Below are 144,179 nucleotides of genomic sequence, written 5' to 3'. Positions count from 1 at the left end.
CCGTTTCCGTGAAAACAGCACATTGAAGGCTTTTACAGCAGGGAATTTTTAACAATCAACAATAATGGACTATCATAAACATCCAAGGCCTAGATAGGAGTCATTTATCCTGGCGGGACACGAACTCGAGGCCTTCGATTTGATATGTGAGTATTTTACTCCTCCACCACCGAGGCCACCAAAAAATCAGGAGAGCTGGGATCGAGAATGGGTATTTAGCAATGAGAACGAAAGGAAATATTTCTCCTTCAATGGTTTTTTAGGGAATGGAAACATTGAGGAATTGGTGGTGTTATACCCTGAAACATTTTTTTCCATATTCCAGGTAAATTCGGTTTTAAATCCTGGCGGTTGCAGAGAATTTTCAGAGGTTACCCGATCCCTGTGGAGAAGAATGGAGAAGGTGAAGTGGACGGAGAGGAGGAACGACGAAGTGCTGGATATAGTGGGTGAGGAGAGGCAGCTTCTTGGTGAGGTGCGGAGTAGACAGAAGGTATGGATGGAAGGAGTACTAATAAGGGAGGGGATGTTGAAAACAGTGTTAGAGGGCAGAATGTTGTGTAAATGAGGAAGAGGAACAGAAGAGGATTATTAGATAGAATGAAAGGGAGTAGGCCTTACATTGAATTGAAGAGGGAAGTCCTCGAAGAAAGGGGAGGCTACCAGAAAGCATCTAAAATACCCCATGGATACCCACCTTAATTACTAGTAGAATACTTTAAAAATAAAACAGGCAAATTAAGATGGAATATTTCGGAAATTTCTGCTAATCTGAAACACCATCGTTGCAGAATTCTCAGAAAAAAATTTGCATTGAATATCGAAGGCAACTTACTTTTTTTTCTTACCATGATGGTTCAATTGCGTTATTGTTGGGTAGGAAGGACAGGTTTTATTGCTGAGGGGATGAATAGAAGCTCGGTGTCATTAAGTGATCTGTATCGAGGGGAATAAACGAAAGCAAAGCAATAATAGCGTTTCAAATGCTCCGATTGTTCCCGATAGCGTAATCGTCGGTTGATGTCGTGATAACGCGGGAGTGAAGGAGAACTTTTTTTCTCGCCCGATTACGGATCAGTGGCGATCATCGGTGCCTAGAACTCAAGTTACGAGGTATTTTTTTCAATCCCTGGGGATATATAGTCCCGCGGAGAGGAGCGAGTTAAAAATAAACCGCGGAAAAGATTCGCAGGCTGTGTTAGTCGCGCTGTCTCACGGAATTCTTCCTCAGGCTATCCCTTGCCTTCGCAAAGGTCGCGTGTTTTCTCCCACCCCCATGAGATGGCGAAAAACATCGTCATATCTTCACCATCTCATGCGATAAAAACAGTTCAAATCCTTTGGAAAAATTGTGAATGATCATTCTTGAAAAACCTTAAGCAGAATTGGGAATTACGTATCTGAATAGCACAAATCGAAAGTTGAGTTTAACAAAATATTTATGCCAAGTTTTGCGAAATGATGGGCGGCTGAGAAGTGAGCTTAATCATATGATAAATTTTAGCTATTGGCGTCCCATGAGATTTGTACCTACGTATTAAACATTTTTCCGAATTTCAAACGGGCAGTGCTGTCTGTTATACGAAATAATTGTTAAAAATTAGACATCTGTTATCCGCCTCGTGGTAAAGTGGTAAATCTTTAAAGTTATCTCTAGCATAAATCGTTGTATGATTTTAACACAATTTTTATGGTATTTGGATTGTAATATTTTCGATTATTTAAACGATTTTTTAAACATAAGCGAGGAAAAAAAATAAATACAGAGAGCCTACGGCAAGCCTAGTGCGACCCAGGCAAATTTTTATACCATGTTCCTGTGGTAGAAATTCTTTTTCTTTAGACTTTTCATATTCCAGTTTATGCACCCTTTAGAAATGAAATAATCTTCTAACACAAAAGTTGTAATAAAATTTTCCAAAACATGAGGTCTTGCATTAGGTTTTGTTTTGCGTGCCATTTGTTAAAAGGAAACTAGGCTAGGGATTGCATCTTCTTCAGAAATTACAGATGGATGGGGAATGTCACTGAAAATAAATAGCAACCGGCAAGAACCAACTACGAAGTTTAACTGCCGATAGACAATATATCGCTGTATTAACTGATCGAAGATGAATGAATGAACTGATGAACAAATCAATAACTTTTACAACAAATATTTAAGCGAAGTTACTCAAAGTGGGTGAAAGATTTCAATGCAGCTCCTTGAAAATTAGAATGAAAAAGGATTTGAATTCAAAATGTAGTTCTCTTATTGCGAAGCTTTTAAAGGTCAAGATCAAGATATTTCTTACGTTTATATTTCTACGCTTTTACCAGAGAGTAAGCCTGGTTCGCACAAGGGCATCTGAAGCATAACTGGTGCTTATTAAAGGCAACTTCGATATATATAAATCGAATCTGATTCCAATTTGTGCCTGCTGCAAACATCAAAATGCAACGCATCATGATGTATGAAAAATTATCATTCTTTCCATGTTATCGTTTTGATGAAATTGCTCCCCTTCGGGTATGCCTCAGGGTAGAACGCTTAAAAATCTTATAGTCGACCTTCGGAATTTGTTTCCTGCGTCGACTTATCCATGCCCATTGCCGTGGAATAATCGATGAAGGCGTATCTTTCTTGTTTTTTTTACCCGGAGGATTAAACTGCTGTCGAATGAGAGCAAGCCGAAGCCCATACTAAATGTGTGGGTGTACGGATACGAAAATGGCAAGGTTATGTGTATTACTGCGCCTTGCATGCTAATCGTCAATTACGCATGTTGCGCGAAAAATATTAACATCTGGACAAAGCTCACCATATGCGGCAACCTTGGCGTGATTTCATTTAATAAATAACTTCATAATAAATTCTCTAAGGCGTAGTAATTCTTGTGAAAGTATAAGTTATAATATGCGGAAGCACAAACCTTGCCCATAATTCTCTTAGTCTTAATTTGATAAACGTTCATAATTGTATGGCGTGCATATGGTAGCCCACGTTATGACGAAAGAAGTAATTTTTGTCCACTATACTAAGTAGATCATGTGCGAAACTTTGATATCATACCATTTCCACCGTGCTTCATTAATTGTATGTATTTGAGGGGGCACGGCCGCGACTGTGCGATTCAAAGAAATAGTTTTCGCGCCTTTTCTAAAAAACTATATTATCATCAATGAACCTGTAATAACAAGGAAAGAACGCCTCCGGGTGGGCTCGAACCACCAACATTTTGAATACAGTTTCTTCTCCTGACCTTCCTTATTATTACAACAATGTAGTGTTTATGATCTTGGACCAACATTTTGGTTTACTACCGAATGCATTAGCCGATTGCACCACGGAGGCGTTGCAGAGCTGTTTTCATTAATCTAAGGATCGTTTTTAATTTCGGTGATATTTAGCCTTTGATTAAAAATAGGCTGAAAATTTAGTGTTTCGAAAATTTTGTTTTCGAATGGTTTCGAAAGGTTTCAGTCAATTTTAGAGAGAGTCGACTCTACGACTTTCTGTCGTATCTCGTCTCATACCCCCCAAACATTTGTATGAGTGAGTCAGTGGTCGGAAGTGGGTTTTAGTGTATTTATGCAGGGTGGAGAAAAATTATGACACGAAATTTTAAAATAGGATAGCTGATGCCAGTAGGAACCAAAATTACTGATGATGCTTAGGTCGAAAACGCACCATTTTTAATCTACAGAAACTTTGAGCCGAGCGCTTCGACTGGCGGCGAGTTTGCCTCGCTGCTGGAGGCTTGCGACAGCTCATGAGTTCGCATGCTTTGCCTGCATTTGCATCCAGGGCATTAGGAGAATATAGGAGAAGATCGTCACATACCAGAACCGGTGAAACAATTAAATTATTGCTGGGTGAAGGCAAAGGCAAATGCATGCAATGAATTCGAACCCATGAGTTGTCCAGAGCATCCGGCAACAGGGCAAACTCGCGGCCAATTGGAGCGCTTGGCTCATAATTTCTGTGGTTTACAAATGGTGCATGGGCATACCCAGTGAGTGGAAGGAGGGGGCAGCTGCCCCCCTCTAGAAGCAAAAATCGCAAATGTCTTTAAGAAATATAATATTTTAATATAATTTTTGGTTTTTTCCCGGCGAACAATTGCAGTGAAGTTTTCTCGGGTTTCACACCGGGTCAGGTCCTCCATTTCTCCTTCCAACGTTTCGATGGACAACTCGCCCATCGTCTTCAGGGATTCAGGAATCCAATGACATATTTAAATAAATAAAAGATCGTAGCACTTTTCCACAAGAATTTCTAATGCGTACAACGCGTTTCGCCTCGCTGAGCCATCATCTGGTCTTGGATTCCTGAATCCCTGAAGACGATGGGCGAGTTGTCCATCGAAACGTTGGAAGGAGAAATGGAGGACCTGACCCGGTGTGAAACCCGAGAAAACTTCACTGCAATATAATATTTTTTCAAGCAAATAATTTTAAAAACTAATAAAGAGCTAGTACAGTTGCGAATAAGTTCAACAGATTCAGGCTTCAATTGGTGGAAGTTAGACATATTTAAATAAATAAAAGATTGTAGCACTTTTCCACAAGAATTTTTAATGCGTACAACGCGTTTCGGCTCGCTGAGCCATCATCTGGTACAAGTCATCTGGTACAAGACCAGTCTTTTACCAGATGATGGCTCAGTGAGCCGAAACGCGTTGTACGAATTAAAAATTCTTGTGGAAAAGTGCTACGATCTTTTATTTATTTAAACTAGTACAGTTTCCTTAAAAGGTTGATTTCATTCACCTTTACCATACTTAAACCTTACCTACAACTTGAACGACCTTGGCTTGCTCCCCCCCCCCCCCCCCCCAGTTTTGATCCTGGGTATGCCCTTTAAATTGTGCGATATCGACCGAAATATTATCAGTAATTTTGGTTACTACTGGCATTTGCTATCTTTCAACGATTTGATCCTTGGATTTTTCTCTTTTATAGAAACATCTTCCAAAATCGTTGGTATAACAAATTATGGTTTCGCTACTAGCTTTCATAGCGGCGAGGGTATTCCCTATCCTACCCTACCACTCCTATCCCTACCCTGGAAGCGTCGTCGGACCCTCCTTGGGCCCCCATTGGTGGCATGAGCTATCCTCGGTTAAAATTTCATGACATAATTTTTCTCCACCCTTCATCGATTGCAAATCCGCAATATCGTCGGAGATTTCAACGACCGGTAACATTTGGTCCAGTGAGTTGTTTTCCCCTCCTCCTCTCTCGCCTTTCCGGTCCTCCCACGCTCTCTGCACACCCACGACATCCACGAGCGAAATCCACCACTAATCCAGGAGCCACGCCTCGCGCCGCACCGAATACGTCACTTCCTGCGGTCGGATATATCCAACGTCCCCCTCCCTCTCCACGCTTCGACTACCTGCAACGGATTTTAGGGCAGCGAGACGGACAAGGTGACGCATCTAGACAGTGACAGACGAGGAACGCTGGAGATGGCGGTTGATTGAATGAAAAAAATGGAACTCTTTAATTATCACTGGTTGAACTTTCGCGATCCATTCCGATTCGTAAAAAAGTCTTCTTATTTTATTAGTTCTGATTTCTTTCTGGGCTGCGGAATGGGCTGAGGGAAAATAACAGGGAATGGCAAGTGAAACGAAACGAAAATGTTTCGTTAAATCCGGAGGGAAACGAAAATACGAGGCCTAGGTTTAGTTTCGTTCCCGCACGAAATTAAAATAACCAAGGAGTTTAGTTTCGACCCGAGACGAAACTTTACTCCCGGGAACGAAACTAAATTAATCGCAACTCCGCTGCTCATAGTTAATTTTCGTACCCAGATGCTGAGTGGAAGGGGATAAGAGGGAATAGCTTCGACCAATTGCGTTTGTAGAGACGTTAAATCATTAAGCTTAAAAATCGAATAGCCAGTTTGCGTTCAGCGTTCTCCTGTTAGTGGTAAAAATATGATTGCCCCATGCATCTAATGGCGGTAGGCCGAACCTCCACTTCATTCAACCATACTTCGTACTCGGTGTGTGGGTCGAAACTAAACTGTTTGAAGGTGAAACACGTGGTCCCTCCGGTGCGAAACATTATCTGTGTTTCGTTTCGTCCCGGAGTTTTAGTTAAGTTTCGACCCGAAGTAGTTTTGATTCCGATTCCGTTTCGACCCTGAGTTTAGCTCCCCGGGTTTAAATCAATTTCGTTTCGTTTCTACATTTCGCTCCCGGGAACGAAACTATTGAAATTGTACTGGTTTTAACTCTCGTTTCGGTTCACTTGACATCCGTGAAAAAAACAATAAGGTCAAGCTTATCGTAAATTGTAATTTGTTCAAAGAATAGTAGGAAAGAGCGACGGCAAAGTGAGATGAATTAGCTATTTCTCCCACGTTCGACCCAATTCCGAATGAGCTATCAGTGCTTGGGATTCTCATGAAATAGGCTTGAAAACGGAGTTAGAGGGTGAACCAAGAAGATCGGCTGGTACGTAATAAGCCGTCTTGTTAGTGTCACTTGCCTATTAGAACAACTCGGATGGGAATCATTGTTAGACCGTAGATTGAAAACCTTTATTCAATAAATCAGGGTTCAGGGTTTTCAAATTCATTCAGGGTTCAATAAATCTCTATTAGAGTGCCTCTAACCTTACTTGAGTTCTTTTTAGGGGGCACTTCAAGCACAGTAAACCGGCCGTCGGATTGAACTTTATGGCGATGTTCTCTTGGCGCCTTTCGTCCAGAGCATGGTAAAGTTGGGATTCCTTCCACCCTCCCTTATCTATGAAGATCCAAGCCTCCGGCCGTCTCCCTTCATCACGTACTTCAGTAAGTAATGCTAATCGTCTGCGTTAAAAAGATTACATATTTTGACAGATGTTTTGTTAGAGTTTAGGGATGGGTAGTTTCTGTTTTTTTTTCGAATCCGATTAAGATTATTTGTAATCGATTCTCGATTCCGATTCTATTGATTCTTATTCATATGAACAGGTAGAACGTTGATATGTCAGTAGCATTGCTGTCATTAAAATGTACGAATTGAATGGCATAAAATAACAAAGATAATTAAATGGCCCAAAAAGTATATTTATTAAAAATAGCGAATTAGGATTGCAATAATATATCCTCAGTTTTAATAAAATAACAAACACTTTCACTGTTTCAGACATGAATTGTTAACTTAATAACGTACACTGCACAATGGCTCAGGTGTGTGACGTCCTTTACGCTCCAAGCTTTTAGTCTATTTTCATAATATTTATCTTCCTGGAATTAGTGGAATAGGAATCGAATTTAGGCGATCAATTCTCGATATCACGCCCGAGAATCGGTGGAATCGAGAATCGACTTCTGTAATCGACTCATCCCTATTAGAGATCTTGTCGCCAGAGACGTCAGGCTTGATTTCCAGAGGTACCATTCGAGATATTGGGGCCTCTAGGCGTTATGTTTCGGCACTTCTTTCATCTTCGGCTCATCTCCTGAATCAGATCGCCATCTTTTCTTATTAGTTCCGCTCCTATTTTATGAAAAGTAATCCATTACTTTGCTTCAGAGAAAATTATTTGCACACCTAATGACCCATATCGTCACTCTTCAGCTTTCAAAATTGATTGATTGAGTAGTCAGCGACGGATATTAATAATTCATGCCCAAATTTGGAAACAAACGCTTTACTGCGTTGTAAAATATTATTATTATTTACAGGTAACACGTAACCTGCTTTTTTTCTTTCTTAGTAAGCGCATCGTTAACAACTTTAAAAAACGCGAGCTGAGTTGCAACCAAGAGTTTTTCAGTATCCACCCCTCAATGAATGCAGGGAAATCAATATTTTATGACGCTGATTTTATCACCTAAACTATAGTTAGTAGTGGTTTAAACTAAATCTCGATTGCCCTTTTCAGCAATTGTGGTGATATAAGATCTCTTCGTATTGGAGTAGCTCGCTAAATGTCACATTGGGGAGTGTGTTCCATCTGAATATTTGTTTCTATTTTTGAACTTTTGAAAATCAGTTGTAATCCCTAATATTTGTCGATGAGGGCATCAACCTTCCTTCTCATCTGGTATTCTTCTGCTTAAGTGATGCTTCCCTTAGTGATGTAAGATGTCTTTGTGACGAACTAACTCACTTAATGTTACGGGAAAGGAGGGAGTTATTTGATCTGATAGGAGGGCATTAATCATTTTCCGTCATAGAACCTTTAAAATTTGTTGCATGCCCAAATATCCCTAAATGTGGGCTTAATTCTTCCTGTTTTAAGTTGTACTTTCCTCGGTGATGTAAGATCTCTTCGTGACGCATTAGCTCGCTATATATTTCGGGGGAAGGAGTGGGGGAATTGATCTAACTTACGACTTATGGCTGCCCCCATCTTTTTCCTACCCTTCCTTCTCATCTGGTATTTCACTTTATGATATCTTATCGTGACATAGCACGTTAAATGCAGTGGGAGGATATGGGGATATCTCAATAATCATTTACGGTTATAAAACCTTTAAATTTTTTTGTAGGTCCAAATGTCCCTAGGTGTGAGCTTTATTCTTCCTGCTTAAGTGGTACTTCACTTGATGATGTAACATCTCACCGTGACGTATTAGTTCACTAAATCCTACAGGGAAATAGAGGGGTTTTTGAGCTGATGGGAGGGTAATAATAATTTTCCTATGCTGCTAATCATCATGCTGTAGGAGGGTAAGGGGATTGAATCTCAATAATCCTTTTCCTTTATAGAACCTTTAAAATCATATTGTATGCCCAAATATCCCTAGATGTGGGCTTTATTCTTCCTATTTATGTGGTACTTTCCCTGGTGATTTAATATCTCTCCGTGACGTATTAGTTCTCTAAATGTAACATGGAATGAGGGGGGAATTATCCGATTTAGGGCTGCCCTCATCCTTTTCCTACCCCGTCGTCAGGTACATCGGGAGAGACATTGGTGGTCTTACGGAGATTGCGGGACTAGTTTTTAGAGATCAGGTAGGCGTATGCCGGCTAAGAGGCGAGGAGTACCGGCCGGCCGCCAACCGCCGCCGCGCCGGCAGAAGGCGTGGGTGCGGGCGGTCGCTTCCCCTCCTATGTGCCGGAGGCCGCGCGGCTCCGGCAGCCGCCTTTGCCCATATAAAGACGGGGACGCCCACGGGGAGCCGAGGAGGGGGGGAAAGCACAGCCGTCGAAAGACGCCTCCGCTGCCGGCCACCTCCACGGTGCTGCGGCGTGTGCCCCGAAAGATCGCCTCGTCCTGATCAGTCCTCCAATAGGGTGGTTTCCTATAATTTTTTCATCGCCTAAATCGAAATATTGTTACTCCTGGAGTACGTATTTCACGCTTTTAGATTTTTAATGACGTTATATATTTTTCGCGATTAAATGAAAAGTGAAAATTTTCAAGCGCGCGAAAACGCGACGGCAAAGTATGAATGCTGGGAAAAGCCCGCGTGACGTAAATTCTGGCTCCGTCTGCCGCCGTGTGAGGCCACCTCGGTGCGAGGCTATGAGCGCCGCTACGATGCAGGCTGCTAGCAGATAGCAGAGTACCCCAGCTAGCAGGTAGCGATTGGATTAAATAAGGATTATTAATACCCTATCAAACGAAGGAAATTTTCCGAACGTAAGCAATTTTAATAGGTGATTATTAAGAGATGTTTCCCTGAGCTCTGTGCCTCATGCATGCATTGGTAACCTCAGACGATGTAAAACTCCTGACTACTCGCATAGCATCTAAGTCCATGTGGCGTCACGTGGAGTGTCATCGCATGGGCGCCAATCTGGCCTTTTTCAAATGAGGTTAAAATTGAACATTAACATTCGTTTAAACTGGGATTTTTAAAACCAAATCATTTAAAATCATTTGTATATTATGAATACACTAATGGTGGGTAATGAATCGCAATCAATACAATTTGATGAAGGAAACTACCCTATTTTGCCCTCCACCGTCAAACGAAGGTATATCTATTTCTTTCTAATTTTCTTCCTCGTTGATGGTGGTTTTAGGATTTTTGCCGGCTTCGGTTCCGAGCGGTTCTCAGTCCAAGTCTCAATTCCGCGCCTGCCCAACTGAAGGTCGTGGATTATAATAATAAATTCATTTATTGTTCTTGGAGTATGAACTCCTTTAGAACTAAGTATCAATTTACAAGTCGTGCGTAGACAATACGCATAAGGGTCACAGAGGAATAATTCAACAATACGAAAAATGAACTGTATTTCTTCTTTCAACACTAAATGAACAATAAACCTAGTAATAAAGAAATTAATAAATAAACTCAGTCAGTAACATTGACTCAGTCAGCATTCATTGCTCATTCGATAAGTGTGTGATAGTCTTTCTCTTAAAGATTTCCAGTGAAGAACTGTCTTTTGCCTGTTTCGGCAAATAATCCCACAGTTTTGAACCCCAGGCTATTTCTACCCAGGGAATGGGTGTTTGTGACTGCTCAACGTTAGTTGTAGCTAACCGCGATGTAAAAGCCGCTAAGTGCTGTTTTCGGGGTAGTTGAAAATCAATAAAAATTTTGTCAAGCTAGCCAGACATACTCTTCTTTTTTCTTCCTCGAATTAATGCCTGCAATGAAGGCCTCCAATTTTGTACTCAACCGTCAAACGGATATCTATTTATTTCTTGTTTTCTTCCTCTTTGATGGTGGTTGTAAGATTTTTGCCGGCTTCGGTTGCTGGAGGGTTAAATCCTCATCTGTCAAACTGGCGTCACGGAGTTCTTCCGCCTGGGCTTGATATATTAATTCTTTCTAATTAATTCTTGCTAATTATATTAATTTATTTATTACTGTCAAAGTAATTAATTATGTTATTTTTATCGTTATTTCCACACAAATTGTTAAAATTATTGCTCTTAATTTTAACGCTATATTCATCATTGTCATTTATAATTTTTTCTCTAATACATCGTGTTAAAATAGTAGCAGTAATAATAATTATACTGCATGTAATATTACATAGTAGCTAGTAGCAGTTTGAAATTTTTAAGGTAAGAAGCCATTTTGCTTGAACAGAACTAAATGTAAAATGGTGCATCCTTGGACAAATAAATAAATAAAGAGTCCAAAGGTAGTGTAATTTGTTGGGGATCTGTGCTTCGTTCAAAATGTTTGATGCCAAACCGTCGCTCGTTTGGAGAGGGGTGGCAGGAGAGGGGGGAGGACAGGAATTGAATGGCTGGCAGCGAAAAGGAGTTTTTTTTGGGTGGAGTCAACGAGCGAAGTGTTTTTGTGAGAGGTGTTCGGCAACGGTTAATATGCAGATTTTCCTTCCTTTGAATCGAGGATGACGGTGAGTTTTTTGCTCAGTGAGATTCATACTGAGCGGATGTTTAGAAAATCCGAAATTGGGCCATTACGGCACTAAGAAAACATTTGTTTTACCACTTGACAGGTCTTCGTTTACTTACTAAGTAACCAGACATGATTTCTCATACAAGTACATTAAAAATATCCGCTGTACTTTAGTCCATTATTTCCTGCGATAGGGATTGCAGTACAATATTTATTAAATATATTTATTCCTGAAGTCCCTAATGTCACAATCGTATTTCAAGCTTAAATTAAAAATTTCCCTTGGGAATAGCTTAGAAGTCTGTTTTTCGGAGTCATATTTGTTGAAAAATGAGTGAAAATGTCAAATTTTTCTTTAAAAAATCTCTGCATCAATTTTGTGTGAAATCATGGCAATGAAAGGCAATCGGAACCTGAACTTTCACACGTCTCCTGCGCGAATTCAAGGTGGACCACCCTGTGTAACTTGTGTGGCGGGTTGCATAACAAGAGCATAACATCTAATCGTTCTGTCTAGAAATGGACATAATCTTCGGAGCTTAACTACGTTACCTTGACGACTGACTCTGATTTATTAACATTCTCCACGGAATGATTCCCGGGAGAGAGTAGCAAAGTTTTGCGCGATAAATAGACTAAAGCCTGAATCACACGATCATTTTTTTTCGTCGCGAAAGTGATCACTATCGAGATCACTTTTCCCGTCGCGAAAAGCAGTCGCTCTAGTGATCATTTTTCTGAATCACACGGTCACTCCCGCCGTCGCTTTTCGCATCATTTCCGATATCACAGCTCGTTGTCATAGGACCCACATCACGAAATTATATAGCGTGTTTGTTTATTTATGTCGTTCCCACAGTTGTCAAACGTTGCGCTGCAATCGCTCCATAGGGGAATGCGTTCCGATTGGCTGATATGCGGTTTTAGTGACGGTTTTAGCGACGGAAAAAGCGACTGGACGAGTGATGAAAAATAGCGATGGGAATCCTCATTGCGATCGCGATCGCGAAAAACAATTGCCAGCGACGATCATTTTGCGCAGTGATCGCGATAGTGATCACTTTCGCGACGAAAAAAAATGATCGTGTGATTCAGGCTTAATTTACTCAGTGACTCAAGCGTGAAGTTAGTTTCGATAGGTGAGGGTAGAGCTCATCCCAAATTAAGCCACAGTCGTAGTATATCACACTGTGAAGGGGGGTCAGTTCCTTTCCCTCGGTCTCCTCGCTCTTCCAGGATTTTTGTTTCTGGCTGTCTGATGGCTTCATCCAAGATTTGAAGTCGGAACCCCGGACCGTAGCCCAACGCTTTACCCGCTTCTTACGCTAGGCCACACCACGTTTTACGCTGGAAATTACTTGAATTCCCTTTGCACAGGTTATTCTCCTACTTGAATATTCAAATTTTAGATGAATTTGAACGTGGGTTAATGTGATACATGGATAACCTGGTAACATAAATACATGGATAAAAAATGGTAGCTCAGAGAATTTTTTTTTATAAAAATATTTTAATGTGACAGATTTTGTCACCAATATTAGGGGAACGGATGCAGTGGCGTATCCAGGGAGAGGTCCGGGGGGTCCGGACCCCCCCTCACGAATTATAAAAACACGATTATTTTCCTTCATAGAAGAAAACAAAATATTGGAAAATCATGAATATACGAAATGTTTCTTTAACAAATGAAGTTTTTTGGATTATGAAAAGTGTTTAAATTACCTTAAAACCCTCTACTTACATTAGTACCCTGTTTTTTTTTAATTTTTCCCCCTGGTTTTGGACCCCCCCGAACGAAATTCCTGGCTACGCCTCTGAAGGGATGACTCACGAACAAAACATCAAACTATTCGCACAGCCGAAAAACCCACCATTTTGAACCATTTATCTTAAAAAAAATTCAGGAGGAGGGCCTCCGCACCTCCCGCTTACCCCGCGGGTATTCCTGAACCCCCAGACCCTTCAGTATTAGTTGCACCAACAACCACCCTTGCCTAAATTCCTAGCTGCGCCCCTGGTGCTGGCAGTTCCTAAATATTTAGAATATTTTAAATCGTTGATTGCGATTTAATGTCATTTCCCACTTAAATGCAAAAGACATGAAAAAATCGCGTAAAAATTATTGTTATAAATTTCTCATTTGCTGAGGATAAGCAGATAAATGTGTGATAATATTCAACTCTCGCAAAAACTTACGAAAGGAATACAGAATGCGGATACCTTTGTGCCACTAAAGCTTGTCTTAAATACTTCAATCCGCTGAATACTATCGGGGGAGGGAAAGGAACAGGAGTAAGACGGAAGAGTGTATACTTCCTCAAAGGTCAATAAAAAGCCAAAGAGGGTATGCTCTAACGAAACCAAGAAAGCCGCTTGCTGTTCATAAAAAATGGAAGAATATTCCATCAGAAGAATATTCCACTGATCTTTCTCAAGAGAAATATATTATAGTACGGTAGACCTCCGCTTCGCGATGAGTTCGGCGTATGATGAATTCGGCATACGATCTCAGCTGATTTGCCGCAAGCTTTTCAAATTTCACCGATAAGTCGTCAATTATTTAATTATGAACCTTATTTTTGATTAGCTGCATTTACATGCGCTGATGCTCATTAAACTGATTTATCGCCTCAAAATAGCGGAATTCGCTTTATAATCGGCCCTCCGAAACGGTCTAATATCGTTAAACTAAGATCTACTGCATTAGTATTTCGCAATCATGTGGTAGAGGCATCATCCAGAAGATTATTATGTGGGCGAGTATACGAATCCTCTTTAAACTGACAATTACGATGTTTCTTCTCTTCCTAAAATGTACATTTCCGCGTCAACCCATTGCCTTGGTATTTAGGATGACGCACTACGCTATTTCTCGGAGAGAAAATGACCTTGCTGGAAACGTAACCTTTGCTTCGTGGACTCCCCCGGGGAGTCGAAGAAGAGATAGAGGAAGAATGCAATGAGTAGGCTCTTGAGGATAGTGAGAATATGTCAAACTGGCTCATGAAGTCATATGTGGCATAACCAGGGATGGCAAGTGAAACGAAACCAAAATGTTTTGTTTCGATCGGAGGGAAACAAAACTACGAACCCTAGGTTTAGCTTCGCCCCTGCACGAAATTAAAATCACCAGGGAGTTTAGTTTCGTCCCGGGGCGAAACTTTACTCCCAGGAATGAAACTCCGCTGCTCGTAGTTAAGTTTCGATCCCAGAAGTTGAGAGGAGGAGGATCAGAGGGGATAGTTTCGATCCATTAAGTTTGACAAACGTAAAGCTTAAAAAATCGAATGGCCAGTTTGCGTCCAACATTCTTCTGCTGGTGGTAAAAATATGAGTGCCCCATGCATTTCATGGCGGAAGGCCGAACCTCTACTTCATTCAACCATACTCCGTACTCGGTGTGTGAGTCAAAACCATAGAGTAAGTATATTATACTTACTCTATGGTCAAAACGAAACCTTTCGAAGGTGAAGAACGTGGTCCTTTCGGTGCGAAATATTATCTGCGTTTCGTTTCGTTCCAGAGTTTTAAATTAGCTTCGACCCGAAGTAGTTTTGACTCCGATTTCGTTTCTACCCTGAGTTTAGCTCCCCGGGTTCGTTTCCATCCATTCCGTTTCGTTTCTACATTTCGCTACTGGGAACGAAACTATAGAAATTTTACTGGTTTTGATTTTCATTTAGTGTCTATTGCCATCCCTGGGTATAACCAATCCTCTAAGTCATCGGAAATTGCAGTCACTCGCGCTAGCCTTAGGGGAAGAGTTTGGAAGTGATGATGATGAAAACATGCTATCGTTTTTAATAATATGTAGAAACCCACATTTCCCATTTTACATACGGGGCTAGGTCGGTGAAAAGTAGGAAGGTTGGCACTTGTGGCAACCTACATCCTTTGCCTGAACCAAGGAGGAGGCCTAATTCCATCCCATAGAAGACTGATTTCTATTGCTATTTCGGTCGCATTTTAATCAGTTTTCAAAAATATCCGCGGCGCGGTGATGGGTGCAATGCGATTCACTTTTTTTCCAAAATTTTTCATTATAATGCTTTTTATTGCGTGGAATACCATCGAGCTTTTATGAAATGGTATATCGCATCATCATGTACATAAAATTCGGTTAACACCCCTGTTTATACCTTATTTCTCCGCGAAACTCGGATCGCTCGGTCCGTTAGCAAAAAGAGTGGCAACATTTGTAAATTCATTTAAATACGCGGTGGGTGACAGGGGCGGATCCAGGATTTTTTTCTGGGAGGGGCACGAGCAAGGCCGTATCCAGGATTTTGTTCTGGGTGGGGCACAAGGATACCTCGTAATACAAAACGAACACAATGATAATGGGACCGTATTAAAAATATTGCATTTTTGAGGGTCTGGGGGGGGGGGGGGGGGGGCACGTGCCCCCCCCTGGATCCGCTTATGGTGGGTGACAACACATTTGGAGACCGACCTGAGGATCCTCTTTTGTAATATTAGTGGCCTTTAAGGCACCAAGAGCCGACGAGGATGAACGCGGATACGACTGGGCTAGCGAAATTGAAGACAAATTCTAGGGGCGAAAACCTTAGCGGATGACTGCACTGAGGAAACTTATGTCATCTACGAACACATTGGAGTGTTTTCTTTTGGGCTCCAAATAAATACTCAATAACTTAAATACTTAATCCGTCTTGTCTTCGATTATTTATGAAAGTATTCCATACTCGGTGAAATGCCTGTAAAAGGTGAAATGCATTTAACTTTTAATCATCTGAATACTTATTGAAGACGATGTATTTGAATTGAATATTGGCAAAAATCAAATTGCTTAAAAATAAGCTTTAATTTTTATTCCTATTTTTAGTTAGAGCCTTCGAATTGTATTCAGTTCAGTCCTCAAATTAACTATCGTGAGTACTCTTTAGTTCAATTGTACTTTTCCTGAGTAATATTTTAAATGATAAACAATTACGCTAGTGAAATAAGTAATGTTAATGACATGATTCTAAGTTATACGTGTTTCCTGCATTGCAGGTCACTCCAGAAATTGCAAAGGTAAATTTAATATAGCTTCTCCTGAATGCATAAGATAAAGCAAAGCTTGCGGATATCTTCAAGGTAATGAAGGGAGATGAACATAAGAAGCCTGGGTTATACCTCAACGGCTTCCGATCCACGATATTCCAGCATGACCATCGATAACACTAAAAAACGATCGTATGTATCGTATCGTCGTTTATATATCAGCACCTATCCTAACCCAATCTGCTATGGAGTTGATCCGTTCCGTAAAGCGCCTCGCTCCAGATCATACTCTTCACCAACCTATTCTTTGAACTCTTACGCAACGATCCTCTCATAAGATCCTTCCCGTTCAAGAAAGCCTCCTTTCCTAACGCAATTCTCATCCTTAGATTTTATTTACTAACAAAAATTTATAAATATTAAGCTCCCTATAAAACGTTCGACTATGTGGTCCTGGATGCGATGGATTATAACTCTTCCTAATGTAATCGGCGGCGAACTGGGCAGGTCGTTCTCAGTTTATGAACAGAATACCTATGCTTAATGAAAGTACTTTCCGCTTTCCAGTGGCGCAGCGAGGGGGTGTGGAGTTTGGAGGATAAAACCTCCCCAGAGCTCAGAGAAATTTTTAAGTTTAATCCATTTTACTTATTTGGATCAGTATGACTTATAGAATAGTGTAAGGATTAATAAAATATCCCTCAGAAGGCTGTAAAACTCACCATTTTAAACCATTTATCTTAATTTTTTCTGGCAGAGGGCCCTCGCACCTCCCGCTTACCCTGGCAGGTATGCCATACCCCCATACACCCCAGTATTAGTTGCGCCTGTAATCCCCCCTAGCCTTAATTCCTAGCTGCGCCCCTACCGCTTTCATACACAATACCTAAAACTCCCTCTTCCCACATGAGCATACCCAGCGAGGGGCAGGAGGGGGCAGCTGGCCCCCCAGAAGCAAACCCCGCAAATGTCTTTAAGGAAAATAATATTTTTTCAAGCAAATAATTTTAAAAACTAATAAAGAGCTGTTACAGTTTCCTTAAAATGTTGATTTCATTCACCTTTTCCATGCTTAAACCTCACCTACAACTTGAGCAACCATGGCTTGCCCCCCCTAGTTTTGATCCTGGGTACGCCCTGGTCTTCCCACCAGGACATTCCCCACAAATATCGCAACCAACACGCAGCGACGCGGCGGCGGAACAACAAGACTACCACAGCGCCACTCGCCTCGAATGCGCCGGAGCTGTAAACTAACAAGGGTAACTCAAGTAACAGAAACGCCCATTGTATTTTGCAACCCGCAGCACACTCATACACCGTCTGTGTTCTTCGTAGTGGCAACGGAATATATGGGTCCATTGTTGTGTTTCGGGTTGCATATTTATTTATGGAATATTTTTTTTTTCTGGTACTTTCCGTCGTAAGTATCCCGGAAAGTATTGAGCGTTGGCGGCTGAAACAAAAAACTACACCTCATGGGTATCCATTTCCTATCACCTAGCAAAATTTGATTGAGATCTGGTGGTGACCCTCAAGGGACTTTCCTCATAAAAAGAAGAGCTGGTGGAAAGTTGGTTCAGCTTCATGAGTCCTTGAAAGTGTCTCGCAGCACCGAAACACTATCATGATTCACACCACTTGATTCAGTTAACCTGCTTAACCTTATAATTATTTGTTCTAACACATTGTTGAATTTATTTTAAAAGGTAACTATCGTCAAACATGGGAAATAAAAATTACCAATATATTTTTGTGATTTCACAAAGCATAATATAACTTAATTATTTTCTTGAATTATGGAGGGGGCTCCGCCCCCCCAAACGAATCTTTGAGGGGGCTCGGGCCCCCTAAGGTCTCATGGAGTCGGCGCCACTGCCCACACCTCCCGCTTACCCTAGTGGGTATTCTATATCCCTACCCCCCAGTATTAGTAGCACATAAAACACAAATGATGGTTCCACAAACGATGATAATGCAGCATAAAGATTTGAAAATTGAATAGCAAAATAATTTCCATTTTACATGCCCTGGAAAATTTAACACATGGATATTTCATTCTGCGTTCAAAATGATACATTGCATAAAATTGCAATTGCACAAATCTCACAAAACACATTGTGGATAAATAGGCTTTCAATTCTCATAACATTCTAGGATGATGAGCTAATAGGGATGGTATTAGTTTTTGAATTTTCCTTGACCAGTGGCATAGCCAGGAATTTTGTTCGGGGGAGGGAGGTCCAAAATTTCGATTCGGATGTTCGCTTTAAAAAGTGGATTGCTTATTTTTGGGAAAACACTGTAACTATCAAAAGCAAAAATTAATTTTCCTTAAAGTTACTGATACCTTCCTTCCCCATTTTTGGTGGTACCATATGGTACCGCAAGCCGCTCACACTGCTGTGTTTTTATGGGAAGCGTAAATACGAATATTTCCGTGGTTTTTGTTTTCTGCTAGTTCTTTATTTTGAAATATATAATTTATTTTTTATCATATACATTATAAATTTTGCATTATTTTAACCTTATTACACATGTAAAATGTGTCAATAGGTTAATTGCTTACATAATGACGTCACTCAAATGCCTAAGGCCCTTAATTGTCCACATTCTTTCAGAATCCCGTACCCTTTAAGGAATCCCTCACCAGGACTCAATAGGTAGGATGTATGATTGTAAACCTGAACCCTGTCTAGAGAGATGAAAAGGAAGAGTAGCTGCTAACTCAATTCAGATGGGGGTGGAAGAGGAGGTTTGCTTAAGGGGAAAATTCAAAGACGGCTGACAGCAGGAGATGACTATGTGACTAGTGACACTTTGACATGAAGCAGCCAATTGTTTTAAATTCTTTAGGTCCAATGTATCTCAATCACACTCGGCCACTTAGCATACTTTCATCTGCCAGCAAAACCAAAATAACTTACAGATACTGCGAATAATGTAACAAGTGCGACTGCAAAGAGAGGACTGGGGGTCCTCCTTTGTTAGGGTGCGTTGAGCAATCCCGACTCATTGTCTTTACATTCAGCATCTTCTACGACGGCGAAAAGGATCAACCTTCACCTGGTGTAAGTAATTTTTTCCATTTACATATAAGAAATGCATTGGAATTACTAATTTTTGCCAATATATCTAAGTAATTAGTATTTACGTAAAGGTAAAATTAAATTCAATATCTCTCGGGGATCTGACACATCAAGTAGCCATGTAGATTTTAGAGGACAATAGCATCAATACCAACAAAATATAAATCGAAGCACCAGTGGTAACAAAGTTTTTGGATGAAGATTCAGCCGATGAAGACTGGTCGAAATTTTGGTAGCTTGAATGCATGCCAATAATATGCGAATGTTGAAGTTGTTCAAAAAGATGGACAAGCAGCAGAGTATATGTCTCAAAAATATCTGTGAATGTTCAGAGTAGAGAAGCTGAGCCAAATGGTAAAGCACCCCAACCACAATTTTTGAGCTTTTCTTTGACGAAGAAGTCATTATGCACTTAGTGCAAGAGTTGAATAAGTATGCACAATTCTGGAACCATATTAATCCAAATATAACACCTGAGTAACTGAAAGCGTTTGTTGCAATTTTTTTCTAAGTGGGTATAATAATACGGTTCCAAGTAAAAGGCATTATAGTGAGGCAGCACTGGACACCATACATGAGCTTCTGTATATCACAATGAGATGTGACAGATTTGAGCAAATTTATATACTTATTCATTGTTCTAATAACACTGCTATAGATAAATAAAATACGATGCGAAAAATACCCCCTTTTATGGACTTGGAAAAAGACATATTCAGCAGATATTTCAGAGAAGATCGGTGCTTGAGTAACGATGAGTCGATAATATCCTGTTTTGTAAGACATGGCTGTAAGCAATGCATCTCGGGGAGGCCAATAATATTTGGCTACAAAGTGTGGTGTCTCAATTGCTCAGATAGCTGTTAGTAAAACCTAGGAAAGTGCTTTGCTACTATCCATGCAAGGCGGTGATTAAGAGAAGCACTAAAATCATTTTATCATATATGTAATTATTACTCTCTACGTATTTGACTCATAAATTATTTAATAATCTCTAATAATTAATTATTGATAATTAAGAGGGTAGATGATTCAAAAGGAGTTCTCAAATGGCTGTAAAAATTTGACACCATTATGGCCATTTGAGAACCCCTTTGAATCATCTATCTATAGAGACCATAGAGATGATTTCTCTCGTTATCTAACCAATTACGAGGGTGATTGAAAAGTAAGGTCTCCTATTTTTTTATTCGTGGAAAATCAATTTATTCTCAACTTTGCGTACATCATTGGAAAGGTTGAACATTTAGCTACATATTTCTAAAAATAGTTGCCTTGATGATCAATTACTTTTGCATCCTTGTAACCAGCTTTTTGATACCGGTGTCATACTACTCTACCACCGCGTCGCGAAGCCAACTGATGATGGCTTCTTACACTGAATCTTCTGACTTGAATTTCTATCCCCCTAGGTGTTTTTTTAGGAGCGGGAAACAAGTGGTAGTTGCTTGGGGCAACGTCCGGGCTTTAAGTAGGGTGATCTATGATATCCTAGACGAGTTGATTGAATAGAGTGGTCATTTGATGGGACACATGGGGATGTGCACTATCATGAGGCAAACACTCTGCTTTGGGACCCACCTGGTGGACACTTTCTCGTAACCAAGGACCTACGACCCAATATTCTGCACAGAGAGGTATTCACAGCCTTCATTAAGACCTTCCTTCATCTCATAAAGAGTAATTCTCCGGTTATTGCGCACCATCTCGTCAATTTGAGCCGCCGTTGATTTCAGCAAACTCGGCCTACCGCTGCTCATCATGGACGTTTTTCTGTCGATCAGAAACATTCTGGCACCACTTCCACATGTTTTTGATGTCCATAAACTTATCACCGTATACTTCCACTCACTGGTGAAGAATTTTTTATTGGAAAAATCTTTTTTGCACTCAAAAACCAAATGGCTGAGCATAGTTCATACCTGGCGTGACAGCTAAATGGGAGCTCCATCGTAACCTATTGCTATGCAGTGACTGAGTGGGCTATGGCCATGTGGGTGGTTCTACACTTTGGTGTACAAACCAAAGTATGCAATGCTGTTGTCAAATTTTGCCTAGCAACTTGCATTTGGAAATGTTGTCGTTGGAGACCTTACTTTTTAATATGCCCTCGTATTTCAATATTACTGATATTTTATCATAATTTTGGATGAAAATTAATTTCTTTTGCAAAAAAATATTGAATATTCAATGTTTTTGGTATTAAAATGTGAATTTTCAAATGTTCATGAAATTTCCATTTTTTGACGCCTCATATGTCTTGCGGTACCATACGATATCAGGCTGTATCTCAGCAAGTAATAGTGCTGAAAGAATAAAATTGGCATCTAATTACTAAGAATTTCGTTGAATTTAAAATATGATTGCCATAAAAATCGGAGAAATTTTTTAATTCAGGCGTTACCGGGTTAAATTCCAATCGTACCATGTAAGTTACCATGTATAGTATATGCATGCCAAGTTTTATGTTTCCAAATTCTCATTTAGCCAAATGGTCACTGCAGCAAAATGGAAAAAATAGTAAATTTGCCATCACACGGGGAGGAATTCGGGTGTGATGGTCATGCAAACGTGTTAAATGAGATACTGGGGAGAGGGTAGAAGGCATAGATCAGATAAGTGATACGATTCTGGCGGTAGAAATATAACCATGTCCCACCAATCTTATGATGGTGCAGGCGCACATGCTGACAAGCTACCATAGAGAAGACATGGCACATAGGTGGCGTTTATTAGCAGTAGCTAGAGGAATTTATAATGGGAATACCAGTTGTGGAGACTAGAACACAGCAGCTTGGGAAGTGAGGATGGAAACAAAATTGGGGAGTTAGGATTTGGATTGATGAATGGTTGGTGGAAGTAGAAGAATTTTGCAGCAGAAACAAGGTATTTTTAATTCACAAATGATTCAAACATGATATGAAAATAGATACAAATGGAAGAGTCCAGAGAAATCAGGGATATATCAAACAGATCATATCATGGTAAGACAGACTTTTAAGAAGAGTGTGAATAACTCCTAATACCCATAGTGGACGGAGATTCTGATCACAACATAGCTCTACTGAAATGTAACTTGCTGTTAAACAGGCTAAGCAAAATTACTAGGGATAGAAGGTGAAAATATTAGCTATAAAGGGCACTTTGAGAAGAGAAATGCCACGAAATAGTGTAGAATTGTATCCACGAAAATTGGGCCATGGAAACTAAGGATAGAAAAGGAACTCGAATAATAAAAGTTTAAAGGAAAGTTGTGGCATCAAATAATATCCCATAAGAGCTTCTGAACAACTTAATTGGGGATGGAAAAAGGTTTATTGAGCTTGTCCCTAGGAAACATGCAGAGGAGTCTTGGCCCCCCCCCCCCCCCCCAGAGCTCAGAAAATTTTAAAAGTTAAACCCATTTTATTTAATTTCCTTAATATTACTTACCTATATAATTTTGCAAGTATTAATAGAATATCCCTCAGAAAGTTGTAAAACTCACTATTTATCCTATTTTTTCTCTGGGAGGGCCCCCCCGCACCTCAATGATTACCCTGGAAGGTATGCCATACCCCCAGACACCAACGTATTAGTTGCGCCTAAAACCCCTCCTAACCTTAATTCCTAGCTGTGCCCCTGGAGTGAATAATATAGTGCCAAGGTTAATCGAAAAAAAATGTGATTTTTGTAACGTAAAGCACCATAAGAGATGTGTTAAGCATACATACACATTCATATATGGGTACAAACTTGAGTAGGTGCAGCAGGTTTATAACTTAGGCAGCACATTCCGAGGAAAGCAGACTCAGTGGTGAGAATGTAGGGAATAAACAGCATTAACAAAGGAAGTGGCTGCGAGAAGGAGAGAGCCGATAAGAGGATCATTGTGGAAGAGTGTTAAGTAAAGTTTATTGAAGTATAGCACTCTTCAGTGCAAAAGCGTGGAAGCTGGTAAATGAGGATGGGAAAAAATGGAGATACCTGAGATGAGGGTGTGAAGGAAAGGGCTGGGCAGTACATATTTCAATTACAATTATTTTAAAACACGTACGTGAAATACACTTGTAATTTGTATTTGATACTTCAAATAGACCACCTGAATGCATTTTGTATGGCAAATACAGATTTATGGTCTTTGGTAAATAAAAAATACATTTGTAAAATACTTTTGAAGTAGCTCTGATAACACTTCCGTAATTATGCTGCAGAGATTACATACTTCATTTTCGTTAGAATTGTTTTCTTCATTTTTGTAAGTACCCATAAAGTGCCTTAGGCACTTTATGGGTACTTACAAAAATTGGCAGGTTATATTTTTTAGATCTCATAGTTTCCATACAAATGTATTTTGTATTTCAAATACTACTCAGCCTGTATTTTACCCAGCCCTGATGAAGGAGAATGGAGGGGAGATAGATGGAGAAGAAAAGAAATGACAAAGTGTTAGATTAAGCATATGAGGAGAGAAAATTTCTACAGAGGTTACAGAGGAGACAAGAGAGTCTGGATGGAGCATAGTTAAAAATGTATAAGAGGAAAGAATGTTAGGTAAGATCGGGAGGATGGAAAAGCCTCATAGTAAATTTGAGAGAGAAGTTCAATTTGGGTGGAGGGATAAGACCCGGGCCTTTATTCTGGTTCTTTTGTTGCTAAGCATTTCATACAGTCAATATAGGCTTGCCAAAGAAGATAATGCAACAATCGAAGGGATAGTCACAAGTTTCTTTGCTTACTGAGTTAATGACTGCTAAATCACCTGAAGAAACTGGGTAAGTCACAAACCGCTCCAAATGAACCAACCAAAACCAATACGTGCATTAAATTAAATAATGGATGCGTAGAAGATGGAAGGAAAGAGCAATTACTATCATTGTATGTATTTTTAATTTGATGTTGCTGCTATAAATTATGCAAGATAGAGTAGCATTAAAATGTACATAAATACAAGTACATATATTCAAGGAAAATACCACAGAAGGAATCATCCTAAATAACTAATTGCATTCAGTACAAAAGGTATTCAATCAACAATTAAAGGATTTGCCACAAATAGTGCAGCAGCGGTTGTGGATAGAAATGAAAGATTACAACACTTGTAATTCGGTAAGAAGGGCTGACTGTATGCGCAGATAAATAAGCCAATAAAGTACAATTTTATACATAATATCTTTCATTTACAATGCAATATGTATTTAAAAAACAATGATGCCATAATTCAAATAAAAGCTATCAATAGAAAAAAGTACAAAAATGAAAATTTATATTCTCGATACGCACAGGCCATCATCATTTTGCCTTGTTAAATGAATAAAACCTGAAAGGAAAGCTTCAATCAAGTAAGCTACCAGCAGAGTCACAGCTTCAATTAATGACAATGGAATGATACTCATGATTGAGTTCTCTAATGAGAACAAAGTTAATACACAGCTTACTGAGTAATCAAAGCTTCCAATGATTTATGCTCACTGGAATTACTAACAAGGCTCAGGGAGCATATAATAATCAATAAATAATTACATGATCATTGGGAGGAATATACGGTTTATAGTGGCAAAAATATGTTTAGAAATTACCTGTACTTTCAACGAAACATATTAACAAGATATTTTTCGGAAAAATTAACGGTAATCTGACAGCAATCAACCTGATGTCTGTCCCTTTTTGGATTCCAAACGATATCTTTCGGCAGTGAGTTTTTGCAGCTGCTCGCCATAAAATTCATTGAAGTCCAGCCTGAAATATAGGATATTTCAATTATCCACATTATTCACGGATAAATAATTCTAAATAAATTAAAATACACACAACAGTAAATCCAATGTCATTTATGACTGGTCCTGTAACAAACTAAAGACTTTTCACACACACCAGCATTGCTTTTAGTCATAGAAAGAGTCCAAATAAGGATGCATGGGCATACCCAGCAAGAGGGAGCAGCTGCCCCCCCTAGAAGTAAAAGTAAATTAAGTTCAAAACAAAGTTTTGAACAAATTTTCTTTAAATCCAAGAAAAGTGATATTAGTGTAAAGCATGTAATTAATATAAAAATATTTTTCCAAGCAAATAATTTTAAAAACGAATAAAGAGTTGTAATAATTTTCTTGAAATTTAGTTTTCATAACCTTTACTGTGTTACAACTTGAACAAACACGGCTTGCCCCCCTCTAGTTTTGATCCTGGGTACGCCCTAGTCAGGATGTGATAAAATAGATGAAATATGAAAATAAATTGCCTTCCATGCTGAAATAAACAGAACTATATGAGTAAGTTTCAATCTGGAAACATTGAAATAAGAGCACTGATAATTTGCCTCGTTTATCGCTGGCTACACTTTTGATAGTCCCCAAGTGTAAGCACCAGCTATAGTCCCAGCCCAGACATTTTTGGTGTGCTGCCATTTCATTACATTACATCTGCAAGTGGTGCTGGAACCAGCTTTACTTACTATAGGCATATTTACCCATAAACTTGCTATAAATTTCCTCATAGACATGTATTAGCCAGTGCATTCATTCTGGTCCCTTTGTTGTGAATGGTTAGCCATAGATACCTAATATTGAAGATGATAAATCAACAATCATAGCAGGAGTCACTGATTTCCTTAGCTAAACTGAGTTAGTGACTGCAAATGACAACTAGAAGAAATACCCGGTTCTCCTAATATTAGAAATAATGACACATATATGTATTTGCAAAATGAAATCTTCCTACTCTTGACTAAGCAGCGGGCCTTGGGATTATCAAGAAATGGCCGAAAAGAATGACAACAATGGATTGCAATGGCAAGACAAACTTTCTTCACAGCTTTAAACCCTGATGATCCTCACCTGTACAGTACATTGACGAGCTTCTCACTATTGTTAATGCGCCCCAGTTCTGCTATTTTGTCAAGAAGACCAACCAACATTCCAGTGAACTCCAGGTCAAACCGTGAGATACTCTGCTCAAAGCTGTCACTCTCGCTTACCACACGCTCCACAGCAGGGCTGTCAGAAGTTGAGGCTGACGTTGAGGCATTACGGCCAGATAATACGTGCAAAGAAGGCGTGGACACCTAGTGGAAGAAAAAAAAATGTCAGGCAAAAAATGATACAAGTCTACACACAATAATCAGCGACACGGGTAGCCATGTAATGATGCAAAAAGCTTAACAACCCAGAAGCCATTGCAGAATATTTTGACCTCAGCATGCTGAATATTTTGCTAACGCAGATTAGGAAATCCATGTTAAGCTATAAAAGGCTAAGAAAGTCTATAAGAATTTAAGAGTTCACATGTTTACACTTGTAGCACATTTGGCATGTCATAGTGAACTGGGTTAAGTAAAGTCACAAAAATTATACATTGGGTGAAAACAAAAATTACTAGAAGCTACAATTATATGCACTTACTCTTTTGACTGCAGAGGAGAAAATCACAGAAACTGACAGAAAAAATTATTTTAGTTATCCAGCAGAAAATAATAAATAGCATAAAAGTTGGTCCAGCTCTGGTACTTAAGTTAGAGAGACTGTCCTTGGGACGATTTGATAGAATAACAGTAACAGCATACAGAACAATAGAAATTGATTAGAGCAATTTCTCAAAAAGCCTCTAGGATTAACTATGGAGGTCAATGACAATTGGTGAACCAAGGGAATGGGAGTAATAGAAAGCACTAGAGATTTTCCAAGCTTTAAGTTCAATTAAAATATAAGATTTGCAGTAAATGATATGGGCACCTATATTGTGGTACCATACAGTAAAGGGGAGACAATATTTAAGCACAAGTCAATATCTCCACTGCAAAAATGCTCAAAAACCGCCCACCAAATCATATCCACTCATCTAGGAGCCTATCAATACAAATCCGCTCAGCTGGCAATAGCCGGAGCATAAATTCTCCAAGCTTTGGAGGTGAGCATTTTTGCTCCGGCTACTGCCAGCTTGAGCATATTCGTATTGTTGAGCTCCTAGATGAGCAGATTTTATTCGGTGGGCGGTTGTAGAGCATTTGTGCAGTGGAGGTATTGAAGCTGCTTATTTTTTCCAAAATTGAATAGCCAAATATTCAGAGGGACTATATATGGAGAAACATAGTAAGCTTTGCAGACTGTTAATTTAGAATTAATATCAAGAACATAGGTATTAACAAACATTAGGCTGAATGGCAACCCTATGGAAGATACAAATATACATACTGCAGCATAGTTTTTCCCTAAAGTTGACATTCTTTGTCAGGTAGGTTCATTACTGTTGCATTGCAAAAAATATTTTGGCTTATTTATTAATTTATCGCATTAATTTGGGTGCTTAAAACACAATTTTAGAAAAAAATTACCTGACCCTACAGTAGAAACACAGTATATCTTAAGCATGCATTCTATTGAACTATTCTATAACCATATTTATTTATTATTTTTGAAGAAACATAATTTAATAAGGTATAATAAGATAACCATATAACTCAAAGCCTAAAATATAATTTATAGAAATATTAAAAAAACATATTTCATTCATATGTGCAAAACTAATACCTCTAAATTCCTACGGATTGAAGAATTAAGTGCAATAAAATCTAAAAATAAATAAGTAATCAAAGCTGACCGTAGGCTGATCATTTGAGTTTGCTTGCTTCCAGAATGCTAGTCTATATATGTGCTTTTTCTCTGCCTATTTGAAGCACAATGTCATAGCAGACAAATGCAACATTTATATTGACAACCATGCCACCTACAATGACTGCGACCTATTATTAACAACCTAAAACATGCTATGTAATGTAAATCCTTAACATAAATTCTAAAACCAATCATAGTAAAAGACAATGACAATTTATTCAAAGGTATGCAATGAAGTTCATAAAAATATGGACATAGTTCATAAATAAGTTTAATGCATGCAATATCCATGATATCTACACTGATGTCTTCCACTTCACTGTCTACGCCCATCAAAGGCACGTAAACCTACACCATATTTGGTCTCTATCTTCAACACAACAACACTTGCATTGTACTGCACGAAGCTTATCACACGCATTCTAGAGCTCTTTCTTTGTGTTATTCCAACTTTAATATTTCCCTTTAAAGACCCTGAGTGCAAAACCCAGTAGATTCTACATCTTTGAGCCAATTTGTTCCACTAATAAATGGGTTGCAAATCCTGGATCAATCTTCTCATTTTCACCTTCAGGTTCTCTGATCTACCACAGGTTTGACGAGGTCTCACCTTGCATGTTCCTCTCCTAAAAAGTTCATGGTACTAGCCTGATGTACTCCCTCAGGTAGTCCCTGCGCAGAGATCCTGACACAATATAGGTTTAACTCTGGTATGCATATTTTACTCAACAGTGTTCCATCACATCCCGTAGAAAATAGTAAATGTGAGCGGCTAAACTCCTGGGGATAATAATTCAGAGATCTCCTTTACCTTTCACATTACAGTACAGCTTACAGACCTCATCATGAAATGAGTGCTGCTGTATGTACTGTCTACTTTGGACTCCACTTTCACTAGTAAGAAGAAGAAGAAGAGATGCTAGCCTTCGTCATAATTGTTGATGGATTTCAGTTTTTTGGTCATGATATCTTCAAATATCATTTGCACCAACTGAGTGGCCAACTTTACCCAAGGTAGATGAATACCACTTGAAATGTCACTGACTTTTATGCATGACTGCTTATTTGATTAGTAAATTCAATTATCTTGCAACTAACCCCTGTGTCTAGAGTTTGACCTAACATCCACAACTTGGTAGCTTAAACCTTAGCTGCCAGACAAATTGTAACCAACTGATTATAACCTTGATGACTGCCAATTAATTTGATTATAACCTTATGTCTAAGTCTTGCAGAGGGGGTCGCTTTCCCAATATGATTTCCAAAAGGAACTCCTTATCCTCCCAGGACGGAACAGTATCAAATAAATTGTGCCGATATTTTGTTACTCAGTTCAGTAAATGCCAGCCCTTTCATGAGCCCTATTGGCATGATCTTTCTAGGAATTAATAGTATCTTTGAAAAAGATAAGAAAATGAACTGACTGTATTCACAGTTTTTCAACAACCTTCCATAGTATACTTCATTAAATAAAGATTGAACATTAAGTTCTCATGTCTTTTTGCGGTTTGGTTCTGAACTTCCATCGTTCCATCACGTTTTCAGATTTTAAACAAAATTCCAGCATTTACATTAATTAATTTAATAATTTTCATGGTTGAAACCCAATTACAGAATCATCATGAGAGTTAAATGAGTTTAAAAATAAGTAGGTTTTAAAGCTATAATTCCATTTGGATCAGGAAATATAGGATAATACATCTGGGGTGCCACTGATATATTTGTTCATCTGCATTGGAAAAACATTGACAGCCATATCCAAAATTCAAGACAGGAAGGAAAAACAGCCATATATATTAGTGTGATTGCGCTAAAAATTATTGTTTAAAAATACCTTAATAGAGCATGAAAAGCTGTACCATGATTTCAGAACTGCAGATTGCCTGCCTTCATGTTTACCAACCAGAATAGATATTTAGCACACCCATCTTAAGAACTAATTTCATCATATCCATGAATTGACGCTTATATGTATAATGATCCACATCAGGCACTGGCAAATGAAGCACCATAACACATTCCGACCCTAGTATAGATCCATAAATATACAAAACATCCTCTGATAATGACCAAAAATTGTACATACGTATGTACTTAAAATCATGCAGCAATGCACGAAATGAGCAGCTGAAACTAGGGATGAAACACCAAGCAATATCTTTGGCTGCAGTACACATTACAAATCCTTGATGGAAGTTCGATTTTTGGCACATTGATGGAGACAAATAATGATGGGCCCTTGCCCAAATAGGGATGCAAGAGTGTAAGTATTGAATAAGAAAATGTAAGACAGTCAGAAAGTAGATACTTGGCAAGAGCTGGAAGACATGTCACAAGAAGTAAAATGGGAACGTAAATTACAAATTTTAAAGGAAAAAAAAATCAATCAAACAAAATATAAACCAGGGACATAAATAGCAATGACGACCTTAAAAAAACATGGAATTACGAACACACATCTATGGGAAACAACATATTTAAGCAAGGAGCATGCACTGGAATACCATCCTAAAGCAGACAGGACCACAAAAAAGCACAAAACACAATGCGAACACTGAATATTATAAGCATGAGCCTGAGGCTTATTTTGAGCTACATTTTTTTATTTCTGGCATAAGTAATACCTCCATTTCAACATCTGCACCAAGCATTGATGTCAACTCAGCATCCACAAAATATGTCCTCATGTGCTACAAAGATTAGAAAGGGGAAAAAGGAAGCATGTTTGAATTAAATACCAATTCTAAAATAACATGGTCACAAGATAGTTACCATCTAACCCACTTATATATTTCAACATAATCAAATTCAATGGGATATTTACTCAAACCACATACGCACATAAATGAAAGTAAGTACTTTTGTTACATGAAAGTAAAAGGGGCAACATAGCCTTAGATCAAGTTATGAAAAATTCCTGGAGCACATACAGGAAAATAGAAAAGAACTATCTGGAGAACATATAGAGACACTGCATTGAAAGTGCTAAAGTCCATTAATTACTTCTGACAAATTTTCACACAAAACAGGATCACCAAACCATGTGTAGCCCAAAATCTCAACCAAGAATATTTTTCGCAAACTTCTGAGAGGACAGGAATGTCTTGAGAGAATTTGTTCACCAGGCTATGAATATAGTTGACAGACTTTTTGGTTATCTATGTACTCATCAAAGGATATTTAATATATGCATGTAATTAATATCTACCATAAGTATTATTGTTTCATTTACCACAAGTCTAAGGGAATCAATGGAACAGATAGATAAGCACAACACCGTGAAGTGGACAAGCACAGAAGCACATACGTGGGGTCAAGAAACGTTTTAAATTCCTGAAAATGTGTATCAATAAAAGCAAAAGATATTGTAGAAGTTATTAATTTTTGTGTTAATTTCTACAAGACCATTTTTCCTATTTGTCAAGCTAAGAACGGGTATTAATCCAACTTAAAATAAAAATTTGAACTGCGGAAGAGAAGTAGCACTATAAGTAGCGGTAACAGAAAATTACTTTCAACTGCAGACGATAAAAAGGACAGTGAAGAAGAGAAAAACATAGATGGGAAAAAATGTTAAATAAGTAGCACAAAAGGTATGTTACACACATTTCTGCTAAAGAGAATCTTTCGAACAAGATTTTCTTTGGAAAAACTTCACACAACTTAATAAAGATTGGTCCTCATAAATCAAAAATAATCCAAGACTCTCATAGCAAAATGAAACCCAATGAACAGGGAACTTGCATATATTTCAGATATGATCATGAGCCCCAAAACTATAAAAATATATGATAGCGTACCACGGTGAAAGTTTTAAATTACTTTTTGACGTGGTTGGCGATATTTAATTCATCAAAGTTCAAGAGAATTTTCAAACATAGGTGAGAATCAAAAATGCCTGAAGATTGAATGGTAGAAAAGTGATGTCATTATTCAGTACGCGGAGGCACGGCCATTGTGGAGGCCGCATACTTGAATACAAGCGACGGCTTAGCTATGATTCATTTCTTGAAGTGCAGACGTATCAGAGTCATTCATTTTAACTGCAGGGCTATTATTTGATCTATTTTTACTTCATTGAAAGCGATAGATTGCGTAAAGATGACGGAATATGGTTATTCTTAGGCTGATTCTAGCAACCTTCCTTTTACTGATTCCATCATGATACCGAGGTATTTCAGTGAAACCGAAGACTTAATCGGCTCCGAAAGTCAATGCTGAAAAATGGAAAGGGAGCTGAGTAGCTGATGTGCATCTGAAATGCTTTACAGTTCATAACAAAGTGAGATTAGCATGTAATCAGCTCATATTGGTGCAAGCGTATATTAATGAGATGTGTATTCTTTTAGCAGGTCCGGAAGAGTGCCTTATGGTGAATATTTTTTCCTCATTGAAGCAATCGATGATGCTTTCAACTTAAAAATACCTTGCTTGGAAGGCGACACGAAGCTCTTTCAGACTGAATTCTGAGGAAGGCCAGACAATTAATTGTTTCAATTTTGTAGCGATAATATGCACGAATTTCCCATGCAATCTGCAGACTTTTGGGAGACATTTTCCATTGTATAAACTGAATTTTGAGTGGAAATACGTATATTGTGGTAGTACGTATTTCCTGCAGTATATCAGCATACTGTCTGTTAAAAGTATGCAATTTCCCTATTCATATATGTGCTGAACAATAGAAGTTTGGCAAGGGCATTTAACCCATTTTCAAAAATCAAAGTGGTATTTCTTCGTTTAAAGCATGTCTCGTATTTTAAAAGATTTCGTAACTTCTTTATTTACTTCATTTCTACCTACAATTTGATAATTTCACAAAGAAATTTCTGAACTTTTTTTAAAACTATCTTTTATACGGGGGTTACCAAGAATGCTTAGGCCTCACTTCACCTATAGATTATTTTCATGTATAATCAATATTTCTTCATTTTTATCAATTTTTAGCATGATGGCCTAAAGAGCACTTGACTGTAAGCCAAAGAGTATATGGTTCAATTCTGGATGATGCCTAGGGGCACCCAAGCCAAAACACCTCAAAGATAGTTTTTACTCCCCATCTTACAGGAATTCATTTGTGGAAAATGGTAAGTATAAGTAACTCCTTACCTTGCAGTACAAATTTTATAAGCTAATGATCAATAGGGCATCAATATACTCTATACTTAGCAATTAAAATACCATACTATATGTTAAGATATGTTTCAAATACCTAATATGAACAATACCATGACAACACTGTCAATAGGAAGAAAAAAATGCCTTTGAAAGTGACAAAACATGGTAGTGTCCAAGTTATGCTTGGCCATCATTATAAGTAGGGCAGAATTGCTATCCTTCATTAGGCATAAAATGAGTGCTTATAAACAGCCAAAATATCCACTCAGAATCCAGCCTGTTATGAACTTGCCTTGTCATTTCCTTTATTGGATTTAGTTAGGCTGGTAATTTTCATGGGATGCTACTTTACAGGAACTCCATGAGGTGCGTGAATGACAAATATTGAGCATGACATCAGATCACGTTTGCCACGAAATAGATTACTACGCAAGAGTTTTGTTCAAGGATAAAGACTTTAACTACAAGACTAGGTACTTATAATGTTTTGGCCATAGAGTGAATGACCTTTCCTGGATACTACCATTCCTGCCAAACTTCAAGACACAAATTACTCATCAAATTCATTTCAATCTCTAGTTAAATTTCCTTTCCTATAATCTTAAAATCAGCTTGAAACAATTATGGATTTAACTATTATTAACGTACGATAGAGTTCATTTAATGGCTAGATCTATGATGATGTTGCATTATTACTGATTTAGATTATCCAAAATGTATTGATTGTTGGAAAGCAATATTTCTTCTACCCTTAGAATGAACCAAAAGAAAGATATGTATATACAATGCCTCCACCCAATGCAAATGAAATTTAAAGATTCAGTAATAGAGAAGGATGTTACTGACAACCAAGCCCGATTAAAGTTCATATCACCTTGAGTTAAAAAGAGAAATATATACATACAAATATTAAATAACACAATCTGGATATATGTCACTGATTTTTTTAAATTAATTTTTAATTTATTAAAAAAATAATCTATCATAGTATTTAAATCTTATAATATTACAATCTCCACTGGAATATTAACCTATCTATGGAATAATTTCTGCAAGAAAAATTAAATTGGTAATGACTCAACAGTAGATATTCCACAAAATTCCAGAAATCCAGCTCCTTCAGTAACTGATGATCTGTAAAGATGTTACCTTGATGAACTCAGCAAATTTAACACAAACTCCCAATAGCTTATGCACAGTGGACAGCAATACAGAATTAGTCAGCATGCAGTCCTTGAGGCAAGTGTCTAAGAAGTTCGAATGGCACAGCAGCACATCATCCACATTGTTAACCTGCAAATATGAAAAAAAAAATGCTGACTAAATTAACAGGCCAAAACCAAATTCAACCAAAGCAGCAAAAAAAATGCTGAAAATTCCAGGGATCGCAGTTTTGGGTGACGTTAAAAGCCACCCAGTACCAGTTACCCTGCTAGGGCCCCAGCAAGCACAAATTGAATGATGTCTTGCGTGATGTCTTATTTTAACAAATTGATCCATTGCACATTAAGTGGCATCAATTTAAGAGAAAAACATTGAAGCTTTTACATAAATTTGGCAAACAGGATAGCTGTACAACACCTCTTCATTCATAAGATTGGTAATACACATCAAAGAACAGTACTCAGAATAGCATAACATTGTGACATTTCTTGAATCATTTTCAATATAGTTGACCAATAATATTATGAGTGGAAAAAAATTTATTATTTTCAAACCTTCAATCTTACGAATGCCCACACATAACTCGCAGGCTGCATTTCAACTTGCTTTCAACTGGATGCATCCAGTTGGAAGTTAAAACATTTATTCTAGCTGGAAGTAAAAGGCTGAATTACAGCCGGACATTTACTGAGATTTCCGTCCCTCAACTTTCCATTCAGATTTTCTGGCGTAATTTTAGTTAAAATTGGTCAGCAAGATTTTTATATACTTGAATTCCTGCTTTATAACACATAAGTACGTCAAGCTTGATTTCTGATAGATTTTTGATTGCATTGGATTTGAATTGAGCAGCAAATCTGCTAGCCGATTTTGGAATGTATTTGGCACTTAATTCCCAGCTGAAAGCCCATAACCATTACTCTGCTGGATTGTGGCTTTTGTTTTTATACATAAAAAACTAATAGCAAGTACTGTTTACCTACTTTTACCCAAATTAGGTTTAGCAATCATTACGCACTCAGTGATAAAAAAGAATCACAGCATATGGCGGCATCATTCCTATGTACCTTTTCCTGCTCATTTAACACCCTGTTGGGTGACCAGAGACGCAGCTGGTCAAGGACGAAGGTGATCCGATAGCTGACACAAAATTACGTGGCCTAATTGCATGAAAATGTTCATTTATAAACTAATTTATTTTCAACTGATGGCTGCATTTCTTTTATTGCCCTATTAATAACTTTTGTAAAAGAGAGCCCTGGCCCAGAGGGTGACATTAGAAAATTCAAAACAAAATTTTGAGGAGGGCCGCAACATTTACAACTTTACCAGCAATTATATTTGATATCTCGAGCAAGTTTCAGGTAAAAAAAAACGCAAAGCAGCCGAATTTTCAGTTTTCAAATTTCATCAGAATGTGTCACCATAAATTACGGGAAACGACCCCATAAAAACACAATGGGAGAAGCGAAACTTGAAGACCGGCCCCCTTCCATAAATATTTTAAGCTACCATCAAAATCTAGTCATCGCAATTCCCCGCTACGACATACCTCGCTCTATCAAATGAAGGTTATGGATAAAAATTTTGGGACGGTATCTAATTTATGAAGCGGTTTTCCTTTTCACTCGGGACTGCAAATCAAAATATTCGCTATAGGTAGCTCGCACAGTCATTGAGACTGCGAGAGATTGGTACTTCCCGAACATTCCGAAACAATCCTCATCGTTTCAGACAGGGGCGCAGCTGGGAATTAAGACTAGGGGGTTTTAGGCACAACTAGACCTGAGGTGTGTGGTATACCCGCCAGGATAAGCGGGAGGTGTGGGCCCCCCCCAGAAATTTTTTAAGATAAATGGTTCAAAATGGTGAGTTTTATGGCTTTCTGAGGGATATTTTATTAATCCTCACACTCTGCTATAAGTGCATAAGTAAAATGGATAAAACTTAAAAGTTTCTCTCAGCTCTGGGGAGGATTTTATCCCCCAACACTCCCCCCCCCCCTTGCTGCGCCACTGGTTACAGATGCTCGTCGCGATAATAACGGCGAGACTCCGTACCCAAATTATTTCCCAAATTCCAGCAACTTCGGAGGTCCCCGCATCTGTTAAAGGCACGGGAATACCATTTAATCGATATTTCGGGGATGAGTACGCACTTTGATGCCAGCACATTATAGTCAAACGTTAGCCAAAAATACTCGAGGCATTTACGTCAGTTATTACGTCATTAATATCGTCATGTCTTTCGAACAATGCCGTTGCTGCCTCTATAAGTAAGCAAAAAGCATCTGCGGCTTTCACGCTATTGACAGGAAATCGATATAAAATGAGTCGTCTTGGTGCATTCATGTTTTGGCGTCATTTCAATCCCCATTAAATAAAATTGCAATTTTATTGACATAATCGATACGATATAAGTAACTTCAGGACGAATAATAATGCAAATGAGCAAGACCATCAAGGTACCTATATATGCCACGAAAAAAGTTGACTATAAAAATTTAACTCATGAAAAATGTTGAGAATATGAGTCAGAGAAGGGCGGGGCATAGATATTAAAATGATGTACGTATGTGACGCAGTTACGAAGTCGATTTTTATCACGAATGCAGAGGTTCAAGTAGACCCAAAAATCGCAATTGCATTAAAATAATTCGGTAAGTAAAAGGGAAAGATAAGTAAGACGAAAGCAGAATCTTCCTCATTCAGCCATTCTCTCATGAGTTCAAAATAAAAAAACGCAAAATTTGCCGCCCACTTTTTATGAGTTGGTGACGTCACTAGAGTGAAAATGTCACTAATGCTAAATGAGGTCATGGAAAATAGAAAATTGAGAGTTTTCCATGACTGAAAGCCATAACGATATTGCCATTATGTAAATTTGCGAGTGATTATCCTTTGTGTACCATTTTAAGTAGGAATATAAAATGAGAAATCTCTTGTTCGTCGTGACGAACTTCGCTTTATGATGCGGGAGGAATCGTGAGTTTAAAAAAACGAGGAAGAACGTTCAAGCAAAAAAAGAGTCGCAAGATAAAATATGCCACACTGAAAGAAACAATAAGGGGATAGAGAAAAAAATCACTTCGAAGTTAACCCGATCAATAGTGACGAACGAATAAATTATCACGGAGAAGACAGTGATAGAACGCTACATCCACGATGCGCCACAACCTTATAAACTGAAGGCGTTTCTGCATCTCAAGGAGGGGTTTGCGCCAAACCAGTAATGCGAATGACTTCAGCCACTTTCACCAGCAGGAAAAACAGACACGAAACATCCCATCAAATCTGATTTTCACCCAGTAAACTCGCTTAAGGAAACGCAAATAAGTAGAGGCATAATCTTTATAATAATAATAATTATTATTATAGATGCCTTTACTCGGGCGAGGTTGAGACTAATAACTATCCTCTTTCATCTAAACCCTTTATATGTCTATGGCCAGGTAAAATCTGTGAAGGGCATGGCATAATCTAAAGCCTGGATCACGCGATCATTTTTTTTCGTCGCGAAAGTGATCACTATCGCGATCACCAGGCGAAATGATCGTCGCCGGCAATTGTTTTCGCGATGGCGATGAGGATTCCCATCGCTATTTTTCATCACTAGTCCGGTCGCTTTTTCCGTCGCTAAAACCGTCACTAAAACCCCATATCAGCCAATCGGAACGCATTCCCCGATGGAGCGACTGCAGCGCAACGTTTGACAATCGTGGGAACGACACAGATAAATAAACACGCTGTATATTTTCGTGATGCGGGTCCTATGACGAGCTGTGATATCGGAAACGATGCGAAAAGCTACGGCGGGAGTGACCGTGTGATTCAGAAAAATGATCACTAGAGCGATCGCTTTTCGCGACGGGAAAAGTGATCGCGATAGTGATTACTTTCGCGACGAAAAAAAATGATCGTGTGATTCCGGCTTAAGCGATATGCCTTGAACTGAACCAGCAAAGATTTCATTTCTATGGCGACGGTTTCAGCGACGAAAACATGGACGTGAAGAGTGATGGAAAAAAGGATGGTATTTCTATCCTTCGAACCATCGCGGAAAATAATTACGAGAAACAGTCATTTTTCCGCCATCATTGGATAGATCGCTGGCGCTGTACCTCAAAAGGGATGGGAAAAATGATCGTGTGACTCGGGTTTCAATCAGGGATGGCAATAGAAATTAAACTAAAGTCAAAACCAGTAAAATTTCAATAGTTACGTTCCAGGGAGCGGAATGCAGAAACGAAATGGGTTTAAATCCTGGGAGCTAAAGTCAGCCTCGAAACGAAATAGGAGTCAAAACTACTTCGGGTCGAAACTAAACTAAAAATCTGGGACGAAACGAAATGAAGATAATTTTTCGCACCAGAGGACCACGTGCTTCACCTTAGAACAGTTTAGTTTTGACCCACACACCGAGTGCGAAGAATGGTTGAATGACGTAGAGGTTCGGCCAACCGCCATTAGATGCATGGGGTACTCATATTTTTACCACTAACAGGAGAACGGTGAATGTATACTGGCCATTCGATTTTTAAACTCAATGATTTAACCTCTCTACACACATGTCAAACGTAATGGGTCGAAACTATTCCCTCTTATTCCCCTCCACCCAACTTCTGTGATCGAAACTTAACTATGAGCAGCGGAGTTTCGATTAATTTAGTTTCGTTCCTGGGAGTAAAGTTTCGTCTCGGGTCGAAACTAAACTCCTTGGTTATTTTAATTTCGCGCGGGAACGAAACTAAACTTAGGCCTCGTATTTTCATTTCCCTCCGGGTCGAAACGAAACATTTTGGTTTCGATTCACTTGCCATCCCTGATTTTAATGAGCGAATGCGTCGCGGCGCGCCGTCGCGTAAAAACATAAATGACTCAAATCTGATCGCTGAAGACGGGGCTGACGATTGTGGCCGTTTCTGAGCATGCCAAACATGTTGTTACCCGGCTTTCGTGCTCTCTTGATCCCTGGCCCCTAAACCGTTTGTGGATGGAAACAACACATGACAGCTGGAGAGCAAATAATTGATACTGCTAACGGGGTTTTGGGTATTGGATGTTGTGATGGAAAAATGTCGGTCAAAGTCAATTTTTCGAGCAATCGAAATTCAATGGAAATGAGAAGCTCGACTTTTCAACAATGATCGAAATATGAACCGAAAGATCGATAACTAGACAGTAAATTTTTAAAAAATTTACAAAAAACATGTAGGTACATTATACGAGGGTCGTTCAATAAGTCCTTATAAGAGCGTTTCTACGTAACTGTCATACTAGGGTTCAAAAATTCAATTTGAGGTAAATGGACCGTTATAAGTCCTGACATGGTGTAAATATTCCAAATTTTAATAATCCGTACCTGTTTCTCCCCATACTCCAACCATTTTTTACGAAAACGCCGCGGAATTGAGCTCTCGTATCATAAGAGCAAATGATTCCGTTTACAGAGCCGTTCTATTACTGAAGATTTCGCAACTAAGATAAGATTTTTCTATGAAAATTTCCAGTTAACCATTCTCCCCAATCATGACTGTGTCTTATCAATCCATTTCATCAATACTTGAAAGTCACATGTTCACGCAGAGGAATGTAACGCAACAGTGCGTCGTTTTGGTGTCAGTCAGTGACGATTGACATACATTTTTTTCCGTTGACCAAAATCGAGGGATGCGGGAGATAAATCGTTTCGTATCCAAATCAAGTCCATCCCAAGGATGAAATATCAGAATGAAAAAATTCCCCAGCATTCACCGTTTTTGTTCCTGAGGGCCGTCACTGACTGACATTTTAACCTTTGGTATTGCTCAAGTTTCAAATTTTGGTCCGTGCGCTTCATTGGCCCCGACTGGTTCACAAAATTCGTGGCATAATATGTTCCTCGAGTAATAATGTTATATCAGTTTTATTGTTCTTGGTAAATTGTTTGTTTATGCAGCGGAGTATTTTATATTTTTTGCCAATTGTTGACTTCGGCATGCCACGTATCACCGTCACCTTCATTGTCGTCGCGTCGCTTCGGTACGTGTGTTGTGAAAGCGGGACATAGGAGCAGAATGATTGTTGAGATCTGAAATCCTTAATTGTAACATATGTCATGATTTATTAAGATGGCAAAGACGGGAGCAGAGAGACAGCGCGAGAATCGTGAGGAAAAAGCAAAGAGGTGAATGCGAGGAATTAAAAAGGAAGAATAGAGAGCGGCAATGAAGTCGTAACAGATCATTGCAAGGGTGGTGTTGATGTAGTTGGGGGCAAAGGCAGAAACATGACCTGGAAAGCTTTTAAGTCGGGTTCTCCTGTAATAAATGCAGCGCGAGTGTGTAATTAAAACAGCATGAAAATAAAATTTGCAGAGATCCCTGTACACGGCATTTCTGCCTCCAATGAAATGCTGGACTAACAGTGGCACGGCATTTCACCCATTCGGAACACACTCTTTGTTCACCATGTGGAGTTAGTTGCTATAAATATAATTAAGATCGCAATAGATCATAGTGCTAGGAGTACTCACCATTTTAAGCGAGAATATAGAAATCGAAGCAAAATTACTGGGTAAAATACATACTATGTGCTTATGTTTCAGTGGGGTAGCCAGGAATTTCGTTCAGGGGGGGGTCTAACACAGAGGGAAAATGTTTTAAAAACAGGGTACTAGGTAGAGGGTTCTAAACTAATTTTAACACTTTTTTCTGAAGGAAAATGATTGTGTTTTTATATTTCGGGGGGGGGGGGGGGGTTCCGGCCCCCCTGGCTATGCCACTGTTATGTTTCTTTTATATTAAATTTCTGTGTTCAATATAGATATATTTTGCAATGCTCAATCCATAATAAAGAAAAGTTAACACGCATCAAATCACATGTGTCAGTCAGTGACAATTCCCGTCAGTCAATGACGCTCCATTTTTATGGCCAAAGAGAGGAAACCATTACTTACACAAAGTCACTTTTTGCATACGTTTGGGCAACACTTAGAACTATTTTACGTATTTCGTGGATTTTCTTTATCTTGCATAATTTTAGAGCAATGCGAAGAAATGTGACAACGTCACAAAACGGAGTTTCATTTTTGTCAGTCAGTGACGACGACTTTGAAGTTTAAAATCTCCGGTTCTACAGGGGTCACAGGGTGGTACCAAAGCCAGTGTATGCTTTCACTAACTTGTTTTTGGTGGAATCCTACAGAAAGTTCCTAAACTGATTTGTATTAAGTCAAAGGGGTAATACATGAACAAAAACTGGGTGTAACGGTCAGTCAGTGACGCGTAGAAACGCTCATAATCACCAAGAAATTACTCTCCTTGCATAAAAAATTAAAATTGACTAGAAAGTAGCACTCGTGACTAGTCAGCTGTTTAAGTTTCAGCTGTATCCATCCCATAGTTTCATTGTTGTGGCCGATTGTAGAGAACAACTTTCATTTGTTTTTAAATGTGGATAAAATTGAGTTTTGTGCCGTGATCAAACGCGTGATTTTGACAGGGTTGACGCCAAAAGATATCAAAGCTAACTTAAATGAAGCTTATGAAAGATCTGCTCTTGTGTTTGAAACTATTTATAATTGAGTAAATGAGTGAAAACGTGGCCGTACATCCAAAATATTGAACATTGTTCCGGACGCTCTGTGGAAGTGTCTACCCCTAAAATGATAGAGAAAATTTAAGACATGGTTTTGATTGCTAGACGAATCAAAGTGCGCGATATAGGTAAGGCCACAGGCATATCGAAATGCACAATGACTTTAATTTTGCGCGAAAATTTGGGTGTGAAAAAAATATCGGCAAGATTAGTGCCGCGTTTTCTCACATTGGAGGATAAACGCAATCGTGTAGTCAACTCAAAGGCTGTTTTAGGCGCTTTTCCTTCGCAATCCTGGGGATTTTCCGCATCAATCCATAAATTTTTATGAAATACGGATTCATCACTACACTACAGAGACAAAATAACAGGTAAACAATGGAATTTTGAACATGAACGGGCTCTTAAGCAGGCGAAGATGTTGGAATGGGCCGGTCAAGTCATGGCAATGATATTTTGGAATTTATGCGGAATCATCAACATCAATTAGTCGAAAAAGGGAAAAACGATAACAGGAGGGTACTAGGCATCCTTATTGGACCGGTTGATGCTAGAAATTAAGTAAAGCGCCCTCGTTTGAAGTAAAAAAAATTCTTCCTTCAACAAGACAATGCACGGCTGCACACCTGTTCAGAGTCATGAGCCAAAATTACAGATTTCAAGTTTCAACTATTAAAAAAATTCACAGCATTCACAAGATTTGGCCGGCGACTTCTTATAATTTCAAAACTTGAAGAAATGGCTTTGCGGACAAAAGTTTGCGTCTAAGGACGCAACAACGTCCGAAAAAATGCCTTTTTTGAGGTGATCTCGAAATTCTACTTTTTGGGCGGCTTAAAATGCTCGGAAAAATGCTTAAAACATTTATATGGCTGAAAGAAGACTATAATGAAAAATATAAAACAATCGACTCAATACTTTGTTTTTACTCGACTTTACTCGACTTTGTTTTTATAACTTTTTCTAAAGACTTATTGAACGACCCTCGTATATTCGAAAAACACTCGAAATACACATTCGAGTAGGATAAGAGAATTCCAAAAAAATCTATTTATAATGCATGCGTGAATAATTCGTAGTAAACATTTACAAATGCATGCACATTAATGTTTTAGGATCTCCGCTTTGAACCATTCGGCTTCGCTCCCAGATAGCATGCTATAATTGTACAACGTGTAAAGATGATGTACTAAATTTCAAAGAAAGATCAACTGATTGCGATGCTTTCTTGGTGATCGAGGACGTGCTTCCCAATTTCACAGGCCTTCTATAAAATCTTTCATTCGGGACGGATGGCGTTACAATAGGCCGGTAGTGACGCTGCTGAGATCAAACGAAATTGTCAAAATCGAAGTCGAAAAATCGAGTTTTCATCGAAACTCGAAGGTCAAGGCTTGATCTCGATTTCCTCGATCATAGGCATTAAAAACTACTTTTTACTACAATTTTTCCACGGAATTTCAGTGTCACCAAGCGAAAATCCCTTGAACTATGCTCTGTTGTAAGTATACTAAAATTTTAGGAGGGCAAAAAGCAATGAGAAGTAGCAAGAGAAAAACTAAAGTGGAATTGGTGGCTGAAGATCAATGAGATACAGAGAAGATGGTATCTTTCTAGGATGATGCCAACATGCGGAATGGTTCGCAGACATGAACTATGAAACAGAGTGACGTACCTAGGAATATGCTTTAGAGGGGATGAAGGGGTTAGTGGGGGCTACCCCGTAGGAAATGCTAAAACTGTACAACGTGTAAAGATGATGTACTAAATTTCAAAGAAAGATCAACTGATTGCGATGCTTTCTTGGTGATCGAGGACGTGCTTTCCAATTTCACCGGCCTTCTATAAAATCTTTCATTCGGGACGGATGGCGTTACAATCGGCCGGTGGTGACGCTGCTGAGATCAAACGAAATGGTCAAAATCGACTTCGACTCAAGGGGGTTCAGGAAAATTTTTGAAAAATGACATGCCTGAAAACGCATTTTACATTGTCATTTTGGCACTTAAAATTTAACTTTAAGCAGATGCAGTTATTATAAATCAATTCAGACAAGATTTTAAAATTGTTTCTTGATTTATCTGAGGCTTTGGGGGGGGGGGGGATACATCCCCTCATCCCCCCAATAGTTACGCCACTGACGGAACAATAAACATCGATGAAAGCAGAAAATTCCCGAGTCAACGAAAGTAGAACAAGATACGCATCAAACTGGACATTCGATTCTTGAATGACAATTGCGCTTCGAAAGAAAAAAAGGAGCCGACATTACCATGTCACACGCAGCTATCTATTTTGTTGCTTCATCCAGGCTGAAAACGAACGACAGGGCGGAGATATAAGTCCAAGGCGAAAAGATAGGGCATAGGAAAAAGAGGCTGAAAATATGGGGGAGGTTGAGTTCCACATACGTATGCCGATAGGCAGAATTGCTTCCGAGGAGGATGAGGTAAAGGCTTCGGACATGATGACACGGGCGTCGCAGTGTTAAGTACGAGGCGGCAAAAGACAAAGGAATGGAGAAAAAGGAACGCGGTAATCCGCAAGGTTCGCAAGAGTCAGGGACTGTGGAGAAAGGTAGAGGCATGCAATGCATCACACAATGCCATTTTGTGTGAATGAACCAAGTGCTTATCATAATGAACATCTACAAAATTCACTAGCGTCACTATGCTAGCAATTCCACGAGACATTTAATGCATATAATGCACATAGGGATCGTCAGGATCGGAAAAAAATCAGAGACTATATTCACGATAGCTTTTCGTTCAACTATAATGTCATCTTTATCTTGGAAAACTAATTTCATTGCTATTTTGAAATTCCCATTTCAGTGATATAGTTTCATTTTGGTGATGTTTTTTCATTTAATCCATTTTCTTTAAATATTAACAGCTACCACCCGGCAATAGCTAACTTATAAATTGTATAATAATATTACGATATTTGATGGAGTCAGCTCCTTCCTAGTTTCCTACTTCGACATCCTTCACAATTCACGTCATATTTATTCCACCAATCCTCTATTGGTTTTTCCAGCTAATTTCTTTAAACGACAAATTTTAACACATGTAACTGTACAGTGGCTAGTATGAGCTATTTATTTTGCATAGATGTTGCACACCCCCTACTTTATTGGGCGGTTTCCAGCTCACGCTATTTCGCTTAGTACTATTCAAGAAAAGTATTTCTCAGATATTCACAAAATTGCGATAGTAATTTAATATGATTCGATGATGGAGCTGTAAATTGTTCTCTCTTCTTACACCATAAAATTTTCATTCTTGCCGTATGAAGTACATGATATTCCTTCCTCGATAACTCTTTTGCATGTTTTGCCTGAAACATTTAAAAGTTAACTTAACAGTCTCAAATAGTCTCTCAGTGCCACTGCCAAAATAGCTTAATTACCACTTGTTATTCGCTTAATTAAGTTCAACCAAGATATTCCAGGCAACAATTCATATTCCTTGATAAATAAGCAATGGCTTTTATGATACCGTTATGCGCCATATATTTTTTCTACCCCATTATTTTCTTTCAGATTCGCACAAGACAATTATTAACTTTTAACTTGAATTTGATTAAAAAACTAATGCTTGATCTAATGATTAAGGAATTTAAATTGTTTAGCCTGACACATTAAGCTCTCACTATTGCGAATATTTTGTTATCAATTCGCACCGTAGATACTCAACAGTAAGACGTCATCTGCATCGTACAACAGTTTACCAAGCCATTAAATGAACGTTAGGGCCAAATACCCCCGAAGAAATTTATGCCCTTCGTAAAATCACTTACGCCCAAACCATGGCTTACCTTTTCAGTAAAATCAGGGCTATGAAATACAAAGAGATGAGGAAAAGGGATAAATAAAAGAAATCCATGAGCAGCGCAACATTAAGTTATGAATAAATTGATGCCAAGCCATACCTCCCACTACGACAAATAAAACAGTAATTGTAATTCATGAACCTAAAGGTGAAATATACTCATGAAAATACTACGTTTTTTTCAGGTCAACATTTAATTTTAAGCCGTATTTCGAGCAACAACATTCATGATGAAGTGGCAATATCGCTCAGCTAGTAAAAATTAAGAAAGTTCACGCCAATAATACACCACCACCATGCATTGAACTTGCAAGACAATATTTATCTCAGGTTCAAATTTCAAACATCCAAACTGAGAGAATTTGAACAAAAATACCTTAAAGGCAGGAAAAATAACGTCCACATTGTTAAAGAAATTAACCAGTCGATATTTGGGCGCGAATCACAACACAAATTACACTCTACTTAACTGAAGGAGCTATCAATAAATAAAATCACACATGGTTATTTTTTTACGTAAATACGAAAGTATTGAAAGGGCATTTCAAAACGTAGTAGAAAGCTCCCGTTTTTTTCGAGGAAAAATCGAAAGAAGGGAAAAGATTGAAAGCAGTTACGACGATCACGACCATAGGCTAGTAAGCGATTGCAGGAAATTCCGGATATGTTTCCAGAATATCGGCATTTCCACGTCAGGATTCCGATTCGACCACAATAATCTCTAATATTGACTCACGAAGCCATTCTCTCGTGGTGTTGGTGCGTGACCACTACTTCTCAGAAAACTCGGCTGCGAGCCATTGTCTTAAAAACCAACAACCCGTATTTGGGCAACGAGAGGCGTCTGTAGTCGTGAATAGAGTTGGATTCGGTGGCCATTGAGAGAAGTGTAACAATCACAAATCTCTCTGAGTTTCACTATGTGCGAAAAATGTGAGTCAGAAAGTCTTGTTCGTCATCAAGATATCTTTTCAACGAGCAATTGCATAGACATTTTATTGATTATAGTTACCTACCTGAGAGATCCCCTCCTATGCATCGAAAGAAAATGACCCGAGAGAAATACTTTTTTTTGGAAAAACACTATTTCTACTCCTTGAAGGCGTGTAGCACCATCAACTTTAGTTGTTTTTTCAAATCCTACAGGAGAGAATTAGCGAGACAAGTAATATTTAACCACGGCAAAGAGGCAAATAAACCATTACGAATATCTCGGAGATGAATAATATACAAAGATAGCTGACAATAACCAGCCAGTTCGTTATTTATCGCTAAAATAGTATAGGTAAACGAAAAATTGTTCATGAAAGCCATAACAAAGAAAACAAATTTTTACGACATAACCCTTTGAAAGCATTGCCAGTCAATCGCACAATCAATCACCGAAAATATATGTTAATTCAGAAGTAATAAATTGATAACAAAAAGATAGAGCCCAAAGTCTAATACTTAATGGAGAATCATTTCATACTTAGGATAAAACGTGACTAATTGACATAATTTTTCCCGGAGAAAAAACATGAGGCATCTAATACGCGCACTGATGCCAGTATGGTCAACACCAAACACCGTATTTGATTATCACAAGCTTTAACCCTGAATTACACTCAGCATACGGGGCTAAATGCGAGGAAAGAGGTAGCTGGCGTCCAGCAAGCCGACTTTCGAATATGTCTACGCAGGTCCAAGCCATTAATCAGTTACGTGCCATTGAGTAAGAGTCGAAGGAAACAACGGAGCGGAAAACGATCCACCTCCACGATCTAATAAAGGGTGGACGCTCCCTTTGCCTTACCAAGTAGAGGACAGAGAAAAGAAGGGTGCACGTACAAACCCAGCAAAATTTTGAATGCCAAAAATATTAAACCACTCCCCAGCCACGGAGAGAGCTACAGGGATTTTGTTCGATTCGAATATTCGTTGTCTCAACTTTTGTAACAAATAAAAAAAATCCACTTTTCCACACACTATTTTCAGGCGTGACAATGGAATCATCATTTGAAGTAACCATGGCTAATCAACGACACACGTAAAAATAAACAGCGGAAAAATGCAGCAGTTTTTTTACTACACAGACCAGTCAAAAGCGAAAAACAGCGTTTTGGGGTATTTTCTCCGAAATAAAATAGGTTATAATTCAGATACTGTACAAACTTGCGAATCCAGTAATATTCTATGTTAAAAAATGTTGTGATAATTTCATTTTCTCAATATTTAGTGTGGATGGAAGTGAATATAATAAGTTTAAAGTGTAATTATCAAATTACTTTAATATCGTGCCAATTATTGGTGTCGATAATAGACTATGAATGGCAAAATTTGTCTATAATTTCAATGCAAAGTGTAACAACTATGCAGACTTTCATGGTCAAATTTTCCATTAATTTACTTTCTGATCGCTGCGATAACACAACAAATACCTAGGATTTCCCCCACAATTAACATTTCACGCTAATTAACCATCACGGCCCAGCAACTTTTAGGAAAGCCACAGCAAAAAAGTGATTGGATACTTTGACGTCCTTGAGAAAATCTTAAGAGGATGAGTGGTGATGAGTTTTTAACCTGCAATGATGTTATGTACTCTGTTATATTTACTTAAAGCCAAAAATGTACAATTTTATGTACTTATTAAATTATGAACGATTTTGAATAAAAGATCAAAGGTGTTTGTTGCGTGTTTTTAAAGTTGAGTACAGAATTACATGGTTTCATGTGAAAATAACACTTCATGGATGTAACTTGTGTGATCAATAAGTATTTAACAAATGATGAATAATAAGAGAGACGCCAGCATCAAAAACCTTCGCAATTGAGAAAGAATGCTTTTCACAGCACATTTGTTTCAACGCGAATTTATGTAAATACTTATGATTCTTCACATAGTTTAAAAATACATATTGGAATCAATGTGGTTAAATTGTAGATCATGAAACTCTATTTCCCTTAGACGTGACAAATACTGTTCACGTGTCAACAGATCGACTTCGTTTAAACATAGATTTAAAACCGGCGGGTGGGGGACGATCTTTTTAAATTGGAAATTCACCAATAAAGGAAAAATCCTTAGGAAAGGATGCAACTACCCTTTCTAGGGCGAAATAATCCTCACATTACGAAAGACTAATTGTTGGTACAATTAAATGCAAAAAAAAGAACGCAACAGTCAAACTCGCTATTATATTCTTCTACTAAAGGAATTTCGCTATCACGATTTTTTCTCAAAATTCGATCAATAATTTGTTAAGGAAACACAAAAATGCGATATCATACTAGTCGAGTTTCAACATCAATTTTACAGATATACATATAAAGTTTAAATGAAGTGATTTACGATATCATTTCTAAAGATGAGACGAGTTGAAAAGGAACCAAGCAAAGGGTAAACATCTTGAAGTTGGTGGAAGTATCGCAGATGAATCAATGAATGGGGATGAATTGGGACTAATGACACGCATGACAGGGACGGTCCAGGGGTTAACTCCCACAGCCCGCATAAAGCGATAATAAGAGCATCAAAGAACTCTTTAGAAGCCAGATATCTTGCGTATTTCTCTCTCAGTAATCCTCACTAGTAGCACTGATGTAAGCTATATTAATTACCTATATTCATACAAAATTGATTCCACATTCAACAATGCAAACAGGTTAATTTTTACTTAATGGCCATTATGGGAAAATTAACCCTGTGGGAATCCCGAGAAGAGTTTACCCACATCATTCGCCGGGAAAGCATCATATCATACTTCAGGTTGATATGTTTATCAGCACACATCAAAAGCCATTGATCTATAAGTTCCCAATTTGAAATTTTACCAAGAAAAGCCTCATGAAAACCTTACGAGAAGACGGAACGACCTTATAGGCCACATCTTGAGACATGACGGCCTGATGAAGACAATCGTCGAGGGACAAGTGGATGGCAAGAATGGAAAAGGAAGACCTCGAACGAAATATATGGAATAGGCAAAGAAGGTATACATAGGTGTGACAATATTAGCTGATAGGATAATTGATTGGGGGGCTGCGTCAATCCAATCTTCGGATTGTTGAGCAGTGATGATGATAACCAATAAGTTGAGAGGAGCTAGGTGGCCTTAAAGGCTGAAAGTTGCATTGCATATCGAAAGGTCTCTGGTTCCTACCCGCGTGCCTAAAAAAACAGTAGTCCGAGGAGGTCCAAGGAAAAGAACTCCATCCACCCATATCCACAGTGTGAAATTCACACACCAGTAGCTTAGTTCAGGGCGAGATCTAACTTCACATAACCAAACCAAACATCGGGTTGAACCACTGCGATGGAATGCGCCGCTCAAAAGGAACAATTGAATGCGTCCGCGTATTAAATTACACAAAAATTTCAAAATAGAAGCATTTGTGGGACGTCAGCTATATTTTTAAAGAGATTTTATGTTCACCGCCAAATAACTTCTATCCAATTACCAACTTGTCCTCAAAATTCAGTAATGAATGCATAGTTATACTTGAATTTTTAATTGATACGCGTGCCGTAGCTTTGTACATCCATTCATTTATGGAAATGATGAAAATAAATTATCTAAGGAAAAAAAATAACGAGACGGAAATAAAATGTCTGACGTGGGGTAGATGATTATGATAGTAAATGTGCTTGGTGTATTATTGATTTTGGTTACAACTCGGTTGAATTAAGCGCCAAATGTTTTACAAATGAGATACAATATTTATTTGCGTAAGTACCTCGTAAAAACACTCATTTGCGTCCCACGCTCACACGCTGAAAATAAAATGCCGCTAGATGCCACGAAAAAGTTGCGAACTATTGGCTCAGAAATTAGAACATAATAGGGTAGTTTCCTTCATCAAAGAAAATGATAGGCATTGATTGCGATTCGTTACCCACCATTAGTGTATTCATAATACACAAATTATTTGGTTTTTGAAATACAGGTTTAGACGAATGGCAAGGGTCAAATTTTATCCTCATTTGAAAAATGCCAGATTGGCGCCCATGCGATTCCACTCCGCGTGACGTCACAGGGACCTAGTTTCTACACGAGAGGATAGGAGTTATACATCGTCTGAGGTTACCAATGCATGCATGAGGCACAGAGCTCAGGGAAACATGTCTTAATAATCACCTATTAAAACTGGCTAAGGTCGGAAAGTTTTCTTCGTTTGATAAGGTATTAATAAACCTTTTTTAAGCCAAGCGCTACCATTCAGCAAGGTACTCAGCTATCCGCTAGCACCCTGCGTCCTATCAGCGCTCAGAGTCTCGATCAAGGTCACTTCACAAGGAGAGAGGGGGAACCAGAAATGCGTCGCACGGACTTTCCTACTTACGCGTCGCGTTTTTGCGCGCTTTAAATTTTTCACTTTTCATTTAATCGCGAAAAATAGATATCGTCATTTAAAAATCTAAAAGCGCGAAATACGTACTCCAGGAGTAATAATCTTTCGATTTAGGCAATAAAAAAATAATAGGAAACCACCCTATTACAAACAGTGGTCTCCGGTTCGAGTACCAAAAGCAGCGAATATTACTGTAGGTACGCCAAGAATTAACACAGGACTTCATCGTATGGAATGGGAAATAGTAGACCTTGACGCCGGTGGCTAAAAGGCGAAGGGATTATTAGTACCACGTTTCCCTACACCCACTGATCCCAAATTTCCTCACAAGCCCTTTCCTATTCAAGCCATTAACCATGACCAACGGCACGATTGGAACTAAATGCCGGTTGCTTCTGACGCATAAGGGAAGCCTACTTCCATAAATTGAAGACTTCACTTCACCCGGACCATTAAACGGGAAAAACTGTAAAGCCTACATATTTTAGGTCACAGAAGTTTTAGACTGTAACGCTGGACATTATTTTTCGTCACAGAAATAAAGGGTGGAAAACAGTCACATTTCTGACTCATCTTGCAATTTATAACATAAACGTTATACTTATCAAAATACTAATAATTCGAAAACAGTGCATTTTCACTTTTTAAGCCCTCAAAAAATTGTTAACGCACCCCAAGTGTCAATATATATTGCAATCGCACCACATTCATTGTCACCGCAGCAAACAGGGTATTGGAATTCCGAGGTTTTCGATTGGTTTAAGTCTCTCTCGGACGCCAAAAAATTCTCCGCACAAGATATTGGTTTTTGGTTCAAGTTTTATGATACAGCTTGATTGAAATTCCAGAGCAATACAACCCGGTATTCGATGTTGCTGCCGTGTAATCACTGGCGCCATTCCTAACCCCTGGTTGCACCCAACGCCCCGCAGAATGGCTACGAAGGCATATGCAGAAGTTGTGAAGAAAAACACATGGATAGGGTTCCCAAAAAGTCACGATATTACTAAGGTCTCGCACTGAACTGGTGCATAATTATATCGCATTATCCTTAATAGCTCAATCTTCCTCCATAAGACATTCCTCTTTTTTAGCTCTGAATTCAATGTCGTCACCCATCCGATGTATATCTCTTTCTCAAGTAGTAAAGAGAGTATACGACATTTTACTACTGTTGCACAAAATGATAGTACCAGTGGCTAATTTTTGAAAGCTTGTTTTCCAATGCGACTGTCAACATGTGAAGTCACATTCAATTTTTTTTCCTCATGTTGGTGCCTCATTTTACAGTTTACTCAAGGGAATTGGCATTAATTCCTAGCCAATGACTTTGTTTCTCTTCCTAACTATTTGATTACCTTTTCCATTTTCGGTGAATGTGTGGCACGAACGTTTCGCTTTTATACTCTCAATCAATATTTGGTTCTTTAGCTGCGATTTTAACGAAACGCTTTGAATTATAACATTTCTGGAAAAACGAAAAACATTATCATTAAAAAAAACGTTTATATAAGCAAGTTGACGACAACTTCCAGGCATCGCACGCAGATATTTTTCAGAAGTATCCTCGTGAGCCCATATCAACGCGGCATCGATTTCCTAACATAAACCACCTATGGCCCTGAAGTTTTTCAACGAAACTGAGAAAGGATACAAGATAAAAATATTACCCCAGCCTCAAAAGTTAGTAGGACGTTTTCCACAACACCAAGAGTAAGACGTTACTTTAAAAATACGAAGGAAGGACAGCGATGCTCACCCAACCTCTGCCAAAAATATCAAGGTACCACGTAAAAGTAAATACGGTCTTACTGCCTTAAAAACCGAGTCGTCGAAAAGGGAATTATGAGTAATTGAAGCTAATCTTCGGTACATGCACCTCACTATGCAGGAAGCGGGGAAGAAGCAGGGATACGGAGTGAGGGGGATCCTAGTATCCTATTGTGCGCTTCAATTCATAGCATAACGTCGTGCCTTAAAAAAGGGGAATTTATTATTTCTAATACGTCATTGTTCATTTTAAAACTATAAATTAGTTTTCTCCGAAAATAATATACTATCTTAAGATTTAGAATTTTTTAGAACGTAACGCGTAAGCGGTTATTTGTAAAAACTACGCCGACGAATCTTCGAGTACAGAGAAGAACAGAGAAGGAAATGAGAGTGGTCTCAAAAGTGATATAAACAATCATCACCCACAGGATAAAAAGTTACTTATATAAAATAATGTCACAATATCACAATAAAAACAAACATTAATAGCCGCGAAAGTTTCAGTCAGAGTATTGAATGAAATCCATCCTTAAATCTTTCGTCAGGCGCAATGTTAGAATAGCTGAGTTCAGGCGCAATGTGCCTGACAGGCTCAGATGCGAAAAAACATTACTACGTCTTAGCATGGCTCGGTGGGACACCTTTAAAGTTTACAGCAAAATAATTAATGTAGTTGAACACTTACATGTCTTTCGTGCTATGGACATACCCCTTAACATGCCGTCATACGGCCCCGGACCGATCCAGCACGGTGCGATTTAACGTGCTCTTTAGGCTATTAAATACTATTAAATTGCAGCGTATTTTAGAAGGTGAACTCTAAAATATCAGTGTTATTTATTTTGCTATCTTATTTATCTAATAATGCTTTTATTTTCTTTGTTACATTATTTTCTTTATTATGATAGATAATCCGCCAGTGATCTGTCGACATAAAAGGCGAAACATGAGAGGCCGCATAGTGTGTAAAAGCAAAAAGCATCTATAAGCGTCAAGGGTCTATGCCGTCTAGTGTTGCGGGGAAATGAAAAAAAACTCATACTGTGCCTGTAGATCCAATGCGCTTGACGTAATATTTAAAAAACTATCTAAAACCACTTATACTTATGTATGGCTTTAATATATCAACCGGGGTCATGGCAAAGGGAATTCTGATGGTCGCACTGCGATGTCAGCATTCTATACACACTTGCAGCCTATGCTTCGATGGTCGTGGACAGAAGCTGGGACACGGCGGAAGAAGGCGGGGTCCTGGGGTCACCATGGGGAACCGTGGAAGTTAAACGGGGGTGGGGACGTGTTGATAAGTCGCGGGGGAGAAGATCTGGCAACCGGGAGCCACTGGCCCACTCCCGCCACTGCAAGAATGCGCATGATGGCTGCGAAGTATTCAAAAGCCGAGGCCACCATAGAAGCCCTACGTCCGTAATCATCATGGGAAATGGACCCAGATATCAAAACTAAATACGATGAAAACCACTTCCAACCACTCACTCATTCATACTAATGTTTGGGGTGAACGAGACGAGATACGACAAACAGTCATAAAATCGACCCAAAAAAATTCCTATGAATCCCAAGGAAAATTGTACGGACAATAAATTCTCCATTTATTACATTGTTGCCAACTGCACCTATGCCACTAGTTTTTGTGGGCATTTGGGGGTTTAAAAAAATCGATTTTTCAACAATACCATTTTTCGAAACTAGACCACGTGATACGCCGATAAACCTATTTTCAGACCGATCGGAGCATTTTTAATTTTGGCCAAATCGTGCAATTTCACTAGTTGGCGATTTATTCTCTCACTTTAAGGGCGATACATTGTTGGGTCGCGGGGTTCAACACAAATTGTAAGAACCTGTAGACTGACGAGAAAAGGCCGCAGAACTTTTCCAGGGGAGTCTGGGGGGCAGAACCTCCCCCAACGATGGAAAGCGAGTTAAATACTCATGAATAAGTTTTACTAAAATCATTATATTCTTTCTTCTTTGAGAGCACTCAATTAAATGGAATTATATAAATAACCGAAGTTAACAACATAAATACATCGTCGTGGTCGTCATCTATCTCTATCCCTTTACCATTAACTATCGTAGTAGAACAGGCAATCAGACTCCTCAGATCCAGCTCGTGATCCAGGTTTTTACCATTTCAATCCACGTATAATGCACTGGAGCCGATGGGTTCCCTAGTAAATGCCTGCCAAACAAGAGGTCGCGGGTTCGAGTCGCGCTTGGATAGGTTGCCCCTATCCACGGCATGGTTGTTCGTGCTCGTGTAATTGTTGAATTAACCCCGATGTGAAAGGCCGTTAAAAGATATTTTATCATCTATTCTTTTATGACTTCATCTCTATGGTATCTTTGCAACACTTTGGATAATTTGTGAATCGAAAGACTAAAAAAGCATGCCAGCAAGTAAATAAAAAAATGGAAATTTTGAAATGTAAAATCTTTGAATAAATTTCGTTCGTTTTAAAGATTTATCTGAAAGACGCGTTTTGTTTTGCCATGATCATTAACAATGCAACATTTTTGTCAGCTCGATCTATATAAAACGATGTATTAATGTATCCTTGAGCAGTTTTCGGTGGTATGGGAATGAATAAATAATTTTCCTATAAGCCTCCGGTGCGTAACAGAGGACAAGACGCGATGCAGGTTACTGTCGAGGCCGTGGCGCGGGTTTATACGGAGCGCGGCGGCGTTGGGGGAAGGAAGAGGACACGCAAGCATCACATTTTTGTTTATTTTTTTCATTCTGTTTCCACTCTCTCCCCATTCCACCACTGTGGCAAGAGAGCGCGGAGTGGGCAAGAACGACTATGGTGGGGTGGAACCGGCTCTCTTGGTTAAAACGCCTGCTAGGGAGGGAGAGAGAGAGAGAGCTCCCTCGTTCATCTAAAGCATCCCCCTTCCAGTCTGACGTCGCCGCTGTTAGATCTTCCCCACCCTTCCCACAATTCCACCGCATCCCACACTCAACAAGTGGTGCCCTCCCCCCGCCGCACCCAGAGGCAGTGTGACGGCAAAAAAAATACGACTCATTCGAACGAGAATGCGCACGGTTCGTTCATAAGAGCGGCACCCGATGAGGGCTTGCGGGGAGTAGCGTGTGATGCGAAGATCCGAACCGGCACTCGTGAGCTCACATTAATGGAAGTGGCTTCCCTAATCCAAACGACACGTGGAGACGGGTCCTAAGTACTTCAAACCTTAGATTCGCAGACATGAACACGCTACTCCCTAGTTAATAACTGATAGACTTACAGCATTGCTCCAATGGTATCGCGCATGTCACGAAAAAAATACGATCAACAGCGGATTATGCATCGGTTTACTGCATAAAATATATTATAATAATTTTTATCCACAGTGTGATTAAAAAGGTTCAATTCTAAGCATCAACATTAACTAATATCATATGAGGGGGTGAGAAGCCAAGCGGTGCAAGAGATATTTTTTCCTAAAAAGAGTTAGGTACAGAGATTAGTAAAAGAAAACAAAAGAAATCAACTAAATAATTAGTAGAGAATTTGATTTTCCACTCGATGTCAGCACAGAACAGACTCACCCGCAGCCCTTGGAGTCCAAGTTTCTGTACATTTCTTCTATCAATTTTCGTACCTAACTCTATTAATACAACAAATCACTAAGCTTGTCACCCCTAATATCCATTTTACTTACTTAATTGCGATAATTGATTATAATTTCAATGAAAAGTCCAATGAAGAAAACCGAATCTTCAAAGACTGTTAATAGTATGTTCCCCAGTAAGTTCTAAGGGCTATTTGATGCCTTTCGTGTTATCACATTGGAATTGCACGCCAGTAAAATAAATATTTAAAAATAGTTTACGTAATAAACAACCCAATTTCATCCTGCCAATAGGGTTAAAACTTTATCAAATTTAATTTTTTATCATCATTACCAAGACACCTACAAACTGGAAATTAATGCTGAAGTTGAAATCTTCACTATACTTCAGCACCTATATTCGTAGACGTGAACACGTTACTCCGAAGTTAAAGTCACATATGAGAGGCTAACTGCATTGCTTCAACGGTATTGCGTACATCATGGAAAACATGATCGACAGCGGATAATGAATTGGATTATTACATAACATATGATATAAGTATCCTCAGTGTAATCAAAAAGATTCAATTCAAAGCCTCCACAGAGAATGTACAATTATCAGATCAATTATACTGATATAATTACGTATTATATCGATTATGATTTAACTAAAAAGTCCTAGGAAGAAAACCAAAGTTTCCAAGAATCTTAACAGTGCGTTCCTCAGTATATCCAAGGGGCTATTTGCTGATTTTCATGTTTATCAGAGCGGAATTTCATACCAATAAAATTAATATGTAAAAATGGTTAACGTGATAGACCATCTAATTTCATCCTATCAATCGGGTTAAAACATACTTAAGGATCCACCTACTGACTGGATCTTAATGTACAAGTTGAAATCCGAGATCGTTATAGAAAGACTGGATGCATAGCACTCGAAATATTATCGCTTATTTAACCCTAGGACCTAATCTAGCAGCATGCTCTCCGTGGGTACTTGAAAATTATTCAAATACAAAATCATTACACTTCCGTGCGGGAAATAAATATATTAGACCAAGAAATGAGCTATTTAAATAATATCTTCTATAATTCCCTGTATCTGCACAAGTTCATTACCTTTTTTATGTTTATTTCATTGCGATTAGTATAAGAGTACCTTTTTAATCGGATTGGTTGTTCTTTTTTACTTATGCGTCGTCGTATAGGGAGGAATATATAATATAATAGGGACATTGAATATAATTGAATATTCCTCCCAACCAACCAAGAGCACCCTCCGATTCCTCTCGATACCGAAAATAGTGCTTCCAAAGCACTATTTTCTTCTTCAGGCCACAAATATTCCTTCTGATGAGTATTTACACTGTCACAATCACGTAAAACCACTTGGCCTACCCCATTTTTCCACAAATTCCACTCCTAATTAATAAAAATATTCCTCTGCTTAAATGTCCAAATGCATATAACTATTATATTTTACGTTCCTCCTTATCCGACGACGCGTAGGTAAAAAAAAAACAATCCAATGAAAAAGGAACTCTTATACTAATCAGCGACACAATAAGTATACCAATCCGTCAAATCAGAATCCACCAATAAGAGAACTATTAAACTAATACAAAATAGATCACCGAATAGGACATTAATAGCAAGTGCTGCTTCCACTATTTTCTTTTTCACGCCACAAATATTCCTTCTTTAGAGTATTAACACTGTCACAATCACGCACAGCCATGTGGCCCACACCATCTTTCCACAAATAAATGTCACTTCTAATTCATAATATTCCACTGCTTGAATATTCGAATGCATATCCCTATTATATTATATATTCCTCCCTATACGACGACGCATAGGTAAAAAAGAACAACCAATCCGATTAAAAAGGTACTCTTATACTAATCGCAATGAAATAAACATAAAAAAACGAAATTTTGGCAAATGGAAATGGTATTTAATTTTTTCAAATACCGATCAACTATCGGAAATTGCAATTTCCCGCAATTATTGGAAAATTGCAAGCGATTATTTAACAATGGAAAAATTCCACTCCATCACCCTTGGTTCTCCTGATTTTACACTTAAACAAATCGACGACAAAACAAGTGCATCAGAATTCACCAGCTAGAGGACTACTAAACTAATACGAACTAGAGCACCCAATAGATCACTACAAATAGGTACTACTTCCCGCGACGTGCGAGACGATTCAAGGGAAGGCGTGGACTGCGAAGGAAAAGCAAAAGCAGCGAATCCACCAATACGATCACCAGCACGACTCTTCCCTCCCAACCCAGAGAGCCGTTCTCTTGAACCGCCTCGCTCGTAAATTGGACGTCGCTCCTCGGCGGCACAGACGGAGGCAGTGCGTGATGCCGAGTGCTGCTAGCCGGTGGTCAGCCTCCAGCCGGAATCCAGGACCGGAGGACACGGAGACACGAAGGCTGCCATACGGATATTCGATCGATACCGGGTTGCATCCAGGATCCTCGTGCCAAAGGATAGTGTGAAGGGGGAGGTTGTGGCATCCGGAGAAATAAAAAAAAACAGAGGAGAGGAGGAAACCCAGGCCGCGGGTCTCGAAGTCCGTCCGGTGAAAGCGAATGAAGGCAAGTAGGGCAAACCACGCGCCCACCGACTACGTTGGTATGTGACGATGGATGAAAATGTTAATATATATTTATGTCTACACAATTGTCCAACTGAGATTGTTGTGAGGATGTTCATGGGGTGAAAACGATCTTAAAAATGTGAATTCTACCTTTCCCTAGTAGTGCGGTGATGGAAAGCAGTGCAGTGATTTTTGGGAATATGAATCGAGTGAAATATTGAATCAGTGATTTCATCCAAGGGAAAAATTGGATGCATAAGTGGGTGGTGAGGCGCAAAAATAGCATCAAGCTGATTAACTATCTGGTTGATCGCCCGATTTCGTGAGATAAATTACAACTCCAAAGCGTCACTGATTGTACACCTGTTGCTTTTAGTAGTTGGAAACACCTTTAAACTTTAACTAAACTATAATTAATGCCTGATTGATCGCCCGATTGCGTAAGAAAAATTAAATCTCCAAGGCGACATTTATTGTACACCTGTTGCTTTTAGATGGCGGAAACACCTTTAAACTTAAACTAAATTAGATCTGATAAAATATTCATTAAAACCAAGCTTCATTTTGTCCACAACAGACCAACTAAAACACCAAATGTTATATATTAATGGCTGGACCAGATAGTGAAAGTACCAATGATATTGACTTGTTCCTATTCACACGGCGTGATAGATGATGGCTTTGCTATATGTCTACTTTTTCAAAATGGCAGCTCTCTCGATTCGTTCTAACATTACACGAATCCGAGAACAAGGAAAATTGAAGGAAAGGGTGTGAACTTTTAATTCATCACGGGTTAACAACATGCCGGTATTCCATGAAGAATATCACTGCTGCCGTTCATTAGAGACTATGATTGGACGCGGAAGTGATTCACTGTGCGTAGGAGTATTGTGCTTTAGAATTGTGCCAATGGTTTATTAGCGGCAGAATACTTCGAGAAATGACGCGATACAGAGACTGAAACCGGTTTCGCTACGCACCCATATTGGGAACGGAATAAATTCTGCGACGGAAACCGTAGTTATTTAGTGAAGTTCAATTGAATTCCATGATAGAGGTTTCCACTATTGTTTACATTTATCTAAATAGTCACCGAATCAAACACAAATATTTATATTTTGTTACACAGTGCAATGCTACCGATTTACCACTTATTTTAATTCTTGAATTAAATTACAATAGGTTTCTATACCCTCAGCGTGCTGAAGAACAGAAACTAAGACGACTCTCTCAAAAACCGCTCATAAAATCCTTATTATAGCGCCGGGTCACATACTTCTCGCTCATCTAACCTTTACAAAATGATATTAGGAAACAAACTCTAAAGGCCTGGTTACACGGTACATTAACACGTACAAGTTACGCGGAACATGTACGAATGCATGAACCACATTAGAACAGGTTCTATTTTCCGTTCATGCATTCGCACAAGTTGGGTGGTTACACGGTACATTTTCGTGTTCATTCACGCGTTCATACACTTAGACATCAACCCGTACGTGTTAATGTATCGTGTAACCAGGCCTTAACTCTAATTTTCAAAGCGAAAAAGTTCCAGTACATTCACCATTACCTTCCGCAGAAAAAAACCTTGAATCTAAAAAAAAAACGCTATGCATCTCAATAAGCAGACGAGAAAAATATTGTATTTGTCATAAAAATTCCTTGTAGTGCAAGTGACACAACATTGGAATGAATGAATGATTCTAAATGCCTCTTTTCCACTCTCGCAGCACAAAGTTCGTTTGCAGACCGCACATAGCTTTGTAAGATGAGTCACTACACGTGCAGCGTTAGCAGACGATGAGGAGAAATGGCCGCGATTGGCTGAACTCAGCGTCGACTCTGCTCGCTCAGAGATAGGAGTTCTTCCTCAGAAACTCGGAAAATTTTGTAGCTTGCTCAGTACTCTACTAAGAAATATCAGGAAGGGAAATATAAGGGGTAACATTTTAAAAAGAGAAGAAATATTGTAATAAAGGAAGATATCGCATCAATTACACTGATCAAGAGATGAAGGATATCAAAGCGGAAAAATACGTAAATGTCAAACAATTATCCATCAAGAAAGTTGAGTGGAGAGCTGCATCAAACCAAACACTTCAACACTCCGATAGCATATTTGTTGATACATAAATAGAAATGATCATGGTGAACTAAGCCCTGATATGTCAATGATAACAGTTGATCAATTTCCTAATTTGAATACGAGTGCATCCTCAGACGATGAAATGATTTATAGTCATTGAAATAAAACTACACTAGACACATTCACCTCATACCATCGATAAATAAATTATAATCCGAAACCAAAATTGGACGTTCAAATATACAAACACCAAGAAGCAGAAGAAGGAGAGGGGATAATTTTATTGCCCATTAAATTCTCCAATGTTAGAATTCCAAATGGAAATAGAGACTAGAATACTCTCGTAAATTAGTTTTATCGTCCTCAATTACAACATATCACATATAACGCTCACTCACTGTCAGTACAATATTCTGAGAACACCCGACAGACAAACGAAAGCGACTGTTCGGACCACCATTTTGAAATTAAGCGGCATCATATGCAATTCTTTATCAAATCCGAGAGAACAATTAAAATGATAACTAAGCGCTGACATCATGGACATGGATAAAGTAGGTGATACGTCATCCCCAGCGTCTCGCTGACCAGTGCGTGGCGTGGCTTTTCCGAACGCCCACGGCCATGAAAGTGACCATGACCACGAGTTCAGCACCGGCAACAAAACTAGAAAGCTTCCGTCACATATGGGCCATCGACACGAAATAAAACAATGCAAAAACACTCGACTCTTAAAAACGTGAAAAAATTATTTTTACCTCGCATTGTTCGGATTAGGTCTCCACAATGAAATATTAGCATTCCATTAGAGCAGGAGATCGCTAGTTCCACAAGTGCGAACATACAGTCACACAGTCAAGTGCGAACATACAGCCTTTTTAAAGAAGAGTTTCAAATTCTGACTAAGTAATTGTGCATTAACAATACGATACAAAAGTACAGAGATAATAAAAACATTAGGATAACGTTAACAGTTTTACACGAAAAGTGTAAATAACACACTCATTATTTTCAAATGCCTGCTAAGACTTCAGATGCACCAAAAGCATTTAACTGGGAATTTTCGTCCATACACTGAAAGCAAACATTCTTTTTTTATGGAGAGTCCTTTGTTGCTTGGAGCCAGACTTTGTTGACGTTATATACGAGGTTTTGGAATCTATTTAAGCCAAATCCGAGATTTTACCAATGCTTACACAATGAGTTTGGCGGGACTAAGAAACGAATGACATTATATCCGTGTTGACGTTACGGCCGAGGCCGTAATAACCAAATTGCGCTATACTGAGCTCGGCTCAGCTTCAACTTATTATATTAATATGCAAATTTGTTCTTTTCTATTTTTCTTCTGTTTAAATACAGGTGAGCATTTTTCTAATGAGACTGTTGAATGTATCCGACCATCATTTACTTTCTTTCATTTGATTTAAAATTTAGACGAGGTCATATACACGATGTGGACACACAGCCGGGACAATGACACCAGAATAAAGGATTTACTGACCACCGAGGTTGGAGTGATAATGATGTAAAGCAAGTAATCATATTTTCACCCACATGACTTCTGAGGAACGCTAATTGATAATATCTTCAGCCGAGAGTGCACAAGAGTTTCTAAATACTCTCACAAGAGAGCATAAGAATTTCTTTATGATAATCGGCTCATTAAGCACCACAATATTCACAACAAAGAAATACATAATTCACGAACACCTTTGTAAAGGTTAGGCGTAATTTGATATTGATTAACTATTAGGCATCGTAATTCAACCATCTAAGTCAGTAAAAGAGAAAAAAAGCAACGTAAACTCTGTGGGTAAATTTTAAATACACCTTTATAAATGCTAGGCGTAGATTGATATTGATTAGATATTAGGCATCGTATTCAAATACCTAAGTCAGTCTAATAGAAAATAGCAACGTTAACTATTGTGGGTAAATTTGAAAATTGTAAGCGCTGAATGGTGAAATTCCAAGCGTGCCATGGGAAATTTTAGGAAACAGATGTCTTCCTACAGAGGTCAGAATATATTTAGACACGCAACAGAAGAGAAATAGCGAGAAAGTCAATCATACATACTTAATAACGAAGCCTGCGCGTGGCCAATTTCCATTCCCACCGGCATCGATCAAAATCCTATTCACGAAATTATCGCTAGCCATTATAAATGGCATTTGAAGGCCAAGTGGCACATTCGCCGTCCCAAAATTTAGAATGGAAATTCTACGGGGTGATCTCACATGGTAAATGAATCCTTAAAGGTGTAATCACGTATTCAACTTGTGACGTAAATCTCACGAAATAAGTCTCCGTATGAGATGCATTCGCTTAGCTGATGATTTCTGCGGGGAGAGAGTACTTCATCGCAAAGGGGGGGAAGGTCAAAGTATTTATTACCACTACGAATATAATTAAAACAGCAAAAAGCTTTAGGAACGGGATTGAATCACAGGAAAAGGCTAGTAGATAAACCAACGGAGTGCATATCATAGTGAAATGAAATGACGAAATATTGGCGATCAGGCTCAAAACTATAAATACCCATTACAGCACTGCATCACTAACTTTCAGCGACAGCATCTCTATGCCATCACGTGAAGAACAGGGGAAACAATATTATCTCCTGAGAGCAATACTAAAAAATATGATAAATTGTAACTTATTTACGAACGAACTTTTTTATTTTACGGCAAAGAGATTAGGTTTTATTTAAAGAGCACCGTCAAAATAATACGAGAGGGCGTAAGAAAATTTTTCTCATTTTACGTAAAAATGAAAATTTATACGATTTTATCATAAACAGCACACTCACCTACAATGAACTCCGCATGCTTCCAACGATATTCCCTCCCTTAATTTAGTGAAATATGAACATTTGATACAGTTTCTTCCTCAGGAAGAAAAAAATAGCTTAAAATTGTCAAGTCTTAATAAACATTGATTAAATAATAAGTGCGTGGAACAGCGGTTTTTTCGGCTAAAGGGTTACATTTCCCATATTCTCCGACGTTAATCCCACACGGTCATCGCCCTCGCTGAAGATAGAGCCTTGACTAGTCAGTTGATGAACATTAGCCAAATTATAGAACCCTATTATATTGATGGAGCTCCGTTGGAGGATAGGATTACATCACTTAAAAAAAAACTCGAGAAGCGTGAATCCAGAATTGCAAGAAAACTACCACTTGGAAAGTTTTAGAAAAAATCCTTCAACAATGATCACCATAATTGAGGGGATCTCATTTCCAAAACTGTAATGCATGAAAACTGGATATTATTAACTTTGAACCTTTCTTATAATTATTTCACGATAATTTCTTATACGAGGCTAGATATTTCTTAACTTCAATTCCATAAGGTCGTGACTGGAAACCCATTTTGGCTTCGGGAGGGCTTTTCGAAGTAACATCCCCTTTACATCTTTAGAGCTGAAACGGTTTTCAACTCGAGGTATTATTAGGCTAAGGAACTACTGATGGAAACGTTTATTTTCACCTAAAACAATAAAAAAAGATGGCATAATTTTTAATTGTGCTTTTAGATGAAACATCCCTTCCATTTCTCAGAACTAAAATGGTTTTCAACACGAAGTATTATTTGGCTAAGGGACTACTAAGAAAAACATCTATTTATACCTTAAGTAATAAAAAAATGATGGCATTACTATTTGTATAGCATTGCTATTTTTATGTCACATATATATGATTTTATTTTAAATAGCATCAATGACATCCGCATTCTTCTGAAGATATGTATTCCCTTTATTTAACAATAATAATAATATCGTCTTTATTTCACAAGCGAATTTAGGACTAGATAGTCCTCTCTTACAATTAACTTGTTTGACAAACACATACATCCATGCCCGGGATGGTGGTCAAACCACCCAGGCGGGATTCGAACCCGCGACCTCCAGGTTAGCAGTCGTGGACTTTACCCCGGCGCCACCGAGGCCGGAAATGACATGAGTAATGAGTAATTTCTCATTGTAAAATTAAGGGAATATTATGAAATAGGGTCCCTTTAAAATCTTTCCACTAATTGTAAGTCACATCCTGGCTACGCCATTGATACAGGAACCACTTTCATCCTCTCAAATGTAAGGACAAAACCGCCAGATCAATTAAAAAGTCATTCGAGTTGATGTAGAAATTAATATTCAATCGCGTTTACCTTTTTAAGAGATTGATTTCCGGAGGGTATATTTAGGAATATAAAAAAGCATGGAAATCCCAAAATCTCTAACAATGACATACAGTTATGACTCCTGAAGAGGGTAAGGACAGCCAGGAGATTCATGCCAACGACGGACGCTGCTTTTTTTCATCCCACTTCACGGCCGAGACGGCCTAATTGGCACTAATTACCATTATTGCTTCACACTACTGCAGGTGGCAGATGCCTTCACCCAACCGGAAAAGACGGCAGTGAGAACAGCGTCCATTCTAGCAAAAAGGCACGCGCGAACTCAAAAAAGTACCACTACGACCCTACTGATTGGAAACGGATATAATATTAACCATAAAATATAACAAGGTCCATAATTCTAGGTGTGCCGTTTTTAACTACAATAAACGTGAGAAAAAAATCATGCTTTAATTCCTCGCAGAAAATTTGTTGAAGGGGAACGGAATTCTACGTCACCTACATTAAGACATTAATTTATACGTTATCTAGCAGAAAATGGAAAGGTGGAGTGTATTTAATGTAATGAAAAAGTTAAAAATGAAACTCGAAACTTCTTCTGCGTTTTTCTCTAATGACGAATAGAATACAAATTCAGAATAAGTTTCCAAACAACCCAATCATCTCATTTTTTCTTCCATAAGAATTACAGACAGGGTAGCCCAACACATTGAGAAATTAAATTGAACAGATAAGTTACACTGCAGAGAGAAAAATTCATTTTAACCGCCGATAAGTAAGGAGTTCAGATGAGGTCGAGGCGAAGACAATGCGCACCACAACCACCTTATTAGGACAGTCTGTAATTCTTAATATCCAACGCAGTAAATTAATAACTGCAATGCTTAAATACCCCCTATGAGACAGTTGATTTCTGCACACAAATATCTTGACTCTTGTGATTGTATACGGGATTATTTCCAGGGGGCAACAGCTACTTGTATAAAAAAATATAAACACAAAAAATGACAGAAAAGAAGATCCGACATTACCATGTGCATCTATTGTAACCTACAGTATATGTATTTGTAAAACCATCGAATGAGAGAGATAGGGCTGAATAAAAAAATAGCGTAAAACATTTCCGCCCAACGTAGCCATATGTCTACCTACTCCCATTTTGAGAATACGCGACTCTTGAAGAAAACCCACACTTCTTTTTGCTGTCGAATCGTCACCAATACGTTGTGGAGGCTTGCAAAAACTTAATCCTCTTATTAGTTTATAATTGGAGCCGGTCAAAATAAGCCCACTGATGGAAAGAGACGGATGCAAGAATTAAATTCAATATGGACGCCAACTTTCTGTAAATTATACTCAAGTAACATAAAAGTAAACTGACATTTTATAGATTATTTAAACTTTCCTTAATCCTAAAAAAATACATGCCCCGAATATTTATATATACACTGGCCAATTAAAGATAACCATAGGAGTAACGCACCCACAGATCTTCACAATTTCTAACAGAATGTTTTCTGGGCGGAAATCGGTTGATAGATTTTACCTTTGGTTAACCTATTGAAGTACAACAAGACATCAATTTAGGTAATTCGCAGACAAAATCGAAAATGGCCGTTCTTCGCGAACATATTATAAAATAAACTTTTGAAAAACTTTCGCGAAAATTTTACTTGAATAAACGACCGATGTTATTCAAGAGTAGAACAGCTTTCACTGTACACTTCAACAATTCGGTGAAACCGATGGCCTATTGAAGACAAATTTGAGTGAAAACTTGTGTATAGTTATTCTTCGTTAAAAATTTCGCGGGTGCTCGTCATTATGAATAAAAACTTTTGGGCTATGTCGCCGCGTCAATTCTTGGGTGGCCCCAACGTTTCCCGACCGATGCTGGTCGCTTTTTCAAGGGATTCTGAAGAGTTGGGAATTTAAATTCTTTTTATATGGGTATCTATGTCAGGTGGTGGGGAGAGGGGAGCTGGAGGTTAGAGGAGTGGGTTGCTGATTGTTTTTTCTCACTACGGGTTGCAAAGTACGGCTAATTTTAATGCCGGTGTCCATGTTGAAATCGTTCTTTTCTTCTTTGGATATTTCAATGGCTTCTCTGACGAGTCTCCGTTTAAAACCTTTTACTTTGGCAAGGATTTTGGCTTCCTTGAGATCGATTGTGTGGCCAAACGCTGCGTGTTCGGTTACGGCGGACTTAGTTGATTGCCCCAGTCGAATCGCTCTCTCGTGCTCCTCTAGGAGTGTTTTGACTGTTCTGCCTGTTTCGCCGATGTAGTCCTTCCCGCAGGTCTGGCAAGGAATTTGGTAGACCCCTTCCACTTGTAGTGGAGTTCTATCCTAGACGGTTTTAGGATATGTTTTATCTGTATATGAGGCGAGAAGATTGTCCTTATCTGGAATTTTCGAAGGATATTTCCTATTACGTCAGTTGTCCCCTTAATGTATGACAGGAAGGCTTTCTTCTTGTCGCTGAGGTCATTTGTGGATGAGTTCACGGCTTCTGCGGTGTTGTTTTTGATGACTTTATTAAATGTGCGAGAGATAACTCAGTCGTCGAATCCATTTCCCCGTACAATGGCCTGTAACTTCCGCCTCTCCTCGGCAAAGTTGTTCTGGTCACTTATCGTGTAGGAGCGGTGAATCAAGGTGTTGACCGCTCCATTTATTTGGGCTGGGTGATGGTGAGACATTGGGGCATACAGTGGACCGAAAACCAACAGCAACAAATCGTTACCTGCACGCTTTATCTTAAACGCTCGTTGGCGTCTTGGATTTTTGATCTTTAAAGAATTAACAGCAAAATTTTTGACCAATGCTACGATATCTTTTTACACCTTCTTCAGGATAATGAATTTGATGCTTATAATAATTTATATAAAAATCACATTCATTGCAAAAAAAAGCCCTGAAGAAAGTATAAAAATATACCCTAACGTTGGGCAAAATGTTGCGTTTGATTCTTAAAGACCTACGCTCCAAGACGCTAAACAACATTTAAATTTAACCCCATTTATATTTTTAATAGCTAGATCAGGAAAACATAATTGCAGCATGCCGTGCAAAAGGGTGAAGGCAGCATGCCGTGCACCTTGAATATGCAGCGAGCGTATGGGATCCGGTGCAGAAAGACTTGATCCGCGAACTGAACAATATACAAAGGAAGGCTTCGAGGTTCGTCAAAAACCACTACGGGCGTACAGACAGCGTAACTCAGATGTTAAGCGAATTAGGCTCGGAGCCGCTCGAGACTCGGAGGCTGCGCGCTAGGCTTAGATTGCTTGAACAATTGAGAATGGATATCTTTAAAAGCGACACAGAGAAAATAATACTAGAGCCACTCTATATTTCCAGATCCGATAGAAGCGAAAAATTACGAGAGATGTTTTGCCAAACGGATAGTTATGGGAATTCGTTTTTCCCCCTAACCATAAAGGACTTTAATAAATGCTAATCCCAACTTCGTTAGAGCACTTCATTTTTTATGAGTTAACGGCTGGTCCTAATACCCCCTGCCACACGCCTTTTAGGCCGCTTGCGGGGTATTATGTAGATGTAGATGGGAACTGAAATGTGAAATAACTACAACCCGACTAAAAAAACCTTCGAAGTTTTTCCCGGCTTATTTTAGATTTCAGGCCACTGAGGAGCGTCAATTCTCCTTCCATCTCACCGCTCCGACCCCAATCAGGTTTTGTCATGCAACATCTCTCAATGCGTCGGCAGCCACATCACGCCGCTAAGCGGATGCCAGGTCACGCTACACTTCATTCACTCCTTGCGATGAATGACTGGGAAATTCACGTCCACCCACACTCGATTGAGCGGCTACAGGGTCGATTTCATCGTTGGCATTACAATCATCCATGCACTCCGCAATATATCAGCCGCGTATTTATCGTTTGCAAGCGATATGCCTATATATAGATCAACATTGATTAGAGCTATAAGGACGGCAATAAAATATTTATATAGCTGACAAGGGAAGAAATGGAGTTTGTTTATGTCTCGAAGACACCAAAAGATACATGATAGCATTTATATTACATTACAAGTTACAACTTCATATATATAAAAAAAAACAAAAACATGGCACAAAAAGTCAAGATCAATAAACACAGAGACACAAAAAAGAAACACTCACTATATATAAGAAAAACTTCACTGACAATTTATTGTTCGCTAATTACAGAAAATTTCAAGTTATCACCGTGAAAAGCTGACACTTGACTAGCCTCCATGTAAACGACGCAAATCGGAGTGAATAGGGATGGACCAAAACCACAACATTCGAAACAAGCCTCAGCAAGGTTTTCAGGTTAGCTGCGTCGAAGTTATTTTCAAGATTATCTTAAGATCAAGATTAAAATTTTCCTATATACAGAGAAGATCTCATCAAGATAGAAATAACTGCGACGCAGCTAACCCGAAAACCACGGAGAGAACTGCAATCCAGCGCCGCGAAATCCTCAAGCAGAGGTATCAGCAACTCCATTACGCCGAGTCTTCAACTACATCCGGAACTTAAGTAACAGTAAGCGCACGATCGATAATCGTCGTGATAGATTGCATTACTCCATATCCTGGGAACCATTCCACGAAGCCCTTCCGGCTGATTCGGAAATAAGATGATGCCCCGACAGACATTCACAACCCTGCCGAACCCCTTCATAAAAAGCATCCGAGTTGCATCCCCAAAACCCACGATGAATCGTGAATAGCACCTAATGAATATGCTCGACTCCTGGCGAGTCTGACGACGTAGAGACTTACTTGGTGCATTAGTATCATCAGGAGATCATAAGAAAACCAAAACCAAAGGAATTCGGTCAACTGGGGTGGGTAGATAGCGATAGGTGGATTCAATCTCGAGATGGACACCTCGAAAAAACGACAAAAAAAACTCCTTCAATTGGGTTCGAAAAGAGTGATAAAAAGCGCTCTTTTCAACAACTTGATAAACGGCAGTTTTCATAGCGTATCCTACTAATGTAGTGCCTTGAATATGATTACCAAATTTTTAATACTTTCTTACGTGTAATTAGCTCCTTCCTTCAGTTTGAATCCCAAAGGTAGATATAATATCTGCCGCTAAAAAAATTACCTCTTTCTCAATCAATCGCCTTAAATTGCTCAACAGACAAATCCTAAACTTCCGCCTAAGTGGCCCATCTGGTGAGTGAGACCCGATGACGGGGATCAAGGCGGGTCCCTCGCGGGTTCTATCACACGATGACTGGATCAGAAAAGAATTCACTCGCTGCAATGACAGCGCTGCACAGCATTGACGGATATAATGCTCCCCTTTCACGGCGTCCCAAAGCTTGACACAGAGCAGAAGAGGTGTGGCTTTCTTCCGTCTGCGGTAGTGGCTTACTCTTCTCACTGCTCCCATTCGCTTGGATTCACAGAACCCTTCCGGCTACACGCATCACCCGAAACGACAAATAATTCATTCATGATAGTCAAAATTACACCAATCGCAGATGCTTCCAAAGGTCATACTAAAAAAAGCACTGGTAACATCACGCTGTGTGATTAAAATTACCGTTAACTTTGTCCAAAAATGTGATCGTACGACGAAATAGCCTTTTTCCTATGCGTAGTTTGATTTAAAAAAATTATGCATTCCCATTATACGAGAATTAAACAAGTTGAAGATATTCCAAAGAAAAAGAGAGAGAAATGCAAAGCTATGACAAAATGGTCTCTCGTAACTTTTTTTGCTATATTTCGGTTACATTACCATCCTTTCGTGACCTGCATTATGGGATACGATACTTAATAATGATCGTATGCGCATGCACTGACGCACACAACGAGGTAAGAAAAACCCAATGAAATTATAAAGCCATATGGTCCCAGATTACGAAAATTAGACTAACAGAGCAACAACTGGACTATTAACACAAGAAATAGTTGTAGGACATTAAACTATGTTTGATAAATTACTCATTATCCAACGCTTCACTAAAATAAAGCCCGGATTTAAATTTATCTCAACTTTTGGGAACAGTCCAGCAAATCGCAGGTAATTTATGCCATTAAATTGAAAAAAAAAACAATAATATCGTTTATATAAATCAAGGAACGATAAATTCCTGTAGCTCATTTCGACCTCCAGGATCAGATATAATTACCAGCCAATCAAAAGCTACCTAATTCCCTCACAAAAAGTTGACTACTAACAGCCGCGTAACGTCGTGCGGTAAACCGAACAAGTAGCCAGGGTAAACGCGAACAACAACTACCGCAGTCGAGGAAAATGGCAACCACGCACACAAAAGAAAACGACCCGAATTAAAGCGTTTCGACTGTTATTATTATGAATATTAGGACTGTAGTCGAGAAACTCAAGGAGCTAGGCACTAAGCAAGAAAGACAATGTGAAAATTAATAATAATTCACCCGCCTAGGAAAGATAATAACCTGCAGCTATGTGCCGTGACAGTAATCATAATCAGCACCGTCGCTTGTGCGGGAAAATTATTCGATCAAAAGATAGATCTATTGACTGGCATTAGTTGATAGAATATAGAAATCTCGCTACGAACACTTGTGACAATAATCAGCAATGAAAAATTTCCATCCACGGGACCTATTGTCGATTATTGAAGTCAGGGGTCGGTAACCTACAGCCCGCGAAACAATGTGCAGAAAAAAGTAGGTGTTGGCTATTTTCACTCGTTTAAATCTGTAAGTTGGCTGAGGTAGGTATAGAGCGCAGTTCACGCTGAACAAGCCAATGGAAAATGAATCCTGATTCAATAAAAATAACCAATTTGAAAAAAAACGCCTGATGATTGCCATGAAGTGCACATCTCTATGATAACAATTTTTTTTACTAAAAAATGTGTAGAAAAATGGGAAATTAAATGTAACTACTTTCCATCAATATTTACTTTTGACATTGCTTTTTCGAAGATAACTGTAGTTTTCCTCAAACCTCTGCCAAAAGCCTTTTCCCAAGAACAAACGACGCTCGACCGTACGATATGAAAGTATCCCATTATTTTGGTGACGGAAGCCTTATGCGGGAACAATATGGAGAAGCGTAAATATCCGGCAGTTTAAAGGGCATCAGCGACTATTTTCGGGCGAGAACGAATTTAACGACTAAGTTTGATTCCCCGCAACACATTTCATAGCATCGATCACTCGAGCGTTCAAAGAGAGCATGGACCACATGTATCTATCCCAGGTGATACCATACACCACTCAGGAAATTAAATATGTAGCTCTGAAATGCAATAAATAAAATGTACTTTCACCAGGGGCGTAGCCAGGACGATTGCTTTGTGGCGGGCACGACCCAGGGGATTAAAGAGGTGGAAACCCTCTGGAAAATGTGAACATTTTTATTCCTCGAAATCATATTTTATGCTATTATGGCACTTAAAATTACACAATGGATGGATCGTCGGGAAGCTGTTTTGCTAAATCCTATTGGTGGAGTAGAATAAATTTATTAAAGTATACCGGGACTAGCCACAGTGATAACTTTTTACGGAGTCACCCGCAATGCACATATAGTGCGAAAAATCCATAGAGGAAAAATCATTCGCCTTGACCGGGATTCGAACCCGGATCCCTCGATTTCCGGCCGAGTGCTTTAGCCAGTTAAGCTACCGAGGCGTCATTCTCCCCAGTGGAAATTTGTGGACTATACCGGACAAGGTGGTATGGACTGCTGAGCATATGATGCGACTAGCAGTCCAGGTCGTGCGCATGGCGCCACAGCCGGAGAGCGAAGCCCGAACTTTGAACACTAGAGGTGTTCGCTCTGAACTTATTAAAGTATACCGGGACTAGCCACGGTGATATGCTCAGCTGTCCATACCACCTTGTCCGGTATAGTCCACAAATTTCCTCAGGGGAGAATGACGCCTCGGTAGCTTAACTGGCTAAAGCCCTCGGCCGGAAATCGAGGGATCCGGGTTCGAATCCCGGTCAAGGCGAATGATTTTTCCTCTGTGGATTTTTCGCACTAAAATAAATTTGTTTTACACGTTAATATTTTCTGCTAAAATTAATTAGTTTGGGGGGGGCACGTGCCTCCTGTGCCCCCCTGACTATGCCACTGCCTTTTACGCTTAGTCGCACAAAACACTGACCGCTAGTAAAGACAACGTACAGCGACTTTATCCAAAACCAATAATAACTAATTTTACGCCGCCATGCGATACCACTTCTCAGTCATGCATATTTTTGCTAAGGATAAGTTCTGTCTTTATCATTGAAGAAAACACTAACTTTATAAAATTTTCACATTATTACCAAAACTACAGACACAGGTTTCAATGGGTAACCGCCATTCTCAAGCACCTGGGTCGGCATATTTTTTATTAAAATGCGGAAAATTACGGAGAATTGGCGTTTTCTTCAATCTTTATGACTGAAAAATTTCACAAAATAAGACCTTGGTCTATTAATATTATTCCTCAAAGGAAGTAAAAATGAAGAATTAGTTGAATTACGATAAACAGTACGTAATCCAAAGGGAAATGCTTGGAAATTCTGTGTAATATTAATGGTCATAAGAACAAGGAGCACAGAACTCTTGTTGGCGAACACACCATTCATGCTTGAGGAAATGCGTATTACAACACACGCAAAATTAATTTGGAACAACACACGTTTTTCTAGCTTCTATGAGGAAAACCGAGAAAGGTAACAAGCATTAGGACGACAATGATCTCTTCTTAAAACCAGCGTTTCTTTCAGGGTACAAGTTACTAAGCAGAAATGGAAAACGTTGAGAACTGAAACCAAGTGCGACTTGAAAAAACACCTATCTCCTAAAGACGGGGAGGAATTAATACGATATGGGCGAATCATTAATTGAGGGCATGAAGTTTTCACCGAAGAAGAATCAAGCGAAATAATTTTAATGTACTTTCTTCATCTACACTCCAATTAGTTTCCAAGAAAGAAAGTTACGGACAAAAAAATGAAGAAAAAGAAGAGTGCGAATATCTACCTAAAGTAATATTTAACGGAAGAAAAAGCGAACTTAAAACTAGGCATACTTGATGAGAAGGAATGAATGGCTAATAAAAGCATGAACCTCATTAATCAAAGCTAAAATGAGCTAGCATTCTTGGGGCCAAAAAGGTCCAAGGACGTAGCCCGTTTATAGTCAAGGCACGTTCAGCCTCCCGACAGTGGCTTTGAGGTTTTTCACCGAATATTTCAATAACGAGCTTTCATCGCCTTTGTAACATCCTCCAGCGCCCAAAAATATTTCTGGCAAGGAGCCCGATTGAAATCTTTTCGATAAAGAAGTTCGTGCAAATACGGTCAACAGGGCATTCACTTCAGGACACAAAGTCTCTGAGTCCTTCACTATCCACCCTAATCGGTAATAGATGGTCACAGCTGTTGCTCGCCTCATTACTAATCATTATTTTCAAATGCTATGTAATTTTTCCGAAAATATCTCTCCTGGGAAATACAAAATTTTAACGATAAATACAAAATTTTAAAGACTAGCATTTCAGGCACTATTTTATTCACAAAAATAAAGTTGAACACAAACTCGCCACATTTAGTGATACCATACGCTCTCTGCTGAAGTTATAGCATTAATATTAAATAACATACGCGTTATCACTTCCGGCAAAAGAATCTGGAGTTTACCACTCCAAAGAAAAAATATGAATCGAGAATTTGATGAGATCTTTTATCAACTGACTCAAAGTCACGAGAAGTAATCATACTTTTTTAGGGATGATGAGAAATATTGAGCACATGAAAAAGCAAGGTGCTGAAATAACGAGGGTTGAATCACCTAAACAAAATAACACAGATACAACATTGGCCAAAAAAATAAAACACCTAATGATCGATTCAATCTTCCAACGAACAATATGGAAACCTGACAGTCTAATCAATTTATTCCCTGGATGGGGAATGACTTGTATAAATAGCCGACAAAGATCACCATTATGGAGATGAAAGCGAGGAAGACTTTCAATTCGCACCGCGATAAAGATACAGAGATTCTTTCTAAGGGCTTTTGACTGAGAGAAAAAGGGTTAAGCGTTTCACAATGGATAGGAATGCCAAGAGTGGCCAGCGCAGCTGTAGGGAAGAATTCTATTCCTCCGAGGCGGCAAAAATTCTAATGGAAAACCTTTGTCCGCTGCAAGAATGAGGGCCACGAAACCCGCCTTGCGCGAGCTTCCTTGAAGATGGGAGGCGCTGAGCCACTAGCCGAATAGGGGGAACGCCATTGTCTCGGGGTAGCTCCGATAACCTACCCCGCCTTGCAGAACTTTCTACGCGGCCAAGGCTCGAGTCCTTATCTGGACATGTCGCCTACATGAAAGACATTGCGAGGTGGGCGAAATGGAGACTGAGGGATGTCGCGGCGGAAAATCTGGGCGGGGAAGTAACTCTTGGGCAAGCCCAAAATATAGGTTGGTTTTTCATTCGTGGAGTAAAAGATTAATGAAGACAAACAAGAACATTCATGGGAGTAAATTAGCTAAAACATAAAATCCAACGACTCATGCATATTTTAGTAGACAGCACTTTTTAACAGAAAATATAATAGCATAATCCACGAAACGAGGTTGGCTTCCATTAAAACATTATCTAGTACTATTAGTAAACGGGGAGAAACTTTAAAACTCATCTTCTAAGCAGATTCAAATTTTTCTATCATTATTTTTCTTCTTATTAATTATATTATAACTTCTTATCAATTTCTTTTGCCTTTCAGCAGTAGAAATTTAATTTTTTAAATGAATATTTGATAACGATAAATAAGAGGAAAAAATATAAAAGGTTAATTGAGTACTTATATAAGTGCGGGTCGACGAAAACACTCACGAAAAATACCCCGCGTTCATACAGCAGGCTTGAGTTTTTACTGATCGACTTACGGGCAAGTAAAAAAAAAGGAAACTTCATATTTACCGGCCATTTAACTGGTTTAAAAGCCCTCCAGATGAAATAAAGACCAAAAACTCTCCTCCAACATTAAATGCCATCATAATCAACGATTCCAACATCATGGAAGTGAAAGAGTTAGAGCGATACACATGTTTTCATTTCGCAAAAAATTAGCTGCTTCGATATTTTGCGAACGATTTCCAGGGTCTAAGGAAATACCCTTCCGTCACCACGTCATTCTAGGCTCTTAGGAACCACGAACTCTGTTACTTCGAGAAGAACACTTTTAAACTTTAAAGAGACTCTTGAAGCGGAGGAAATAGGCAAATAAACACAACGGAACACCCTAGGGACTGCGCGATCCGCGCTCTAAAAATAAAATCCTCGCATCCTCAACACGAAGGACCTAAGACTCAACAGGAATTCTTTGTAAATAAACATTTCTCTCGAGGCCTCAATCGGAAATTTTCATGGAATGCAAAATAGAGACCTCTTTATTAATATTTCAACACAGGAGGTCTCTCTTGGATATCGCACGGGAAGGAATATGAAAAATACACAAGGATTAAAAAGCATTAAAAACTACAAAAATTTCGTGCAGTCTTTTAAAAGAGTAATTTAAAAGCCCAATTGAAGCATATGAAGAGTAAGAGAAATAATGAACACTGCACAGTATAGTCTTAGAATATGCATTTTATGCGGGGGAAGTTTTGATATTCATTCGGTTTTTAGCAGACGTAGATTAAATTATTTACATAATATTTTAATGTTATTTGAACCCTGTTACCTGTAAAATTCAAAGCTGTAGCACCTGCAAAAGTGAGCGAAAAATCGATTTTAAAATTTGAATCCACAGAACGACAAACAGCAGTGAAATTGAATTAAAGCGTTTAAAAAAATGATCTTGAATTAAACAATGGGGAAGGTATGACTATTCTCGTGCACTATTAATTTTATCCAGAATAAAAAATCAGCGTTTGAGTAACGAGAAGTATCATTCAAATGACGCGGACCATAATTTTGTGAAATTTTCAATTTTTTAAAATGACTCCACACAGAATCATAGGGCAGTGAGACATAGAATATAACAAACGAATGTTAGTGAGAGAGAAGATTGAAGATGCAACCAACCTCTGAAAAAAAAGATAAAAATGACTGATGATAATGAAGCGATGCACGGCTACGAAAACATCCAGCTCACAGAAAAATAGCCTAATGAGAGGTTGCGAGGAGCTAGAGGGGTATTTTCGAAAAATATCCGACTCCAATATCAGAAAAATGAATTGGAAAGTCCAGGCGCTACTCCAACTGAGCGATAAAATCATACTACGCAACCCACAGGTGAAGGCCTCCGAAGTGGAACACGAAATTTCGAGGACAGGCTTATTTTATAAGTACCAGAAGCAAGCTGAATGAGCCCTCCAAATGATGACCTAAGCCGTCAGGTAGAATTGCCAGACGCAGGCCCTGGAGATTCCACCATGATAAACAGGAAGCAAGAGCTAACTTTACTTTTTCAAATCCAAAAACTTGAAATAGAATACACGCTATTTTTCATTGACAACTACCGCTTTGCAGCATTTTGAGCTGAGAACAATTACGAAATAATGAAAGGAATATGATTAAATATTTAAGTCAAGACATTTGCGGAATATTATTAAAATAAGAGTACCTAATTACTGCTTTGCTGCAACCAAAATTGGCGATGTAAAAATTCCATTCGATCCAATTATAGTTTTTAAAGGAGAAAATAACTGCTGAAGGATTACGTGTTGATTAGCATATATATTTCGAGTAACTACATTTAAGAGCGGAAAACTCCGAAATTACTAACTATTATGGGATACAAAACCACGTATTGAGTTGATATACAGCGTACTGAGTGAAGGTAGGGACATAATGTAACAGTAAACGTATAAGTAAGACCCCAATTCATCATCAAAAGTACTTAAGCCTTTTTCACTCCTTCTAGCCTACCTTATCTATCGATTCCAAGGCATGGCGCTCCTATGGAAAGAAAACGATGACAGCAATACAATTCAAACGCCAGTGATATAAAGAAGGCACAATTTATATGAAGAGCTATTAAACATTTTGAAGACAGAATTTTAAAATCACAAGAAATGAGCATCGATGAACTTCTAAAAATGACGCGCACAGGAACTGTAAATTCGCTCGAAAATGAAGACGACGGAATTGACCTCTGCCTGAGTGTTACCCACGAAGACGTTTACTTTCGTCATTTCTTCCAGATATTTTACAATTAAATCTGGTTTCTAGGTTGACTTTTACGGTTACAAAACATGAGTTCGGACGAAATCTTTTTTCGTAATATAAACTGAAATCCTGTCTTTTCGTTGGCTGCAAATTCCCTTATTCAGCTGCCGAAAACCAAAACGCACATTAAGGAACGCAAAACCATGTAGTCAGGTCCTCAGCAGTGAAAAAAAAACTTTGTTTCAAAACAGACGAAAAGGTCTCCCGACCCGAGTCAAATAATTTTTTACCTAATCAAACGAACAAAAAATAAATTTTGAATTTTTAGCGAAAAACAGACGAAACACTTAATTAAGCCACAAAAAAATGTTTCGCTTAAGCTCAGGCGTGACGACTAATGCCGACGATACACATCTAGAATGAAGGACTTCCCATCGGACAGGAAATGACAAACAGTGGCACAAAAAAACACCCCGAAATGGAATAAAACAATCCCACGTCACTTCCAAAAACATAAGCGACACAATCAATTACAATTGCTGCAGCGACCCCAGTGACACCGAAAGGAAATACTCCATACGTGAGCTCAAGCCCCGTGCGTGAATACAGAAATGTCCTTCGTGGACTTTAATGCAAGGAGCAATTGGCTTCAAGAGGCAAACGCCCAACCTTCGTCGTTTATGCCCTTCGTCATGCATTAAGGATACTTCCTACACTGGCAATGTTCCCGAGTTTTGAAGAACTGGACGAGGTAGGAATATAAGTCGTTCGGAATATGATACCATAAAGAAGAATGACTTTACTCCACAGACTTCCTTATTCTAATAACCACAGCAATGAGGAAGCCGTAGGCCGAAAGAGGTGACCCTTTCGAAAAGAAAACTGTGGCAAATAAGGCTGGCTTTCTTTAAATATCCTTAAGCATGATCGATCGAACCAAAAGAAACGGATTTAAAGTATTCAAAATAATTTGAAAAAATGCATAATTTTAATAAAATAGTGGACGACTTAATTTAAATTTCGGGTGATTCCGTAAACATATCATCGTGGCTAGTCCCGGTATAGTTAAATTGGCAAACTTTTTAGTAAAAATTTAACCATTTCATGCAAATAATACTAATTAACGCATCCACTACCTCACGGAGCAAACCCTCAGAAACTCGAGGAAATATGGAAAAAACACTGCCTTACAGAAAAAGAAGAGCCGGCAAGAGATCTTTTACACTTAATTTTATTTCAAACATGTCCTCTAGAAAAAAGGGTGTACATATATTAGATAGATGAGAACGATAATGGATTAATTTAGGAAACAGTCGAATCCAGGAGTCAAATTGAATGAGATAACATAAAATAAAGACTTTCTAAAATCGAATCAGATTGTCAATCGAGGAGAGCTGATATTTTCATACAATATATATTGATAAGGCAACTATAACAAAATACAAAGGAAAGACGATTTGCCAGAAACAGCTACGGGAGTAGAGAAAGCGTTACACCGATGTTAATGAATTAGGCTGGGAGCCGCTAGAGACTCGGAGTCTGCGCGCTAGACTAATTCTTAGATTGCTTGATAAATAGGGTAGTTAGGGTCCTTCATCAAAGAAAATGAAAGGCATTCATTGCGATTCCTTACCCACCATTAGTGTATTCATAATATACAAATTATTTGGTTTTAGAAATCCCAGTTTAGACGAATGACAATGGTCAATTTTAACCTCATTTGAAAAAGGCCAGATTGGCGCCCATGCGATTCCACTCCACGTGACGTCACAGGGACCTAGTTTCTATACGAGTAGATAGGAGTTTTACATCGCCTGAGATTACCAATGCATGCATGAGGCACAGAGCTCAGGGAAACATCTCTTAATAATCACCTATTAAAATTGCCTTAAGGGTTGGAAAGTTTCCTTCGTTTGATAAGTTAGTAATAATCCATATTTAAGCCAAGCGCTACCTGCTAGCAGGGTACTCAGCTACCTGCTAGAAGCCTGCACCGTAGCGGCGTTCAAAGCCTCGCCCCAAGGTCACATCACACGGCGGCAGCGGGAACCAAAAGTACGTCACGTCATGGGCGGCCAACAGTAGTTGTAGGCGGAACGGGATGAGAGCGAGTACCGCATGTGGTCCATCGAAAGGAGATAGCGATGCTTTGACGGGACCGGAAGTGAGTGGAAGGACAAATTACAACGCCCTTCCGAGGCCGAGCAGCCGATGGAAATGCTCTGAAGAGCATGCGATATATCGCCCACTCCTTTGGGATTTAAAGTTTTCGGTTCCTCACGGTCAAGATGGCGGATACAACGTAAAACACAACGTTGATCCTTATGAGTCTGAGATTTTAACGCCTAATTTTATTTCAAAGCAGTCCTTAAAGCATGATTAAGGGATCCTAAAAAAACGGATTTAAAGTATTTAAAGTACTTTGAAAAATAAATGGAAACTTCTAACATGAAATTTAACTGTTGAATGTAAATAAACCTAATTATAGTATCTTGGATTATAGGTCTTGTAGAATTTAAATGCAAATTTTGGCCAACGTTTCGGTATGTTTATACACCTTCATCAGGGCTATAAATTTATCTGAGTAGATAAAGTTGATTCATAATGACATACAAGGTAAGCACAATGTCTTTAAAATAATACAAATAAAAAGAAAATAGGAATTCAGTTGTAAATTAATTAAAAAGAAGAGACAAAAATTCCGACGTACCTTTTTTTTCAACGAATTGGATTTGTTTATCGATGGTAACTAAGTTAAAACTTAACTGAGTAAAATTTAAAGCTTGAAAGTAAGCAAAAACTAAATCTTAACTTATTGTTAGAAAAAATCCGCTCAGAAAAAAATTAAAGTCATCTCAAATTTTTTACTTGAATATTTATTGAGAAATGCCGTATGTAGATCCTCATTTCAATGAGGGTCGGGTCCCCTGGACCACCTCTCTTACACTTGCAGCTGAGGGACTAACAGTAATGATTGGTTTGACCCCAGTTCAGAGCCTAACCTCGAGGTGGAGAGGCGATCGTGTCTCTAAGTGCAATTAAGGCTTATTCCTCATATTCAGTAAGGCGATATCACCCCTTCCAGTTCGCTTTCTATCTCCCGTGCGTACTGCTAAGCTACTGCTAGTACTGTTAATTGATGACTTACGATGATGGACGATAAATTAAGAAGGGGAAATATCATTTAAGACTAGGTTAACTCATTTTAAATAAGCACTAACCATATTTTGTGTTAAAGTATAAATGAATGATAGCATACATGACGACAAGTCACTGCATACCGTGGCCATGCCCTCGCGTATGATTCCTTAACCTACCAAATTCAGAGCACGTTCCTTAAATTTTTATTCAATTTCCTCATTTCACGGGGGAGGGGGGTGGCGGATCCCTGGCTCCCCTATTATATACGTAATTAATTGACGACGGTTCCAGATTTTTCCGGCCATTTTCAAGGCACTCGGGGTATTCATGCGAGTTCCTAATACACACATACGTTTGGATAAATATTGGGACATGGTACACAGGAATGGAGAGGGAGGAGAAAGAAATGAATGACTAAATTACATGTAATTAGGTACGAAGATTAATAATATTGACCTAAACCATTTATAAAAAGGTAAATTAGTTTTCGATCATAAGAGAAGAAAGATATTTAAAGAGAACTACGAGCCAGGAAAGATGCACCGCACACATTCCATGACACAAATAAAATCTTCCAAAAACTGCAGATATTGGGACGAGACATTAGGGGTATTACCTAGAAGAAAGAAAATTTGAACACTAATGTAATAGAAAAGATATTCCAAGAGGAGAAATTATGGAAGATGTCACGATCAGATAAAACTAGTCAGAGTGAACAAACTCATTCGGTATGACTGCAACGAAAGAATAAAAGACATCTTTTCCTCTGACACAAAACCTCCATAAAATTTGTGACACATGCAATTTTTTACAACACTCTGCACAGCACGTATTGCCTGATTTCCAAAATTTACCCTTATGCTGGTAGGGGTAATTTGAATGCCGCAATATGTTAGGACGCGGGGATCCACATAGTGGCCTGAATATACATCACCCTTTTTGCTAGACACCTCCAGTGTTATGTGCTCGTCACCCTGTGCTGTGCTACACATCTCTGTTTTGTGTAAAGACAATTTTTTCTTGCACGAAGCCACGGTCCAGTCGGCATTTCACCCACTATTAAGTCGTATTTCCGCCCGATACGGTCGTGGACCTTTTTTTTGCCGGCAGTGAAATCGTTCATGGGCGAACTCTTCCCACTTCACGGGTGACTCCGAATAGGGGTGGGAAAAAGCACCAACCTACTTTGCTCTTAGCTCCTCGCCAGATACAATCACTGAATGAAAAAAACCAACGAAGCACCAATCAATTTGTGCCACGCAGAAGCACCGAGTAAAGCAGAGAGTATCGAGTGCGTTAGTATCGCGGTTAGAATAATCGCTGTATCCAAGCTTAGCGCTGCGGGATTTAAAAATCTATTGATGAAAGTTCAAATTTAAATTTCAATATTCCTTTTATTATACATACGGACGAGAGATTCGCGAAATAATTTACCAAAACTTTGTTGACAGCAGCAAAAGACAAGGAATGACAATAACATAAGAAATACAGACTGGAAAGCAGGTAATTGAATAATTCCTTCGTGATTGTTCCTCACTTGACGATGCTGATAAATCAAATATTAGTAAGACTAACGAAGAAAGACGCACTTGGTGTGCATTTTGCTGCATCTGGGGCGTTCGAGAGGGGAGCGGGGAGGGTGCGCCGGCGGCCTTCACCCTTATTCATCCATTTAGTCACAGCTGTCGGACAATACCGGAATAGAAGTGCATAACCTAAGTTCCCAAACCTTCATAGCCACTCGAGAGGCGTCTTCATAGACCGTAGTCTCCTTTCCTGCGCGCGCAGGTCTAAAATAATTTCATCACTTCTCTAAAAGTTGGTAACATCGATTTGTTTAACGCCGACGAGGCGCCAAATAAGGGACAAGTCGTCTCACTACGCATCGTTTTTTACCGTCTACCATCTTCTGATTTATATTATGAAAGATAAACGACCTCCTAGCAGCATGCGCGGGATGAATTTTGCCGTGTTAGAGGCGTGGGAGGGGGAGAAGCGAGCGTGGAGGGGAAGGGATCGGCCTGCGGCTCTGGTATCCGCGACGCTGCGTGGGCGTTGGAATATTTTCTTCGCGGACGCGGACTCAAATTAGGCATTTTGTGGCTAAACGGTGGCAGATACGTCAAAATGCACGAAATTTTTGCCCTAAAAGGGCAGTAACTCGGCAAAATCTATAGGGAACGACCATAAAATATTATATTTTTCGAATTTTGACCCTCCCCCCCTAAATTGCATTTGAGCGAGGGTCAGGGGTTCACGTACAGGTCTCAAATTTTTCAGGCCTTATTTTTGATCGGTCCCACAACTTTTTTTCATTGGGCCAGATGGATTTGAAAAAAATCGATTTTTGCGATCCGCCCTACTATACAGTCGACTGTAGGTAATGTCACGTAACTATCTATGTCTGATAGCCTTTTTAAAAACTACATCCGCTGAAGACATTATTTCAAAAGGGAAGGCGAGCCCCTTGGTAACCTCATTGGTTAAATTACTCGGCACAAAACGGGGGACTCAGTTTCAGTTTGGTACGCAGACCAAGGCGGAATATTCAATTAGACAAGAAATTTTTGCATCTGTAGAACATGGACACTAAATCGTTCGGGTAAACGCACAGGAAACTTCAATTTGCATATGCACAAAAATGTGCACATAAATCGTTCAAAGAAAAAACACTGGGAACTTCAAACTGTAAAGCTACAAGTGGTTTATCACACAACTAGAGACTTACCGCTCACATCACACACATGAAACTATTCTTATGTTTTGAAACCAACTTGAATAAAGTACGTTATTCGTAAACAAATACACACACAGAGGAGAAGGACTCTTTGGTATCTAAAGTGATTACGCACTTGGAACGACATCAGGAAATCCCGAGTCCTGATCTCAGCGAATTATTTTTCTCATGCTGAATTATTTTCCGTACGCACTTCCCGAAGACTCACTCGTAAATGCACACAGCTAGCTATGCCAACTGTTCATCAAATCAAGCAATTCCAAAAATATCTCTATCTACCTCGAAACTAATGAAATTAGATATTACTCCGTTCTATTCGCGGTATTGCGCGTAGTTTTGATATATTTTTTTATTTCTTTAAGTACGATAATATGTGCGAACGAATAATATGTACGAAAACTTATGATTTGGTTCATTAATATATTCATGGTGAATCAAAAAACCCAGCACTGTTCCACAGACTTGTATAAGCTATCGACTAGTTTCGACGGCTATAGCGTCATTATCAAGACAAACCGACTGTTTTTCTTGATAATGACGCTATAACCGTCGAAACTAGTCGATAGCAAATGCAAGTTTATGGAAGAGTACTAGGTTTATAGCTTCACCATGAATATCTCATCGTTCCACCAAATCACGCTAAAATCAATTGATTTCATTCATTTATTTAGTTCGGAAATCCTCTTCACTTTATACGTACGCCATTATACTCCGTTCTCTCCATTCCCTTCCTTTTTCATAACGATCTCCGACGTCTTCTCCCTGAACACTACAATTTTTGCATCCGCTCCTTTCACTTTCCCAACCCGATTGTTATCGCCCCCTTTCGCCGAAGGCACCTCTTACTATCCGTCCTAATTTTTAAGAGGACGCAGCACACCCGCTTGTACGGTCTATTTCCGAGACGTTTTACTCGTAAAAAAAACTAATGCAATCACCAAGAAAAAATTAGGGGTACATAAAGAAGACCCTTGTCGATATGTCTCAGTATCACGAATTTGAACCTTCCCCCACAATACTTGTTAGGATGTATATTTTCTATATACGAGATACAGGAACTTGAAAATACATATTTATCATAAAAGAATGGTGCGATTTCAGTTGTTCATAGAAAGATAGGGATAAGGTGGTGGAGACTTTGCCCGATCCCAGCTTGAGTGCCTTGAAGCGGGCACTTCAAGAGCAGCACTCCGTCAGTCGTAAGGGACGTTAAGCCGTGGCCCCTTAGGTGATTTTATTGAGGAGTAGGCTATGCCGACGCCGGATTTTTCTCTTGTCGAGCGACTAAAGGCGCACAAATTGAAATTTATTAATCATGCAAAAAATGTTTCGAACGACCAATTCGAAAAATAAAATGTTTCCTTGCCGTATAACGTCGCGTTATCACAAAGGCAGAATTAAACATGCGCAATTAAATTGTAAGCAATTCTGTTTTCATTTAAATCATGTTCAAACCACGCCATTCTTTTATGATAACTGCGTATTTTCAAGTTACCTCGCTCAGTGTGCAACTTCAGCCACACGGCATAGGGATCTGATTTTCACACTCGTCTCAACAGTTACACACAAATCGTATGCTGGCAACTCCCATCTGACTCCACGGCCGGACGTAAAACATACAATGGCAACACAACGTTTGTTGCATGCGATGAAAGTTCCTCGGGAAGACCGGGGACAAGCTCCTCAGGTACGAAACTCGCCAAAAAGATAGCCGTCACGATGACACGGGAGTCACAAATTTTCGTCCCTCGGAATTGACAGCGACGTCTCGAACGATAAATGACACGAAAGCGTACGGCTATTAGCATATCAATACATCGCCGAGGTAAACGGTGTTCAACGCCAAGGACATAAAATAACGTAAGATCCTCACGGAGCTCGCCCAAAGGTATTTCCGACGACAAATAAACACGCAAGATGGGTATACAATTCGCAGTAGAATAGCAAAAAGATATACAAAATTGGGTATGATAATGGTGGATATAAGGAGACCATCAATCGCATTCATTGGGGAATACAGCCCAATCATATAATGGATGGGAATGCAAGGCAAGAATAAGAAAGTACATCTCGTAAATTACACTCAATTTACTACTTCCGGGAACTTAGTGGTACTATATCGGTATTAGGGCCAATGTACTTTGCTGACTTAATACAATACATGAGAGCAATAATCACAAAGCAATCCTTTGTAAGCACGTCATTATGGTCATATAACGACGAGCAAATAAGGATTAAACGTGCGCGTGCGAAATTTCTTGTATGAATGACTTTTCTTGAATGAAGGGCTTGAGAAGCATTTAAATTAATGAATATGATGAGGCAAGGGCAAAAAAGGCGTCAGACGACATAAGCATAAAAAGGCCAAAAATTCATTTAATTGGAACTCTTACAGATATTTTCATTGGAAGAGAACGCTTTTGTTACTGAGATGGATACAGCTCTTCGGGGAGAATTAAGAGAGGTAAATTGGAACTTTGACCTAGGCAAATAAATGGGGATTGCTTTGACCAAAATATCATTTTGATTTGCACGAATAACAATGTGTATAGCGAGACAACAAAGTTGACTGCACATTTAAAGTAATGCATTGCGAAAGGTTTTCCAATAAGGAAGAAGTAATAATACAACAGTTAAGGTAATACAAACAAAAGGAGATAATGAGAGAAGTAACACGGGCAGCGATATCTTAATAGGAGCAGACGGACCATAAAAAAGGGTACCTTTCCGCAAGCAGTATTCGCAATATTCATCACCGGCAGTATTTCTACTACTGCTCTAACACTGTGAGTAATTCCACGTTTTTAGGACGACAGCCACGCCTACCATCTGGTGGTTAAAGGTCTGTTTACGACATAAATCCACCGGCAGGAGTCAAGCACTTGCGGGAAGACTAGGCTTAGAAGAGGGAGCTTCCTTGAGCAACTGTATTCATGCATCGGAATATTCTCTTCTGTTTCAGACGCCGAAATTTTCACATATGACAAAGCAGCATGGCTAGTTAATGAACGCCAGATATATCGGACGTTCATTAAGTAGCCATGCTGATTTCTGCAATATTCCCGAATTGTGCAAGACAAAATCAAAAATACCGTACTTTGCTGTACAATTATCGCACTCAGATGGTAATTATTTTTCATTGATAAAAAATGCTGAGACAGGAAAAAGCATTATTAAAAAGAGAATCACAAACGGAGATGGATAAAAACCACCAACTTAAGCGCAACGATCAGTTTATGGCAGAAGAAAGAAACGATGCATGGCCTTAATAAAAAATTATACGAAAAGATGAGTAAAGTATAGATTACACATTTACTTCAACGAATGAATAATTGTATTTATAATTCCTCCAAATAACATTATACCGGTAACCAGAGTTTCTCTATAAATCCACGGCTCGTCACCCAGATTCGAACCAGGGTCTATCGCATCGGAGGTTAGTCCTCCATTCAGAAACCTGACTCACGTACCACATCATTATTAATAAGGCCTTAACGTCATTTCCATCATTTCTAGCGTTCACGAATACAACTTCGATCTTAGCAGATTCTTTCATGTCAGAAATTCGGTGTTTCGCATGTACGTGAGATTCAAATCGGGCATCGGGTTGAATTCAGGTGGCGCCGACGGGTTAGGTAGTCTGACGCTACACTTCCGGCTTATACTTGAGAACCCTTCCTTTATCCCTTCGAATCGCTACGTCTACCACTAATGGAAGGACATGATTTGCTGCGTGACTGCGCCACAGGCACCAGAGATCAGAACACTCCAATTTCCACCGCGCGAGATAAATACTGGTTACCACCTCGAGAAAAACGTTTCCACGCAAACGAAGATATTCATGGGAAACGCAGCGCAGTGGAGTAGTGAATAAAAACAATTTTTGGAAAATGTGCCACATGCGAGTGAGATCAGGCCCGGATCTAGGGCGGGGCAGGAGGGGCACATGCCCCGGGCGGCAGATTTCAGAGGGCGGCAAAATTGGAAAAGTTTATTTTTAAAAGTTGTTAAGTTTTACAAATAAGATTATTTAGAAATAATTACATAATTAAACATTATTAACAATAAATTTTTTTGCCTATTTGTCAAACTGTCAAAATGGCTATGAGGGAGAGATGATAATATATTTAGTGTCAATATCCTAAGGACACTATGTTCTTCCATATTTTTACTCTTATACATAGGTCTATCACTATCTTCTAATTATAATACAGAGCCTAGCTTAACCATTCACTAATTGTCATTAAGTAGGTGCAAATAATACAGCATTATTGATGATAATTTTCCCTAATGAAATTGTAAAATTAAGATAGAATGTGGAATAGTATGGGAATACAAAATGTTGATTTTGATGCAAAAACCTGTATTGAAAATTTGATTTCTCAGCAATTGCATCATTAATCAATCAGAGTGAATATCTCTCTCATGTTTTCTCAAATTGATTCCCATTTTTCATGGTGATTACAGATCTCATCACATGGACAGAGCAGACAAAATGGAGCTCCAAGAAAGAGGAGAGGAAGGCAACTACGATCCATCAGCACAAGCAGCACTACTCATAGCCATCAAAAAGAATTCAGCAGAAGATGTTAAGCATCACCTGGAGAGAGCAGACCCTGAATATGTGTATGGCATGCCTGATTTTGGATCATGTCTCTACATAGCAGCAGTCAAGGTGAGGAAATCAAAATGAAATGAATAGTCAAAGGACTCATAAAGATAATGTAGGAAGAATGTTATTGGATGGCAATTAAATGTGACAGAGAAGTCCTTACTTAACCCTTAGACTGCGGGAACGTTTTCAAATGCTTTTCATGCTGACTGCGGGAGAAACGTTCTTAAACGTTTGACCATTGCTCGACTACTAACGGCAGGGGCGGAGCTAGGAATTAAGGCTAGGGGGGGGTTTTAGACGCAAAACACTAGGGTGTCTGAGGGTGTGAAATACCCGCCAGAGTAAGCGGGAGGTGCAGGGGTCCTCCCCTAGAAAATTTTTCAGATATATGGTTCAAAATGGTGAACTTTACTGTCTTTTAAGGGATATTTTATTAATATTTACACTATTCTACAAGCATAAACCAATTAAGTGAAATGTATTAAAATTAAAAATTTCTCTGAGCTCTGGGTTTATCTCCCAAAACCTGCGCTTTGCTGCACCACTGACTAAACGTACCTTCCCAAATTTTTATTGCTACCTGGGTCAGACCCAAGCACACTTTCCCTCATTGTAGGGATCACTAAACAGCCCTCATGGCAGGGGATGCCTTCCAGAAATTTCTATCATACAGCCCAATTCCCAAACGTAGGCCCATTCATTGGTAAGAAAGGAGGAGGGGATACCCTGAATTATAAGGGTTCACTCCTTGCGAGAATCTCGGAGGGAAAAATATTTCTTGCTTCTCTCCTGCACAGGCTCGTAGCTTAACTCATGTACTCCTGCAGTCAATGGGTTAAAAATATAGTAGGGTGGTCGTTCTCTCAGTAAAAATGAACTAGTTATATCCAATGTAAATTTTAACCAAAGCTAAAAGATAGAATCATTTGATTATAGCATACTTTGCATTTGAACTCCAACATATACCACTGAATGCACATGTTTTAGGTAGTAAAACCAATTCCTATTCCACTGCGACATTATTCAATTTATGTCACATTTCATATTGCGAGTGATCTTCCACACTGGATTGTCAAAGAGCAAAGAAAAACGAACTTATCAAATAAAAAAATAATAAAAAATAATAAATTGAAACAATATGAGAACCTTTAACCAATACAATTCAAGCTGAGCCAACTTTTTATCTCATAAGGATCAGAACTTTATTTAATTTTTTGAACATCAACAACAAAAAGAAAATTTGTCAATCTATGACGATTCTACCATTAATAGTGTGCCAACAAAAAAAAATGAATCTGCATGTTGAACAATTAAAACCCTACGTTTACTACGACAGACAATAATGGAAAGGAGTTTAAAGACAAGAGTAAATGGAAAGAACCTAAGGGTTTGATAATCTTCACTAGTTTGCAAAGTTAGATAAGCCCTTTCTATGATGTTTACCCACACAATTAAATTTTTGTAATCTAATTTTTATAAGGTCATTTCATATTCTAAACAATAGTAATTCACTACTCATAACTTTAACATTAGCTGGCAGCAATAATTTTAAGTTTTTCACCCTTCCAAGTATTATCCATTGCACTACTAAACTAAATTATTTTTTTAAAGTGAGTAACACATATCATAAACCTTAATTTCAGTGGTCTTAATAGCCAAGTTTATACACAATATTTTCCCTAAGACCTTGCCGTATATTATAATTAATTACAAAATTTCATACATCTCTTTCCCCAGGGATTCACTGAGGTGGCAAAAGTATTGATCGAGCATGGTGCCCACATCAATGCATACAACGCTAAACGAAAAAAGACACCTCTCCATGCTGCAAGTGAATTGGGACACTCGAATATGGTGAAGCTGTTGATAGATGAAGGTGGAAAATTAGACACCAAGGACGAGCATGGGAGGATTCCTTTACACTCAGCTGCCAATGGAGCTCTAGGAGGAAAGCCATATGGGGAAGGTCATTTGAAATCCTTAGAGGAATTGATAAATGCAGGATCCTCCATAAACGACAAAGACAGAAAGGGAGACACTGCCCTCCGCCTTGCTGTCATTGCTGGTCATAAGAATGCAGTAAAGCTTCTCATTTCGCTAGGAGCAAATCCAGATGCCGATCCTTCATCCCGATCATTGATTGAAGAGAAGATGCCAGATGTATTTGAGATGCTACGTCCACCAAGTGATAACTCACCAGAAGAAGGTGATATTGAAAAGCTCCTTTTCCAATACGAGCATGAAAGGAACTCGATTAAATTTAAGGCATTATTACCTACTGCCGTGAGCAGAGGACTGGATTTGGGCCGAATCCATGATGGAAAATACACCTTATTACAGTACGCATGTGAAAATCAGGGCCTGGAAGAATTCATAGTTGCCCTTCTTAACAATCCAGCAGTAGACCCAAATGTATCGTGCCCTGGGACACAATGGAAGCCTGTACTTCTAGCTGCCTACCAAGGAAATAGCGATGCACTTCGCCTCCTTGTTTCACATACCATGACTGATATAACAGTTAGAGATGACTGTCGCAAAGAAACTGCATTGCACAAGGCAGCAAGAATGGAGAAGAGTGGAAATGAGGGCAAAAATTATAAGGAATGCATCGACATCCTTACCAAAGCCATCCGAGAGGTTGACGATCGAACACCAAACAGGAAACGGTTAGATGTCAACGCCATAGATGCTATGGGAAATACAGCTTTACATTATGCTGCTCAAAACCTTGATGGAGGTGGTCGTCAAGTAGAAGACATTGTGGCAGCTTTGCTTCATGCAGGGTCTTATGTTGGAATTCGAAATAAAATGGGAGAGCCAGCAATATCCAGAGTTACTCCTTCCATCATTGAAGATTATATGAATAATTGTATTGGAACGAATGGTGAAGCACCTTGTGAGGAGGATTATGAAATAACATTTGATTACAGCATGATCGTACCTCCTTCTAACTCATCAAATGCCTGCATAGCAATAACAGATGACAAGGATGATTACAATTCACCAATCAAAGAAACTGAACCACTCTCATACTTTTGTACCTCGAAGGAGCACCAAAGATTACTGAAACATCCTATTATAAGCAGCTTCCTGTTTCTGAAATGGCATCGTATTCGTTGGATCTTTTACGGCAATCTAATATTCTATTCAACCTTTGTTGTCTTTCTTACGGCTTACATTCTTGGAACTTATGGCACAGATTCAGAAGAAACTGAAACAGAGAAAATGGAATGGACCGATGTTTGTTACATGGTATCATCTATATTGCTCATTGTGTTAGCTTTCCGTGAGTTTTTCCAATTAGTAATATCACCAATCAACTATGTAAAAAGTTTAGAAAACGTCCTGGAAATCGTTATGATTGTTCTCACCATGCTAATGCTATTTACTAAGCTAGAGCACCATGTGAAACAACACCTAGCAGCTGTCTCAATCCTTTTGCTCTGGATTGAACTTGTCCTCCTAGTTGGACGGCACCCACGACTATCAACATACATAACAATGTTCACAACTGTTTCTCGTAACTTCATTATCTTCCTCACCTGGTACTCACTCCTAATTGTAGCATTTGCACTGAGCTTCTTCATATTATTTCGCAAAGGGGAACCAGCAAATGAAGAGCCAAAGCAGGATGGAGAAGAGGAGGAAAAGAATTTCTTTGCTGATCCTGGAAGATCTGTTCTTAAAACAGCAGTGATGCTCACAGGAGAGTTGGATTTTGGGGATCTACCCCTCGATGCATTTCAAGTCACTAGCCACCTTGTATTCTTGCTATTCCTGTTTCTGATAACTGTAGTGCTACTTAATCTCCTCAATGGACTTGCAGTCAGCGACACACAAGCAGTGCAGGACAAGGCTGAACTAGTAGGGTATTTGTCACGGGTAGCTCTCGTATCGCATGTGGAATCTATGATGCTAGGAAAACCACTTGAACTACTGAATAAGCTAGTTAGGTGTGTAACCAACAAGCGTGTAAATCACTTAAAGCTATCAGGGAATCCAGAGAATAATAGGAGTGGACTAGGTGAGACAATAATCATCTTCCCAGAGCTCAACAGCATTCAAGTTTTAGTGAATCGAGGAGGAAAAATACAACCGAGATGCTGTTCAAAGAAAAACACATGCAACCATGCATGCTCCATGGATCGAAAGGTTATTCAGGCAGCAAGAAGCATTATCGCAAAACGAAAACATAGAACTGAAATGGATGATATACGACAGAGAGTAGATGATGTTCAACTGAGATTGGAAGGAATTGAGAACCTGTTAAAGAAGATGTCAGAACAGCTATCATCCAAACAGGGCTAAAATAATTGGTGTTGTTGAAACATGTTGTTCGCTGTTTTGTTTTCTTGTTTCCCTGAATGAGGGGAAACTGATGCGCATTTGTCTTTGTTGAGGGAGGTAACAAAGAAGACCCTCTGATTAAGGGATGATATTTAACATGCTTTTACTAAATTTGTTACCTTTGTGCTTCAAAACCAGCAGTATTTTACATTATATGCATAAGTTTTTAAATAAATGATTTTTATAAAATATTGTGTGTATCAATTCCTTTTGGTGTAACCAAAATAAAACACAACATTGTAATTTAAAATTTAAATGATAAAGACTGAACAAGAAGTATGAGGTTTGTTCTACGTTTTGATGAACAAAAGGAACAGCCTGCCATGATAATGGCAGGATTTATATTTAGTCAATGAACATTAGCATAGTCATGTTTGACCTACTTCAAGCAGGATCATTCTCTAATTGGTACATGAGATAATTATCTAACTTCAAGTGGTAAGTACTAAGTGCAAAATAATCAAAATACAGTTGAGGACCTCAAATCTGGAATCCAGAAACCCAGAAAACCAGAAATCCGGAATGTTTGAAAATTCCTCTGACAAAAACATTACTAACTAACAACATTAACTATTTCCAACAATATCAGGAGCAGAATTATTTCAATATTTATTCTTTGCCTATTTAATGAACCTTAAAATGACTGCAAGCTTAATTAAATATTTAAGGCGTACAAAAGTAATTATTGACCCTTTCGCCACTAACAATTAAAATACATATTCAGTTTCCTGACCAGGGAGACGAAAGCTAAAAATATTTGCTAGAGATTTTCCTACCCAGGTGAACAAATACCAAAAATACAAGTTTTGTTGCTCTTCCCCTTTCATGACGGTTGCAGTATTTGAAGTCTTAGTTTCAGGACCCAAAGTAGCTGGGCTTAGGCCTTACCCTCAAAATCTGGGAGCAAGTACCCAGACCCCTCATCTTAAATTACCCCTCTTTGTAGCAAGGGACTGCAGTAATTTAATGTTCGTTCAGTCAGTTTGCAAAATAAATATTTATTTCTTTCTCAAAAAATTTATACTAAGATTTGAAGTCTTTGTCTTTTGAGCAGCGTTTACAATTTTCAAATGAAATTCTACCATAAATATTATCTTATAACAACGTACAGCTCAAACATCAACATGAAAATCGTCAATGCATTAAATTCGTTAATATTGACCGTAGTGCTTCAATCAAAATTTGACAAATCTCACAAAAAAATGAGGAATTCAATTCAAGGTCTGCAATTTACGTGCAAGCAACACTTATCCATTTAGCTTATTCATATGCATAAACTATCATAAGTTGATGGCGAACTAATGCTGCTGGTAGGGTTATAAACCCGTAGAGGAGGGAGCTCAACTACCCTCAGAGTCCGATATAATGCGGAGTCCATGCTAGGAAGGGTCGAAAAAGGTTGGTGTTGAGAGTGTGTGATTATCCATGAGACCTTTCTCAACAACGCGCTACAAAAATCTCTGTACAGAGGGGACCGAAGAGTTTCTTGGGGCTCAGTCCAGCAGTTATGCTGAGAAGAGAGCTCCACCTTATCGAAAGGGTTAAGTATCAAAATTTTGTAAGAGTAAGTGAAGAAATATCGGAAAACTTCACCAAAGGAAATATAAGCATTCTTCCTATCATCAAATGTCAACCACAAATCACCCAATGACAATGAACAATACAATTTTCAGAAAATCACCCAACAGCTAGTTCCTGGCCTTGTGACAACAGTACCTTGGTGATGAAATTCAATTTTAGTCGCAGGTTTTCACCCAGTAAAAGACATTACATATTTCGTAAATCCAAGTGAAAAATCTGTTACTTGATCGCAGGCTTTCCCATATTGCATCATGGAAGGTTATTCAGATTTCCATCAGGTCAACTTCTCCATCACAGTCGACATTTCTATGAATGAGTCATGCCATGTAATCTTCATGCCCTGATTACGATGGATGACTCATTTGTTGAAACGTCAGCTGTGATGGAGAACTTGACCCAGTGGAATTAACCTTCCACAATAGTGTGCTATGTATGTACTTGTTTTCCATAAGGTCTATGCCATACAGAGGGTACAGATATTCTGAAACTACACAGAATTTCAAGGAAAAAATTATGCACTACTTACCTTTTCCATATTCCCAAGAAACTCGTGCCAATTTGGCTCAATAACTTCAAACATCATGTAGTATTCTAAGTTCTGTACACAATTTAGCATCCTTTGTTGCAGGGCAAAGGCAGGTCCGTAGGTCTGAGATGCAGTCAATGGAAATGACTTGGCAACCTTGTTAGAAAGCCACACACTGTAAGGCAACATAATTGAGGTAATCAGCACAAGAACACAACACTCAATGAAGTGAATTAAAAAGGGAATATTTTTATTAGTACTGACTACATACCTGCAAAGTAATCTCTCCACATGCTTGCAGTAGAACAGACGTCGAAATATCATTTGGTAACATGCCAAAGCTTTTCTATTCAAAACTAATGATACAGGCCACTTCACATTGTAGCCAAAAGAAAAGGATTCCAGACCGAGGAGATTGAAATTTTGTGACTGGACACGGTACTCTGTAACGATAAATCATAATTTTACTTCCCACAACTAAATATGAAAGAACAGAAATGCATATTTACAGTTGAATTTTATGATAATACAATCAGATATGGTCTGATGCATATAATTCTTGAAAAAAAGACAGAAGTGAAGAGTGGCAGGGGGCAATCTTGGATGAGATAAATAGAACAGGAGATTTAACACCTGACGAACAAAAATAAATAAGTTACAGGGGTAGCTGAGAGGAGAATTGAATGGATAGTTTCATCAAGTCAACCTTCTAATTGCTGACCACAGTGATGATGAGACAAAATTGCTGACATAAGGATTACAATCAAGGATAACTACGCTAAAAAGGAGTCACTTGATTCAGGGAAAAAAAACACCATAGTGCCACGTTAATTAATTTTAAAAGCCTGTTTCACAGTCATAATAAAATGAACACCTGGAACTTATCATCATAAATGTAGGAGTATGTAATTTCATCATCATTCAAAATCCATATTTGTTTGAAAAACTTGATTCTTTGGAAAATTAGGAATGAGACAACCTTAGAAGTGTTGTTACAAGCCTCTATATTCTCAAAAGTTTTGTAACCTTCTGGACCCCCACTACTGCTGGAAGGTTACCCCCCAGGCCCCAACTTGTCACTATCCTGGATCCGCCACTGGCATGACCCACTGGTGGGTCAATCCCTATCTTTGCCCCAGACAACAATATAGGTACATATTTACTATTTTTCAGTCAACAATTCAGTCACCACTTAGCAAAATGAGAAGTGAAAATCATCAAATTTGGAGTGTCTATTCTATACATGGCAACCTATTTATTGCAACCAGCAATTAACTGTGACCCACCGGTGGGTATGAAATTTGTTACCCTACCCCCGTCTTGTTGGTGAAACCCTAGTAAGAATTGCAGTAATTGCACTTGATATAATCCACCATTTTCTTATGGCTTCAAAATCTATTTTGTTATGAAAGAATTTTTATGCACCCAGTTCTAGAAAATGCTATCCTATAATGGTCTTGTCGGAAAAAGTTGTCTTATGTTTTCTGAACTTGCCCCATTCTAATAAGATCATTTGAACCACCAATATTTACCCTCTAATGTTCCTTTGAGTATAAAGTAGTCTTTGGGATTTTATATTGCATTCTGAGGAGCATCCACAAAAACTGTCACTTCCTGTCGTCAAGTTTGCAGTTATATGTAAACTCCATTTCTCTACAGGGAATGGCAATTATTAAAGATCCTCATTCAAAGCGATAAACCTATTTCTCAAATGGACTTAGTGTCAAAAATGTCGTCAACATGAAAAATATTAATCAATTCTTGTGCTTTCCCAGTTAGCTAACTTGATTAGTTTCATCAGGATTACATCTGGTTGAGTTGGTTAATGAATACAGCCGTCTTGAAGATAAATTAGTTCCTTATAGTTGAAGTTAACCATAATTCATTATCTTTATAAGACAGTGTCTTAAGTAGATACTACCAATTAGTTATTATAATTCAATCAAAATGTAGAAGATTAATGTAAGGGTCAAAATCACTGAAATGATCGCCAAAAATCATTACAGCACAGCTGCTATTTAATAAGACTTTGGGAATAAGGAGGGGGCCACCTTAGGCTTAATCATGATAAGCATCAGTCTAGCACTTCACCCCCTTCATCACCTCCTGAGCCATGAGTAACACATTCTAAAAAACTCATTCTTAGCTGTAGCAAGCATGGCTGTAACTGATGTTACTAAACAAACACAAGGAGGACAGAATATAGGTCTTGTTAATTTCCAGACATTCATCTTACCTTCTTCCTCTGTGGTTTCAATTGTAAGAATCTTAAACATTTGGAACATTAAATCATATGGTAGAAGTTCTGCACAGATATCATCTTTAAATGGATCATTATTTGCCGCTGATGTTCGTAGAGCCAATTCTAATAATGACTCTAAACGAGTGGGCACTATCTCATCAATCTTCTTCTGCAATTCCCCTTCACACAAATCCATAAATTGTACAATAAAGTCCCCTTGGTCAAGCAAGAAGTAATGTTTCACTGACCTGTAAGAAAGAGAATGATTAAATTCTGAGATAAAATACATCTACTCATCAATAATGGTGAGTGCAACTCTGAAGACATGAAATACTACAGTCCACAAAATGACCAAAGATTATTACTCACAAATAAATTAACCGAACGATGGTTAATTCAATGCACATATTATGAAAGGGAACAGACAACCATTTAAGATAATACAGTGGAACTTGGTTATAACGTCATCAAAGGGACCAGAAGATTTTTAACGTTATATCCGAGTGACGTTATAAAAAAAGCAGCCTTAAATCTGAGTGAAAGGACAAAGTAAAAACGCAAATGTTCTGCTATATACAGCACTGTTTATTGAAATCCACTCGTACATTCAAATATGTATAATAAAAAAACGTTAATAAAAAAAATGATTTTCACTTCTACACATGGTTTCTATGAACTTTGGGACATAATGCAATCACACTTTTGCAACCTAAGAATCGCAAAATTTTTGACGCTATACCCGAGCGTCGCAATATTTGTTGACGATATAAACGGGTTTTCGTACTACAATGTTCTAATACTATGTACTTATGTTCAATTTTGGCTGGTCTGTATAAAATGTGACTTTAAACCCGAGTTGACGTTACAGCCGATGCCGTTATAACCAAGTTCCACTGTATATCAACAAGAGGAAAGAATTTTGAAAAATTACGTGCAAACAATAATATGCATTAGAAAAGGATTTTGGAACTAACCTAAGTCTCTTCATTAGATTATTTTCAGTCATAAGAAGTTCCAGTAATGTCTTGCTAGCAAATAAATAAGCTCTCTCAATAGCCTCAACATACTGGCGCTGCTTAATAGTATATACTATTTCCTCTGCTTGAGGTGATTTGAAAACTTTGCCTGAAATAAAATGAAAAAAATCTTTAAACCAAAATCTGAAACAAAAGCAGTTTGAACTGTTTCTTATGGAAGAAAAAAATTATTCTTACTACACTTTGCGCGACCACAATAAATGCAATTTTACCAGATAAATTAAAGGATGATTTTGTCCTTCAAAGAAACTTGAAAACTTCTTTTTTGCTTCAGGGTGGCCTGATTTAAAAGGGTTCATTTGCTTGTGATGGGCCATTTTTTTCAATATCATCAAAAATATATCATTTATGTGGAACATACCATATTTGCACTAATCTAAGACAAACACGATTTCCCCTCATTTTGGAACTTTGCTTGGAAAAAAAAGTTACTTTTGAAATTTAATTACTATGCATCTCCGAATATAGTCCCCTCTATTTTGACAAAAATCTCTTGAAGACAGTAATGGGGTGGCCTGTATCATGGTCTCCATTAATGAATTAAATATATAGGAGGCATTTTTCATATTGGAGCAAAGTACTTGGGTGACTAATTAGGCAACTTGAAAATCACTTTCAAGGATTAAATTAATGCGTGGTGGAAGTTATTATGTATGTATTTTCTGTTTTATTGGTTTTGAAGATTAATTTAAATGTATCTAATATTATTAAATTTAAATGTATGTAATATTGTTTATTGGAAACCAGAAACCAGATTTCGAAGGAATACTTGCAAGAATTCAAAAAGCAGGCATTACGATCATGATGGCTCTTTTGTACCAGGTAAGTAAGAATTTCTGCTATCTAAGTACTTTAAGAATTAATGGACCCACTGCATCACACCCAAATTGTGAAATAAAAACCAAAAGTCTTGTTTAAGTGTCATTTTTTTGGATGAACCTTATTTTCTAGTCTTGTGGTATTTCCCAGCTTGTCCCACTGATACAGTCAACAGTATAATTTATTCCTTTCACTACCATCCCCCTTAATAAGAGAGGCCATTGAGATAGTCAAAAGACCAGCGAACTTTAACAGGGAGGACGGCTATCCTTTGCACAGCGCGTGGAAAAGGTATATTCGACGCAAATACGAGGACGTTCCCTGATTGGTCGAAAGAAATCCACCGAATAGGCGCCAAAAATTGACTATATAAGAGAGGACTAAAAGCTTCACTTCATCCTTCACCTGAGGACGCTGGCAGTAGAGCTGGCGAAACTGTTGTGGTTCTTCGACAACGGACGCGGATGAAGCCCGAAAGAATGCTGAACTTAAGGCCTGTTCCTCTGAAGTGAGATCGTACAAAAGGATAAAGGGTGAAATTTTATGCATAACTATGATCGCTTAGTGGATAAGCTGCTGTTTAACTCGACGGTTCTCAATTCATTCCACGATGTCAGCCTTTTCACGTCCAAATTTGATTAACTAGAGAATAACGAAGTGTAGGCATTAACAAAAAACTGATGCTAATTTAAAATCATTATGAAACCTCTTATTGTTCATGCAAGTTTCTAACCTCAATTGTGCCACGAAAGTAAGACGACGTGCCCATTTCAGAAATCTTCCATCACCGAGAAAAGTTATGACAGGCCAATATCTAACTCATTGTCAATTGAAGTTATGGGATTTAATTTCCAAAATCATAATTTGGGAATTCTATCCTGTCATAAGAAGTACTGTAATAACAATTAAAACACAGGAGCTTTTCTAAGCCTAACCCAAGGAAACACTGGCAAATTTGTAGACTTTACGGAAGTGCATCCAAAGTCTGATGGGTGCCACTCGATTCTTTGACTGCGGCTAAAAAATGTTTTTTTGCTTTATGCAACATTTAATGATAAAATGTCTGGTTTTTTTCCAGCAAACAATGGCAGTGAAGATTTCTCAGTATCACACCGGATAAGATCCTACATATCTCCTTCTAACATTTTGACGTGGAACTCTTTTAACTTGGAGATTCAAGAAATCTTCACATTAAATACAATAATTTAAATTATACCGCTGCTATTTTAAACGTTGGTTTTTGTTGCAAACCTATCAGGCAGCAAACACTGAAATCCATAATTTAGATCATGGAATCAGCCATATATTAAGTAACCAACATTTGAAGTCCTGAATTTGGCATCTGATTGTAAGATGAGCCTTCTTTTTGGCAGGAGTTAGGAGGGGGAAAAACCTCATCATAGATACAGATGCAAGTAAGTTATGTTATTGGGTTGATTTTTTGTCTCAATTAGCTCTTATTTTCAGAAAGGTGGGATGGCATAATATGTAATTATCAGTATTACTTGGACTGAAAAAATTAATTTAAAAGGTGGCAGATGTAATATTACATCTCTACCCCTCTAATTATTATCTAAATTACCATACAAATTATAAAAAATATTATAGAAATGCAGCAGAGAACATAACAGAAAAACTTACCACACTGACGAATCACATTTAAGTACTTCCCCGTCCTTAAAATTACATCAGCCACTTTTTCAAGAAAAGAGGGAATTCTCTCTCTTCTAACGGTATACCTTTTCTCCCAATAGTCATCACTGTAGTCTAATGGCAATTCCTCCATTTCTATCACTTCATTGTCTTCAACAAGAAACTGCAATTAAATATACAAAAATATATTTTGGTAGGCACAATCACAAGTGAACCAGAAAATTATTTCTGGCAATGGCCTTAACAAATTCAAAACATCGATCATACCTCCTCATATGGGTCATTGATGACACCTTTGTACACCCATTTCTCCAATATTTCCATGTAAGGTACACATGCAGCTTGAGTGAGGTAGAGGCACAATTCTTGGCTACCTTGTTCACCCATAGCTCCTGTTGTCTGCTCATGTAAATAGCTCAGGACTTTTCCACCTCGTGCATCAGCCTACAAAGATGCATAATTAATTAGTTTTAAAAATACTAGCTTCAAAAACTATGGTGAAAACCTAGATAAGAAAGCATCATTACCATACAGTTGCATGAAACGTATCTAATCAAAAAGTATATGTTAGAACTAAGTACGACAGCAATGGAACCAGGTTAAGCAATACAAGAAAAATTTAAATGCAACATTACATAATGCAAGTTCTAAATCCTTTCTTTTCGACATGCAAGTGGAAAACTGGGGTAAAAGTTCCAAAATATTTCTCTATTTTTAGCATCTTCCGTATTAAATTTTAAGTGAAAAAATTTTAATAAAAAACCTTTCAATAAATCCTTGATCAAATGTAATGAAGAAAAGCAGTGGGCTCAAAGACAGAAAACTGCTTATTAGTAACATTGATTCTTTTTTCCACAGTTAGCCAAACAATGTGTATAAGAGGGTCAAATGCATACACAGGACCAAAACTAGAGAGGAAGGTAAGCTTTAGTCATTCAGTTAGTGATATTTCATGGAAAAGGCAAAGGAGATAAAAATTTAAAGAAAATTTTATGGATAATTACAACCATGTTTTAATAGTTATCATGTACAACAATTTCCAAGAAAAAATTAAATATATATTCTAGTGACATGACTTAAGGCCTGTTTACAGGGCACATTAGCTCATACAAGTTAATTTCTAAATGTATGTATATGAGAATGAATGCTAAAATACACCATGTATTAACCTAACTAGTGTGAATGCATGAACAGAAAATAGAACCTGTTCTAATTTGACTAATACATTTGCACATATTCCGTTCTGGTCCACAAAAATCATTCATGCAATCAGGTATTAACTCATACATGTCATGTATCATGTAAACAGGCCATTAAACTAATGTAATTTTTCATGGATTTGAAGAAAACTCATTCAAAAATTTATGAACATTAAATTTTTTTACTTCCGGGTACTTCCAAGCCTGAGGGTATAGCTTGAATGAGTAAATATATCCCTAAACTAATACCTATTTCAAGAATAAAATGAAGCAATTATTTTTTAATGAAAATATGTACCATTCACTAAAATGGAACCAGACAAAATAGTCAAAAATCCACCATCTCCACCATAAATCTACTTCAAAGTTAACAAGACTCATGTGATGAATGAGGTAAGCATTCTATTTTTGATGAGGAAAGCAATACTTACTTTGTTGATTGTATCAGCAATATTGGCCAGTATCTCCATTGTTCGCATGCTGGGCTGAATGTAAAACCACAACTTATGAAGAGTCAATAAGCCTTTATGATGCTCACTCTCCAATTGTGCAACAAAGACCTGAAAGTATCAGCGTAAAAAATTGCTGTCAATAACATTTAAAACAAATTTCATGAAACAATCAATGCCATAAAAAATGAAATGATATATATTCAAGAATTTACACAATAAAAAATAAGAATTTTCAACATCCAGCGGATATTTCTTACCAGGTAGTCTTTCAAAAGATTCTGCATTGCTGCTGACAAAGCATGATTAACTACACCATACTCGAATCTTGACTTTTCTTCAATGAATCGAGCCACCAACGAGTAGTGTGATGCAAGAGGAAGTATTCTATTCACCAGCTCTTTAAGTGGCAAATCTAAGAAGGAAAAAATTTAGTTACAAAATTTTATATAAATAAAAATTATGGATAATTGATTTCACTCCAGTTAATGAGCAATCTGTCCTATGTTTCACAACTTGGAAAAGTGTGCATCTAGCAATGTGAAATTAAATTTTAACAAGGGAAAAATTAAGTTCAATACATATTTTGTAGCATGCATTCACATTTTTCCACCATGTGAAGCCCAATCCCAAAAAAATTCTATACCTGCAATGTAAAACCAATGTATGCCAGTAGGATAATTTTCCTTAAATTTTATATTTAATGACATCTTTATTTTGCTGACTTGAGTCACTTATGAGTCATAACCAGCGGTTAAAAGTTTTCATCATCTGAAATACTCTGACACTATAGTATACATAGTTTGAAAGACAGATAATTCCACACAAACAAGGGGTGGCTATGAAAGTTGAATCCACAATTTGAATGCTGGATTTTTTGTTTGGTGCAGAAGGCAAGTAGAAATGATTATTTTGTAATTATTCGGTCCCATTCATCCTAGTAATACTGCAAAAAATTATTTAATCAGCCTACAAATTGTGATCGCTCTCCACTTTTGCTAGGTGATCAGCCTAGTACAAGGAAAAATATTTTCAACGAGTCCAATACACATAAAAAATGTAACTGTAGAAAAACTTACGAAATATTCATGATTAGCTAATGAAACAAAATTTAATTCCTAGGGTGTTGAACCAGAGACCTTTGGGTTCGGACAATGGCAATCGGTAAGCCACATTTACACTTTTACATTTACAATATTATTTTTTTATTTTAATAAAGAGGTACACATACAGCAATACTGCCAATTTAAAGTGCACTTATAACAACAAATATTAAATAATTAAAGAATAATTATTTGTTACAAATTTAAATAGAATAAAAAAGAAAAACCAATACATATTTATCTGGCTATCTAGTCATTTATGCGATAAATATGTTAATGCCCGATGAGTAAAATTTTTAAGTGTCAGACCAAACGGATCAATATCACCGGGTAGAGCATTTATTAAAAAGTAAAGCCTATGGAAAAGTGAGCGCTTAATTACAGATAGCCTGGGTGTAGGAATGTGGAGTAAAGAAGTAGATTGGGTGTGGCGGGAAGGTACTCTAAGGAAACAATGTCAGGACTGTCGAAGTGGGAGTTAAGGGTATTATAAATGAATTTGATGTCTGATTGAAGTCGGAGAAGGGATAGACTAGGGATGGATAAAGAGGATAAAAATGCACTTGTAGGTGACTCGCGGAGATTTGGGTTTCTAAATTTTACAATTTTTGCAAAAAAAGTTGTAACACTGTTAAGGGTGGCAAGATTAGTGGGAGCAGACATTGACCAAATTGGGGAGCAATAGTTGATCACCGGAAGAACTATGGTTGAGAAGTAGGATTGGAGTGCCTTAGTACTTGAGATATACGTGAACCGGTAGAGTAGTCCTAAGAGTGACATGGCTTTAGATTTGATTGCATGAATGTGTTCAGAGAACAGAAGTTTTTGGTCCACAATAATTCCAAGATCTTTCATGGATGACAACTGACTAAGAGGCAAGGAGTTAATTGCATAATCAAAAAGGATAGGTGTTTTCTTCGCAGACATTGTCATTGTGGTGCACTTTTTAAAGTTCAATTGCAGCCTCCAGAGAATACACCACTCTGTGGCCTTTTTTAAGGCATCCTGTAGCAAATTACAGTCTGCGAGATTATTTATCTATTTAAATAGCTTGCAGTCGTCAGCATAGAGTAATGTATTGACTTGGGAACAACGGACAATGGGGACAAGGTCATCAATAAATAGGTTGAAGAGGTAAGGTCCAAGAACGCTACTTTGAGGCACTCCGGAGGTAACGTTAGACCAGGAAGATATGATACCAGCGAGTATTACTCTTTGGGATCAGTCACGGAGGAAACTGGACAAGAGACTGAGGAAGGTGCCATGGATATTAAAGCGGGAGGCGAGTTTATGCAGGAGGAGTTTATGGTTAAGGGTGTCGAAGGCTTTGGAAAAATCAAGAAATTTGGCATCAAGTTGGGACTTTTCGGCCATCGATTGTACGGCATGTTGCTGAAATATTGATAGGTTTGTAGACAAGAGCGACCCGGAAGAAAGCCGTGCTGATCAGGGGAGAGAAAGGGAGAAGTAAAGTAGTAAAGACGGTTCAGGATGATCCTTTCACAGACCGAGGAAAGAACGGGAAGTATCGAGATGGGCCGATAATTAGAGACGTCATTTCTAGGGCCAGTTTTATGGATAGGAATAACATTTGCTATTTTCCATTGTGAAGGAAATATGCCATAGTGGAAGCAGCGATTTAAAAGGAGGGCAATGGGAACTGAGAGAGTCTGAGCACAGTTGCGAACGAATACAGGACTGAGACCATCAGGGCCAGGTGAGCGGCAGAGGGGAATCTTAGATAGATATTTTGCAACTTCCTTGGGATCTGTCCAAATTTCTGAGAGGCAGTGGCTGTTGACAGGGGAAAGGGAAAAGTCATCTGTAAGTGAGAAATTTGACATTGGTGCTTAACTTCCGGTGAAATATTCGAGGAAGAAGTTCGGTCTGTCTGTTCCTACGGCACAGGAATTATTGAGTGACACAGCATCGGGAATTCGAGGGATATTACGGCGTTTATTGACAAAGGTCCAGAATTTTTTAGGATCTGAGGTTATGGAGGAAGACAGTTCAGAGATATTCTCCTTATAGTCACAGCGTATTGATTTAGATAGGCGACGAAGGTCCGAGAACACTTTGTAGGTGTTTTCACTGGGGTAGTCTCTATATAGATACTAAGCTCGATTTTGTTCCCAAGGGTATGAATTGTGTCGGGCTTGAACCACGAAGGGAATCTTTTAGTCCTTGTGGTCACAAAAGGAACAAAGTTTTTCATGGCACTGTCGATAACGGAGTAGAAGAAGTCCACTGCTTCATCCGGAGACAATGAGCTGAGGATAGACCAAGGGCTTAACTCGAGTGCGCGGTGAAGGTCGTTCCAGGAAACCTTCGACCAAGCAAGTGTCGAGGGACTCGAGGTCCGAGTCGAAAATGTTTCGGCCCGGGGGGATGGAGATGGGGGGACTGAGGAAATGAGGAAATCCAATGTTGCCAGGTTTCTGGTGGTATGAAGATTAAACTGCGATAAGCAGAGTGCATTAATGAAGTGATTAATGAAGTAATCATCATGGGAATTGAGCGGTGAGCCTGAGGTGGGGGAGTCCCAGCGAATAGACAAGTTAAAACCACCAATCAGAATCACGTTACTGATGTTAACAGCCTTTAGCACAGAGTCAAAACACTTTTCTAATACAATTGAGTCACTTGCTCGAGGGCGATAAAAACAACCAATGAGTGTTTTATTCGACTTGGGATTATTACGAGAAAAGAGAGACACACTTCACTCCAAACAATTTCACATCCTGTCTCTAAATCTCTCCGTCGCTTGGACTGATAAGCTGAATTAATCGCGAGAAGGACTCCTAACCCTCTCGATGGTCTGTCTATACTATTATAGAATTTATTGCAATGAAACAAAGATGAGTTGGACCAATTACCAACTAAATAACCGTTTTCATTTGCTTTCTGCACCAAACAAAAAATACACTATTCAAATTGCGAGGTCAACTTTCGTAGCATCCCCTAGTAAGAGGTCATTAGTTGAAACCATGAAGATGACATCAAGTATACTTTTATTTATAAAATTACAGTTTGGTACATATGATATTCTAAATAATGATACGTACATGGACAAAGAAATTAATTATAATACTCTCTATGTGCTGGAAGTAAAGAATCCTAGGGGAAAACTTTCAGTAGAGCTGTTAATGATCTTAACTATAAAAAGCTTCGAAAAGTTAGGAGGTATTCTTCTACTTCACAAACACAACTTTCACATGACATCACTAACGAAGTAAACATGAATGAGAATTTATCACCTAATATGCGAGTAGGTCAATATGAATAAACATGTTTTTCCGATCTTCTCACATAAAATAGAGGTTTTTGGGATCATATATGTACTGATTTTAAGTGGAGAGACCAATCATTTAAGTAATAACCAATCATGCAGCAGCTAATAGGACCTCAGATAATGATAACTTTCTAATCTTCCAACTTCAAAAGTCATATCTTTTTGCACTTACATAGTTTAAAATGGAATAAAATCACATTTACAAGCAAAACACATATCACATTGAATCAAACACTAAGTCATACCTATGCCTTCAGTTGTAAAAAAGGTCCTACTTCCATGAGTATCAGTGATATTATGAGGAGCTATATGATTTCCTGTAATTCCTGATAAGCAGTAGAGTAAGTCTTCCAAAAGGTAATTTTCTTGTGAAGTGGATGGTATTCCAACTGGAATGAAAGGTATGATAAGACCACAATGATAAAATATCAATGCGCAGAACATTTTTCACATAAAAAAACGAAATATTGATAACATCAAAGGCACAATATGAAAGGAAAGAACACACAGATGAATTTAATTTTTTATGATGATTATTAATTTCTAGTAATCTCCAAATTACACCTTCAAATGTGAGAAAATGATTACAGGAATGAACTGTTAAAAATTGGAACTAAAATATATTCGCAAAATACAATGCAGTAAGCTAGTATGTAATGATCTACAAAGAGATTCCACATTTATTGCATGCAGTTTTAAATAACGTGATCTTAAATTGTATAAATGTGGCACCAGATAAGCCATGATAAAAATAGCTTAACATTATTAAATACCTTGGTTTAAACTACAACCTATTACATATCCAATTTTATACCATACTTGGAGTGCTACAAGAGTGTTACATATGTACCTATAAAACATACAGTTACATAATTGAAAAATTATCACAACTAATGTAAAAAATAAAACTTCATTTTACCTAATGGAGAGAGATTTGGAGACAGATCTTCAACAAAATCCATTGTCATGTAGGGCCTCTCAGACCACCAGTTAGGCACGCTTGGCAATGGGCGATTAGGAGGCCTGTTTTTCGACAGCGAATCTATACTCTTTTGAAAGGGACTAACTTTTATAGTTTCAGTGGATGTTGCCACTTTTTTTAAGCGATTCCGAACCTAAAAAATCCAAAAGTAGTAATAATAATAATAATAACACTTTATTTGCCAAAGGATCAGGGAGCAAACCAGTACATTTAGTCAGACATAAGGCACACCAGAAAGTATCCAAGATGAGGTGGAAAACAAATACACCGGTAAATAAGCATAGAAATCATTGAATTACATATAATATGTGGTATAAAATGCTAGGATAAATAAAGAAGCCTACTATAAGTTTACAGGCTATCATTGCATAGAAATTCATTAATAGAGTAATACAATTTCAAGAGTGAAATACCTTAACTTAATATTTAAAAATCTTGCCAGAAAAGAAATTTGTTACTGGTAAGGGAATCTTATTGTAAAGTAGCATCCCCATATTTTTAGGGCCAAAAGCTGATTTCCTAGTTTGTACAAATAGGTGGTGCAGATAATTTTGTTTTCTGGTAGAGTAGTGGTGACCATCTGAGTTTAGGTAATAATTTTTCATTTTTCTGTACGGAAAATGGTTAACATTATGTATACTCAGGGTAAGAATAAAATTTTTAATCCTAGAATAGGGTCTGCATGGGCTGCAGTAATAGGCATTCACGATGATAGGAGAGCCTTCCTCCTTTCCAAAAATAACAATAGCTATCTTTTTAAATGAAAAATTATATACCTAACTGTTAATCATAATAACATGTTAGTAATACATTGAACACATAAGGGTATCAAATCGTAAATTTTAATTTTACAGGAATTATCTTAGGTTTGAATACAAAGGAAAATAAAAATAGGAAAGTCAAAGTGCTACAAAATCAAAAACAAAGCACATGAGGGCATACATTCTGATTCTTTTGTTGCCAAAGTTTGGCTATGGCTAACATTAACAAGCTATAAAAAGATGATACAGCAATTGTAGTGAGAGTGGCTGATTTCTTTGTTAACTTAGCAGCCACTTATAAGAACCAAAATAAATGCCAAAATAACACAAATACCTAGTAATCACATCGATTTTGGCCAAGACTAAAAGAAGTGGAGGAAGCAATCACCTATGTATTGATTCATTGGCGAATAAACATACATACATAATTCATTCCTTTCAATGATTTGAATGAAAACAATAGTTATGTCTGAGGCTTCAATTAATTTCTCATCGATAGATAAGTAATAACAAACAAAAAATTCTAACCAAGTAGGTAATACCCATACTCACAAGTGCGTAGTCTTCAACCAATTTCATAGAACTTTGATCATCAAAGGAAGCAGTAGTCGATGTCATTTCAGAGGATGGTTCAGAAACAGAAGCAGCAATACTGGCAGCATGCTTTTCAAGGGCACTCTTTAGACGTTTATCTTCTGTTATGCGTGCCAGCAAATTAACAAAGGAGCCAATATTGTCCACACTGAAAGTAAACAATACTTGAAAATATGGGATTCAGTAGTATGTATACCTTAGATTTCGTTTAACCAAAGCCAACTAAAGGGCAGACTTTCAGAAGAAGTCAGGCATGTATTCATCCACTGCTATTGTATTAAGCTTCACTTAATATTAGAGGTTTTTCATTTTGGTTATGGTTAAGTTTAAAAAAATAACATCAGTTACAGTTCATTAATGTATTTCATCTTAAGTTTTTTTTTCTTTTTTAAATTCAATTACTTAATTGCATGCATGTTACTTGTCTTAAATGAGGATATTTTCAGGTAAGTACCCAATAAATAAATAAAAAACAAGGTGTATCAAATAGAACCACATTTAATTATTATAGAACACTGTACTAACAGTTCAAAACAAAAGAAATTTAACTTAAAGAGTTTAAGAACATGGATAAAATTCATAGGTGGATATTGAGGGGGGGGGGGGCAGGCACAGGGTATGTTTCCCCCAGATGCTTAAAATATAAACAAGATTTTTATTACGGTGGCGCTATCATCTGTAGGAAACAAAAGAAAACTGTTGTTATCTGTGTAACTTATTAATACACTCATATTAATAATTTTTATATTAAAATAAAGGGTATATTTTGTACAGTAATTTTTACATGTAGTTTTTAATACCACATATGACAAGATCATTTGCCTGTCAAACCCTTGTACCTCCCCAGAAAAAAATCCTGGATCTACCCTTGATAACGTTCTACGTAACAATTACGCATGATTTTAATTCATAACTGATAATCTAATACATCGATAATAATAATGTTAGGCAATATCCCATGAGAGCTCCGGAAGACTCAGAAAGAAGGTGAAGGTAAACAGCTTCGTTTGGGTGTCACAATAAGACAAACTGAAAACTGACTAAGAAAACTGTCCCTCACTTTTTACTTAAGCTGCTGGGATAGCAAATTAAAGAATAAAATTCTCAAAAGAGAAAAATATTTTCTAGGGGTGTCATTTGAACAGTGGGTTCAATTCAGGTGATTTTAAATTGGATGGATTACGTATCTCCCGAACATTTTGGGTGGGTTTGAGCCTTTTAACCCCCCCAAATTACTTTGGCCTTCACCACCATCCACTATATCAGATTTTTAAAATTCTCATTAAGAGGGATCTTCAATACATCTCATCAGTTTCTAATCTGAAACTATATTTTACATTATGATTCGGAAAATGAAGTCATTATTTGAATAAGAATTGATATTATTTACAAGATAACTAGAAACATCGATTATGAGAAGTTTAGAAGAAAATATACATGAATTTAAGAATACCACATAAACAACTACAATTCATACATACCAAAGCATGTAGGAATTACCTCTAACGTAAGTAGCAACGTCTGCAATACCATTACATAAACAAATTTCTGAAATGGTATTAACCATTACAAAGATACACGAAAATCATTTAATATCCGAAATAGGATGACTTCATTAAAGTTTGGTTCCAACATCTAACATGTATGCTAAAATAAATTACTTTTACATTAAATTAAGATAGGAGAATAAATAAAATTAGGAAAGCAACAAATTGAAATTGGGCTAAATAAGGACAAACGCACTAATGACCATTGCGAATAGATAATAAAGATAATAACTTACTTCTTTGATTTTAACTCTTCGTATTTGGATAAAAAAGCAGCTGGATTAGGGCTGTGTTGAGCTATATTTCTCACGGCAGATTGGGATGCGGGATGTGAAGAATATGGAGAAGAGTTCTTCTGAATGATGTCCATACATTTCTCTGGAGATGCAGACGACCTGTAAATGATTACCCCAAAGAAATGGTTACACCTCCACAACACAGCATATAAGTGAAATAATATTGGAATGAAAACGATGTACAGACCCAAGCACTTCCACTAGCTCCTTCACTAAACGATGCACTTTAAAGTCGCTCATTTTTACACTGTCGGGAAGTAAATTTAGTGTCGGAGAGATGAAGAAAGAACCAGTTTCCACCGATTTTGAACTTACATGCTTAGTTTTAAACACATATAACAGACTAGATAACGTAAACTACTCCATTTTAATTCCTTCGATTTTGCGGTAGAACTTGAATCAACACGATTTGTTAGGGTAGAAAACCCAAAGTTTCACGAAAAACAATAAAATATCATAACACTCACAACAATTGTCAATTCAATTTTCATTTTCAAGAAAACAACTGAAAGATAGACTGCGCTTGACTAAGATTGGCGGTATAATCGGTATAATCCATAATATACATAATACCACAAGTATTTGCGAGAATTCCGTATGTTTTGAAGTATCGGATTCAATTAAACTTGATAATTGCCAAGCTAAATAAATTCTCAGCATCAATTGTCCAAATCTATTTGAGAGCAATTTATTTAGAATTAAAGGAAATGTAAACATCTGGGTGGTCGATACAGCTGATTATGACAAATTTATAGGGCATAACAGATACTCAATTATTTATGGATAATTAATTGATGTTTCCACGAATTATAAAATAATTCATTTAATAACGTTATATAAAATTAATAATGAGCAATCTCTACATTCACGGAAAAATATGTAAGCAATCTATAATATGAAATTTCCCGCCAAAGATGTTAATATGAGAAATTTTAAAGGTGGGAACTACAAAAACCATTCGCAGTTTCAAAATAAGGTTTAAAATGTTACTAGAATGTCAAAAGCGTTTATGACTTGCGCAACGATCTTAGTCGTCTTCTAATACTTGGGATGAGGGTTCTAACTTCTATATCCCTGAACTCTTTCCTCACCGAGACAACTGCTTTTGATTTATTGGTTTGGATATTTGGATTACAATGGGTACACGGTCTGATTCTTGACACGTGATGCCTGATATAACTATGGAGTGAGGGTAATCACCTCTCTTTCTATCCTAATTTTTTATTTATTCTAGGGTAAAACATACTGATGGCTCCACATGAACAGGGAAGCAGTGGAAAAGTGCATACGCAAATAGGGCGCCAAGTTAAAGGGCGCCTTATTCCTAAAATATTTGTATTTGTTCTACCTCGCTGGTTATTTTTGAGGGTGTTGAAGAATGTTGTTCGTTTACACTATAGAAAAATGTCTATAACCAGTCCTGGCACTTAATAGAGTAAAAAATTGAGGGAATAGATTTATTAAGTTTCAACTCAAACTTACACCGAGCAAAAAATAGCTCGAGCATAGTATTAGGACAATGGGATACGCCCAGTAAAGAGGAGTGTTCTCCATGAGTGTAAAGGTTTTTTTTTTAATACCCATTTTTTACGTCTTATGGAGCCGAATATTTCATTTTTGTTCTTCAGAATGGATGAAATTGAATGATTATAGACATATAGGGAAATAAAAACTATGAAAATAATGAAAAATTTAAAATTTGGTAAAAATAATGGGAGGGGTCCTGACTCCTGACCCCCTGTGACCATCCCTGGTTGGAGTGAACTTTTAAGATGTAAAAAACAAACCGCAATATATGTGTATACTTTCTGGCAACAAACCAGTTTTTTTTGCTGTGTTTAATTAAACTGTTCATATTCAATTGGTATTCTCCATAATCATAGCCATGGTCGTGCAAGTGCATGCCTGCCCTCAGCCATCACCCTCCAGAGTTGGTAGATCCTTCTTGAAACCAGGGTGAGCCCCAAAAATAATATTCTGGCTGGGTGCCAGTTCTCTGAAAACTACTGCATATAATATTCACACAAATACAATACAGTCATGCCACTCATTTTGTCATTGTGGCTTTTTTGGGAATCATTGCTAGAGTAATAAGTATTATTTTGGTTGATAGTTTTGCATTGGGCATTGGCAAATTGCTCCTGCTGGCTCCACACAATCTTAACCCTTTAATGCCGAGCGCCAGGTGAAGCCGATGGGAAATTTCATATGCAGAAGACCTTTCATCGGGTATAGCGGTCAAGGATTTTTCAACGCAAACAACTGAACGTCGGCTCTATAGCTGATGTGAGGGAAGGGAAGTGACTGCTGACGTAGCCTCTGTGGGATGCATTCAGGCCCGACCTGAGACCAAGCTTACGGAGACCTTGGAGCCACTCCTCGGCAATTAAGCATGACCCTTAGCGGATACAGAAAAAACTCAGGGGGGAGGGGCGCAAAAGATATCTTGAGTTACCTTTACTTTTATCCTAAAAAAAAAATAATTAAGTCACATGCAGAGTTTAAGAAAATTTTATTTAAAGTTATTGCACACATATACAAAGCAATGCCATCTTATGATATAAAAAAGTTATAATTGTGGTTCTGCAATGTTTAGCAACACCGGCAGGCCCACAAGGGGGGGGGGGCACACCCCCTGCGACTCCCATCTGTATCGGCCACTGTTTCACTCATTTATGATCATCGGCACTGCAGGAATCCCTTGTGAAGTGGTTATATTGCCAATGGTTTTTGCAATGATACATGGTGTTACATACTACAATTTTTTCATACTTTGAAATGAATTCTTCGTTTTCTTCTGTAGGTAAGCAATTTTTAAACAAAGTTTTAGTGTTAAAAATAATGGACTTCCGGACTTAAAGTCTTATTACCTAGTTTTCACTAACTTTTTTGCTATTTTAACACTAGAAGTCCATTTAAAATTCCATTAGGCTTTAAAAAAATGTTAGTAATTCTTTAAAAAGAGTAAATTATTGAAAATCAATTGCAATATTTGGTTGAAAAAAACACTGGTAATGCAATAAGTTGACCATGGATTCGTGCTAAGATAGGGTTCAAGGGTTTGGTCCAGTCAGAGCCGGCCTTAGGGCGGGGCGACCGGGGCGACTGCCCCGGGCCCCGCCCTTTGGGGGGCCCCGCGTTCGTGAAAAAAAATTAAAATATACGATAGTTTGAAAACGCAGTTTCAACTATTACTGTATTGTTAAGTCCGTGCAAGACAAAAAATAATATTACGAAAAAGGAATAATAATGCAGTAATTTAAAGTAAAAAGCGCACTTTTTATGTTTATTTTACGTTATAATTTTATGAATAAATATAATTATAAATTTAATTTGTATTATACTATTTTGAACTCAAAGGCATGATGGTATCATAACAGCGTAATTACGAAGTCTGAATTTGGGAGGGGAACACATACTTAGCCAGAGAGTGACGTATGGATTCAAAATACTCGAGTTTGTTGATGGGGTATAGAGTTTAATATTTTAAGTGAAGGGCCCCACACTGAAGGTTCGCCCCTAGCCCCGCACCTGCTAGCGCTGTCACTGAGTCCAGTGGCCAGGTTAAGTGCCAGGCGCCTTGAACATCAATCCTTCAACTTTAAATCCTGTCTCTAACTCATCCCGTGCCTCGCAGAATATTTCTTCTGCATACATGTTAACCCTTTGGCTGTGGGAGTACATGATTTTACCTAGCCTGTGTGGGAGAGAACCAAGAAATATTTTTCCCTCTGGCCTGGCTGAGTGTCTTGCAAGGAGTGAACCCTTATAACCCGGGGCAACCCTTCTTTCTTTCTTACCAATGGATGGGCCAACATTTCGGAACTTGTCGTAGGCATATTAACAGCGTGGAATGGGAAGGAAGCAATACGAAATGGGCAGTACAATAGGAAATACCAGGAGTCATCCCATACCGTGAGGAATGGCTGGGAAGAGTTAAGTCGCATTAGCGATCCCTACGGTGAGGGAAAGTACACTTGGGCTCTACCCGGGTAGCAATAAAATTTTTAGGAAACTTCCATAGGTAGTTGAGCAATGGTCAAACGTTCAGAATCGTTTTTCCACAGCAAGTGTACAAAACATTTAAAAACGTTCCTACAGTTTAAACGTTAAAACAGCAAAGGCAATACTGGGCAACCCTGTCTCACACCTGGACCAATTTTAACCCCCTCCCTCTATATCTCCCCATCTCTCCATTCGCTGCCCTCACTTATGAAGTGTCAGACATGTTCAGATTACTAATGAGTCATCTATCCCTCAGTTGATACCTATTTTCTTGAGAATGCCCCCCCCCATTAACATTACCCAGCCCACTCCATCAATTTCTTTCTCAATATTCGCAATGCAAGCATACCAATTCTGGCAGTATTCCAGTTTCCTCTCCACTAGTGTTCTCATTACTGCTATCATATCATAGGTTAATTTTCCTCTCCTGAAATACTTCTTCCTCCCTATGATTCTGGTGGGCATGTACACATGAGCCACAACAAGGTTGATGGATCATGCCATAATTTACCTTCTCTATACCTACCACTCTATTACCGAGCTTGCCATGTGGTAGGAAAGCAACCCATCGTTTACTTTCCTTCCACCACAATATTTAACCTGTACCCATCACTACATAAGTCCTCCTTGTCCCTCCACATCAACTCCCATGGTCCAAAAATATCTGCTCTTCCTTTCTTAATCTCCACTTTGATATTTTCTAGTTTATCCACCCACATCATTGTCCTGATATTCCATGTCCATGCTTTCTTGCTGCAGTTTGCAGCAGAAGACCCTAAACATAGTATGAAGTCCCCACAGCAATAACCAGTCATGGTACAATTTTTATTTTAACTTGGAGACATAGCAATAAATAAAGAGATTTATCTACCTCCTGACAGAAGATACAGAACATATGTGTTTTCATCAAAGTCATAAAGAGAAAAATAATGATTTTACAAAAAAATCATGCAAAGTAAAGCTAATGTCATGCTTGCCAGGGCAAAACCCAAATGATTAGGAGGACCCACCTCTTTTTGAGTTTGATCCTTAATCGACACCAAGAAACAACCCTAAATGTTTTTCCGTAATTTTCTTTTGTTAATCCATAGCACTCCAATGGATAAACTTATATACCTCAGTTTTCTGCAAGATGTCACATCACCTTTAAAATTAATATTATTGTTCGTAAGTGCAGTTATGCTATTGCAGTGAGGACACCTTCTAAGCCACATCAGTATATTAGGTTGTACATTTCAATAAACCTTTAGTGCCATCTCCCAGGGCCATCTATGGGGAGACAATGTACCCTTTCCCCACTAGCTTTAAGAATATACTTATAAAGCCTGAATCACAAGGTCATTTTTCCAACTTTCAGAGTGTTAGCTCCAGCGATAGGTTTTTAAGAACCAAAAGAGTGATTGACCAACCCATCATTTTCTGAATCATACTGTCATTTCCACAATCCCTTTTTCCAATGCTTGTTACTTCCCTTTCCATATTTACAACTGTCATACAATGAAACGTCAAGTGTGGCCACTGGTGCAGTGAGGGGGGTTTTGGAGGGTAAACCCCCTCCCCCCAGTACTCAGAGAAATTTTAAAATTTAATTAATTTTACTGAATTGGATAAATATTACTTAAAGAATAGTGTAAGGATTAATAAAATATCCCTCAGAAAGCTCTAAAACTCGCTAATTTGAACCATTTATCTTAAAACTTTTCTGGTGGAGACCATCTGCACCTCCCATATTCCATACACCCCAGTAATTCCCAGCCTTAATTCCTAGCTGTACACCTGAGTTTGGTATTACAATTACTGTTAGCGGCTGTGCATTCTGATTGGCTGGAAGATGGTTTCAGCGATGAAAAAAGGGATGCTATTTCCATCCCTCAAGCCGTCGCAGAATATGTTTATGTACGCGAGATGGTAATTATTCTGCCATCATTGATGCTTTGCCATCACTTTGAGGGACAGAACAAATTAATGTGTGATTCAGGCTTAAATGATTGTTCATCATCGTTACCCTTCCAGCACTCTAAATTGAAGTGTTCCCAGGTAGAGGAGGTCCAAATTAATAAACATATAGTCAATTTGGATAAATGCTTTATTACCCTTGCATCACACATAACACTCACAACCGATACAGCACCCTTACGACATGGCATACACACTCCCACACTAGAGAAAAACACAATACGTCTAAATACCCTCAACCAGTGGTGGCATCTACAAAGCAATAGACAAACAATATATGTTTACATAAACTTCATAAATAACAATCTAAATGCCTCATAAAGTAGCTTAAGAGGGTACCTTAATGCTCTGAATAAGTATTCACTGTCCAGGAGCAGATTAAGGTTATTGTTTTGATGGGAGGGCAGTTCATCAATTTCCACAGCACCTTGGTGGCATCGGACGGAAAATGTGCCCGCGGTCTAATATGTGCAGAAGGGTAGATTTTAGATATACATATTCATAAAATATTCTTAAATATTGTTTTTTAAGATGGAGAAATAAAACATTTCACTGGAGAGGTGGCAGCCTCTGACACTATCGATTGGTGGACATCATTAAAAAAATCAAAATTAGATGCCAACAAATCCCTCCTACTTCAATTAAGTACCATTATTAGCAGGCTCATCCACTGTCACTTAATAAATATGTAGTTAATATTTTATTGCATGCTTCAATAACATAAAATCTATTTTGAGCGCATAAATAGTGCTTGTTTTAATTTAATAATTAATTATTAGTCCAAAAAATTGTCGCTTGTTTGACTCATGGGGTCATCTTGGGCTAAAGCCAGATCTGACCAAGCTATTATTCATACCCCATGTAGCAGATTAAGGGGTGGAAGAGCTTGCTCCTATAATATCTAGAAAAATAGGAAAATCGGAATCACAAAGGAGGTATTTCAAATCAAGATTTTACCCATTCTGCATACAATTCTAACGCATTTTACAAATGCAAATAATTTCTCTTAATTTAAGATTCTTCGAACCTTCATTTCTGTTGAGAGGCATTGCATACCCTCCAGGAGGATCGGACCCTCCACAGTGAGCCGGCTCCCCCTCCACAAAAAACATATATAAAATATAATAATTCATTAAAAGTCAGTAAAATTAATGCTTATTTTGCTCATTGGGTCACCCACCTAGTCCTAAGCTGGAGTGGCATAACCTTTACAGATGGTAGAAAATGAAATACATATCATCAAATAATAGCAGCCTTTCAAACACGTTTCTTAAGCTCCAACTAGTTCTAATGGTATCGCATCTCATCGGTTTCATTTTTCTCTTTTCCTGGCTTTATATGAACATGAAATTTTGCTCATTGACGGGGGCAGTCAGTGGCATAGCAAAGGGTCCGGACCCCCCTCCCCCAAATATAAAAGCACAATTATTTTCCTTCATAAAAGAAAGCAAAATATTGAAGAACTTGAATTTACCAAATATTTCTGTAACAAATGATGTTAAAATTGGTTTAAATCCCTCTACTTAGTTCCCTGTTTTTCGAAAATTTCCCCCCCTGCTTTTGGACCCCCGAACGAAATTCCTGGCTACGCCACTGGGACCAGTAAAATATTCTGGAATTAGTGTCAATTTTCTCATAGCACATGCGATTTACCAAAATACATTGATGGGCCTTCAGAAATTTTTTGAGAGTCCCACTTAAAACTAGCTGATTATTGCTCAAGATTATCAGCAATACTTCATGAAGCAAATTGGTTTAAGGTTTCATTATTTCATGATTTTTTCATGATATGTGGAGCCCAGCTACGTATTTTTTTTTAAAGATTGGTGCAGCTTCCAGCAAAGAAGTCAAAGGACATAGTAACATACTCCTGGTACAAGAAAAGAGACAGTACAGGCACATAAATATATTTACATCATGTCACCTACTGGGATCGGGTTAGTGTGGAGGCTAGGGTGTTGGCTTCCCACACCGAGGATTCAAATATCGGTGGTGGCAGAGAATTTTCAGAGACTGCCCGATCCCTGCTTGAATATTGTGTGGAGGACATTTCAAGCACAACACTCCGTCCGTCGGATGGGACGTTAAGCCGTTGTTCCCCTTGGCGCATTTTGTTTGCCAGGTTTCTCTCCACCCTTCCTTACCTACTCTTCCCTCATGGCGCCAATGACCTCAGCTGTTGGTCGCCCCCTTCAAATACCCTACTATACCACATCACGTCAGGATTTCCAGGTGAGGAATACACTCGCCTGAACTATTATCGGACATTAAACGTAGTCATCCATCGTTGATCCTGCTCTAATTAAGCTACCATAATGCGGTACCTGCTCTAAAGTAATAGATATATTTATCACTGGACACGGGAAACTGGGAGAAATAGCACAAGGTAATTATGGACCATGAGCGTACCCAGTGAGGGGCAGGAGGGGGCAGCCTCCCCGTCCCCCTGCAAGCAAAAATCGCTGTTGTCTTTAAGAAAAATAATACTTTTTCAAACAATAATTTGAAAAACTAATAAAGAGCTGTTACAGTTTCCTAAAATGTTGATTTCATTCCCCTTTTCCATGCTTAAATCTTACCTACAACTTGAACTTGAACAACCATGGCTTGCCCCCCCGCCCCTAGTTTTGATCCTGGGTACGTCCTTGTTATGGAGATCGAGAGAGAGAAACGCTTCAAGAGTCTTTCCAAATCGTATTAAACACTTCAAACCTCTAGCGAATGCAGTCTCGGATCTTGTTTAAAAGCTCAAAATGGAAAGATGAATAAACAAGGAAGGTGCTCTCGTCTGAAATCACGTTTTTCTTTCGCTGCGTGGAAGTGAAAGGAAAAACTATTTTTAAAAGATGAGCCACAACTGCAAGCATTTAGAAGAAAATACACCCTCGCACGCTAGAAGCGCCGCACCCATAACTCATTACTGCGAAGTAGAATTCGCCATCGCGCGATAATACAAACTCGAATGAAAAATAATTCCATTGACAAGTTCTGAAAATCTGATTTCCGAAAGACGAGGATAAAGGCGATCGATCGACAGAGAAAGCGGCTGAAGTGACTTTATGAAAGTTTTGAGTACAGGAAAGACAAAATCTACAAATAAAAAATATAAACCTATGACAAAAACGGGTTTTGTTTGAAACAGGAAAGATTACTTATGCACGATTATTACAAGTGACGTGAGATTTATGTATTTAATATCTTACGTCATAGCAGCTCATTCCTGATTCTGTTGTATTAAAATTTAACCCTATTTGATAGAACAGCGTAAAACATACCCTCAGAAAATTACACAAAAGCATTACTCAATCATGAACATTTTCTTTACTACGTGGCATCAACCAGTGTAACATGCACACCGTTAAGAGCATATAAATTTACCCATTCATTCATACCAGGGGCCTATTGCCAAATAGAGATTGTTTTAAAAAGCTATTGATTGAAGGCTTTTAATTTAACTATGGCTCATTATTGCGGAATCTACAAACTCATCATTAACACAATCCAATCTAATCGGAAATCAATATTCTCCAATTTATTAAAGTATTTAATTCCAAATATCTCTGGAGAGTATTTATCAACAATAACGCAACATTAATATTTAATTTAACGAAATGCGACGCATAAAATTATAACTGGTGTAAATATACAAGGGGTGCCCATATTTTGTACCCATCATAAGTATAGGCTACACAATAGGCAAGAGTGGTTGTACCTAAACATTATAAGCAAATTATGGTACTCGGGGACTCGAAATTATCTATAGGCCTAGGCAAGTCAGTGAAATCAGCAAAGTAATCGTCGATTACGAGCAAGTAGCGATTATAACGAAAGTAACGATTCCTCTTTCAACGTAAGTAGTACATTACAAAAAGAATACATTTCGTATACTGTTATCATTTCAAGGAATCCGATCACTTTAACTCTATTAATTACCAACACTGTTCCACATGAGTAACATGGAGTGCTTCAATCATATGAAATGGAACTTTGCCAGCAAATGCCTTAACGACGCAGCGGGAATGCAGGTACAAAGTTAACGTATCCTGAATAGGTGGCAACCACCATTTCATGCCTGAGTATTCGATTATATTTCGCTGATGCTGAACTGACACCACATTGCCGAGTTGGCTCCTGAACCCGACCTATCCATCAGTGACTACTTTCGTATATCCGCTTTTATGCAAGAGACTAGGAGGCTACGTGCTTGGCTGATAATTAGCCGCTTATATTTCAGAACGATACAGAGAACATCCTCTCAGAATTGCACCGTATTTCTATAATCGACAAAAATATTAGATTAAGAAAGAGGTTTCCGCAAATAGGGTAGGGGACTATTTCGATGACAGCGAAAAGTTCTACTTATTACTCGTATAAACACCTAGAAGATAGGTACTTATTTAGTTGGTATTGGGAGTAAACGATTGTTAGAATTTGGTTGAGACGAAACATTACAATACCTATTTGAATCAGTCCTGTGCAGTAGCAGTGCGTAGTGTTATTATCGATATGGATTCGATAACTTGTTACCACTTATATTTTGGTCAATCTAAGCAAATTCATCTTGTCAGTGCATAATGTCAATGTACATATTCCGATTCGGCTCCTGAACCCAACCTATCACCATCTATCAATCAATGACCACTTGCATACATCCGAATTCATGTAAGTGTGCATTGTTACTGACACGAATATTGTACGGAGCCACTAGAGACGAGGAGACTACGTGCTTGGCTAAGATAGTTTGAGCCACTAACTAAGAGCAGTTATCAGAACGAAATGGAGAACATCCTCTCAGAAGCGCACTATATTTCCAGAACCGACGGAGACAATAGAATAAGAGAGATGTTTTGCAATACGTATAGGTATACGAATTAATTTCCCTCTTCCCCCACCCCCCAACGATATGAACTGAAATGAAATAAGGAAATGGTAGGTCTAGCTAAAGCAATAATGTCTTCCTCAAAGAGTTCCTAATTTATTTTCTTAATTCTTTAATCCTAATCATATTTATATTATAATTAATCCTATACATATATAATTAATCCTATAAATATTAATATATCATAATTAATCCTAATTTATCTTCTTTGTCTAACGGCTGGCATCATATCAATGTATCATGCTTTTTTGAATTTCAGAGAGTACTTGCCAAGTTTCGTAAGAATGGAATAAACCATAGAGAACAACAAAAATTATCATAGGAAGAAACTCGCTTTGAAGGAATAGATCTGATTCGAACATATGCAAATCTGTATTCGCGGCTGCGTGCATGTAAAGCGGATTTTACATGCAACGCAATACAGAAAAAAATATGAATTTTTTTGTGTTTATTCGAGTCACTATCTTATAAATATCCTAATTTAAGATCTGACACAATGCCGGAAAATCAAAATATAAAAATCGATTTGAACCTTTCACAGGGTAAGGAACTCCATTATTGTCGACGTGTCCGAAACGTCGCTACACCGCTACTAAATGTATATTAATTATTTTGTGAGTTTTTTTTTAATTTCCTTATCAACATTGTAACGTGGATTGATAAATAAAAAAAAACACATTCTTCTGAGCTAGTAATTCCTTTGGGATAAAATACACAATAAATTTTCACAATTTGGATTACACCACAGAGAGGGAAAATAAGCAATTTAAATAAGCAATTTTTATATTGTATCTAATCATTTCAGGGAAGAAATTGAATACATCGGTAAGCCTTGAACAGTTCTTTTCTCTTTTCAGCCACATTTAAAATTCCCCCGTAAGAACGGTTATAATTAAAATTTGTATTTTTATCGTAAATAATAAAAATATGCAATTCCATATTAACAATCTGGGATTAAAGGATAAGATCTATAAAATTAGTTGAATTACTTTTCAAAGGAATTTCTTTTCTTCTTTTGTTGTTTTAAAAACATAGTTATAACGATTTACGTCTTTTATGTAACAATTATGCACTCATTATCATTCATAGCCCTGATAAAGGTGCATAAATATATACCGAAACGTTATCAAAAATTTGCATTTTAAATTCTTCAGGAGCGGTATATATCCTCCAAGTAAAAATTAACGATAAACATCGATTAAGACAAAGAAAAAAATCCATTTATAAAATAAGTTAAACTCTTATTAATTTCCACTCTCCACTTTGTTGCTTCAAGTCAGAGGAAGACTAAGGAAGTTTTTGTGCAAAACTAGAATTGCAGAGAAGCGCTTGCTCTTAAGGGTGGAGGGCATAATAAGAGGCGGTCCCAACCGGTTAAATGGATACCAGTTTCCCACTCCTGGCTGGGGGTATTTCTGCAACATGCTCCGATGCCAAGGTCAATAGTCAACGTTTTCCTCCTTTCCCACCCCCACGACTGTTTCACTGGTATATAATCCCGAGTCTTGAACTCTCCGGGATCAGTCTCAATCGCAGTTTACCTCGACTAGGACTGCACAATGTTCGGGTACAAGGTAAGTTTACTTATTTCTACCCCTGCCATTTGAAAAACCAGAGCAACTACTACTCAGTGAGAAAAAGTACTTCAAGTGAATAATATTTTTGAAACGCTAATTTAAAAATTCATCCATCGCTTAAAAAATACTAAAAATTCGCAGAAATCTTTTTTATTTTAAAGATAAAATAATTTAAATGCGTTTTAAGGAGGAGAAATTATGTTCTTGTAAAAAAAAGGCTAAGAAAAGGAGTTATCGCGTTTAACCCGATCATATAATTTTATTGCCAGCGTTAAGGAACATCTATCAACTCAGTCGATTGGCTCTTCTTTATACTTCTCTTCATAAAAGTTTCAAGTTTGGATAGAATCACAATTTTGATATGGAAAATTCTGTTTTTGCGAAGTCTCCAATCGCTAAGCAGAGGTAGCACTAAACTCAAGGCCTTATGCACTCACATAATAAAATCTAGCAGTAATTATACGATTACACTTAAAACTGTGGGAGACTCTGCTAATATACGAGGCATATTCATGGATTAAGGGCCGTTTGGTCACAGGAAAAATTATACTCATATGAAACTCATTTCTTTGCCACTTTTAGTTGGCTAAAAACCTACTTCATTTCTCAATATAATCGCCGTTCACTTCTCAGCATTTTCCGTACCATTGCACCAGATTCTTTAATCCCCTCTGCGTAGAAGCTCGCCACCTGAGAGTTGAACCAATTGGACTAAGTCACAGACTTACACTGCTGTCAAAACCAATGAGAAAATTCAAGATTTTCGTTGGGAAATCTTTGACCGTCCACTGTACATACCTTACCTTGCACCTAGCGACTACTTCCTCTTCTTACCCTTGAAGCAGTGGCTAGACGGACAACAATTCGATACCGAAGACGAACTCAAGAACAGCATTGTCAATTGGTTCAGCTCTCAGGTGGCGAGCTTCAATGCAGAGGGCTTTAGAAGCTGGTGTAGCGGAACTAAAAATGCTTAGAAGAGAACGGCGATCATGTAAAGAAGTGAAGTAGGTTTCTAGCTAACTAAAAGTGCTTATAAAATGTGTTTCATATGAGTATATTTTTTCCGGTAGCCAAACGGCCCTTACTCTATGAATACGTCTCGTATTTTGATGACGTAATAAATGCGATACCTTCAATGCTACTTGAGGTGGATTTCCAATTAAAAGAGCGCCAATACAGGCAATATTTACTTGAGAGACACCCTACCCGTAACTGAGAGAACTGATTTAGACATAAAATAGTAGACCTTTGACTAAAATTTATGTGAAAAGTGGACAAATAATTTCATCAAATATGCACCGACTTAAAATTTCTGCCAAGAAAATGGAGTTTTCTCTTATGAACACATTTTAAAATCTTGAGGTAAGAAATATTGTAAGAGAAATATGCATAGATAATTGGCGGTTCTTGATATAGAGGATAAATGTTCGTTGCATAGATTGGTAAAATGGTATGTAATATTGTAAAATAAATTGGGAATCATTAATAAAAAAACGAGGGTATAACTGTGGCGCGATATTATCTACTATTAAGAAACAATTATCATTTTTATTGCAGTCATAAACTAAGTTAATTGGACACCCAGGGTGAAGTCGACCATATTTTTATAGTAATTATGTTTCTTCAGAGACTCGCTTACTGAAATAATATAGCGCATGAATATTTAAAATAAAACGACATCGTTCGCTTTGCGTTGCCTGTATCAATAGAATTTGAGAGTAATAGAAATATAAGGAGAAAAAATAGTCTATCAAAGTGGATAGCAAAACTAGATGCCAATTAGTCCACAAGCGTTGAGAATGTTATATTGTTCATGAAACGTTTCGAAATCAAAAGTCGTTACCAAATATTTTCTCTTGAATTTTTATTCAAAGAAATGTCAAAATTTGAGCGAGCGAGAAAAAACTTCATATTTTGGTATCATAAATTGAATTATCGTGAATAATTATTAATGCGGGAAACATTGCGTGGAGTTTTGATAAAGAAGAAATTTTTATCATATCAGTAACGCATACGACTGTTCAGAGCAAATAATTTACAAATACATTCCCTTTTATCAGTAACCGTGTGAGAAGAATACAATATACTTATAAATACTAAAGAGGAATATAATCTGGATTACTGAAATATTTGTTGGGATAAACCAACTACATCTTTAACAACATTTTCATTTGGTCAATAAAAGTTAAGAATCTGAATTCTGAAAAGCAGGAGGCTAATTATTGACAGAGCGGAAGTTGCTAATGGTAATTGATAATTTTTATGTATGATATGAATCTCGTATTCGTATCTACATTCTTTATACTTTAAAATGTAATTTCAAAAAATCTGTTTCGAAAAATCTTAAGAGTTGATGGAAAGGATTTTGCAGTTTTTTGTAACGTCTAACTCTCTGTGTTAACGTCTAATTCTGACGTAAGAAGAATAGAATAAATTAAATAGGTATTTGAAGAGGAATAAATCCTGGGTTAGCGAAATATTTTTGAGGATAACCCAGCCGCTATTTTTGGCAATGTTTCTTTTGCTCGATAAAGGTTAAGAAGTAGGATCCTGAAAAGCACAATACTAACTACAGACAGAACTCAAGATGCATTGTTAATAGTAGATCTGAAAACTGTTAACAGTTGATGAAGAGGAATTTTTTCAGTATTTATGTAAAGTCTAACTCTTTGAGGTCGGTTAAGAATAAAATTCACTCGAGTTCGTCCGAATATCGCAGCGTTGGGTCAGTGTAGGGGTTCACTATCCGCTCCATCCTAACGCAGCCTCCGAGATCACCCATGTTCATTCTCCACCCGTTCTACCAGTTCTCGCCGCCCGTCGAGACATCTTTTGCCCCTTCTCCCTGACGATGGCCAGTCGTTACTCCAGCATCTTCCCGCTCCAGTGGATCTTCGGTCAAGACCCTCGGGGGGGAGGAGGGGAACCATCTTCAGGCCACCTCTTAGCGTCTCGGCCGTTTTTATGGTTCGAATTCCTTCGGAGTTTATGGCGGAATTATAGTCTCGAGCTCACGAGCAAGGATAAGCCTCGACAAGGGTCTCATGAGAATATTATCGGGAAGAAACTGGAAATCACACCCGCTTATGAACAATTCGCTGCCGGGCGGTAGCATATAAGATCTAAGACCACGTTTACAAAACTATAATTAAAAATTACCGCAGTCAAACCGATATTAAGACTGTTGACTAATGTTGATATTGAGAATAGGTTATAAAGGATGTAAAAGAGAATAAATCCGTCGCTATAAAAAGGTTAGCGGATAGGAGAGAGAAATGGAGAGCTGCGTCAAACCAATCTTAGGATTGTTGGCTAATGATGATGATGATGAATTAAAAATTGAAGACTTTTCACAATTAAAGATTAAGCTTTACCATCAATATCGGGTGTTAATAAAAAAAGATTTTAAAGGAGGATATCGAATAATCTATTTTACGTCTCTGTTTGAAGTAATTTAATATTCATAGGCGGATTTAGGGGGGGGGAGGCTCGTACCCCCTCCCCAGACGCTTAAAAAATAGATAAGATTTTTAATACGGTTATGATTACGTTCGCTTTGTTTTGTCTACTTCGGAGCCTCAATCATTTCATTGCATATTGATAACCCACATCTTAAAATAAAGAGAATATTTCGTACGGTATTTGTTTTATGCTATATTTAATCCCAATTATGAGAAGACAACATACTGGAGTGTAGCTCTGAACATCTGATTCCAATGATTAGGTATAAATGAAGTCCGTTTATAGGTTATGAGCTGCCCTACCCCCTTAGGCTAAGCCCATGAGTCAAGTGACTTGACGAGACGGAAATCGCAGAGAGCCTGGCGCCAGTTAGGGAAAGAGCTGAAGACAATCTGGAACAAGCCCACTTGCCGCTTAAACCCGCCGAGCTTTAGGAAATAATTTGTTTCGTTTCTAAATAAATTGAAGGCGGATACACCAGTATTTTCATCTCTTGGAGACACGGTTACTGCTCGTTCCAAGCTCAAAAGTTAGATTCTCCTCATCACAATATTTGCTGAAGGAACCTTACGATGAGACATTTGGGATCGGTTAGGTTGGTGCTACGGAAAGATGAACGGATCCTTAGATAGGCAGATTCAGGGGCGTGTATGGGGACACGTTTCCCCCCCGACGCTTAAAATAGCCAAGATTTTGAATACGGTTATCATTAAGTTCGTTTCATTTTGTGGATTACGGAGCCTCAATGATTCAATTTGATATTAATAACTTTTATAAATTTTTATTTAATATTAATAACTTTTCAAAATAAAGAGAATAATTTCAACTGTAATTGTTGTATTTTGCTTTTAATGTCAAATATGAGAAGATCAGTCAGACCCTTGTACCCCCCAGAAAAAATCCTGGATGCCCCTCTGGACCCTTAAAAAAAGACCTAAGGTGCGGGTTTCCCCTGTGTCAGGTCATCCGCGGTCACACACGTTTCGGTGCGCGAATCGGGCATCAAACCATAGATAGACTTATACGATGGATAGGTAACCTGGGATGAGTTACTTCACAATGCTCGCTGAGAAAACATCAGATGCTATTATAAAGACCCGATTGGATTACAATTTACAAAACTAAGGCTTCTCAGCAAATTCTCAGCTCTACCTACAATTAGCGGAAAATATTAGAGAGTTCCAAGCGCAGTGATATTTTCTTAGGGTGGAGTTTTAAAACGCCCAAGTCTCCGAGTACTTCGTCCTTAAAACAGTAATAAACGAGGAAAGGTCTTTCTCCGCTCTTACAGCGAATAATTTGTCTTGCCATTTCCCATCCATATATCTTTGATAGAGGAAACGGCTTTATCAGTGGTTCGTATCCACTAATGACCAAATAATCACCGCGGGTATTTGTGCTTCTGATTCATAGCATAATGCCTATTCTTCTAGAGCCATGGGCTTTTGCTCAACTCGCTTTGTCTCGCTTTAGCGATCGTTAGCGCGAGTTAAGTTTTTGCGAAAGCTGATGGATGAAGAAACCGTGACGCGTGTAAATGCTGGTATTGTCTGCAGGAGGAGCGCAACAAGGAACGAGTATCAGTCTAACGAAGCGGAAATAGATGAAGGTGGAGTTAAATAAATCTCCTCACCCACTTACTTAAGCTATTACGAAATTTGATCAGCCCTCAGGAGGTAACCTAGCGACTGCCGGATTCAAAACAAATACTTTTCCCGAATTTTATCTAGAAAAATATTTTGCCATCATTGCCTTCCAGGATAAAGAGTTGTAATAGGGTACTCATATAGTAGATTATTCATTTATTATATTCGTGAGTTACTGCTTTTTCCAGCTTTATTAGCCAACGGTGACGGTATTTTCATGGGATTAGAATAATTTAGGCTTCAGTTAGAGCATTCATCCGCCGACAACTCAACAATTGCATTCCTATTCATCATTTTAATCTTGATTCTCATGGTGAAACAAAACTCATATCAGATTTCTTTTGCCCAAATGGTAAGAATTTTATGTCATTGATCTACATTTTCCTATGCTTCGCCTATTGCTTACATAAAGTACCGTGTAAAAATACGATTTTCAATTAATTTAGTAAAAATTTCCAATTGCAATTTGCAAAATTATACCACGGAAAAACCATGTTTGCAGCCATCAGAGAAAGAAGTACAGTGAGAAGATAATATCTTGAAATTTCTCTAAAAATCACATATGTATGGAAGCAGTTTCGAACGAAAAAAAGACTGAACTTACGAAATTGTTAAACCTGCTGAAATTGGACTAAAGAAGATTCTATTTTCCTTTCAGCCATTTATAAAATAGCCCAAACCTTCGCAGTTACAGATCGCCGTTTGAAATACTTGAATTTTTATCCCTTGAGGGTGATTAAACTTAGGTAGTGAGTAGGTAAGGGAAGAATGTGGTGTATTTGTACTGATAAATGAAGAGTTTGGGAATGAAGCGAGCTTTGATGGTCTGGCTACGTGGAATGAGTGGATGGGAGACAGCCTATGAAATATGGTGTAGGAGTGTAGCGTCGTGAAAGGGAGAGAGAGCCCGAGAAAGTTTTTCGCGAATGCGATACATCATTATCAATATATTTCAGGTCTGCCCGACAGGAATTAGCGATTCAGATCAGTAGGATAGCTACACTGAGGACGGGAGAGAGACGTTGGGTGACAGGATCTAAGAATGTTGCCCTCGCCTTCAGTCTCGGATCCAGGATTGGGACAAGGGGGGGAGTAGGTGTGGGGCCTAGGGGATAGCCTCCCAGCAGTAATGGGGTTGCGAGCAAAATTACCATTTTATCTACTTTAAATTGGATACCTGAGGAGATATGGCATAGGCGTAGGAAGTATTTAGCAAAGAAAATTATGGATGAAAACATTTTGAACAAAGCCACTTTTCTAAGCCTGGAAGCTGCTTCGAACGAAAAAAAAAGAAAATTGTTCATCCGAAATTATTACTTACTGAAATGGAATTAAATGTAGTTCTATTTTCCTTTCAGCCATTTAGAAAATAGCACAAGCTGTCGTAGTTAGAGGTCACCGTTATATGAACTTGAATTTTTATTCACTGTGATAATTAAATCTACAATGTGATGTGGTCTTAGGGAAACTTTGATTTCGTTTTTTTACTTAAAAAACTGAGTCCAAAATTCTCGTTCACAGTGCAAAAAACACTCTTTTCATTCATGTCAACCTAATATCAACAATATACACACATATACATAAATATACTAGGTACCCACCTTGAGTGCCCTTACACATACACCAGAGATTATGTACTCGAGCTATGTACTCTTTGAGAGCTAGCCTGAATCATAGCGACGGCGCTTTGCGGCGGGGAAGAAGAGAAGCACGTAGGAGCCCGCCATCATTTCCGGGAAAAGAGAGCGTGAGGGGGATTTTCATGGACCGGGCGTTTGAAAAATCCTCCGTCCGTTGTAGCTGGCGGGGAATCCTGTGGACTCGGGGGGCGGAGAGGGGGTGGGAGGTCGGCGGGAGGATTGGTCGGTTGGGGGTGGCTGAGGAGAAATTTTTTTCGATCCAAGGTCAAAGCGGGCAAAGGGGAGGGAGAGAGCTGAGCAAATCTTTCGGACGCTGGCTCCTCTGCAAAATTTTCCATACCTCCTCTGCGAAGGGAGACCGTAAAATTGACCGTCACTAGCGGCCGACTGGGAACGTGAACTCCTCAATACAAGCCGTTGGCAAGCCGTCTTGGAAAATATAACATGATCCTTAATAAAACTTCAGTTTTAAATCTGAATTAAACGATCATATTTTCCGTTCCTGGGTACGATAGCTTCAGTGATAGGCTTCCTGTGACCAAAAGAGTGACCGCTCGACCCATCCCAGGATCCCCTTTTCCATCGCTAATTCCGTCAATTTACGTACGAGTATTTAAAACTGTCATTCAATTGAAAGCCAAGAGTGGCATTACGATCGCTGTTAACGGCCGTGCTTTCTGATTGGCTAAAGTACGGTGCCAGCGATGGTTTCAGCGACGGAAAAAGTGATGAAAAAAGGATGGGTTTTCCCAGTGGCGCAGCTAGGGGGCGGTTCGGGGGATAAACTCCCCCCCCCCCCCCCCCAAGAGCTCAGAGAAACTTTTCAGTTTAATCACTTTTACTTCATTTGATTAATATACTTATAGAAGAGTGTAAGGATTAATAAAATATCCCTCAGAAAGCTATAAAACTCACAATTTTTAACCATTTATCTTTAAAAAAATTATTGGGGAGGGCCCCTGCACCTCCCGCTTATCCTGGCGGGTATAGCACATACCACTGGTCTAGTTGCGCCTAAAATCCCGCCTAGCCCTAATTCCTAGCTGCGCCCCAGGGTTTTCCATCCTTCGAGCCATCGCTGAAAATTATCACTTGAATCGGTCATTTTTTCGCCATCATTGGTGCGATCGCTGGAGCTGTCCCTCGGAAGGGATGGAAAAAAATGATCGCGTGATTAAGTTATGAAAATGTTAATTACAGTACATAAAGTAACTCATTATAGAAAAAAATTCTTTACTTACCTCTCTCATAAAAAAACGTATGTTTGATTCTTCGGCTTAAATACAGATGGGGATAGAGTTGGTGTGGCGGCTTAAGTGTTTGCTTCCCACCCCGTGGGCCTGGGTTCAAATTTCAGCGGTAGCAATCAATTTACAGAGGCCCCGCCTTTGAGTACTTCGTGGAGCTCACTTCCAGGCGCAGCACTCCCTAACTCTTTCTTCCCTAAGGCGAAAATGACCTCAGCTGTCGGTCGCATCCTCAAAATACATACCTACCTCAAAAATCGATTGTTTAGAGCGAGTGAATCGATTAAGCTGAAGTCAGTCACAGTCGGAGTCCATTTGTTTCGTCTTTGAACCATTCCTAGCGCTAGGGTATACTATACTTCTATGCCTGCTACGTGTCCAGCGACGTTCAACTATGACGCTGTTTTAGAGTCCATAAGATGCACCTGTTAGATGGGATGATGGATAGAAGGTGACTCGTGGGTTCCATTCTTGAATTTCCTACTTCCACTTTTTTTAACACAAAACTTTCCTCTCTTCCGCCGAGGACTTCCATGGCATCGTGTCTGCCTAATTTCGCATCGTCATGTTTACCCTCTTCTGGAAGGATGGGAGGTGGTTCGGGATCTCAAGAGCAGCTTCTCGTAGCGTTTCTTTAAAAAATGAGCCGGAACCTCCTAGCAACTCACTTTCAGCCGCGGGTCTGGTATTGTTTTCGTGTATTTGGATTTCTAACTCCTCCCTAACAAACATAATTTTTTTAGTGTTTTTCTCTGGCGATTACCATAGTGCTAAATTTTAACGTCATGCCCTTCAAAAGCATACTGGGCGATTAGCGACTTCTTGTGAAAAAATATTAGGGGAGCACAATGCTGAGGAAGTCTCGGGCCAAGGGTGGAAATGTTATATTTAAAATCATGGACAGAGGAACCGATGAAAGACATACACTGCGGACTGGGATGGTTTAAATATCTTGATTGGCTTCAAAAACCTTTTTTTTTTCCTTACCGTTCAGTTGGTAGGGTCGCGACAGCACAATTTCAAACAAATACTTATGTATTTATAAAATATGTACTTGTATTTATAAAATATGCTATAATGTACGCTATTTATAAAAACTGTTTTTTGTTGTAGACGTCATCCGTTGTGATCAAGGATATACAGAATGTGGATAATTCAAACCAGCATTTTATCCGGCTATTTCATTTGGTCGTAGCATGTTTAAAAAAATTCAATTGCAGCATTCATTTGTTAAAGGTTAAAAGAGTAGTCCAATGACGATCCCAATTTATTTTTTAATCAAGATTCGTAGAGAAATACTAAATCACATTATTTTGACAAGATAACATGTAAACTAGAGCATACTTTTCCTACGTTCAGGCAAGTATCGCCATAAGAACATGCATAAAAATAAGAATTTTCCTTCAGGCGATGGGGTATGATTGGGGAGGCACATATTGATCATAATTTCATGAAAATGGCATGCGATTCGTTTCTCGGACCGACATCCATAATACCTTTATTAGACCGCTTCACTTACCAATTTTTTCCTTACTATTGAATGCCTCGCAGGCGATGACCTTTTTCCTCCTGATGGCCGTCATCTTGGCCGTGGTCTACGCGGACCTCGAGACGGCAGAGCAGCACCATGGCGGCTACCGTCCGGGCGGCGGCGGTCACCACGGAGGAGGTGGAGGATATCGTCCTGGCGGCGGTGGCGGACACCACGGGGGCGGATATCGCCCAGGGCACGGAGGCGGCGGTGGACACCATGGAGGCGGAGGCGGTCACCACTACGGTTGAGAGAGGACCCTTCCGCATCCAGCCACGATGCTCAAGGACGGTTCCTGCACGAAGAGGGAGAGAGACAACATGGATAATGAGAGGCGTACTTCATTAATGTTTGATATCATGAGTTGTCACTTGGAAAACATGCTTAACTGAGTGGGGGAAATAAAAGGAGTGAAAAATTATTTCTTGTTTTTTTTTATTATCATCACCAAAAAGTTGTACTCACATTATGAATAATACTTTTTGGCATCTTTCTGCGCTTTCTTTCGCATAAATGAGGTGTATACCGCCAGTCTCTCAAGTGGATATATCAACTTGATCATTACTGGTTGCAGGTGTAAATGCTTCAACTAAGAGCATCACATAAGCGAGCACTGTTACCGAAAGTACATAAATGAAATATAAATAATAGAGGTGATATCTATAAGTTCACCTCAAGAAACTAACACAACAAATAAAACCACAGCCACCTCAAGGTAAAGAACTAGTCCCTCTGGCTTAAATTAGTTAAATTCACTCCCCAATTTTTAAGTTCTTGGCAGGCGTAGATCCCGGGAGGGAGAGACAACTGTCATCCAATTTATCAAAGTAATCCTAAAATCTCCAACCCTTTGGCAATACCGTATTTCTTCCTCGTCCCCAGAGATTTAGCCCTACATATGACACTAGTCCAAAGCGAAACTCTCATCTGAAACAAGGCTTCGTGTCGGCACATTCAGATACTTTTAATAGGTGGATGTTCAAATAAATGAGATATCATAGGGAGTTTTTAAATAAAAAACGAGGAAGCAAGGAATCATAAAATGCTTCAACTTCACTAAAATGCACGATAATCTGACAGTCAGTTTTCAATAGCCTGTCCCACGAATATCACAATCCTCAACTCATGTATGTATTGTCGCCCGCCGCCCATTTAAATGGGTTTACAGAAGTCGCCACTCGCGTCGCTGACGGACAAATTGATTCTGAGTTTCATGGGGAAATAAGGTATAATTAGGGGTTTCTACCGAAATTTACATTCATGATGATGTAAATTATCAATTTCATAACTCTACAGTGCTATTCCTAGCATTTAATTACATGATCAGTGGCGCCGACTCCATCGGGCGTGAGGGGGCCCGAGCCCCCCCAAAATGTTGTTATTGGGTGGAAGAAAAGATGCCAGGCCTGTCAATTTTACCGGAGAGTCGAGTTATCGAGAGTCGAGTTTCCAGGATTCTAATGTTGATCATATGAGTCTTTTAAAATTCTTTAAAAAAATTTAAAACTCACCATTTATCGAATTTCTTGGGGAAAAACTCCCAGCATGGCCCCTCCAATATTTTTACAAGTCGCCAGCCCTGTACATGATATTGTAAAATATTGGAATAAAAGTGGATCGCATTGCACTCATCACCGCACCGCATGCATTTTTTAAAAAGCCGATTAAAATGCGACCGAAGTGGCAACAGAAATCAGCCTTCTGTGGGATGGAATTGGACCTCATGTACGCGGTCCCCTTGGCCTGTCCCTTCAGCTGGGATTCTCATTCATGAAGATGGTGGTGTCAAAAGACATTATGTCAAGGTTCTTAGTTCACCAGCCTTGACCACATTCAAGATATTAAACACTGAAACCTTTATTCTCATCAAACAGTAGGAAAAGATCAGTTGGATCAGCTAACGGAAACAATTTAGTCTGTTTTTACGAGTATTGAAATCTCCTTAATATATCTTGCAAATGTAAAAAAGCAGCACGTATATATAGAAAGATTATTAAAATTTAACAATAAATATGCCTCATAATTTCATGAATATGGGTGAGAGAAAAGTGTCACATAGATATTCAGGAAATGTGTATCGATGACGGATGAAAGCTTCTCGGGTTTCCAACCGGGTCAGGGTCTGCATTGTGTAGGCCGACGTTTCGTTGGGAGAATTTCCCAACATCCTCAGGGCTGATGATGCCGATGTCGCAGTGATTTGATATATATACCCTCCTCCTTCACCTAGGTGATCTCTGATTGGTCCGGGATTTTTACTCCTTTCTCGTCCTATTTATTGCCTGGTTTCTAGCGCTACTTAGCTGCAGTCCTCGATCTCTATTGATGTTGTTTGGGTGACGAAACGTCGGCCTACACAGTGCAGACCCTGACCCGGTTGGAAACCCGAGAAGCTTTCATCCATACTATTCACCGGGAAAAGCTCAGATTCTTCAGTATCGATGACGTTTGCGATGCAGTTACAAGGCCAATTTTTACCACGAATAGAGAGATTCACTTTGATCCAAAATCACAATTTATTGAAAGAAATTGGTTTATAAAAGGAAAAGATAAGTTGTGACGAAAAAAAGCAACTTAATTCCTCCATTTTTACATACCTTTAAAATAAAAAAACAAAAGTTACTGCCCGCTTTTCATTGGTTAGCGACGTTATTCATGGGCGTACCCAGCGAGGGGCAGCAGGGTGCAGCTGCCCCCCCCCTAGAAGCAAAAGTAAAATTAGTTCAAATCGAAAGCATTTTTTTTACTCAAGATAAGTGATATAAGTATAAAAAGTAATAAAATTAAATATATTTTTTTTCGAGAAAATCATTTTAAAAATTAGTAATGCGCCATTATATTTTTTTTGAAATTTTAGTTTTCTTAACCTTTCTTATGCTACAAGTTGAACGACCGACCAAGGCTTGACCCCCCCCCCCCTAGTTTTGATCCTGGGTACGCCCTTGGCGTTATTATAAGTTCTAGTTCATTGAGTCGTTAAGAGATACCCGATCACTGACGGGCATAATCGTTCATGAGAGTTTGCTTGATATCGAACCAACATGACAACGTGTGAGGCGGATGCGCGAAGTCGAGAGGTAGCGGAGAAAAAGTAAGACGCTCGGCAAAAGTAAGTGACGTCATTAACTTTTCATTAAAAGGATTAAGAGCGTCGAATTTTCGCCGCGAATAGCTTGAGAAGTTGGCAAAATTGAACCAAGGAAAAATACGGGTCTGTTTAATTTTCAAAACATTTCGCAATCGGCAAATACAGTAGATTCCGCTTAATGGGTCCACCGGTTACTTGGGGCAGCCGCTTAATTGGGGCAGATCTTGAAGAACAGAGCCCAATAGAGGAATATCCCAGAGTGTTCTCCGCTTAATTGGGACAGCATGCCGCTTTATTGGGCCATGAGTCGGCGACATAGACTCCATACTAGCGACGAAATTAAAATATTTTTTTTTTAAGAATACTATTTTTGATATATTTTCCTCCTTTGATTTACTCTTATTTTTCACAAATGTTCCTATTCTTGTCCTATTTTGAAAGCTCTTGTTGTTATACTATACGTAAGAGGATAGGACTTCTCTTTAAGAGGACTAAGTAAAAGACATTGATTCAGCGTCGCCGAGGCTGTGAAAAATATTTTTAACTAAATTGTTATAATTCTTAAAAATGATAATAATTTAACTAAACTCGCTGCTATATTAATCAAAGTAATGGTTTAATAAACTTATATTGCATTATAAACGTTCTTTAGTCTTCTTTCTACCATTTCAAAGTGTTTTATGCCCATATACGAGAGAGTTCGCCTAATTGGGGCAGCCGCTTAATTGGGGCAAAGTGCACAAGTCCCGATATGTCCCAATTAACCGGAATCTACTATAACGAAAATGATGAAAGAGCCCATTGATGGCCTTAACCATTTCAAGCATATGTTGATGATGTCAAGAGCTCATATGCTGATTGCTGAACGCATTGCCGCTCCTACGCTTTTTCTCGGCCTTAGACAATGACTGCGGGTGATTTGTTCTTATTTTGAACTCTTTAGATCATTTACTTCCCTCAATAAAAGATTCTCATGTAAACGTGCCAGATCTCTAAATTCGTCATCAACACATGAAAAGTGGTTTGCAGCTTTCGTTTTTAAAAAATTTACTCTTACGAGAGAATAGCTGAACTTGGAAGCTTTTTTGTCGTACCATATCTTTCCCTTCGATCTACTGATTTATTTAATAATGTGTAACTTCTTGTCTGATCGAACGAACCCCGTGATAAAATTTAGGGGTTGAATTACCTCATAGTGTATTTCACTAACATGGTTGTTTTTTAATTCATTAAAGTATTCTACCGAATATAGTAGGTGCATATGGCAGTCTCCCCTCCCTTCATGCACTTCTCTCTTCATTAGGGTGGTTTCTGATTATTTTTTCATTGCCTAAATCGAAAGATTATTACTTCTGGAGTGCGTATTTCACGCTTTTAGATTTTTAAATGACGATATCTATTTTTCGCGATTAAATGAAAAGGGAAAAATTTCAAGCGCGCGAAAACGCGACGCGTAAGTATGAATGCCGGGAAAACTCCGTGTGACGTCATTCTGGTTCCCGCTGCCGCAAGTGAGGTGACCTTGGGGCGAGGCTTTGAGCGCTGTTACGACGCAGGATGCTAGCAGGTGGCCGAGTACCCTGCTAGCCGGTAGCGCTTGGCTTAAATAAGGATTATTAATACCTTATCAAACAAAGAAAACTTTCCGACCTTAGCCAGTATTAATAGTTGATTATTAAGAGATGTTTCCCTGAGCTCTGTGCCTCATGCATGCATTGATAGTCTCAGACGATGTAAAACTCCTATCTACTCGTAGAGAAACTAGGTCCCTGTGATGTCACGTGGAGTGGCATCGCATGGGCGCCAATCTGGCCTTTTTCAAATGCGGTTAAAATTGGCCATTGCCATTTGTCTAAACCGGTATTTCTAAAACCAGATAATTTGTATATTATGAATACACTAATGGTGGGTAAGGAATCGCAATCAATGCCTTTCGTTTTCTTTGATGAAGGGAACTACCCTATTCACAAAAGGCCTACTCCCTTTCATTCCACCTAAAAATCCTATTTTATCCTTTCTCTGGCTCGTTTACCCAAAATTCTACTCTCTATCACTGTTTTCAACATTCCTACCCACTAAGTAAAGGGAAAAAATTAAACAGAGCTCTGGCATTAATGATAATGAGATAACAACAAATGCACAACAGACAAGTTGTACCTATAAGCTTTGTAATGCAGCTGCTGGTGTGAAAAAAAATTCATGGAAAAACTCTAAACCGTAAATTAACTCTCGCAAGCTAAGAAATCGTAATTTGCAATGTTTCACTACAAGAAATAATTCTGGCCTGCTTCAAATGTACGGCATTCCTTGATGCAGTAACTTCTTAACTACATAATATATTTCACCTAATATGCAATTTAAGTAATGTGCAGTTCGAATTCTAGTATATTGTATCATAAAAGATAGGCACTAAAAAAAGTGAGATGCATCAAAAATGGAAATGGTGGATGGTTAAAAAATTACTACAAAAACTTCATGCTTATTTTCCACTGAAGTATCACGATCATTTGTTGGGAAATCGTGAAAAAAATACTTAAAACTACACCAAAAAAACTATAAAAACAAAGATATAACAACCAATGAAAACAAAAAATAAAAATTTCCATAAATAACGCCTGCCATCTTGTATGTACTTACAATTGCCTAAGAAAAGTTTGCAAAAACTTATTGACTTATACTGCAAAATTATCAGGCCTGAATATCTGCTTTTTCAACATATCACAGATGTATGTATTAATATTTTCTCTTGACAAAATTAATAATAACAATAGAAATATATTTGCACAACATTGAAAAGGCTAAGAGTGATTCCACTTCTACTAGAGTTCTTCCATGCTGTACCCATACAATTCGTATCAGAATAAGGAAAAAATACATGACGGAATAGAAAATTAATTCTTATAAGTGGCTAATATGGCCGGTTTCTCCCGATAAAAATACCGACTTAAACATCGCTGATATTCAAGATATTAAACACTGAAACCTTTATTCTCATGAAACAGTTGGAAAATAAAGTGATCAGCTAACGAAAAAAATGAAGTCTGATTTTACGAGCATTGAAATCTCCGTAGTACATCTTGCAAATGTGAAAACGCAGCACATGTATATAAAGATTTATTAAAATTTAACGCATGAAGAATTAAATATCTGAAAATAAGTATGCCCACATATTTTGCGAGTCGCTTCGCAAAAGTAAGAGAGTGTTTATGGGTTACATAACAAGTTAACATGGTTCAATGAACTTAAACGTTGAAAGATACCGAGTATTCGCCCGATGATATGACGAGAAAGTTATTCCAACGCTCATAGTTCCGAGAATTCTATCCTTACATGGAAAAATCGTCGGAGTATTTCCATAAAATTATGTCCACGAATAACCAGATCACAACGAGGAAAACTTGGTGAAAAATCGACCAATGAGGAGGCGAGAAACGGGTTTGGCAGCTTCCGTGAGATGGTGTCAGCGGATGACCTCCTTCGTGAATGACTCGGGGAAACCCCAGGCCTTGTGCGAAACGAGCGTCCGAAATCTCTCCGCACTAGGTCGAAGAACCCCAGCGCAAATATTGGGATCATTCCAAGGTTTTATCTCGGGATCGAATCTTAAGCTGGACTTCAATGCGCACAAAGATATTGGACAAAGGTCGTGAAAATAACGAAGTCCACCCAAAAATCACAGTTAACTCTTTCTAACTCAGAGCTGCTTTTGGGAGAAATAAAATTTCAAGACTTCTCATTTAAAAAAAAGTGGAAATTTTCTACTCAGCCAGAATTATTGTGGCAGCAACATAATTCGGCATCAAACTTTGTAGCACAAAATAACACGTAGTTTAAATCTTTCCTGAATAGAGCTGAAAATGTATACATTTTTTGATGTTACTTCCAAGAAGGGTTCAGGGAAAATGGTATATGTGGTGGCATGATGCTGGATCAAGTAAAGAGGGGATCACTATCGGCACAAAATCTAGAGAATTTGAACCCAGAGACTGATACATTCATTACTATAGAGAGAATTTAATAAGGGAATACATTATGGGAGTGGCTTAAAAATATGGTGGGAACACGTAACTGATGGTTCGAGTAAACTTCATATGCTACATTTAAATAATAATTACTGCGCGTCATATTGCAATATATAAAAAATTCTTGTATCTTTATTGATCTCTCTTTCAAACTTTAGACAAAGACATGACAAACTATTATGATTTTGAGAGAAATTGCAAATCAAGTCCGATCGGTTCAATTTAAAAACTAAAAAGCAAGTCGCTCACTTCTGATATTTTAAACATAAGTATCACGGATGTCAGTATGCATAAATGTTTAACATATTTCATCACGTCAGCAGTGAATAATAATACAAGAATTTCAGTGTTCCATGAAATTCCGTTTTCACTATAACATTTCGAAACGAAATATATTTATTTGATAGAAAAAAATATAATTTTCCTCGGACCCAAATGAGAAATAATTACGAAACGAAATCCCGATACTTTTCGGAGCTTCTCAGGTATTCCAAGGCCTCGCACGACTGCTCATTCCGCATGCCGCACACACTGACCCAGTGATGTGGAGAGTAATTGCTTCTTTTCCGAGCGGGAATACCTCAAAATTTTCCAAATTTGGTGTAATGAAACTTTCTTGTTAATTGTTGTAGGACTTTAAAATTGGCATTTTTAATAACTCATAGGGGCCACTAAATATGTCAGATATTAGAGAGGGTCGGGTTCATAATGTTACTTTAAATGTATTTACTTTTAAGTGGTATATTGTTTTAATACTTTGGGACGCTTATGTTCATATCCTGCCGAATAAAGTAATTTTACCGTGGCAATTCAATGATTGCCAGAGCACTTATAGACTGCCAACTAGGTAATATCTGCATCTCCACGCTACTCCGCAAGCCACCTCAATTAACATGAGATGGGTGGTGTGCGGAACAAAGGCCGTTTACAAAAAAAATAGATGCGCGAACTGAGTCCCACCAAGCATTTATTAAGAGTAACAAGGCAAAAATGCGAACACAACGATATCTAGCCGTGTCCATGTCTATCGAAGAAGGACAACTTTCCTTGCCTGCTAAAGGATATTGATTACTCTCTTGCAATAATGAACTGATCTATGGGGCACGCACTAGAATTGTTGTAAAACTCACAAAAAATACAACCAAACATCTTTTAGTGACAAAAAAGACCTAGAAAACGAAGGTATTCTTTGCCCGTTCTATGTTTAATATGCACGTCAATTTACTTGAATACCATTACAGTGTTCCCATAATCGCAATGCTTATGTTTTCTGCGTGAGAGCGGAATATCCGCAGTTGATTAAGACTTGTGCATCCATGAAATTTTATGTTTCTGAAAAATTTATTCCCTGATTGAACTTCCTAATTATATCAACCGGTGTAGTAATATAGTTCTTATATTTCACTAAGCACGGCGATGAAGGCGAAACATGCCCGATTCCTGTTAGAATTCTTTGTGGAGGGCACAGCGCTCCGTTCGTCGGACGGGACGTTAAGCCGTGGTCCAAAGGCGCCTATCATTAGAAGCAGGCGGGTTTCTCTCTACCTTTCCTTCACTACTCTTCCTTATGGCACAAATGACCTAAGCTATCGGTTGCCTCCTCAAAATACTATGCGAACAAAACATGCAAGAGAGGTAAGGAGCAGTAAACGGATCACCTACTCCTAGAAAGGCTTCCGTGTTATCAATGAATCCTACGCACAGGTCAGATAATTACGAAGCAAAATAACAAGGAAAATTAAATGATAAAAGGAGCACATGAGGTTTTGTAAAAGATGCTTAGAGCACGAAAAAAGAGTTGGAGATGCGAAAGAGGAAATTTACCGATAAAGAAAAATGGAAATTAATTTGAGCGATATAGATATATATGAAAAGATTAACTGCAAAAACCGAGAGTGGAAGCTTTTTTAAAATTACCCTCATCATCAGTGGTCAACAATCCTAGGATTATAATGACGCAGCTCTCCACTCAATTCTCCTATCAGCTAATCTTTTCACACCTACGTATTTCTTCTCCTTCACATCTCTCTTTACTTGTTCCATATTAAAATTACCCTAAGTAAATAAAATAATTTCTCGACAGCTATATTTTTCATTTACACGACCACTTGTTATAATTCTTGATTATTAGAAGTGTCGTAAGTTTACGAGGGAATTAGAAGCAATTTGAATTACGAAGTAAGCACGACAAACTTTAGCCACCCAACATCTGAGCGTACCCAGAATTAAACAGCATACTTATTTTCAGAGAAGTCGAAGAATGGTGTAAGACCTCTTAATACCACTAGACTCCAAGGCCGTTGCTCACCTAATCCTAAAATCCTTCGGTAGAAAGGATATTTACTCCCTTGGAAGTCCTCGAGAAAAGAGGCTTTCTTTCTGACTAAACCCTCTTCAGCACGCACTTAAAAGAGTCGACACTAAGTGCGCCAGAGATTTCTCAACTAGTAAATGTTCAGCTGTGAATCGTTTTTCCGAGTTCTTCCGACTTAGAAATAAAAGGAAAAGTCAACTATTCAGTCGGTTAGAGGACAATATGAATCAGTATATTATAATAGTCTGATCAGTAGATCAGGTAATTGCACGTGTTGCAAATCTTATTTATTCCCAATGTATGAGGGTTTAACTGCAATGCATATCAATTATTTATCGGAAACCATGACGATGTAGTACAAGAAGAAAATAAAACGATAAAAATAAGGAATTTCAGGAGTGCGGAGGAACACAACATCGGCTCTCAAGAATCCAATCCAATGAAACGTTCAACCAACATTACACCTCGAAAAAGTATCAATAACAATGTAAAAACAAGTGGTTTTCAAGCCCATTATCACCACGTTTTTCACCTGATAATTTTCAATGGTAGGATTAAGTGTTGACGAATGTACAAAGGACTGCGAGATTAAGGCAGTGGACGTTGATATATTGGGAAGGTGAAAGTAAAAGATACAATGACCAATAACTTCAGATGGCCGCCACCGAGGCTGGCGAACTCTTTTCGAGGAATATAAAGACGCTAAAATATATTTCCCAGAAAATGGTCAGGAAAAGAAGGCAGAAGCATTTTGGCCCACGGCTTGTTATGAGTGGTAAAAAAAAAGTTCTCAAAAATAACATGAATTCTCCTCCAAGCTTGAGCAGTAAATATCCGGAATCAAGTCATAACTCGCCCATCTAGATAATGGACCATGGGTTTTCGTCCCATTTTCATGGAAAGGAAACTGTTTCTAGGAAAGGTCACGTTCGGCGACGTCACATAATTTGGTAGAAGTTGTCGCGCATATCAAGAGACCGGAGCGCTCTTCTCAGAAATAAATTTCGCCAAAGATTACGTCATATCGACTCGGAATTTCTTGGCTATCGCAAAAATATATCTTTCCGCAAAAAAAAAACTTTTCACAAATATTTTCCAAATGTTATTAAAACTATGGCTTTAATAGCCTTTCTTCTTTGTAAAAATCCCAGTTTCAATCCACATTATTCACATTTTTATGAAGAAATTAAATTTGAAGGTAGAACAAAAATTACCCAATCCAGTTTAAATGGTTAAAAATCACCCTGGTATTTCATTATTAATGGAAAAAATACGCATTATTTTTCTTTAGGAGGGAAATTTAAAATTTTAGATCCTAAAAAATAATATAAACTTATATTAGCAGGACATTATTGATTACAACTGATTTACAAATGAAAATTGCCAACTATACCAAGCTCATAAGGTAATGTTACGCAGACTAGATACATATTATACGACTTTTAACCTTTATGTTATATTGAAGGTATTAAACGTGGAGTCTGTCGATTTTTCTCTCACACTTCAAAATCCCTTTGCATTCCCTATCTTACGCTCAGGGATGCCAGTTGAATTTTTTCCTTTCAAGCTTCTCTTACCAAAG

The 144,179-nt window shown here is 38.3% G+C and overlaps 3 protein-coding genes across 4 annotated transcripts; 2 read left to right on the top strand and 1 right to left on the bottom strand.

Moving 5' to 3' along the window:
- Positions 1-24,211: 24,211 nt before the first annotated feature.
- Positions 24,212-111,898, bottom strand: LOC124162925 (gamma-tubulin complex component 2-like). 2 transcript variants are annotated; one of them, XM_046539665.1, is made up of 17 exons: positions 111,415-111,898; positions 111,168-111,326; positions 109,343-109,532; positions 107,967-108,162; positions 107,293-107,436; positions 102,913-103,067; positions 102,635-102,763; positions 101,272-101,448; positions 100,993-101,167; positions 98,470-98,620; positions 97,490-97,743; positions 95,525-95,696; positions 95,254-95,428; positions 34,212-34,355; positions 30,569-30,634; positions 26,172-26,398; positions 24,212-25,077 (listed from the first exon to the last, which is right to left on the bottom strand). In XM_046539665.1, the coding sequence occupies exons 1-17, from the start codon at positions 111,465-111,467 to the stop codon at positions 24,984-24,986; spliced, it is 2,661 nt and encodes an 886-aa protein (XP_046395621.1). In that variant the 5' UTR covers positions 111,468-111,898; the 3' UTR covers positions 24,212-24,983. The 2 variants fall into 2 exon arrangements, with proteins under 2 accessions (XP_046395621.1, XP_046395622.1); XM_046539666.1 differs by lacking the exon at positions 30,569-30,634 and having other exon boundaries at positions 111,415-111,760.
- LOC124162924 (transient receptor potential cation channel protein painless-like) lies at positions 58,678-93,335 on the top strand. Its single transcript, XM_046539664.1, has 3 exons — positions 58,678-58,940; positions 88,652-88,859; positions 90,537-93,335. The coding sequence occupies exons 2-3, from the start codon at positions 88,662-88,664 to the stop codon at positions 93,105-93,107; spliced, it is 2,769 nt and encodes a 922-aa protein (XP_046395620.1). The 5' UTR covers positions 58,678-58,940; positions 88,652-88,661; the 3' UTR covers positions 93,108-93,335.
- Positions 111,899-123,536: 11,638 nt separating the features above from the next.
- LOC124162284 (dormancy-associated protein 2-like) lies at positions 123,537-133,594 on the top strand. The gene is made up of 2 exons (XM_046538762.1): positions 123,537-123,641; positions 133,194-133,594. Exons 1-2 carry the CDS (start codon positions 123,627-123,629, stop codon positions 133,422-133,424), a joined length of 246 nt encoding a protein of 81 aa, XP_046394718.1. The 5' UTR covers positions 123,537-123,626; the 3' UTR covers positions 133,425-133,594.
- The last annotated feature ends 10,585 nt before the right edge of the window (positions 133,595-144,179 follow it).

This window comes from Ischnura elegans, chromosome 7 (assembly GCF_921293095.1).
Source record: "Ischnura elegans chromosome 7, ioIscEleg1.1, whole genome shotgun sequence".
In the NCBI taxonomy this organism is placed as follows: Eukaryota; Metazoa; Arthropoda; class Insecta; order Odonata; family Coenagrionidae; genus Ischnura; species Ischnura elegans.
This window is presented reverse-complemented; position numbering and strand designations above follow the sequence as displayed.

Excerpts from the sequence above, each read along its gene's own strand:
- LOC124162924 (XM_046539664.1), top strand. The coding sequence starts at position 88,662 with ATGGACAGAGCAGACAAAATGGAGCTCCAAGAAAGAGGAGAGGAAGGC. Across the intron at positions 88,860-90,536 it reads TCTACATAGCAGCAGTCAAG|GGATTCACTGAGGTGGCAAA; the intron begins GTGAGGAAATCA and ends CTCTTTCCCCAG.
- LOC124162925 (XM_046539665.1), bottom strand. The coding sequence starts at position 111,467 with ATGAGCGACTTTAAAGTGCATCGTTTAGTGAAGGAGCTAGTGGAAGTG. Across the intron at positions 95,429-95,524 it reads GTGGAGAGATTACTTTGCAG|TGTGTGGCTTTCTAACAAGG; the intron begins GTATGTAGTCAG and ends GTTGCCTTACAG. Across the intron at positions 25,078-26,171 it reads CTCGTCAATGTACTGTACAG|GCTGGACTTCAATGAATTTT; the intron begins GTGAGGATCATC and ends CCTATATTTCAG.